A 121,896-nucleotide genomic window follows, 5' to 3' on the forward strand; every position below is an offset into this window, starting at 1 on the left:
CCAGATGTCCTATTGATTCTTGGGCATGGCTTGAACCTCAGCATCTTCATGAAGTGGGGGGGGGGGGCAGCCCAGGCACCATGGATCCCACAGGTCCTCCAGGGGACAGCCCAGCAGCCATGGGTCCCACAGGTCCTCCTGGGACAACCCCTCATGAGTCCCGGATGCCCTGGTGATTCTTGGGCATGGCCCAAATCTCAGCTTCTTCATGAAGGATGGGAAGGGCAGCCCAGTCGCCACAGGTCCCACAGGTCCTCTGGGGATAGCACCTTAGTGGGCTTGTGGTCCAGGAGGTACCTTTTCAAGTGGCTCTCATCTCACCACACAAACTTGATCCTATTGGCCAGCTTGACCCCCATCACCTGGTGACAGGCCAACGTCAGTCAGTGAACTTCCACTACCAACCCTCCAAAAAGGCCCCCATGTAGTAAATATTGCCCTGGTCCTTGGGGATGTGGACCTGGGACTGTAGCCGGCACTGATAGCTGAAATCTTCATGGGACACCTGGTAGGAACTGGGGTGCAGGGTGCCAAAGAAGGGGGGCAGGATCTCCATGCTCACATGGTTGCAGAACTTCATGTCCACATCTGCACACACCAGGACATCCACCTCACAGAGGAAGCACTGCTCACAGAAGCGGCTGACCATCACCATGTGCTGCATGGACACATCCTGCCAGTGTGAGGGCACCAGGGACCTCAAGGTCCCAGAGGACCTCCAGCTCTCCCAGGGGGGCACACGGGCCTGGAAGCTGGTTGGTGATGACCTAGTAGGTGACACTGTGTCCCACCATGATGAGCTTCTTTGCCCTCTGCAGGAACAGTTCCAGGAAGACCACCTATCTATAGGGATGAGGAACAAGGTGGGAGGAGGTCACTGTCAGAGACTGGCGGGAGTACGCCAGAGCTGGGGGCTATGGACATGTACACTTTCTTCAAGGGGGCAGGACACGGGCTGTTAAAGCATTAAGCAACAGCCACTCTCTCAGCCTGTCCTGAGCAAGTCTGCTCATGGGGCCTCCCTACCGTCTGCTCCCAGAGATGGAGGCCATCAGGACCCCGTCATACAAAGGGGAACCTGAGGATTCAGAGTCAGGAAATCAACCCCACAGTCAGTATTCTGGAGCCAAAAACATTCCCCCTGTGCCAAGCTCCTAGGCAAATCCTGCAGGTGCCCTCCCCGGCCAAACTCCTGCGGGTCCTGTCCCCACCTGCCAGGAGTATAGCACCTTTGGGCAAAGCCCTCTTTTCTATGGCATACAGACTGGCTAGAATCAGCAAGGTTGGCCTCCTACTCCCACTTTGCTTTGAGTGGGCTGTCTTGCTGACAAAGTCCATCAGTCAACCACTTCTATTCCTAGAAGCAGTCACGCTCAAACTCCCCCAGGTCAGGAATCAGGTCCAGCCCATGGCCAGGGAAGGGGAAAGAGAACTGCTGGAAGAAGAGGGGACTTGCTTAGGCCCCAGCCATGAATCCAAGAGTGTAAGCTTCCAGGTCCAGGTCTACATCTCCCAGGGTCTGAGAAGTTGGAAGTCTTGTCTCTCTGAGGGGACTACCTGAGGGGACAGCAGCTCCCCCATTGTCAGCAAGGGCAGTGAGCCCCTCTGAGACTGATTTTTTTTAAGGTTTTATTTATTTATTTATTTATCTATATGACAGAGAAAGAGAGACAGCTAGGGAGGGAACACAAGCAGGGGGAGTGGGAAGGAAGAAGCATGCTCCCGCTGAGCAGGGAACCCATCATGGTGGGGTTCAATCCCAGGACCCCAGGATCACGACCTGAGCCAAAGCAGATGCTTAGCGACTAAGCAACCCAGGTGTCCTGAGACTGGTTTTTTTCAAAAAGACACTTAGGCTACTTGCTTGTGCCTGTCCCATACCTGCCAGCTTAGTAAATCGCTCACACAGGGAAAGTGGGCATTACATTTAAATAGGGGACAAGACCACACACAGCTGGCAGCCATGAGTAAGGTCACCAGGGGAGAAGTCCAGGTCTAGCCAACAGGGAAACAAGACAAACATGAAGCAGGGGGAGAGAAGAGTGCTCCTGGCAGAGGGCAGAGAGGATGTAAAGGTCTGGAGTCAAACCCAAGGCACATGTGGGATGACCACACACACCTGGGAGGCCCACAAGGGTGGGGGGGATAGGGTGGAGAGGAAAGGCTGGAGAGGACAGGCAGCTGGGGAACAGATTACAGAGAGTCTCAAAGGTTATGTTCTAAAAAGATCACTTTGCTGGTTACCAGAGAAGAATGGGCTCTGTACAGCAGAGTACAGGGAGACCCTAACCCTAAGCCCTAACTGTAGTCAAACATGCTCAGTTTTGAGGACTGAGAGATGTACTCTGAAATCACAAACAAGTCCATCATGCTGGCTTTCACTTCTTGCCCAGTATTGTACTGAAAGTTCTATCCAGAACAATAAGGCAAGAAATAAGGAATCCTAATGTGAAAGGAAACAGTAGAACTAAGTCTATTCAGAAACCAGAGATGGCATCATCTTATATAGAGATCTTCCTAAAGAATAATTTTTTAAAATTGATTACAGCTAGTTCCCTAACTTCTCAAAGTTACAAGACAAAATATCAATATACAAAAATCTCTCTTATTTGTATATACTAGCAATGAATCATCCAAAAATGAATTTAAGAAAACAAGTCCATTTTAGGGAACATCAACATTGAGAAATACTTAGGAATAGATGTAATCAAGGTGTACATCTTGTACACAAAAGATTATAAAACACTGTTGAAAGAAAGTAAGGGAAACCTAAATAAATCTGAGGACACCCCATAGTGATGAAAAGACATACTATTGATAAGATGACAATAGTACACAAAGCAATGTGGAAATTCAATGTGTTCCCAACAAATTTCACAAATGCCTTTGGGAAGAAGTGCACAAGCTAATCATAACAGTCATATGGAATTTTAAGGGATCACAAAATAGCCAAAACATTTTGAAAAAGAAAATCAAAGGTGAGAGGTCACACTTCCAAAGTTCAAATCTTATACAAAGCAAAGTAAATAAAACATTGTGATACTGTCATAAAGGCATGCATGCATATACCCTGAAAAAAATAATACATTATATGTTAATTAATTGCATTTACATTTACAAAAAGAATTTTTAAATAAATAAAAGAAAAAATTTTTAGAAGTATGTAACTTTATGGTCAACAAATCTTCAACAAAGCAGGAAAAAATATACAGTGGAAAAAAAGACAGTCTCTTCAATAAATGGTGCTGGGGAAATTGGACATCTATGCATAGAAGAATGAAACTCAACCATTCTCTTACATCATACACAAAGATAAGATTGAAATGGATAAAAGATCTCAACGTGAGGCAGGAATCCATCAGAATCCTAGAGGAGAACATAGGCAGTAACCTCCTCGACATTGGCCACAGCAACTTCTTTCAAAATATGTCTCCAAAGGCAAAGGAAACAAAAGTGAAAATGAACTTTTGGGACTTCATCAAGATCAAAAGCTTCTGCACAGCAAAGGCAATAGTCAACAAAACAAAGAGGCATCACACGGAATGGGAGAAGATATTCACAAATGACAATACAGGCAAAGGGCAGATATCCAATATCTATAAAGAACTCCTCAAACTCAACACACACAAAGCAGATAATCATGTCAAAAAATGGGTGGAAGACATGAACAGACACTTCTTCAAAGAAGACATACAAATGGCTAACAGACACATGAAAAATATTCATCATCATTAGCCATCAGGGAGATTCAAATCAAAATCACATTGAGATACCACCTTACACCAGTTAGAATGGCCAAAATTAACAAGACAGTAAACAACAAGTGTTGGAGAGGATGTGGAGAAAGGGGAACCCTGTTACACTGTTGGTGAGAATGTGAGTTGTTGCAGCCACTTTGGAAAACAGTGTGGAGATTCCTTAAGAAATTAAAAATAGGGGGAAAAAAAGAAAGAAATTAAAAATAGAGCTTCCCTATGACCCTGCAATTGCACTACTGGGTATTAACCCCAAAGATACAGATGTAGTGAAAAGAAGGGCCATCTGTACCCCCAATGTTCATAGCAGCAATAGCCACAGTCACCAAACTGGAAAGAACCGAGATGCCCTTCAGTGGATGAATGGATAAAGAAGATATGGTCCACATATACAATGGGATATTATGCCCCCATCAGAAAGGATGAATACCCAACTTTTGTATAAACATGGACGGGCGTGGAGGAGATTATGCTAAGTGAAATAAGTCAAGCACGAGAGTCATTTATCATATGGTTTCGCTTATTTGTAGAGCATAAGGAGTAACACGGAGGACATGGGGAGATGGACAGGAGAAGGGAGTTGGGAGAAATCGGTGGGGGAGACAAACCATGAGAGACTGGATTCTGAGGAAATAACAGAGGGGTTTGGAGGGGAGAGGGGTGGGAGGTTGGGTGAGCCTGGTGGTGGGTATTGTGGAGGGCACATATTGCATGGAGCACTGGGTGTGGTGCATAAACAATGAATTCTGGAACACCAAAAAGAAACTTAAAATAAATAAATAAAAATTTAAAAAGTAAAGAATGCATACAGATCAGTGGAATTTAACTGAGAGCTCACAAATAAACCCCTTCATCTATGGTCCACTGAATTTTGACAAGGGTGGACAACATTACACTGGGGGGACAGAATGGTCTTTTCAACAAAGGGTGCTAGACAGTCAGCTATCCATGTACAGAGGAATGGAACTGGACCCTTACCTTACACCACATATAAACCTTAACTCAAAATAAGCTAAAGACTTAAATGTAAGAGGTAAAATTATAAACTCTAGAAGAAACAAATGGAGATAAATCTTCATAACCTTGGATTTAGCAATGCTTTTAGATCTGACACCAAAGCATAAGAAGAGAAAGAAAAAAATGATAAAAATAATATCCTCAAAATTAAAAATCTGTCCTGGGTGCCTGGGTGGCTCAGTTGGTTTACCATTTGACTCTTAATCTTGGTTCAGATCATGATCTCAGGGTCATGAGATTGAGCCCCATGCCAGGCTCCACACTGAGTATGGGGCTTGCTTAAGATTCTCTTTCCTCCTCCTTCTGCCCTTGTCCACTTGCACACTCTCTCAGTCTTAAAAAAGAAACGTAAAAAAAAAAAAAAGTAAAAATATGTGTACACCGGAAGATACTATCCAGAAAGTAAAAAGACAGCTCCTAGAATGGAAGGAAATATTTGTACATTATTTATCTAATAAGAGTCTGTTGCTCAGAATATGTAAAGAGCTTCTACAAATCATCAAAAAGACAACCCCATTTTTTAAATGGATGAAGGACTTGGATAGACCCTTCTCCAGAGAAATCATACAAATGGTGAATAGCACATGAATAGATGTTAAACATCATTAGTCTTTATGTAAATGAAGATTTAAACCAATTACATGTCCTTTTACACAAGTAGAATCACTGATCAAGAAAACTAAAAATAACAAAAGGATGTTGAGAAACTGAAACCTTTAAACCTTCCTTATGAAAAATGGTGCAGTCTACATAAAAAATAATTCGGCATTTACTCAAATAGATCAGAGCAGAATTACCATATGGTTCAACAATTGTAGTCCTAGGTATATACCCCCAAAATTAAAAACAATGGTTCAAACAAACAAACAAATAAAGATGTAGAGGAATATTCATAGCAGTAGTGTTCATAATAGGCAAAAACCAGAAACTATGCAAATGTCCATCCATGGGGAAAAGATAAACAAAATGAGGTAGATCCATAAATGGCTATCTTGTTCTGCCCTATGAAGGAATGAAGTAAAATGGTTCACTTGTGTGGAAAAAATATGGTGGTTCCTTAAAATATTAAACACAGAATTCCACTGCAGCCTATATGCCCCCAAAAACTGAGAGTAGAACTACCCATATTCAGAGCAGCATTTCTCACAACAGCCAAAAGGTGGAAGCTACAAGTGTAGCTGATGAATGAATAAACAAAATGTGGTTTATACACTATGGAACATGATTCAGCCTTAAAAATGAAGGGAGTTCTATAACATGGGTTGAACCTGGAAGTCATCATGCTGAGTGAAATCAGCCAGTCACAGAAGGACAGATACTGTATGATTCCACTTGGATGGGGTGTCTGGGACACAAAGCTGGATGTGGCTGCAGGAGGCTGAGGGGAAAAGACAATGGGGAGTTGGGATTTCATGAATACAGTCTTCCTCAGGGAGAATGAGAAAATTCTGGAGAATGATGTACAACCATGGGAACTCAGCTAAGGCCAGAGAATTGTCCACCTGAAGTGACTTAAAGGGTCAATGTTCTTATGTTTAGTCACTGTGAAAAAGTGAATGAAGGACTGATGCATGTCACAACATGGAGGGACACTGAAAACAGCCCCAGTGACATAAGCCATAATAGAAATACCACTCATATTGGAGCCACCTGTGCTCCTTAAGTCCATCAAGTTTACCTAAATAAGAGAAAGTCCTGGAAGAAGTTCCAGAAGAAAAAAACTGGATCCTGATGGAGAAGACATTTCAGACCATTGGGCAGGTGGTGACAGCTGAAGTGGGCCTGTGATCTGGGTTCAATTGTGGAAATGATCATGATTTCCTCACTTGAGGTTATGTGGTGGTTCCACAGGACAGTGTCCCTGTTTGGAACAAAATGCACCAAAGTAGCCCTCGTGAAGTGGCAAATGTGGTAAAGAAATGACACCTGGGGAGTCTAAGTGTGGAGATAAAGTGTATTTGTGCTCCTGTGACAAGTTACTGCAGTTTTGAAATCACTGCAGAGGAAATGACTCTTCCAAACGTCCATGTTAGCACCACATCACAGAAACAGAGAGGACAGCAGACTTCAGGATGGAGGCCAAGCCCTCCCAGATCCAGTTCACCCACCATGGAGAGGCCACTTGCCCTTGGAAGAAGCCATATGTTAGCAAGAGACTCATGGGAGGATTAAATCGGGCACCCCTGTGTCTTGGGTACAGTAGAGGAAGTGGGATTTGGAATTCCAATTCTCCACAACGCTCCACCACAACCTGGTTAGAACTGTGAAAAAGCATGAAGGGAAGCCTCAGTAAAGTGCACTGGGGATGCCAGAAGGGGAGGCTTGAAGGAGTGCCTGGCTCTCAGTGCCCATTACAGACCCCACATTACAATCCCCCACAGGAGAGACTCATCCATTCCAGGCCCCCCAAGGGATGCTGGAGGGTTCATATATAAGAAATCCACCATCCCCACAGCTCAGCCAGTGAGAAGCCTCCATCACCCTGAACCCCTGCCTTTCTCCAGTGGACTTTCCCTCTAAGCAACCCTCTCAACTTCTTCCTCCTTCTCCATGAAATAATGTTCCTCTCCTTTGTTTCTTACACTTGCCTGTGATTTGACCATAGCTTGCTCATCCCAGATTGCCATTCTCTGCTATGCCCAAATAAACCATTTTACTAGCCAAATACCTGGGAGCTTGAGTTCAAGGTGAACAGAACTAATAAATTCAAGAAACTTGCAAGGAAAAAAATCAATGTACACAAATTAATTGCATTTCTACATGCTCTGAAGGAAGAATCAGAAAAAGACTATGGAGAATAATCTCATTTACTATTGCATCCAAAAGAACAAGATACCTAAGAGTCCCCTGAATGAAGGAGGTGACAGACCTGTCCTCTGACAGCTGTGAGACACTGGTGACAGACATGGAGGGAGACACACGTGATGTCTGGGAAGACACTGTGCTCAGGGAAGAACAGACACTGGGAAAATACTTACTGTCCCCAAAGCTCGCTGTCGCTCCCAAACTTCCAGACTTCGGACCAACCCTAAAGTGTGTGTGGACACAGGAAGGACCCTGCAGGGCTGGGGGGCGGGGAGCACAAGAACCTAGGTGGGTGGTAGCTCCCTGACTGCAGACTGTCTGAGGAGCCCCAGGAACCAAATCCGTGTGCTCACAAACACAGCCATGGGACCTGGGGCACACATCCAACCCCGGAAAGGGGAGACCCCACAGCCCCACGCACAACACCATGGGAGGCCACGTCACCACAGACAAAACCACTGAAGTCCCAGTGTCTACACAGCACGCCCTTCCTCCATCGGGTGCTGAGACCACACACCCCCTCGCTAGTCTCTGCTCAGGTGGCTTCTCCAGCAGCTTATCCTGAGGAGGCTGGACTGCTGTCAGTGTGGACACAGCCCCACGTCCTCCACAGTCAGTCTTATCAATGCGGATGTGGACCCACATCCTCCCCAGCTTGTCCTATCAGCGTGGGAGTGGTCCCACATCCTCCAGAAGTCTCCACAGTGGATCCTGAGGAGGCCAGGCTCCTGTCCCAGCTGCAGCTGCACAGGCCAGGCTCATGTCAGGAGCTGGGGTCCTGCACCCTCTGCAGACGGTGGAGGCAGTGCAGGACTAGGGGAGCTTACCCTTCAGTGGAAGCACCTGCTCCCTCCAGGGGTCCAGCTGAAGCCATTTCAATCTGGAAATTCAAGCTGAATGGAGCCCAATATCCCCCAACTTCTCCAAAAATAGCTAAGGAACAATGAATTGGAAACAGTATGGAATGACAACAGCCCCTGATCCAAGCAGTGTCACCAAACATGACCATGGCTCTGACGCAGACCTATACTCTGACCTCAACTTGGCCTCAAGCCTGGCCCTGGCCCCATTCCAAGAATCTAACCCTAGTCCCCAACCCAAACAATACTCATAAGGATCAAAAGGTAGAAACTGCAAATATCCATCAGTGGTGAATGCATAAACAAAGTGTGGTGAAGGGTTTGAATTTGGGTTCAGGTTCAGGTTTCAGTCAGAGTTCTAGATCAGGTTTTGGGTTTAGGGTCAGGGTGAGGATTTAGAGTGAGGGGCAAGCGAATAATTAGAGTTCAGGGCTTTAGGTTTATGATTTAGGATTTAAGATTTGGGATTTGGGCTTTGAGATTAAAGTTCAAGGTCAAATTTGGGATTTGGGTTCATGCTGGGATTTGGGTTCAGGCTTCATGGCTCAGAGTTCTGGTTTAGGGTTTGGGTTCATGGTGCAGAGCTTGGATCCAGGGCTCAGGTTCAGAGTCTAGGCTTCAGGTTCAATTTCAGGGCTTTGGGATTAAAGTTCAAGGTCAAATTTGGGATTTGGGTTCATGCTGGGATTTGGATTCAGGCTTCATGGCTCAGAGTTCTGGTTTAGGGTTTGGGTTCATGGTGCAGAGCTTGGATCCAGGGCTCAGGTTCAGAGTCTAGGCTTCAGGTTCAATTTCAGGTTTGGGATTCAGGGTTCCAGTTTGGGCCTTAAGGTCAGGTTAGGGGCGCCTGGGTGGCTCAGTGGGTTAAGCTGCTGCCTTTGGCTCAGGTCATGATCTCAGGGTCCTGGGATCGAGTCCCGCATTGGGTTCTCTGCTCAGCGGGGAGCCTGCTTCCCTCTCTCTCAATGCCTGCCTCTCTGCCTACTTGTGATCTCTGCCTGTCAAATAAATAAATAAAATCTTTTAAAAAAAGAAAAAGGTCAGGTTAGGTTTTCAGTGTTAAAGTTAGGGTTTAAGGTTAGGTTTAGGGATGACACATATTCTTCAGTTATCATTATGGACACAAAATTTTTATCTGAACTTTCTAAATCTGAAATGTATTTCATTTGGGTGTCAGGAGCTGGTTTAGAATTTAAGATCTCGGTAACTCCCTACTGACAGCATTCTGATCCTAGGGTCTCCCAGTCACCCAGAATTCATTTTTGTCTTGGCTTAAACATACCCTTGGCAGAGAAGGGCAAGCTGCTGCCAAAGTTGGGATGACTTCACAATGGTAGAGGTGTGAATCCAAATATTGTGGAACTGTTTGTGGAAAATGAAACAGGAGACAAATATTTGGTCAAATCCTGATTCTTCCACAATAACAAAGACCAAGTTCCAATAGAATCTGATAATGTTCTCTAGGAATGTCTATGGCACTCATTACCAGTACTGAAAGAGGGCCCCTCCCCTGCTTTAAGCTGAAAATCATAGCAGGATACTTCTTACTTTGTGTCAAAAATAAAATTTTATTTTTTGGCTGTTCCAGTGGATAATTTGTAGAATCACTGACAACATTTTCTTTTCTCAAATCCTCATCAACACGCTGATAAAATGGAGGCAATGTTGTAATGCACTGCTCATTGGAATACAAGTACTCATTGGAGTACAAGGGGGGCTATTAGAAGCAATAAAAAAGATATCAAATATGAAACTCAGAAAAAGCATGCTTGATGGGCACTTAATGAGGATCCCTAACCATAAGATCTAACATCTCATCCTATGGAATTCACCCATAAAAATCATCAATAACAATATCCTGCTGACCACTGTAACCACCTTACCATTAACCTCTAGGTTTATAATACACCCTCCAACCATTAGAGACACACTTCTCAGCAGCAGAACAGGACTTGCCCACTCCCGGCGGACCAGCTCTTACAGTGGAGCCAAAAAATCCCACTCCTTGGAAATCCCCCCCATTAGGACAAAGTCACAGAAACCACACCCAGAACTCAATAAAGGACAGACATCTCATGAAGCGGATGCTGCAGATCACCACCACTCCCACGAAGTAACTCTACAGTGGACTCCAGATCTGTCCCCTTCCCAGGATTACACGGGGCACTGCATTCTTCCAATACTCCATCCTCAGAACAAAACTGTGAATTGTCCTCATCAGTTCTGTGTGCAAGCTCACAGTGAGCCTTATGAAAGCCAGACACCTTCTTGAGAGCACCCAGCCTCTCACGCCTATCCTAGCAGGTGGAAGGTGCTGCTCTTCCTGACTTCTATACCAACTAGAGAATGCTTGGAAAAAGTCTTGCCATACTCCATGAAAAAGGCATATTTCATCTGCAAAATGATGGATGGTAAAATGCCACGGATTCCCTGCACCTTCTTGAACCTAGATAAGTTGGAGATTCACCTTGGCCAGAGCTATTTTCCCCAAGCCCCTATACACGCACACACACCCTTCCCTTGTGCACTCCAGACAAGTTTCCATCCACTTTGCTCATTCTCAGCCATTGTCTCTTCAGAGTAGTACAGTAGTACTGAGGTGCTAGGTGCTAAGCCCGCACCTTGGACCCACTTACAACAGAAATTAATATTTGTTTAATTAATAGATGCATCCCAGAAGATCTTGCCACCACAACCATGAGAAAAGTCATTACAACAGAGGTCCTAAAAACCTGTGCCAAACCCCACAGTGCCACTCCCTGGCTCCAGGGATTGGTTCATCCTTGGCCATGTGACCTGGTTCTAGCCAATGAGGTGGGAGGAACCTAGGGTCTCAGCCTGCAGAGCCAAGCATGGGGTGGACCTCCCAGGCCAGGGGTTTTTCCATAACAACTGCTGAAGTGGCCTAAGCCAGGCCCATGCCAGTGCCACAGAGGGCCCAGGAAGCCAGGTTCTCTATAACATTGCTGAAGGCTGTCAGACTCATCCTGAAGGCCATGCTAGATGAAGCCCATGAAGCATATGCTAGATCCTCCACTAACTCAGGAGAACCCTAAATGTGCTCATGGTCTTGGCCTGAACAATAGGACCATCTGTGTGATATATGACCCGCAAGATATACCCACCAGGCAATGAGGACATACTCAGCCAAACAATACTTACATGGAATTCAACCACAGAAAAACATTCTGTGGGAAACTCGAGGCCTTCAGAGAAAGGTGGGAGAATTCCTGAGGCCTTAATTATTGGCCAATCTCACCATCATCTTTTTTTCCTTTCAAGTGGTGGGGCTGGGGCCAGGCAAGATAGATCCCAGTGTACTCCCAATCTGCCACAGGAAAAGTGTACTCCCACTCTACCTTGGGAAAAGAAGAGCCCTCTCCCCCATCATCCATCATGCTGCAGATCTGGGGTGTAGGAAACTACCACCCATGGGCCAAATGGAACCTCCCCCAGTGTTCTGTCAATCAAGTGTGGCTAGAACTTTAGTTATGGATGGTCTGTAGCTACTTTCAAGCCACAATGGAAGAGTGGAGTCATTGTCAGAGACACCACATGGACTGCAACACCTAACAGAAAATCTTTACAGAAGACTTTACAGAAAAGTTTGTGCCGATCCATGGTCTCCAAGATCCTAGATCATGTCACTTCTTTGAGTAGAATGTAGCACCTTCTGGGTAAAATCTGATTTCATCCCCAGAGGTGAGGACTTTCATCCTTTTAGCCTGAACTCCATATCCATCCTCCTCTATTTATGCCTTGAATGGCACGTCTACATGCCTGTGGCCCAATGGGAATTCAGTTTAGTTTACATGGTAGTGATGCTCAGAAACGGAGGTGTGTGAACTTGTGGGTGTGAGCGTGTGTTTTCTCTGTGTTAGCCACAGTGTGCAAGTAGAACACAACACAGAAGTATGCTTTCTGTCCCACAGAAGCAGCCATGCAATATGTTTCCATAATGATCTCAGAAGGAATCCACCTTCATAGAATAAACTTCATCTGGGAGGACTCCCAACCCTTGTCCTGGACACTATGTTCCACCAATGCTGGGAGCACACAGAGGAACAGAGACTCCCCCTGCCCATCGGGATTTTGAAGGACACCTGCTGTTCCAGAACATAAGATCCCATAACTATTCATTCACCTGTCATCCAGCCAGGCATCTGTGAAAGAGATCTACTCCAAGCAGAAAAGACAGACCGAGAGACAACAAATGATAGCCTTGTGTGACAAGTGCCACTTGTTACAGGAGGACAGGGGGTGTGCAGGTTTGGCCAGACCTGGGGGTAGGGAGACCGGGAATGTTCCAGGAGGGTGATCATAGTTATGTCACTAGAAGGGATGCTCAGAAAGACGGGGTATGCAGGATTGGCCAGACAAGGGAGCAGGGGGACAAGAAGTGCTCCAGGAGGATGTTACAGTTGTACCCTTGTGTGGCTACACGTGTCAGTGTGACTGGGCATTGGCCAGACTGGTGAGGGACGGTGTCCCTAAACTGTCTTCTGCAAAGCAAAAGTTCAGTAATGAAATTTCTTCCGGTACAATTTCACTTCACATGCATTTGTGAGTCCCTAAAGCTGATTGTGTAGAACACGAAGTACATAGTTCGCCATGTCTTTCAAGCCTGAGGTGCTGGGGGCAGAGCACACTTGATATTTCTTTTTGCTGCTTTCAGAGTATGATGACTTTTCCCACCTTCATCTCTGACCCAAGGACAGGGAACAAAGGCAACACAGATCTACACCTCAAAATGTCAACAGAAATCTACAAACCCAAGTTCTCACAGGAGCTAAAGGTTCAGGACCACAGTGACAGAAAGTGGAGGCAGATAGCAAGGAGCCAAAAGAATACATCATACGCATGTGAGCAGGCCCACTTCTCTACCTGCTGGAAGTAAGTCATGCCTGACAGGATGGAGTCATACCTACACCTGGTCTGTCCATTTGCTGCCCTTGAGCAGAGCAAAGGACGTGCTGAGATGGGTGTGGGTGTCAGGAGGAGATAGCCAGCTGGTCATAAATGCTACCTGCCAAGTACTTGTAGGACCAGCTCCTGGTCCTCAGCTAAGATGAAACAATAATTATGTTTAGTTACCTATTTCCTGGTACAAATAATGTCCTCAGTGCCTTGGTGACTATGTCCTCTCCCATTTTATTTTTTAAAAAAACCTTAAGCAGGTAAGATTGACGTACATAATCTGTCCATAGTTAATGTATGTAACTTGACCCTGACCCTAACCCTAATCTCTAGTTAAGATATGCTTGATTTAGAATATTGCTCATAAATTAGAGGATGGTTTTTAGGAGCTAAGGAATTCAGGGACCAACCTTTTTCTGTCTTATTCTCCCTTGAATCTGGTAAATCAGAACACATTCAGCAACGTGCTATCTGAACAGTGGCCACACGGGGGCAACAGTGAGTAAACAGTGCTCCAAACACCACTGTAAAGCCAATTCCTCCTTCATCCTGTCAAATCTTGTTCATTCAATGTTTACAGATTATTGTATAGATTATGAAAAGTGTGACTTTGATGAATTTTTTAAAAACCAAACTACTTATTTCAGCCTGTTAAGAATAAAAGATGTTTTCTAAAATCTTGGAGTTGGCTAGCAGATGAAGGCCAAAAGGCTATTACTATCGAATCTATTCAAGTCTATGTAGGAACAAGGATGAATTCTATTCCACGTCTTTTCAGGAAGAATTTATGTCAACTAGCAGCACTGAATCCACACAAAGTAGTGCAGCTCAGAGGAGAACAAAGGAGAATCAATAGCCTGCAGAAACAGAGAAAGAGCCACACCCAGGAACAAAGACATACCATGAACACTTGGCTCGGGCCAATTTTCAGTCTGGAGCTAGAATGTCCCCAATGCCCCTGGGGGCCATGGGTCAGGCAGAGTGCACGCCTTGATGCTGCACTGTTGTAACCTGTGACAAGCCTCCTGGTCCCTTCCCCCATGAAACACACCCTACCCCCTGACAATTCCAGCCTGCTTCTTGGAACTCCCATTCCCCTTTCTGACCCCATTATTCACCTTTCTCATCATTGCCATAGTACAGAGTACGTTTAACTACTAACTATTCTGTCATTTAAATGATTTTTTTTTTTTTTTTTGGTCATGTATGCTGTGAAACTATACCTTGCAACATCTACCCTGATGTAGAATCTCACCTGTTGCATTGCATGACTTAACTGTGGACTCTCAGCGCCCTCACAGTGTCGTCATGGAGCTAGTGTCCTGGCAAGGTCCTCACTAAGCCAGCTAAGCTGTTGCAGTGAAGGCCTGATCCAGGCATGGCTATTTTTGTGCAAGTAAGGCAGCACAGCCAAAACCTTGGTTTGGGTTCAAAATTGTTCATGGTCCCTCAACCATATCAGATGGCATGAGTGCACATCCTGAAGACACTTGCTACTCCAGTGTTGCCTTGGGGATCTTCCATGGAACAGCTATTGTGTCCAGTGGGGGAACTCAATAGGAGTGGGGACAATGGGAGTCAGAACTCCTGAGATAGAATCCATCTTGGAGACTGCCCAGAACTTCCTAGTTCATTCCATAGTATTGAATGAATCAATTAATCTAAAAATATTTCCTCATTTTAGAAATGATGAACTTCAAGCTCTGAGGAAGTGACTCTCTTAGGTCATATTGGAAATCAGCAAAAGAGCCAGACTGAGATGTGTGATGGTCTACAGCATGATCCCCCAGAGTGGCTTTAGCTAGAGCCGCAATCACCCATTTATCTTTCCTGGACTCCCAGACACTCATGGGATTCTTCATGGGGCATATTCTGGGAACAAAGGTCATGTCAGAGTCATAGAAAGCTCTGACATTGGTTATAATGAGACTCCATGTTGTCAATGGAGTCCCAAGACATAGGCCATCTCAGAGTTTGTCTGCAAACATATGGCTGGTGGGAAACCCACATGCTGACAGAGGGTAGAGGAAGATGGAAAAAGCTAGGGAAAGAGGAGGTGCTCATGTCACGTCTGGCCCCAGATAACATGGTGGTGTCCAGCAGGGCAAACCCCCAAATATCCCCAGCAGCTTCACAGAACTAACCCCTAAACTTTGAAGCTGAGGTTCATACATGGGTCATGAGCACTCCAGCTAGCTCAGGGAAACATGACACAGGACATAATAAAGCCACAGCCTTGAGAGAGATATATTTATGGAGCAATAGCTTTCTCCAAATATATTCTGATATGGAAAAAATTCACTGATAAAACATGGATATTTTTGATTAAAAAGAAAACCATACTTTTTGAATTAATAAATATTTATGGATTATCTACTTCATGCAAATGTACAGCTCTAGTCCCACCTAGGAGCTTGCAAAGAGCGTGGGTTATAATCAATGGATCAGTGATAGGAAGGAATGTAGGCTAAGGGCTAAGAGAGTCATTCTATTCAGAGAGGCCGATTAAGGAAGTCCACTGAGAAGATGCTATTAACCAACACCAGAAAGACAGACCCAGTGAATTCATCTGGGAGAAGAGTCACAGAGCAATTTGATTTTTCTTTTTTTTTTCATTTTTTCCATTTTTATTACCTCTCATTTCTTTTTTTTAAATTTTTATTAACATATAATGTATTATTAGCCCCAGAGGTACAAGTCTTTGAATTGTCAGGCTTACACACTTCACAGCACTCAATATAGCACACACCCTCCCCAATGTAAATAACCCTGCCACCCTCTCCCTTCCCCTCTCACCCCAGCAACCCTTGGTTTCTTTTGTGAGATTAGGAGTCTCTTATGGTTTGTCCCCCTCCCAATCCCATCTTGTTTCATTTTTTCCTTTCTTACCCCCCAAACCCCTCACTTTGCCTCTCAAATTCCTCATATCAGGAAGATTATATGATAATTGTCTTTCTCTGATTGACTTATTTCGCTTAGCATAATACCCTCGAATTCCATCCACATCATTGTAAATGGCAAGATTTCATTTCTTTTGACAGCTGCATAGTATTCCATTGTGTGTGTGTGTGTGTGTGTGTGTGTGTGTGTGTGTATTCTTTCCATGGTTTGGCTATTGTGGACTTGCTGCTATAAACATTCAGGTGCATGTGCCCCTTCAGATCACTACATTTGTATCTTTGGGGTTAATACCCAGTAGTGCAATTCCTGGGTCATAGGGTAGCTCTATGTTCAACTTTTTGAGGAACCTCCATGCTGTTTTCTAGTGGCTGCACCAGCTTGCATTCCCACCAACAATGTAGGAGGGTTCCCCTTTCTCTGCATCCTCGCCAGCATCCATCATTTTCTGACTTGTTAATTTTAGTCATTCTGACTGGTGTGAGGTGGTATCTCACTGTGATTTTGATTTGTATTTTCCTCATGCTGAGTGATGTGGAGCACTTTTTCATGTGTCTGTTGGCCATCTGGAGGTCTTCTTTGCAGAAACATCTGTTCATGTCCTCTGCCCATTTCTTTATTGGATTATTTGTTCTTTGGGTGTTGAGTTTAATAAGTCCTTTATAGATGTTGGATACTAACCCTCTATCTGACATGTCATTTGCGAATATCTCCTCCCATTCTGTCAGTTGTCTTTTGGTTTTGTTGATTGTTTCCTTTGCTGTGCAAAAGCTTTTGATCTTGATGAAGTCCCAATAGTTCACTTTTGCCCTTGCTTCCCTTGCCTTTGGCGATGTTCCTAGGAAGAAGTTGCTGTGGCTGAGGTCAAAGAGGTTGCTGCCTGTGTTCTCCTCAAGGATTTTGATATATTCCTTTCTCACAATAAGGTATTTCATCCATTCTGAGTCTATTTTCATGTGTAGTGTAAGGAAATAGTACAGTTTCATTTCATTCTTCTGCATGTGGCTGTCCAATTTTCCCAAAACTGTTTTTTGGAAAGACTGTCTTTTTTCCACTGGACATTCTTTCCTGCTTTGTCAAAAGTTAGTTGACCGTAGAATTGAGAGTCTATTTCTGGGCTCTCTATTCTGTTCCATTGACCTATGTTTCTGTTTTTCTGCCAGTACCATATTGTCTTGATGATGACAGCTTCGTAAGAGAGCTTGAAGTCTGGAATTGTGATGCCACCAACTTTGGCTTTCTTTTTCAACAGTCCTCTGGCTATTCGAGATCTTTTCTGGCTCCATATAAATTTTAGGATTGTTTATTCCATTTCTTTGAAAAAATTGATGGTATTTTAATAGGGATTGCATTAAACGTGTAGATTGCTTTAGGTAGCATAGACATTTTCACAATATTTGTTCTCCTAATCCATGAGCATGGAACATTTTTCCATTTTTTGTGTCCTCCTCAATTTCTTTCATGAGTACATTATAGTTTTCTGAGTCAGATTCTTTGCCTCTTTGGTTAGGTTGATTCCTAGGTGTCTTATCATTTTGGGAGCAATTATAAATGGGATTGACTCCTTAATTTTTCTTTCTTCTGTCTTGTTGTTGGTGTAAAGGAATGCAACTGATTTCTGGGCATTGATTTTATATCCTGACACTTTACTTAATTCCTGTGCAAGTTCTACAGATTTGGAGTGGAGTCTTTTGGGTTTTCCACATAAATTATTATCATCTGAAAAGAGTGATAGTTTGACTTCTTCTTTGACAATTTGGATGCCTTTCATTTCTTTTTGTTGTCTGATTGCTGAGACTAGGACTTCTAGCACTATGTCGAATAGCAATGGTGATAATGGACATCCCTGCCACGTTCCTGACCTTAGCGGAAAAGCTCTCAGTTTTTCTCTATTGAGAGTGATATTCACTGTGGGTTTTTCATAGATGGCTTTGATGATATTGAGATATGTACCCTCTATCCCTACACCTTGAAGAGTTTTGATCAGGAAAGGATGCTGTACTTTGTCAAAGAAGAGAGGTAGGTTAGGGGCAGAGTAGTTGGGTGATGGGTATTAAGGAGGGGAAATGTGATGAACCCTGGGTGTTACAAGCCACTAATGAATCATTGACAATTACCTCAAAAACTATACCTTGTCTAACTGAATTTAAATTATAAATGTGAAAAACTTAAAAAAAATATAGAGAGAGAGGGGGGCACCTGGGTGGCTCAGTGGGTTAAAGCCTCTGCCTTCAGCTCAGGTCATGATACCAGGGTCCTGGGATCGAGCCCCGCATCGGGCTCTCTGCTCAGCAGGGAGCTTCCTCCTCTCTCTCTGCCTGCCTCTCTGCCTACTCTGTCAAATAAATAAATAAAATCTTTTAAAAAGAGAGAGAGAGAGAGAGAAAGGTGAGCTATTACAATAAATATCACAAAAATACAAAAGATTGTTAAAGAGTACTATGAGCGAGTAGAGACCAACACCTTGGACAACCTAGAAGAAATGGATAAGCTCCTAAAAACAATCTAGAATGAACTGTGAAGGGGAAAAAAATCTGAACAGACTGATTACTAGGAAAAAGATTGATTCGATAGTCAAATCCTCCCAAGAAACAAATGCCCAAGCCCAGACAGTTTCACTGAGGAGTTCAACCAGACAGTAGAAGAATTAATACCAACCCTTCCCAAACTGATTTTTAAAAAGGAAAGAAGGGCATACATCCAAACTTATTTTATGAAGGCAGCATTACCCTGCTACCAAAACAAGACAATGATGCTACAAGAAAAGGAAAGGCCAATATTCTTCATGAGCAGAGATGCAAAGATCCTCAACAAATTATTGGCAACATTAATTCAACAATACATCTGGAGAATCACACAACATGATCCAGTGGTATTTATTCCAGGAATGCAAGGATGATTCTGCATCTGCACATCCAACAATAGCAAACACCACCTTAACAAAATAAAAGATAAAAATCCTAGGATTCTTACAATAGATGCAGAAAGAACACTTGACAAGATTAAATATGCATTTATGGTAAAGACTCTAAACCATCTGAGTATTGAGGGAACCTACCTCAACGAAAAAAGACCCTGGATGAAAAACCCACAACTGACATTATACTTGAGGGTGAAATGCTGAAAACTTTCCCACTACCAGCAAGAACAAGATAAAGATGCCCACTCTTTCCACTTTCATTGATCATCATATTGAAAGCCCTAGCTGAACCATTTAAACAAACAAACAAACAAACAAAAGAGATATAAAATCTAAATAGGAAAAGAAAATGGTCACTACTTGCAGATGACATGATGCTATATGTAGAAATTCCTAAAGAGTCCACAAAAATATAAATTTTCTTATTAAGAAATAAATTTGAATACATCAGGATAAACAAATTCAGTAAAGCTGCAGGATACAAAGCCAATATATGGAGACATGTCACATTTCTTTTTTTTTTTTTTAAGAATGTATTTATTTCACACCAAGAGAGACAGAGAGAGAGAGAGAGAGAGAGTACAAGCAGAGGAAGCAGCAGAGAGTCAGAGAAAATCAGACTCTCTGCTGGGCAGAGAGCCCAATGTTGGACTCATTCCCAGAACCCCAGTTATCAAGACCTGACCAGAAGGCAGACACTTAACCGACAGAACCACCCAAGTGTCCCAGCTTGTATTTCTATATTTCTATATGCTGATGACAAACTTTCACAAAGAGAAAAGAAAGAAATTCCACTGACAATTGCATCAAGCAAGAAAAAAAAATCTAGGAATAAAAGTATCCAAGAATGAGAAAGACCTGCTATACTAAGCACATGGTGGAAAAGGAAGGAAAAATATGTGCATGTTGGTGGGTGAATGTATGGGCCAAAGGTTTGGAAGATGACTCAAATAATGTCATTCTCATTAACTGGAAGAGTTAATAATGTTAACATATCCACCATACCCAAGGCAATCTGGAGAAAGAAGGAGAGAGAGAGAGTCCAAGATGGCAGAGGAGTATGACACCTTCATTTCATCCGGCACAAAGAATTTAGCTAAAGAGCTATCAAACCATTCTGAACACCTGCAAACTCAAGCAGAGATCCAAGAAAAGAGTAGCTGCAACTTTAGAAACAGAAAAGTAACCACTTTCCACAAGGTAGGAGGTATAAAAAAGTGAGTCTAAGCTGATAGGTGGGAAGATAAACCCTGGGGGGAGGGAGCCTCTGTCAGCCAGCTACTGCTAAATGCTAGGGGCTGCAGAGCACAAAAGTGGAATTTTAGAAGTCTGCTCTGGTGAGGGATGTCACTCTGGCCACTGGGTAGGGGGTGGAACACTTGATGGGACAATGTGGTCTCAGGATCCTTGGGGTCCCAGGAAGACCAAGGGCACTTGAGGGCAGCAGAGCTCCCAGGTATTGGAGCAGGGAAGCCGGATGCAAAGAGTAAACCCAGGAGTGGACTCTAAGCTGGAGGTTGCCATAAACTGTGATCCACAGCACAGTCTGGCCACTGCTCTTTGAGAAGGGGCCCAAAAAACAGAACAACTGGGGAGAGCCCCCTTCCTCCCCCAGGAGGAGTAGTGCCTGAGCATGCTGCAGGGGTCTGATGTGTTTGGAGATTCCAAACTGAATTGTGTGTCAGAGACAGAAATGCGTGGTCACAGGTCTGGTGAGCATGGAGTGTGGACAGAGACCAGGGAGACATGAAGGACTGATCACTTTTCTGTCAGAGAACACTGAGGAATGGGGCCCTGAGCTCTCATCTCCAGGCCAGAGATCAGGAGACCACCATGTTCATTCTCATCCCCCAAAATTGGGATCATTCCCTGCATATTTTCAGACCAAAATGCTTTGAAAATGAAACTCAATAACAACAGGAAAGGTGGAAAGAAACGCAAATACATGGAAGCTAGAGAGCATCCTACTAAAGAATGTATGGTCAACCAGTCAATTCAAAATGAATTTTAAAAATTCATGGAAACATAGGAGAATGAAAACACAATCATTTAATGTCTTTGGGATGCAGCAAAGGCATTCCTAAGAGGGAAGTATACAACACTACAAGCCTTTCTCCAGAACCAAGAAAGGTCTCAAATGCACAACCTAACCCTACACCTAAAGGAGCTGGAGAAAGTGTAGAATAGAAAGCCCAAACCCAGAAAAAGAAGAGAAATAATAAAGATTAGAGAAGAAATCAATGAAGTAGAAACCAAAAGAATAGTAGAACAAATCAACGAAACTAGAAGATGCTTCTTTGAAAGAATTAATAAGATTGATACACCCCTGGCCAGACTTCTCAAAAAGGAAACATAAAGAACCCAAATCAATAAAATCATGAATCAAGAAGGAGAGATCGCAGCCAACACCAAAGAAATACAAACAATTATAAGAACATAGGATGGCAACTCTATGTCAACAAATCAGACAGTCTTGAAAAAATGGATGCATTCCCAGAAATATAGAAATGACCAAAACTGAACCGGGAAGAAAAGGAAACCTGAAGAGACTCATAATCAGCAATGAAATTGAACCAGTCATCAAAAATCCCAGAGGAAACAAGAGACCAGGGCCAGATGGCTTCCCAGGGGAATCCCACCAAACATTTAAAGGAGCTTTAATACCTCTTGTTCTGAAACTTTTCCAAAAAATAGAACTAGAAGGAAAACTTCCAAACCCTTTTGAAAAAGCCAGCATTACCTTGACCCCAAACCCAAAGACCCCACCCAAAAGGAGAATTACAGACCATTATCCCTGATGAATATGGATGCAAAAATTCTCACCAACATACTAGCCAATAGGATCCAACAGCCCATTAAAAGGATGATTTACCACAACCAAATCAAATTTATTCCTGTGCTGCAAGGATGGTTTGACAACCTCAAATCAATCAATGGAATCCACTATATTAATGGAAGAAAGAACAAGAACCATATGATCCTCTCAATAGATGCAGAAAAAGCATTTTGCAAATAAATGCATCCCTTCTTGATCAAAACTTTTCACCATGGAGGGATAGAGGGTACCTACCTCCACATCATGAAGTCAATTTATGGGAAACCCACAGAGAATATAATTCCCAATGGGGAAAAATTGAGAGCTTTTCCCTTCAGGTCAGGAACATGACAGGGATGCCCATTCTCATCACTATTGTTTGACAAAATACAGAATTCCTAGCCTCAGCCATCAGACAACAAAAAGAAATAAAAGGCTTCTGAATCAGCAAAGAAGTCAAACTCTCAACCTTTGCATGCAATAGGATACTTTCTGTGGAAAACCCAAAGCCTCCACCTCAAAATTGCTAGAACTTAAAGAGAGACTAAGTATCTCTTAATGTATAATTGTATAATTGTACCCAAAACCATAAGATACTTAGGAATCCATCTAACCATAGAGGCAAAGGATCTGTACTCAGAAACCCATACCATAGTCATGAAAGAAAAGGAGGAAGACAAAAAGAAATAGAAAAACATTCCACGTTCATGGATTGGAAGAACAAATATTGTGAAAATGTCTATGCTGCCCAGAAAAATCCACATATTCAATGCATACATATCAAAATACCATCCACATTTTTCACAGAACTGGAATAAATAATCCCCAAATTTGTATGCAAGTAGAAAAGACACCGAATAGCCAAAGGGATGCTGAAAAAGAAAACCAAAGCTGGTGTAATGCAATTGCAGACTTCAAGCTCTATTTCAAAGCTGTGATCATCAAGACAGTAGAGCACTGGAAGGGCACCTGGGTGGTTCAGTGGGTTAAGCCTCTGTCTTCAGCTCAGGTCATGATCACAGGGTCCTGGGATAGAGCCCTGTATCAGGCTCTCTGCTCAGTGGGGAGTCTGCTTCCCTCTCTCTCTTTCTGCCTCTCTGCCTACTTGTGATCTCTGTCAAATAAATAAATAATTACAAAAAAAAAAAAAAAAAGACAGTACAGCACTGGCACAAAAGCAGACCCATAAATCAATGGAACAGAAATGGACACTCAGCTCTAGGGTCAATTAATCTTCCTCAAGACAGGAAAGAATATCCAATGGCAGGTGGGGGGGGACTCTCTTCAACAAATGGTGATGAGAACATGGGGCAACCATATGCAGAATAACGAAACTGGACCATTGCCTTATACCATATACAAAAAAATAGACTCCAAATGGATGAAAAACCTCAATGTGAGACAGGAATTCATCCAAATCCTTGAGGAGAACAGAGGCAGCAACCTCTTTGACATCAGCCACAACAACTTCTTGCTAAATACGTCCCCAAAGGTGAGGAAAACAAAAGCAAAAATGAACTGTCAAGATTTCATCAAGATAGCAAACTTTTACACAGCAAAGGAAACAGCCAGCAAAATCAAAAGACAACAAACAGAACGAGAGAAGATAGTCTCAAATGACATATCAGATAAAGGCTAGTATCCAAAATCTAGAAAGAACTTACCAAACTCAACACCTGCAGGAAAAAATAATCCAATCAAGAAATAGGCCAAAGACATGAACAGACATTTCTCCAATAAGGCATCCAAATGGACAACAGACACATAAAAAACTGCTCAACATCCCTCATCATTAGGAAAATACAAATCAAATCCATAATGAGATACCACTTTACACCAGTCAAAATGGCTAAAATGAATGTCGTCAGGAAATGACAGTTGTTTGTGAGGATGTAGAGAAAGGGAAACCCTTTTATACTGTTGGTGGGAATGCAAGCTGGTGAAGCCACCCTGGAAAACAGTGTGAAGTTTGCTCAAGAAGTTGAAAATAGAGCTATCCTACAACCCTACAACTGCACTACTGGGTATTTACCCCAAAGATACAAATGTAGTGATCTGAAAGGGCACCTGTACCCCAATGTCTATAGCAATGATGCCCACAAGAGCCAAAGTATTCAAAGAACCCAGACATCCATCGACAGATGAAAGGATATATATGGATATATATGCCATTGAATATTACACAACCAGCAAAAAATGAAATCTTGCCATTTGCAATGACATGGGATGGAACTAGAGGGTATTACGCTAAGTGAAATAAGTCAATCAGAGAAGGACAATTATCAGATGATCTCACTGGTATGTGGAATTTAAGAAACAAGACAGAGGATCATAGGAGAAGAGGAAAAAAAAAAAAAAGAGGAAGGGGGATGAAACCAGAGAGGGAGTCAAAGTAAAAGATACAATCTCAGGAAATACACTGAGGGTTTCAAAGATTTTATTTATTTGACAGAGAGATCATAAGTAGGCAGAGAGGCAGGTGGGGGGGGGGGAACAGTCCCCCTGCTGAGCAGAGAGCCTGATGTGGGTCTCCATCCCAGGAACCTGAGATCATGACCTGAGCTGAAAGCAGATGCCCAACCCACTGAGCCACCCAGGCACCCCACAAACTGAGAGTTTCTAAAGGAGAGGAAGGTGAGGGAATGGGGTGGCTGGGTGATAGTCATGGGGAGGGTAGGTGCTGTTGTGATCACTGTGTGCCATGTAAAACAGAAGGATCTCAAACCTGTACCTCTGAAACAAATAACACATTATATGATCATAATAAAAAAGAAGTGAAAGAAAAACATTTAGAATACAAATGTAAACTACGTAAAAATTAATAATCTCATTGATAAGAAAGAAGAAAGAAGGAAAGAAAGAAAGAGCAAGCAAGCAAACAAGCAACTAAGGGACCTGGAGTAACCACACTTCAATTTCAAGCTAGATGACAAAGCTGTTGTCATCAAAACAGTATGGTACTGGCAAAAAAACAGACGCTCAGGTAAATGGAACACAATAGAAAGCTTGAAAACTGATAATCATACTACTTTTGGCAAAGATTATTCATTCTTATATTAAAGGTATTTTTAAACTTAGCTCTGATAGGATTATTAACTCTGAATGGGAATTACTAATATTTTTGTCCTGTTCCAAAGTTTGCTTCCAATACATGCATTTTTAAAACCTGCTGTTTTATACACATATATATTATAAAATAAGGATGATTTAGAATCCACACTTTTAGGAAAAATTAAATGGACTTTAATAAACTTACCACAGAAAAGGAATATAGATATCCATCATCACAATTGAGAACATCACAAAAGAAGTCAATCAGACACAATCTTGTATCTGATGGAAGAATATAATACTACTTAAGTAGTTCTGCCCAAATATCCAACATGTTGAAACCTATAGATCCTGCTACTCATTTACAACAACACAGTTTTCAGACTTAAGTCCTAACAAAAAGTATGAAGATGTTGCCAATGAAGTCCACAATGCATATGATTGACAGGAAAAATATTTTCCCAGCAAATAAATGGTAAGACCAGAAGGATGGAAGGAAGGAAGGAGAGAAAGAAGAGAAAGAAGAAAAAAGAGAATGAAAGAAAGAGAGAGAGAGAGAGAGAAAGAGAAAGGGAGGGAAGGAAGGAGAGAGGGAGGAAGGAAGAACAAAAGGAAGGGAGAAAGAAAGAAACCTCAGAAGCTAACCCACACATGTATGGTCTTAATTTATGACAGAGCAACAGAAAATATACAATGGGGAAAGGACTGTCTCTTCTCTGAATGGTACTGGAAAAACTGGACACTAAATGCAGAAGGATGTGACTTTCTTACACCATACATACAAATTATGAATGGATGAATGACTTGAACATAAGAACTGAATCTATAAACCTCCACGAAGAAAACACAGGTAGTAAGTTTCTCAATATTGGTTTTGGGGAAGCGTCTTTTACATCATACACAAAAAGCAAAGGCAACAAAAACAAAAATAAACAAGTGGAAGGACATCAAACTGAAATTTCTCCATGACAAAGAAACCATCAAACCCTAAAAGGCAACCTCCCCAATGAGAAAAAATATCTGCACATCCCATGTGTGATAAGAGGCTAATATCCAAAATACACAAAACACTCCTTCAAATCCAAACAAAAACTGAATAAAAACTGGGGAGAATATGTGATTAGATACTTTCCAAAGATGGCGTACAGACAAAGAAAAAGTTGTTCAAATCATTAATTGTCATCAGGAAAACGTAAGTCAGAAGCACAATCAGCTATCACCTCACAACTGAGCTAATAACAATCACACCAGAGACAGATACCAGGTGTGGTCAAGGATGTGTACACAAAGGGACCCTGTGCACTGTTGGTGGGAATGGAAATTGGTGTGGCCACTGTGACAGATGCTGCAGAGGTTCTGGGGAAAAAACAAACACAACTACCACATGACCCAGTAATTGCTCTATTGAGTATTTCTTTGGAGAACACTAAAACACTCCCTCCAAAAGAGAGATGCATTCCCATGTTCACTGCAGCATTATTCACAATAACCAGACATGGAAACATTGACCTTGAGAGCATTATGTTAAGTCATTCAGACACAGAAAGACAAACACCAGAGGCTCTCATGGACATTCCACATGGAATCCAAAAAGTACTGAATGCACACATAATGACAACAGATTGGTGGTTGCCAGATTCAGGGAAGAAGGGAAAGGTGTGAAGGTGGAAGGTGCCATGTTTGAGTAATAAAATCTGCAAGTCATGGAATGTTCTGTGCAGCACAGAGATAAAAGCTAACCCTGCTGGATGGGGTACAGTCTTCCTTGCTACTTGAATGTACAGTGTTCCTAGGAAACCTTGCACAGCAGAAATGGTCTACACTGAAAAGGGAATGACCATTCATTTCTACAGAAAAATGAGTGAACATGCTCATACATGAAAAGTTCCTTCTCTTTGGCCCTTCATAGGCCTCAGGACACAATATCCTAACGGATATCCAAAATAAATGGAGATAAAGCACAGCAGATACTCACAGACACAATTCAAAGTGCTGGTGACTGGATGAGAAGATCAATGACCAGGAAGGAGGTGTTTGGGTACACACCACCTCTGTAGTGGTTCCCCACAAAACAGATGCTGAATGCAATGCCCACTTTTTTACTTTTTTCATAAGAGGGAAATCCTCTTCAGGCTTCTTCCTGCTACTAGAGCTGGGTAATAACATACATCTTTTCAAAAAGCCTAGTGTCTTACCATGAACTTTGAGAAAAGTGTGAAGACTTGTACTTGAAAGTTGCTGAGGGGGTAGAAGTTCAAAGTTCTCCCAGACACAAGCATCAGTATGTCCACTGTGAAAGGCAACTTCCTCAGCAGGTGGAACATGGAACAACTTCTACCCCCAGAAACCTCCTCCTTCACCTCGCTGGGGACACCCACAGGAGCTGGGAGTTACCTCAATCCCTCCTTTCTCCCATTCCCAATATCGAACCCAGTGGCAAATCCTGTGAGTTCCATCTTTGACAGGTACCCAGAATAGGACTCACCCCTCCTTCCAAGGCCACCTGTCTGGTCCACACTGGAGCCCATCTCTTGCCTGAGATCCTGGAAAAGCTTCATCATTGACCTCTCTTGGCCATGTTCAACCCTTTGCCATCCGTTCTCAACACTGTAGCCAGGATAGTCCAGTGAAACAGGGTCCTATGGGGTCACAGCCCTGCAATGGCTCTCTGTCACCCTACTGTCACCTCTCTGAGGTCAAGTCCTAAGCTGTTTACTGTGGCCAGAAGGCCTTCCTCCTGCTCCTGGGTATACCTGGTATGCTCCTGCCCCAGGACCTTTGCATATGATTTCCCTTCCATTTAGAAGGCTCTTGATGTGACATCACTCACCTTCTTTCGAACTTGACTTAAGTTTCACCTTCCTAGTGAAGTCCCACCTGGACCCTTCATGAATAACAAGTACCACCGCCACTTCCCCATCAGCACCACAGCCCTATCTCTTGCTTTCTATTTCCAGAGCAATTATCACAGTCACCAATCTATCTTGGCAAGGGAGAAATGGAAGCTTACTTGGGTGATTTAACCACGAACTCCCTCCAATTTCCCTGACCAGAGCCCTGAGGGAAAATATAAGCAGAGCTCTTCCACAGCTAGGATGCCCAGGACAATGGGTCCACCCACAGAACCCTGAAGAGCATCAGGGAAATGAGCCATAAGAGGAAACCACTTGCACATGAAACCTGAAAATACCTTCCTCAATTTCAGGTGAGCACACACAATTCCTACCTTTGCCTGATGTGCTCATCTGAGAAAGCTGAGCAGAGAATCACCCCAGGGTCTAAATCTCCTTCTGGCCAAGGAAGGGATGCCTGGGAAACAGACATGTCTCCTCCCTGCACCAGCCACCTGGGATAGGCATCTGGCATCCTCCTGGGGTGGGCCAGAATGGTGCACCTGTCCCTCTTACCTGGGATGTCATTACAAACCAGGCTTTGCTGCACATATTTCAGGAAGGAACCTGCAGCAGCAGCAGCAGCGGGACTCCCAGGTTCAGTCTCAGTCTCACATGGCAGGCCCCATGTGGAACTAGAGCTTCAAGGAGACTGGTGTGCCATGTGGTCTTGGAACCTAATGGCAGGAGCTGAGATTTCAATTCCAAATGAAAACTGTTCTCTTCCACACAGCGCAAGAAAGTGGAGGATTTCTCAGGGGTGTGGCTCTGGAAGAATTGCTTCTGCTGGCTGAATTCAAAAATACCAGGCAGAGGATGCCTGTGGTGCCTCATCTGAGGAAGCAAGGGGCACACTAGACAAGAATCCATAATGCTGCCTGTGGGCTGCTTCCCACCAAGCCCTCTGCTGAGAGAAGGGTATGGGAATCCAACAGGAAGCAAGTTTTGTATCACAGGGGCAGCAGAAGAGTTGGCCAGGGAGCAGAGCCCTGTCCCTGGAGCAAGCTGACCTCTGCGTCAAGAGTGATGGCCCACTGCCATGGCCTCACAGTCTCCCAGCTATCTGATCTGACTACCCTGCCAGGCTCACACCTGATGACACAGTGACTCCTAAGATCCAGAGACTGCTTTCCACCCCAGCTCAATGCTACTCACAGAGAAGCAAACTCCAGTCTCAGAAACATGTTCATCATTAGCTCTGGAATTCTCTGGGTTTGTCTACACTGGTCCACCCATGTGTCCCTTCCAAATCATTCCTCCAGTGTCCTAAGGTTTCAAGCCACCTTGGAGCTGCCCTTCAAAAGTCAGGAACGGGTCTATTTAGGCAGAGTAGCCAAGTGACTCTGTGTGCTGGAAACTCAGACAACTACCTACCTGAACACCAACGCTCCCAAGTCCAAGCTTCAAACCCTCACTCCCTGGGCATGGAGCACCACATCAGCATGAACACTGCTCTTTTAACCTTCTTGTTTCCCATTCTTTAAAATCAGAAACCAAGTTCCAGTCACCACTCATTTTTCCTTCAGAAAAGTAAGGAAAAAGACAGAATAAAACACGACATGTGCACAGCACACTTCTATTCAGATAGCATTCCTTGTTCTTTCTCATATGGGCAGCCTGACATTACCCATACTAATGAGAGATACCACAAGTTCAGTCCTCATATATATATTGGACCTTATATTTTTCCTTTTGATATTAGTATCCCAAAGTCAATGTCTACATTGCTTTCTTAAAATAACAAGAATAATAATGGCATGGTCACGTAAAGGTCTGGATTTCCATAACCAGATGACATGGCTCTGGTTCGGATAAGGATGAAGACAAAACCTCTTCCCATGAAGGAAAGCCCACAGCTTTCAGGACCCTGACACACCTCATGGGTAAAGAGCTCCTGTGCTCCATGGAGTTTTCTGAGTGCAAAGAATACAAGCACCCTCCAGGGTTCATTCTGTTTTCTTCATAAATTTCCCAGTTCAAGTTGTAAGTGTTTTACCAGGTCAGGTTTCAGAGCCCAGGATGGGCCATCAGGTGAGCAGCAACCACTCCTCACCCCACTGCCAAGGAAGGCTAACAGGGGTTTGTGTTCCATTGGGAACAAAATGAGCCACTCCCCAGGCTCCTAAACAATGTACACTCCTCCTTCATTTCTCCCCCTCACAAAGGGCATTGTACCCTGTTACATCTCTTAGGCTGTGCTTTAAAAAAAAAATTCCTTTTTAAAAAAGATTTTATTTATTTATTTGACAGAGAGAGACACAGCAAGAGAGGGAACACAAGCAGGGGGAGTGGGAGTAGGAGAGGGAAAACCTGGCTTCCCACCAAGCAGGGAGCCCAATGCGTGGCTCAATCCCAGACCCTGGGATCATGACCTGAGCCAAAGGCAGATGCTGAAAACACAGTCACCCAGGTTCCCCTTAAAAATAATTTTGAATATCAGAAAAGGGTTCACGGAAGAGAAAAATATGAAATCCCACAAAGGATTCTTCAGCTATTTCAGAAGGCTATTTTCCCATTGTTTAATTAAAACAGGAAAAAGAAACACACAGATGCCCCTTCCACTAGCAGGACTGATCCACTTCAGTGACTGGAAGAAGAGCAGGAAGTAAAAGAGGAACAGACGTTCTGATGACCTGTCATTTCCACCATCTAACTTTTGAAACTTCACCCACACACGAAGAATGAAGCCCAAACCAACATCTCAGACTGGTAACATGGACAAGTCTGAATTGGAGTGACAGGGAGAGACAATGAGGTCATGTGTGTTGGCTGAGGCTGGTGGCACAGAAGAAGGTGCTCTGCCAACTCCCCACCTGTGCTTTACCTGTCCTCAGCCAGGAACATGCTTGCAGTCCTGACCTGTCACAACTGTCACACAGAGGACACACAGCCACCCCCAAAGCCAGCCCTGCTCACACATTCCTGCAGAATGCATTCCACTCTCCTCCAGAACCCATCAGCTCTAACCAGACTTGGAACTCCCCTATCTGCTGCAAATCTCCAAGATCCTCCCCCACTTCTTCAAATTACCCTGGCCCAAGTCTTTCATGAGAAAGGGAGAAGGCTACCTCCTAAATGGTTAACACCTCTATTCCTCTTCTGTCATCTTTCGCTCCATTTAACTTTCTGCCTGGGCAAACTGCAAGTAACATATGAATGGACATGAACATGCTCTGAGAGCTGAATCTTTCATTGCAGCTTTCTGAGGACTCCTTATACAATAAGAAACTAGTGTATCCTTCATCACTGTGTTTGAAGACTATCATCTACATAATAAGAGAGTGAAAAATCACTCTATTTTTGCCTCACTCTTCATGAAGCGAAACATCTTTTTCCTTTCTTCATTGACATAAATTCCAGTTAGTTTCCATGCAGTGTTAATTCCTTTGCTTCAGGGGTAGGATTTCATGATTCCTCACCTGCATAGAACAGCCAGAGCTCAACACAACAAGTGCCCTCCCTAATAGCCAGCACCCCTTCAACACTTCCCCCGACACACCTGCCTGCTAGCAACCCTCGGTTTGTGCTCTGAGGTTGTGTCTGTTTTCTCATTTGCCTATCTTCCTCCCCCCGCCACTATATTTATCCATGTTCTTTCTGAAATGCCAGAGTAGCAAAGTCAGTGGGTATTTGTCTTTCCTTACAGAATTTGTTTAACTTAATCCACTCTGGATGCATCCTCATCCTTGCAGATGGTAAGAATTCATTCTTTGTGAAGCTGGGTCCTACTCCATTGTATGTCTATCTCCCACATCTTCTTCCTCCATGCATCAGTGAACAGACGCTAGGGCTTCCTTCCTAGTTTTGCTATGGTTGATAATGCTGCTATAAACATCATGGTGCTTGGACCCCGCTGAATGTGCATTTTTATTCCTTTGGGTAAATACCTAAGAGTGCAATTGCTGGATCCTAGGGTTGTTCAATTCTTAGCTTTTGGAGGAACCACCATACTCTGTTCCAGAGTGGTTGTAGCAGCCTGCATGCACCAACAGGGAGGGTTCTGCTTTAAGCAGCACATTACCTGCCAGCAATTTCCTAAGGAGGAAATGGAAAACCTGAGGGATAACCTGATTCACAAGCATCAGGCAAGTAGTTCCAGAAATTCACCCAGGGTTCCTGACGCCAAGCACCTTGAAGCCACCAGCATGCCTCTAGTGAGGAGAATTCTCAAAGATCTCCTTCTGACTTCACCACCAATGAAACTACAGAGAAAATATGGCATATCCAACTATCTAGATGATCCATTTAGTGAAACTAGAAAGTCAAGCTTCACTTTTAAATCATCAAAGGCTCCTTGGAATCATTTTGACTTTTGTCTCTGGCATCATTGTAACTCTTTGGATGAAAAGACTAATCAGGTAGGAAACATCATCTTTGACAAATGACAAGACATCATCCAAGTCTCTATCTGACCTCAAAAAGCCACCTAACTCTAGATGCTGGCCATTCCATCACAAACTAGGCCCAATGGAATAAACACTGTTAATGAAGGAACACATTCTATCTTAAAAATACACATGAGTCAATCTCATCTTCCCTTTCCAATCAAAGTGATTTCCTAGGAAAGAGATGTTCCACACACCTTCATAAACCAGAAATGAGGAGAGAAAATGGGATCCCCTGTAATATTCTCTCTGCAGGGAAAATCAAGAACTCTTTCACCCACTCTAGATTGCTGACAGCTACTTCAGTTTGACGTTGTGGCTCCACTAGAGACAAGAGAAACGCCCAGGAGGTTTGGGGTGAAAGAGAAGTTTTACCTCCCATCTTGACATGGATGTGACATTGCGTCCAATGTACCTGCTGATTTCTCTGAATGTTGACGTCCTGTGACAAACTGCATGACTGACTCAGACGCTGATGTTTAAAACTTTGGGTCTCATGGAGCCAGAGTGGAGAAGTGTTGTCAGGTGGGGATAAGAAGGCACCTTCGACCTAAGGTCTGCACACCTGCTCCAGTTCCTGGAGAAGGGGTGACACATGCTTGTTTCTTAAGTAGTAATTAGCTTCATTCTAAAGTCGAACAATGCCATTGTCCTTTTTTGGAGTAGTGAAGTCATTCTTCCAAAAAAAACACTCAACTCATCTGTTCCAAATGCAACATGAGTCAGGACTGGTTTCCTCCAGGCTCCAGACCCTCATCTGGAGGCCCCTCCTACCCCATCCTGACAACTCATTACCACCAAACTTAGGGACACGGGGCATAATGCTGAGTTGGTGGGTGGCTCTAGCTCACTCCTGAACTTGGGGAAACAGGATATAAACCTCACAACTGCCTCCTGGAGAAACAAGCTCCAGCGCATTGCCTCTCAGGGTCTCTCACCCAGCACCTCACCACTGCCCTCAGTGTGAACAGGCTGTACGGAATCATCTTCAAACATCTTTTGCACTGCAGTTTGCCACTGCCTCCAGTGGTGGCAAGCAGCATTGCCATGCCTTCCAGTGACTTATCTGTAGCTCACCACTCCCTCCAGTAACACGAACCTGCACTGTCAGACCTTCCAGCTTCCTGCTTCCAGCTTGCAACATCCTCCACTGGTCTCAAGCTACACTGGCATGTCTTCCACCATCACTCAGACTGCAACTCAGCACTGCCGCCAGTGGCGTAAATCCACACTGCCTCTCCTTCCCACGTCTTACACTGTATCTCTGCACTGCACCCATTGTTTAGAAGTGCCAGTGGTACATATTCCAGTGTCTCATCCACTGCAGCTCAGCACTGCCTCCCTTGGTGGCAAGCTGAACTGCTCCATCTTTCAGCACTGGAGCTCATCACTGCCTCCAGTGGTGGAAAGGTGAATTATTAGAGCTGCTTGATGGCATGGCAGTGCAGAATTATGTCACTGGAGGCAGTGTTGAGCTGCATTGGGAGAGCGGCTGAGAGACCTGCCAGTGCAGCTTGCAGGCACTGGAAGCAGTGGTGAGCCACACTGTGAGACCCTGGAAGAAATGGAAATGTCGGTTCCCGCCCCTGGAGGCAGTGGTCAGCTGCAGTGTGAGGGATGCCAGAAGGATTTGTAGCACTTCTGACAGCCAGGAGAGGAAGTGTTGAGATGCAGTGCGAGAACATGGATGGTGTGCCTGTATAGCTTGTGGCCATCGGAAGCAGCTTTGAGTAACCACTGGAAGGACTGACAGTGAAGTACCTCGCCACTGGAGCCTCTGGTGAGCTGCAAGGAGTGGCAGTGCAGTTTTCTACCACTGGAGGCAGTGGTCAGCTGTAATGCAAGACATGGCAGAAGGTTTTGCAGTGCTCATTAACTCCACTAGAGGCAGTGATGATCTGTAGTGCGAGACAATGAATGGCATGCCTGTGCAGAGTATGGCCACTGGAGGCAGTGAGAGGAATCCCACCTTGGGAAGAGTTCACAGGAATTTCTGGCCAATTCTCACAAGCTTTCTAACCAAACTGATACTGATTTGGGTAGAAAGCCCCTAAGAATTGGCCCGCATTGTCCAGTGATTTGGGTGGCCCACTCGGTGTTTGGAATGAGTTCTTGAGAATTGCCTGAGACCTCGCAGGATTATGGGCCAAGTTTGCCCATTCCCCTAAGGGCCCCCACTTTCCAAAGAGAGTTCGCCTGAGGCTTCCGGTCAATTCTCACGAGCTTTCCACCTAAATCGATACCAATTTGGGTAGAAAGCTCGTGAGAAATGGCCCGCATTGTCCGATTTGAACTGCGTGCTTGCTTAGTGCTGGGAATGAGTGCTCACGAGGTTCTGGTCGAGACCTCTCGGGCGGAGCCTGCGTGATAGCTCTGAGGACACCCGCCATTGGAAGCGAGTTTGCCAGAGGTTTCTGGCCAATTCTCACGACCTTTCTACCCAAAATCAATACCGACCCATGTTATCTGGGGATTTGGGTCAGGAGCCTTAGGTGTTTGCAACGACTTCTCTCAAGGGTGCATCCGAGACCTCGCGGGATTAGGTGCCTAGCTGTGCGATTCCCTTGAGGCCTTGCGCCATCAGACGAGAGTTCACCAGAGGTTTCCAGGAATTTCTCACGAGTTTTCTACCCAAATTGATAGCAATTTGGATAAAAGATTCATGAAATTTGGCCTGCATTGTCCCGCCATTCCGCCTGTGCACATTCGACGTCGGGAATGAGTTCTCTCGAGGTTCCAGAGGAGACTTGGGGGGATTACCGGTGAACCCGCGTGATTGCCCTGAAGTCACCTGCTGTTTGAAGCGAGTTTGTGGGAGGTTTCCCACCAATTCTCCCAAACAATCTGCCCAAATCGAAATCGATATCAAGTTGGGCAGAACGCTGGGGAGAATTGGCGGGAAGCCAACGGCAAACTTGCGTCCCATGGTGGGGGCCCTCAGGGGAGCTGCCTGGGGCTAGCCCGTGATCCAAGGCATTGCAACAGGAACCTCAGGACAAAGTGCTCCATACGCCCCACACCGCCTGCCGGGCCCAAATCGCCACAGAATGCCAGCCAATTCTGACGAGCTTTCTGGCCATATCAATTTGGGCAGAAATCTCCTGAGAATTGGCTAGAAACACCCAGCGAACTCGCTTCCGGCAGCGAGAGCCCTCATGGGCGCCCCCTTCCCCCGCCGGTGGTCCAGTCCAGTCACACCGGAACCTCGTGAGAATACGCTCCAAACGCTGGGCACACGCTTGCACGGCCAGAATTGCTGCAGAATGCCGGCCAATTCTCACAAGGTTTCCGCTGATATCGAATTTCCTATATAGATATTCCAAATCGATATCGATTTGGGCGGAAAGCTCGAGAGAATTGGCTGGAAACCCCTAGTGAACTCACTTCCATAGGCTTGGGCCTTCAGGGGAACCGCCTGGGCCCAGCCGTGGTCGTCCAGCGCAATTGAGGCAGGAACCTCTTGAGAGCACGCTGTAAATGCCACATGGTTCGAATTTCTGCAGAATGCAGGCAAATTCTTATGACCTTTCTGCCCAAATCGATATGGATTTGGGCAGAAAGCATGCGTGCGCAGCGCACTTTTCTTCTTCTAATAATTTTTAATGAAACGTTGGCCCCTAGAGACAGTAGTTACATGTGTGGCCTCTGCCGCAGGAAGCGAGTTCGCCAGGGTTTTCAGCCAGTTCTCGTTAGCTTTCTGCCCAAATCGATAGGCAAAAAGCTCCTGGGAATAAGTGCACGTGAGAACTAGAAAGGGACTGCACTGTAACTGCAATCTTTTGGGTCCAGAGTTTAATTAAAATTCATTATAATAAACATCAAGCTGACGGCAAAGCATTTCCAGCAGTATTCACAGCATCTAAAGAATATGTTGGACAGTCCTCTGGAAGTTCTGTTGTAAAATAACCTGATGCTGGCTGTACAAATCATGGGTTATCACTATGTCCTAGCTTTTCAAAGTGGTTAATTTCTGTCTTTCTTAAGTAGAATAAAATTTAAATTGGTCTCCATTTATAATGTCAAAGTTGTCATTTTAATGCCCCTTTGGTGCATGCCAGTAAGTTCCCTATGAGACTTGAGGATAGATAAGCTCTCAATCTTGAATGGTGTATGGATTTGATATTTGGTCTTTTGTTCTATAAAGGACCTTTGTCCTTCTTCATTGTGTAAACAAATCATAGCCTTGCATTTATGTATACAACTTTTTTTTCCTGATGTACTTATAGGTTTTTGATTTTTCATTGTCTGTGATTTATATTTTGCTGTGATGGAATGAATACTAAAATTTATCTTTTGAGTGTCCTTTCTGAACAATGGAGGGACACTAAAATTTCTTGGGGTTTTTGTCTTTTTTTTTTTTTTTTTTTGAGGATAAAAAAAAATCTGGGGGCGTCTGGGTGGCTCAGTGGGTTAAAGCCTCTGCCTTTGGCTCAGGTCATGATCCCAGGGTCCTGGGATCCAGCCCCGCATTGGGCTCTCTGCTCAGCAGGGAGCCTGCTTCCTCCTCTCTCTCTGCCTGCCTCTCTGCCTACTTGTGATCTCTGTCTGTCAAATAAGTAAATAAAATCTTTTAAAAAAAATCTGTAATAGGTTAAAGTCTAGAAGAGAACCCTCAATCAGTCTTGGAAGGAGAGCTGAAACAGAAATGAGAAATAAGCCAAATGGGACGCTACCAACTGGTAACTGTGAATATTAGTATTTTTTTAATCCTGCTTCTATTCTTCTATTTATTTTTTTTTTCATTTAATCAAGCAGACACCATTGCCACCATGGGCTCTTTGGAAGTTTCCAGAAGCAGAGATATGGCATTCTTGATATAGGCCAGTTGCCCCACATATAAGCATATTTCAAATTGTCCTTTGAGGACTCACTTCACATAAAGCCAGATGCATCCTTTTCCAGAGCAGACAAGTTCAATTAAAGTTGTGTTTTATTATTGCCTAAGTGAAGAGGCAGGAAGGGCAGATGACATTCTATCCTCTACCCAGCCCTAATGTCTTTTGTTATCATTGCTTTTGTCACTGAGCAAAGGTCTGAGCATTTGCTATACACCAGATTTTAGGGTAGGTATAAGGGATATAAGGATGAACCAAATCCTATAACCTCTAAGAGCTTACAGTTTGGTTAGTGAACCAGGCCAGGCAATTATAATACCAGGAGCTGCTTTTATATGTATTCACTGGCAAATATTTACAGAGTCTAGTTAGCCTCTGGGGAATAGTAGCAAACTAAAAACTCCCTGTTCTTATGGAGCTTTATTCTACTGGGGTGAGACTTAAATGAATATATATTGTCACGGCCAGCATGGCAAATCGACCAGGAATGTGAGGGTAAGAGGGTGGTGAAAGAAAAAGACTTGAGAGACAAAGAGATGGAGGCAGGAGGAGCACTGAGGAGGATGTCCAACAGAGCCAACTTTATTCAGGGTAGTGAGGCATTATATAGCCAAAGTAACTATTTTCAACTGGTTACAAAAGAATTTGCTACATGCACAAAAAACCTCTGGACTTCCCCATTACCTACTTCTCAAGGTCTAATTGCAGACCCTCTGGTTTCTTGTGAGAACTAGTGAGAAACTAAGAAGGTGCACCTGCAGGCAATGGCTGTTGTTAGTACAATTGTCCCGTATTGATACAAAAAGTAACAACAAACCTGAGAGTGATCTATGAGCTGTGCTGGAACAAGGACCAGTTAAGTGTTTATGACCCCAACCAAATTGCTCTCATCTAACTAGTAAACATGTGGGAAGTCACATTGGCGAGCGCACAACACATAGCACAGACCCTTTCTCAGTACTACTCAACTTTTCCGTCCTAAGCCTTTTGTTAGTCTATTCGGACTTTAAAGGAGACACAAGTCAGGGCCTGGTTTGGTCCTCGTCGCAAGCCTTATAGCGGCTTCCCACAATATATATGGTTTACGTAACAATTTGTGGGGACTGGTGCAAAGTGGAAACAAAGAAGCCCTTCTTCAAAAATGTTAAAAGACTTTTCTCTTTTTCCTGTGGCCTCTTGACCTATGGTGATGGTTTTCATTTGCTATCTAATGTCACACACTCTTGGACATAGGGATAGTTGCAAGGTAAGTAGAGACCCTCATGGGCACCTAGGGCCCCACTCAGACTCAACTCAGACTCTTCTGGGCTTGCACCCAGGTACCCTGCCAAGAGTAGAAAGTGGCAGGAGTCGCTGGGTGGAGCTGAGGAAGTGGGTAGCTAATAACTCACCCCAAAGGAACACAGAGGAGGGGTGTTGGAGCCAGACCACTGATGAACCAAGGCTTGCTTAAAGAGGGCAAGAGAGCATGAGTTGTCTAGGGAAGAACAGATAGTTGAATGCTGTGAAACCAGAGCTTGCTCAAGAAGAAATGAGAGATGAGACAGGATTACAAAGAAAAGGAAGTTTCCTACTCTGCCTGTTCTCCCAGATGGAAAGATTAAAAGAGCATCAGTAACTCTGATACAGAACAAATTAAGGTAAGAACCATTAAGTGTTAATATAGCACTATGGAAGTTCCAAGTTATCACATGATTGATGGGGACAATACTGATTTATGTTTGTTGTCCCCACATAATGATAAATACAGTCCCTTTCATCCAGTTTGGATGATAAATTATGTACTTATTCTACACCAATGTTTCTCAACACTTTTTCCATTGTCATCCCTCTCAGGAGCTCTTGTAGACATTTTTTTCTAACCCCTCCCACCCCTACTCCATAAAATTTGAATATCAGGACTATTTCTTGTGGGAAAGTTTCTCCTCTCTTGGTTTTTTCATTTTCCTACTGGTTTCCCTACCTTACAGATTTTCCTGTCTCTTTTTAAATGGCTTTACCTTCTTTTCCTGCTTCCTAACAAGTTTCTTCTCGAGGACGCACTTTCCAGAATTTCAAGGAAGAACTAAGAGAAGGTTCTTTAGTTCAGGGTGCATTTCCTTGATGGAGTAATTTGAGGTTTGGTACTCCAAAAACAGTTCTAAAATGAACGTGGTGAGCTATGATAAAACTGTAGAGTGCTGTAGCGAGCGTACCACAGAAGGGACCCTATCTGTTGTGCGGTGGAAGTGGGGAAACACAGAAAGATTCCTGAAGGTTATGTCTGAAGGGGGGTAAGAGTAAGCCAAGTGAAGAAGGACCACGTCTGATGGAGGAACAGGTATGGCAGTCTCAGAACCAAGACAAGCCTTCCCACAAACGTCACCTTTATGATTTTTGTCAAATCTAGATACCACTAGGGCAGTTAATATTTTTCTTAAATATCACTTTCATTTTTTCGGACAGGCGTGTTTCATCCATATCTGGAGGAATGTGTGAGAAATCTAGAGTATAATGTGTTGCTTATGTTTTTTCTAGTACATAGTAAAATATGCATTAAATGGCTACCCATTTACTATTTAAAATCACCTGATGTACCATCGGTCATATAGTACTGTAATGCAATCTCTAACAAACTAAATAATGGAACGCTATGCAATCAATACATCCCTTCTCCGCTTCCTTTTCTTAAAGAAGCAATAGGGAGATACAAATTCCCACTTTAGATGCCACTCTTTATGCTTTCAGTAAAATTAGAATATTTTTTAATGGTCCCCAATAAATAAAATAATTTTCAAAACAATTGACAAGTCTGAGTTAATTTTGTAGGGGCTTTAGGCGAAGGGGCCCAAGCTTTAGACCTGATCCCCATCCATTGTCAAGTCATGAAGGAGCGAGTTTCCCACAGCTTTCATTTGAAATTCATTCTCTTGGTTATTTAAAAAACAACAGACTCTATATAAACAAGCCTAAGAGAAAACCAAATATACAAAGGGGTTTTCTTTCTTTCTTTTTTAAGATTTTATTTATTTATTTGACAGAGAAAGAAGTAGGCAGAGCAGCAGGCAGAGGGAGAGGGAGAAACAGGCTTTCCGCTGAGCAGGAAGCCCCGTGCGGGGCTCGGGGCTCGGGGCTTGGGGCTCCGGGCTCGATTCCAGGACCCTGGGATCATGACCTGAGCTGAAGGCAGCCGCTTCACCGACTGAGCCGCCCAGGAGCCCCAAACCGCCTCTCTCTCTCTCTTTTTTCCTTTTTTAAAGCAAACTTAGGCCGGCTTCTGCAGCGCGAAGAAAACACGCACTTAAGTGACGACTCAAGAATTTCTGAGAGAGAGAAAAGGAGTCACGCACGTTCTACACAGGGAGAAAAGGTGGGAACAGCGCGGGGACCAGTCGCGCTGAACGCCCAGTCTGCCGGGCTCCCCACGCAGGGTCCGCTCCTCTCGGGCCGGCCTCTCGGAACCGCCACCAGGGGTGCCCGGGGCCGCGGGTCGGAGGTCAGCTTCCCTCCCACTTCCCTCCCACCTTGTCCTTATCGCGGCTCCGCCCCGCGGCGCTTTCGGCGCCAAAATCAAACCCGCCTGGGCCCGCCCCGCCCCTCGCCTCGCGCGCAGGCCCGGCTACCGGAAGACCCGCCGCCCGCGCCATGGTAAGAGCTGAGGCCGCGCTCCCGGGTGCCGCGCCTCCCCAGTCTCCGGGCCGCAGGGCCTCTATGCAGCTTGGGGCCTCGGCGGCCTTGGGGTGCTTGGCTCCTCTGTTGGGGCCGCCGGGTCGACATAGCTGGGGCCCGGGACCCGCGCCCCCCGCGCCCCTGGGCCTCTCCGCCCCCCTATCCCCGGTGCTGCCTTCGGAGCACACCCGAAAAGCGTTCGCGAACGTGGCCCGGTGTGTCTCACAAACTTGGCGACCAGTCAGAGCACGAGTCGCTTCAGAACCTGAGCCTCGGGCTCCCGGGGTTTGGCCGCCCAAGCTGCAGCCTCTTAGAAAGAACCGGGAAGGGTGTGAGCGGGACTGACCGAAGCCTCGTATCATGATGGCTCTTGTGTTTTGACAATTGAGGGGTCCCATGTATTGTAGTTCTTAGAGCACGTTTCTGGATGGGTCGCGATTTCAGCAGTAACCTAGCGAGTCTTTTATGCCAGTAAGATTTCTTTGAAGATCGCTGTGTTCTCCCTAAAGTTTAGGGGTCGATGCCCTTTTGTGCTTCGGACTGCTAGTTGTTTGGTCCCTTTATTGGAGAAGCACTGAGTTCGCCTTCCTTGCATACCATGATAGGTTAAGTCCTGGTAAGATTCCAGATCGACCTTTTATCTTGGTGAATTTAATGCCTTACACCTCATCAAATCATTTTCATAAACCTTCAGTTCGGTGTCACTTTTTTTCTGCTTCTGTTGGCAGAGAATCAACATCTAATTAAATGGACCTAAGATTTTAATATCTTAATTTAGTTAAGTGGCCGTTATTTTGCTGGGCACGGATCTAGGTTGTACGGTATTTATTTGAAGATACTTGCCCAGATGCAATTACAACTGATAACGGCTTCTTTGTGGTTAAACTAACAACGCAGCCACCTGGGCATAAAATGGTCTCAGAAACAACAGGACCACAGTTAAATCTGTTGCCAGTGCTGCGTGATTGCACGTTTCTCATAGTTACTGGTCTAATACAAGTGACAGAACTATGCAGCACAAATGCATTAACTTTATCCTTTTACCTAATCTACCTTTACATTTGAATCACCTTCTAATACTAAACGGTAATATGCTGTTAACTATTTTCAGATGATTACCTCTGATAATGAAGAAACATGAAATAAATTAGAATAAAATTTTGAGATACATCCTATTTTTTATGTATGCTGAAGAAGTAAGTTTAGTGTTACCTTGATCAGAGACAAGACAAACCTTTGTTCTCTTTCCTGATTGTGAGTTAATAGCTGTTTGTTTTGATTTGGTTAGGCTTCGTGAATAAACAATTATTATAAATCCAGGCATAATTTTTGGAATCGGAGAAATGCAATGTACTCTCCCAGTTTTGAGGGCAACAGATATCCTCTATTTTAATTTTTCAAAATTTTATTGTAATTGGGAAACGGGGCTGATTTGAGGAATTCTGTAACTCCTAATTGGAGGTTTCTTAAATGTATGGTTTTTTTAAGTGGTTTAAAATACAGGTTTCCCCCACTCTTTGAAACTAGCATTCCTCTGAAGCCTTTCGTAATCTGAAATGGCATAAGGTGAGGAAGTAATTATTAATTTAGATGGAAAAAATTTTTGAGCATTCCTAGACCCCAAAGAATAACTTCTTAGGCTTAAAAAAATTAATTTTTTTTTGCTCTCAGGCTTTTGGGATACCTTAAGACAGAACTTGCTAAGAGGGGCACAAAATAAGTTGAGATACAGCCCAGATTCTCACTGACACAGTTCAAAGCTGTGGTGGTTTATGCTTGAGGTGCTGAAAGTAGTTCCCAGGGAAGGAACATGGTGGGCCCTTCGCAAAACAAACGTTCAACACTATTTTCCTATTTTTGCTTTTTGCCTTTTTTCATACCAGTGAAAATACTCTTACGATTTCTTTTGATTAATGAAAACAGGTACTAAAGTAGGTCTTCTGAAAAGTGGGGATAGCTGTATGTTGGTCAGCCCAAAGCTTTGTTGTCCTCAGGTCAGTTCTTGAGTCTCCTGACTTATTAATTTGAACGCATCTCTAACTTACGTTGTCAGCATATTTTCTTTAATATTAAGTATTAAATGAGCCCCTCTTGATTTTTTGGAGAAATTTCTAAATATGAATTAGCACGGCATCCTTTTTACATTAGTTATTTTAGTTCTGGCCATGATACTGTCCTATTGTGGTTAATTATAAAAACTATTTCCAGTCATGAAATAGGCTAACAAATTAGCCTGAAAACAATGTAAATGGATGTTACAGCTCATCCATATTTCTTGAGTAACTTTTGTAGCTACTGAACTGAGTGATAAGAGCTTTCGCAAAACTGTGTGCTTCCAGGACTCTACACTGTCTCATTGTCTATGTCTTGGTGGCAGATTCTTATGGAGTCTGTGAGTCTCTCCAGGGAGCAGTTTAACAATACCAAAATATCTGGAGCTTTTCCTAAAGCTTTGGATCTGTCTTCCACTGATGCAGCCGCAGACTAAAGCCCTAATGGGATCCTCACTGCCCCACAATGACCCTGACTCATCTCTAGATTCTGGGGTGAGAACAGCAGTATTCTCAATCCCAGCGCCAGGTAAAGCACCTGGAGAGGCTCTTAAAAACTTGTAGGCCCAGGCCTGGTCTCAGAGATTCTCTTTCAACTCATATATCATGTGTCTTGGCATTCAGTACTTTTTAAAAGCTCCTGAGATGATTCTAATGGCAGTTTGAAACCCACTAGACTAGAGAAATGAGCCAAAAGAGCCTTCTTAACTGAGTGTGAATTTCATGCTTGGTTATTCTGATGCTGCTGAGGCCAGTGCAAAGGGGTACTAATTAAAGAAGGATTGAATGCTGGCTCTTGACTCTTGATTTAGTGAATAGGTCTATATGATTTCTTAGAGATTGCTTACCTGAGATTTCTGTGATTTATGTCTCCAAGAAAGGCACCAAGTGGTTATCACAGAATTTTTTGTTATTAATTTACCTTGTATTGTATTTTTGTGAGTGCAATGGGTGTTAACGGGATTTGGGAGATTGAACAGTCTCAAATTTTATGGTTAGGGCTTTAGATACATGGCCTTGAAGTCAAGGGCTGGCCTTTGTGTCTGCTCTAATCTAGCACTAAGCTCTAGGAAGGCATGGGTAGTGTGTGTTCTGAAGAAGTTTACAGTCGGCTAAGTCGGTTGAGAAAGACAAGTATACCAATTGATTTGATGAAGGTGTGTTCTGGGAACACATGGAATGAAACTCAGACTGTCCTGTGAGCTCACGGAAGCTCTTTTACAGAATTGTTGAACTAAGCCTTGGGAGACTTTTTGGAATTTTAAATAGGCAAGAGGAGCAGGTATTTTAGAACAGTTTTTTCTTTTTTTTAAAAGATTTTATTTATTTATTTGACAGATAGAGATCACAAGTAGACAGAGAGGCAGGCAAAGAGAGAGAAAGGAGGAAGCAGGCTCTATGCTGAGCAGAGAATCCGATGGCGGGGCTCGATCCCAGGACCCTGGAATCATGACCCGAGCCGAAGGCAGAGCCTTTAACCCACTGAGCCACCCAGGTGCCCGAGAACAGTTTTTTTAAAACACAGAGATGGGAAATAGCATGCTGGGAGTAGAGAATTACAAGTACAGATCTTCCTCAGGATGCCTGGGTGGCTCATCAGTTAAGCTTCTGCCTTTGGCTCAGCTCATGATCCTAGGGTCCTGGGATTGAGCCCCACATTGGTCTCCTTGCTCAGTGAGGACCCTGCTTCTTCCTCTGCCTGCCACTCCCCCTGCTTGTGCTCTCTCTCTGGCAAATAAATACATAGAATCTTAAAAAAAAAAAAAAAAATACAGATCTTCCTCAGCCTACAGTGGAGTTATACAGTGATAAACCCATTGTAAGTCAAAAATATCATTAAATCAAAAATGCATTTAATACACCTAATGTATGGGACATCATAGCCTGCCTTAACCATGCTCAGAACACTTAGACATTAACCTATAGCTGGGCAAAAACATCTAAGACAAAGCCTGTTTTATAATAAAGTATTGAATATCTCATGTAACTTGTTGAAAACTGTACTGAAAAGCAGAATGGTTGTGTGGGTACGGAATGGCTGTAAGTGTATGGGTTGTTTACATTATGGTCCCGTGGCTGCCCAGCATCATGATGGTACTGTACCACCTATTGCTAGCCGGGAAAAAGGTTCAAATTCAAAATTCGAAGTATGGTTTCTACTGAATGTGTGTCGCTTTCACACCATCACAAAGTTGAAAAAGTCAGATGATGGCAAGTCAGGGACTGTCTAGTTTTTTTATTTTTATTTTATTTTATTTTTTAAGATTTTATTTATTTATTTGACAGAGAGAGAGAGATCACAAGTAGGCGGAGAGGCAGGCCGAGAGAGAGGGGAGAAGCAGGCTCCCTGCTGAGCAGAGAGCCCGATGCGGGGCTTGATCCCAGGACCCTGAGATGATGACCTAAGCCGAAGGCAGAGGCTTAACCCACTGAGCCACCCAGGCGCCCAGGGACTGTCTAGTTTTTATATTACAGCTCAAGTTGCTTAACTCTCCATGTTATGGTAAAATTTGAGGTGGAGAGTGGTATCGGGTAGATTGGGGTCAGGTGGGAAAGGGCCTTGTGTATCACTGTAGAGTGACTGGATACTTCTGGATGGTTCAGAGCCATTGAAGGCTTTTAAGCAAGGGAGAGGCTTGGTTAGATTTGGTTCTTGGCAGGGTGGAATTTGAACTTAGAGGGTGAGACAAAGTGTGGCCAGAGGGCTTGCCTACCAGTATGTTGCTGGAGGCAGAACCCGTAATAAAGTACTGAACTGAGGTCATAGTTGTAGGGATGGAGAAGACAGGGTGGATTTGAGAAATAGTTCAGCACCAACATTGGTAGAACTTGGTGACTGCTCCAATATGGAGTAAGAGGGGTGAAGGAACCTGAGATGAGCGCCAGGCCTCTTGCTTGGCTAACAAGGTGGTATCTAACTGAGTTCAGGATCTAGAACAGCAGGTTTGGGGAGTAGATGTAGGAGAAGAAGAGTTCAGTTTAAACCCTCATAGTTTGAAGTCTGTCCAGCAGGCAGGTAGACACTTGAGACTAAAGCTCAGGAGCATACTTCAGAGGCTGATGTAAAGATTTGAGGATTCAGCCTAAGTGTTAGTTGAAACTGTAAAGGCAGAAGAGATTAAAGAAAAGGTGTGAGAAGATGAGGCGGATCAATAGAGAACCCTGGGGGAACTGCAGTGTTTGAGAGTGAACAGACAAAAAAGAGAAATGCCACTTTATGCCTCCTTTTTTTTTTACCCATACAACTTATCAAGGAATGCCAGATAATTTTATTGCCATGAAAATGAATTAGTGGGGGTACCTGGGTGGCTCAGTGGGTTAGGGCCTCTGCCTTTGGCTCAGATCATGATCCCAGGGTCCTGGGATCGAGCCCCGAATCGGGATCTCTGCTCCGCAGGGAGCCTGCTTCCCTTCCTCTCTCTCTCTGCCTACTTGTGATCTCTGTCTGTAAAGTAAATAAAATCTTAAAAAAAAAAAATGAGTTAGTGGGTTTGTAGGTTGTATAAGTAGAATAAAGACTCGTGTACCCTGGTATGTATTCAGAATGGCAACTTCAAATCCCTTTCCCCGTCTATTTTAGGCTTTTCATTTTCTGATGGAGTATTTGGTTGGACAGGCTCAGTCTTTGTTTTTTATGTCTGCTTTTTTAGGTGGTGTAAAGTGTTTCAAAGTTCTTACTAAACAGTTTATGTTGCCTCTTAATCTTCTGTAATTTTTGAGAAAGATGCAGGTCACTTAAACATTAGTGTGGAATTCTCTATTAGAGACGAGATTTCTCTCTTTTGTTATTTTCTGTGAATCTTCACCTTGAGAGAATTTGCCTTTTTTTTTTTTTTAAGACTTTATTTATTTACTTGACAGACAGAGATTACAAGTAGGCAGAGAGGCAGGCAGAGATATAGAGGGGGAAGCAGGCTCCCTACTGAGCAGAGAGCCTGATGTGGGGCTCCATCCCAGAACCCCGGGATCATGACCTGAGCCGAAGGCAGAGGCTTTAACCCACTGAGCCACCCGGGCGCCCCAGAATTTGGCTTTTTAAAAAAAATTTTGTATTTCGCCTTTGTGTATATATCCTGAATACAACATATAGTAAGATTCACTATCGATGGATTTTAGTTATGTGTTAACTATCTTAATTTTTAACTTGGCTAAACTGTAGTTATAGAATAATAATAAACTGCAGTAGGCTTCCATTTTCTACTTGGATGGGTTTTCCATTCTCCATCCTACCCTCCACAATGCTACTAAAATGTCATCTTACTAAAATGTAGCTGTAATCTTGTCACTCTTCTACTTTTGAGGTTGCTCAATAGCTTCTCACCATCTAGAATAACATACATTCCCTTGGGCTGGACTGTCAGCATCCCATGATCTGGCCCCAGACAACCTTTCTCCCTTTACCTACCATTCCTTCTCTACGCACCACACGGCAGTCATCCCTGAGTTCTTGTCTTTCTGGAACATTCTATGTACTTCCATAACATCGTGCCTATGTATGGTCTGCCCTGGACACCTTCTAACCATTTCGCAACTTGCCAAAATCCTTTTCATCTCCAGCCTTTCTAGAGAGCCCTCAACCTTCCCCAGGGTAGAATTCGTTCTGTCCTTGTAGCAATTTGTGCAATGATCTTTTCATCATTTATTAGTTATGTCTATTTTCTCCGTGAGGTTGTCTTTTGAAGGTAAATACAGTGACATATCATTGGATCATTTGATAAATATTGAGTTTCTGTAAACTGCCAGGCTCTACCTTAACCACAGTTCTTTTTGTTTGTTTGTGTGTTTAAAGATTTTATTTATTTACTTGACAGAGAGAGACACAGTGAGAGAGGGAGAAGCAGGCTCCCCGCCAAGCAGGAAGCCCGATGCAGGGCTTGATCCTAGGACCCTAGGATCACAACCCAAACCAAAGGCAGATGCTTAATAACTAAGCCACTGACATTCTATTTCTTTTTTTTTTTTAAGATTTTATTTATTTATTTGACAGATAACAAATAGGCAGAGAAGCAGGCAGAGAGAGAGGAGGAAGCAGGCTCCCTGCTGGGCAGAGAACCTGATGTGGGGCTCCATCCCAGGACCCTGGGATCATGTCCTGAGCCGAAGGAAGAGGCTTTAACCCACTGAGCCACCCAGGCACCCTCCAGGCTCTATTTCAACTACAGTTCTTCTTACTACACAGGGAGCACTGATCACAAGTCTTGGCAGGTAGTAGTTATAATGAGTCTTTAGAGTTATCAAACCCATTGGCAGAAAAGACCATAACATTTCAGATAATGTTTCAGACCAAGTTGTTTTAAAATGCAGTCTTTTTTTTTTTTTTAATACAGTGTTTACTTTTTTACTTTTGTGCTTTAGTCAAAGAAAAAAGGACTAAGTGCTGAGGAGAAGAGAACCCGCATGATGGAAATATTTTTTGAGACGGTGAGTTGTTTTCTATAAGATTTTTAGTATTTTACATAATTTTCTCCTTAAGTGTATGTCAGTGTTAAACTATACCTTTTTCATTAGATATTAATGCTGATCAGTTTCCTGAGGAATGGATAAAATTCTGCAAACATTTTTTGTTTCTGTAAAGGAAGGAAGAACCCTACCCCAATGTTCACTTCTGTCCAGAATGATCTTTCTGAAGTGTATATTTGATTGTGTCCCCTTTCTGCCTGGAAATGATAATAGTTGACATCTACTGATTGCTTCCTAGGTGCCAGTCATTGTTCTGACCACTTGGTGTATGTTATCTGATTCCTTCTTTCTTAACTCTGTGATCCTCACTCTACAGACGAGGACCTCTGAGACACATCCAAGTGCATGGGATCTCAAAAATTCAAAGCGGTAGTACTAGGATTCAAATCCCGGGAGGACCATCTGATTTTTAGAGGCAGTGCTAAATGCTGCCTCTTTACATTGATAAATCTGTCTGTAGTGTAATATATATATATATATATATATATATATATATATATATATATATATATATATATATATCATGGTACATAGGCTCCCTTAATTTATTCCAGATATTTGTGCCTGCCACTAACAGGAAATAGGTTTGAAGTTTTAGGTCCTAAATGGCAAAGCCAGGATTCAAACCCAGGCACCTGGCTCTAGAGGCTGTTTTCTTTACCATGTTGCTTTATGTTGCCTTTTTTTTTTCTTTCTTCCAGGTTCAAGTCTAAATCTTTGGCTTACAAAAAACACTTACTTCAACTTCCTGTGTCTTAGCGTAATACTTGACTGTAACTTCAAAGTCTAGTCTGGCCCCAATCTATGGCTGCTTTCATTATATACAGGTGTAAAGAAGTTGGGAGAAAATGGCAAAGTAGAATATGAAATTAATAAGATAATTAGTGATAATACTTGACATTTTCATTTTGATAATGCAGATTATCAGTAGAACAAGCAAAACATTATGGGGAGCTTTGTTTTAAAAATCACCCTCTAAGTGTAATCTTAACTAATGTTAACCGCCTGGAATGACTTACCAAAAGTCATTGGCAATTCAGAACAGAGTATCATATTAATAATGATGATTAGAAATAGGTGCCTGGTGGCTCAATCAGTTATATGTTTCTGACTCTTGATTTCGGCCCAGATCGTGATCTCAGGGTTGTGAGATCAAGCCCAACATTGCTCTGCACTCAGCTCCAAGTCTGCTTTAGATCCTCTCCCTTTGCCCCTCCCCCTGCTCACACACATTCTCTCTCTAAAATAAATAAATGGAATCTTTAAAAAAAGAATAATGATTAGGAAGATAAATTGATGAAGTTTACATCCGAAGATGATGACTATTCTACTGAGTCTGAATATTTTTCCTATGACCTCAGCAAGAAAAGTAGACTTAATTCTTGCTAGGCAGTGGAAAGCTGGGAAGAGTGGTGGGGGGAATGATTTTGTCCTTTATGATGTTGTTAATTTTCTCAAGTATCAAAATTGGCTGTTTCAGATTGAAAATTTTCAACCCTGCTATCAATTAATAACATGATACTGATGAGTATTTACAGCTTCCAGAAGTTCAGTAGTCACTGAGTTTTTATGTAAAGCTAAAAATTGATACTGGTTTCAGTTCATTTATTCTTATATATTCATTCGTGTGTGTGTGTGTGTGTGTGTGTGTGTGTGTGTGTTTGAAGTGCTAATGTAATAGAAAAACTGAAGAATGGCATGAGAACAATATAACTAAATGAGAAAGCACTTGCACCTGAAATCTATTTTACTGAATAGCTTTGTGACCTTAACCAAGAACTTGACCTATGTCTCATCTTCCTTGTTTATTAAAGAGGATGGTAATAATTGTACCCAGCTCTCAGTGTTGGTGTGAGGGTTAAATAAGATAATCCAGGTAAATCATCACAATGTCCAGGTCTTAAGTACTTAATTAAACATTTTCTAGCTTTAAAACTATGTGCCTTCCATGGTATTGTACACATGCTTTTATTTATTTACATATATAAGTTTTATAAATTATAAAAATGTGTATGTATGTATGTATGTGTGAATACACACACACACACACACACACATATATATATAAAGAGCCCTTTCTGTTCATCTCTCCTTTATTACCTCTGTTTAATACTGTGGAGAACTAATATTTCCTTAAGACCATTTTCTCTGTTCACTTAAGGGACCACATTTTAGTTCTGAGGCTAGTACTCTGCAAGCCCACTTATTTACATGGCAACCCCACAGGGGCAGCCAGTATGTTCAGAGCTCTTCCTTGAGGACCACATATAGGCAGATGTCTCAGTGAGTTCATGTTTTTTTTTTCAAGAAATCTAAACGTTTGTAAATATATTTGATTGATTTTTAAAAATGCATTAGAGGCCTGAAGGCAGTAATTTATTGCATGTTTTTTAAGACCCTGAAGTATTTTCTTTAAATGGTTTATTTATAGACGTAAAAATTGTTGTCACACTGTAAGAGCAATGACAATGTTTTTCTTAGTTTACTAAATCTTAAGTGCAGTGAGATGAAGTTACTTCTTCCCATATTTTATTATGAAAGATGAAAGAATTTTACAGTTAATTCCTGCATGCCCAACACCTAGATTCCACCATTAACATTTTACTGTACTTACTTTACCACATATATATTCATCTGTCCTCTCCTTTATTCATTGGTATGTTCATTTTTGAGGAGGAGGAGAGGGAATACACTTTAAAGGAGTTCCTTATACATGCTGGGTACCTGTCTTTTGTCAGGTATGTTTCATGAGTATTGCCTTCTGGTCAGTATTTGTGTTCAGTTTCCTAACACACCCTTGCATGAGTAGAACTTTGAATTTTTATGAAGTCTATTTTCTATCCTACTGAAGTTACCTTTTCAAGTTCATTTTAGAAGAAATAGATCCTATATTTCCATTTAAAGCAATCACAATAATTCTGTTATAATTACTGAATACTTGAGTCTTTTCAAATATTTCACTTTTGTTATCTAAGCTCTTTTCACCACTTCAATCAAGGCTTAGTACAAGAATAAAAGAGTGTTCCGGGATGCCTGAATGGTTCGTTCACTTAAGCATCAGCCTTCAGCTCAGGTCATGATCCTGGAGTCCTGGGCTCCAGCCCTGTATTGGGCTCCCTGTTCAGCGGGGAGTCTACTTTTCCCTACAGGAAGAGTGCTGCTCTGCCTGTTTGTGGGTACTCTCTCTCTCTCTCTCTGACAAATAAATAAAATCTTTTAAAAAAAGAATAAAGGAGTGTTCTACATAGATTTTTTCCAACTACAAGCAAGATTAAATAGTCTACATGTTTATCTTTCCATAATTTTTTTTTAAGATTTGTTTATTTATTTGACAGAGATAGCGCATAAAAGCAGGGAGAGCAGCAGGCAGAGAGAGAGAGATGCATGCGTCCCGCTGAGCAAACAGCCTGATGTGGGGGCTCCATCCCAAGACCCTGGGATCATGACCTGAGCCCACTGAGCCACCCAGATGCCTCTCTTCCCATAATGTTTTGCTTTGCATGTGGTGCACGTGCCACCTGTATAGGTGAATCATTGATAGGCACCCATGAATTGTGTAATTTTCCTATTGTTTAGGTTTAGCTCTTCCATGAAACCTTAAATGGAAACAAATCTTGACAGTTGTCTGTTTTGTTTTTATTTAGAACTGCTAAGTCTGTGGCATATGATATATGCTAAGCAAATCACTGTGTCTTAAAGTGTGAGAGAAGATGATTATCTCATGTTAAAGAATTCATTATAAGTAATTTTTGTATTTCATTAGGAAGATGTTCTTAACATTCTGCTCTCCAGTGACTTTAAAGAATTGTATGTTCATGCAAAATCTGTCCCTTTTAAGTTCTGTTGAAGCTATCAAACAGGATAAATGCAGTTTCTTCTAAACCTTAAATGCTTGATTTCTGTTGCATTGTTCATTACCAGACATAGCTTTTATAGTACAGTGTTTTATTAATATATGATGGTAAATATAAATATATGGTAGAAGATAAATACATGTTTTTCATCTCTTTTTAAACTTTTTTAAACAGAAAGATGTATTTCAATTAAAAGACATGGAGAAGATTGCTCCCAAAGAGAAAGGCATTAGTGAGTATCAAAGACATACTGAGACATTTTGGGAAATATTGGTCATCTCTTCTGCAATGGTCTTTCCTTTATGAAAACATAAATTTGTAGGGATGAAGACTCTAAAAACACTTCCATGATGTCCTTGGGCCATGGCCATGATTCTCATGTATGAAGTGTCTGCTTTAGAAAAATTTAAATGGAGGGTCACCTGTGTGGCTCAGTGGTTTAAAGCCTCTGCCTTCGGCTCAGGTCATGATCTCAGGGTCTTGGGATCGAGCCCCGCATCGGGCTCTCTGCTCTGCAGGGAGCCTGCTTCCTCCTCTCTCTCTGCCTGCCTCTCTGCCTGCTTGTGATTTCTCTCTGTCAAATAAATAAAATATTAAAAAAAAAAGAAAAATTTAAATGGAGTATGCATGATACTTATACCTACACACATGTACACACACATCCATGCACAAATACACACATTTATTTATAGGCACAATTTACTTCAAAAGAAGTAAAAACTGTTCATGTATGTTTTGGTATTTCTTAAATGTGACTTCATATTTTTACATGGTGTATTAGTTTTCTATTGGTGTTTAACAAATTACCCCAACTTGGTGGCTTAACACAATAGAATGTATTCTCTCGTAATTTTGGGGGCCAGAAGTCTAAAATCAAGGTGTTGGTAGAGTTGGTTCCTTCTGGAGATTCTGAAGGAAAATCTATTTCATGCTTTTCTCCTAGCTTCTGGAGGCTATCAGCAGTGCTTGGCATAATAGACACATCATTCTAATCTCTGCCTCTGTTTTCACATAAACTTCCCCTTTGTTTTCTCCCTTTCTGTCTCTTATAAGGACATATGTCATTGGATTTGGGACCCACCCTAAATCTAGGATGATTTCATCCTTAATTGTACCTTTCTCCAAGTAAAGTCACATTCACAGGTTTTGGGAGTTATCTTTTGAAGTGTCACTATTAATCCCACTATGTATGATATATTTATTTTTTAAACCTTATTTTCCTTGTATAAACGATACATGTTTATTTTAACAAATTTGAAAATTATAAAGTATATAATCAAAGTAAAATTTGTTCATAAGCCCTCTTAGAGATCACCTCTATGAACATTTTGGTGTATTTTCATTTCTTATTCTTAGGTTCTCTCTGTCTGTGTATGCATTTATCTGTCCTTTATTTTCCCAGAGGGAATCATGCTGCAAATACAGTTTTGTGTTCATGTATTTTTTTCATGTAACATTATATCATCTACATTTCCCTATGTCATTTGCTTTTTTAAAAAAGATTTACATCATCTGCATCTCTAATGTTTCATTCTGTGATCACCTACTGTACCATAATTTGTCTAGCCTGTTACTATTATTGAACATCTAGATGGTTCCCAAATTTTGCTGCTAAAATTAATGTGTAACATGCTATCTATAATTTTTTTTCTTAAAAAACAGTTTTAAGTTTTAGGTTCACAGCAAAATTGAGAAGAAGGTACAGAGAGGTCCCATATGCTTCCTGCTCCCCCTCCTCACATGCATGGCTTCTCCTATTGTCAGCATCACTCAGGAGTGGTACACTGCAGTTGACACATTGTAATCACCCAAAGTCTATGGTTTACATTGGGATTCACTTTTGCTGTCATACATTCTGTGGGTCTGGATGAGTGTTTAATGACACAGATTCATCATCATGGTATCATGCGGAGTATTTTTACTGCCCTAAAAGCCCTCTGTGCTCCATCTATCTATCCCTTTCCCTCCTCACCCCTAAATTTTTTTCCACATCTCCTATTACTTCATTAGGAATGTTCCTAGAAATAGAATAGAAAATAGAGACTTGGGGCGCCTGGGTGGCTCAGTCATTAAGCATCTGACTCTGGATCTCAGCTCAGGTCTTGATCTCAGGGTCATGAGTTCAAGTCTCATACTTGGAAAAAAAAAAAAAAAGAAAGAAAGTAGGGCCTTGTGTAGTTTTAGGCATTTAATATATACTCTCAAAGTGCTTTTAGGGAAGGTTATACCAAATTATATTAACATTCATTTCCCAGAACTGTGTTTTCATTTTTAGAATCCTTGATATTTCATTTCACTTTGTACTTCTTTACAAGTGAGGTTGGTTGGTTTGCACATTTGGTATCGATTTTTTTTTTAATTTATTAGATCTTTAGTTTTCTAATAGATTTTGTTATATTTGGGGATTTGCTATAGGAAAAATTGAAGCGGACATTAAAAATATGGATAATTTTGGGACGCCTGGGTGGCTCAGTTAGTTAAGCGTCTGCCTTCGGCTCAGGTCATGATCCTGGGGTCCTGGGATCGAGTCCCACATCAGACTCCTTGCTCAGTGGGGAGCCTGCTTTCCTTCTGCCCGCTGCTCCCTCTGCCTGCTGCTCCCTACTTGTGCTCTCTCTCTTCTCAAAATAATAAAATATGAATTATTTCTAGGCATAGAAAGTAAGAATAGTTTGTGAATTTCAAACATTTATGAAATGACTTCACATTTTTATATGTTATTTTTAAAGGCTTTCTAATTTTTTAAAGGATTTTATTTATTTATTTGGCAGAGAGAGAGACAGACAGTGAGAGAAGGAACACAAGCAGGAGGAGTGGGAGAGGAAGAAGCAGGTTTCCCACTGAGCAGGGAGCCTGATGTAGGGATCGATCCCAGGACCCTGGGATCATGACCTGAGCTGAAGACAGACGCTTAACAACTGAGCCACCCAGGTGCCCCTCTTTCTGATTTTTTTATCTTACTCCTACCCATAACATTCAGTTCACAAGGGTTTTTTTCTTTTTTAGTCTTTTTTTTAGCAAAAAAATGTAATACATGTTCATTTTTGGAAAAAATTAAGAAAAATGAACAAAAAAGAAGGAAGTAAAAACTGTCTCTTACCCACAGTTTAAAGATAACCACTGTCTAATTAGAGCCTGTTGTCTTTTAACTTTATATTTTTTTGTAATTCTGCAAAGTACATTTTTAATGCATATATATATCCATGCCATTAAATACTTTAAAACATAAATTTAATGATTACATAGTATCCTGTCACAGTAAAATACTTTGAAAAGTCCAGTTATTGGACTGGTTTCTGGATTTTTTTCTGTGGAAAACAGTGCTTTGTCAAGCATCTCTGTGCATGTCCATCATTATTTTCTTTGGCTGAATTTTTAACAGTGGAACTTCTAAATAAAAGTTATACATAAATCTAAGGTTTTAGATACATATTGCCAGATTTTCTTCCCATAGTGAGAGTACCCATTACCCTGAATGTTTTACTATATATTTTTTTTAAAGATTTTATTTATTTATTTGATAGAGAGAGATCACAAGTAGATAGAGAGGCAGGCAGAGAGAGAGAGAGAGGGAAGCAGGCTCCCCGCCGAGCAGAGAGCCCGACGCGGGACTCAATCCCAGGATCCCGAGATCATGACCCGAGCCGAAGGCAGCGGCCCAACCCACTGAGATATATTTAATTTAGTAATCAAGAAATCATATCTCACTGCTTTACTTTGCATTTGTTCAATTATTAATGGAGTTGAACATTTTTGTTTATTGACTATGTATTTTGTGGATGTCCATTGATATACTTTTGTTTTCTGTTGATGTGTTTTGCCTTTTTTGTTGTTATTTTTTAAAGTTCCTTATTTGTTAATTTATTAACGCTTGATCTGTAATATTTGTTGCAAGTGTTATCTTCAGTTTTTAGCCTTTTAATTATATTTATGATGTGTCAATATAGCATCTTTAAAAATGATCTCTTTTAGCTGCTATGTCAGTGAAAGAAGTCCTTCAAAGCTTGGTTGATGATGGTATGGTTGACTGTGAGAGGATTGGAACGTCTAATTATTACTGGGCTTTTCCAAGTAAAGCTCTTCATGTGAGGAAACGCAAGTTGGAGATTCTGGAATCTCAGGTAGGCCACCACAATTAAAAATTACAGATCTACTTTTTAGAAAAAGATTTTGTTTCATTCAATCTTCTTTTCATTTAGTGGTTTCCATTAAATTTTTTTTTTTTTTTTTTTTACAATTTTTTTTTTTAAGATTTATTTATTTGACAGAGATTACAAGTAGGCAGAGCGGCAGGCAGAGAGAGAGAGAGAGGGGAGGAAGCAGGCTCCCAGCTAAGCAGAGAGCCCGATGCGGGGCTCGATCCCAGGACCCCGGGATCATGACCTGAGCCGAAGGCAGAGGCTTTAACCCGCTGAGCCACCCAGGTGCCCCTCCATTAAATTTTTAACATGCATTATTTGAGTCAAAATCTAAGGATAATCAAGATCTCTTTCTCTTAAACAGTACAAGCTGCTTAGAATGTTTTAACTTTCATCCTTCCATATGCCATGATATTATTTTATACTATTTTAGTTTCTTTTAGGGTTACAGATTGGATGGGAAGCTACAGAGAGTTCCCAAATACAGTTGATTCTTTACATGGGTTTGAACTGTATGAGTCCACTTCCACATGGATTTTTTTTCGATACATGTAATATTGTAAATCTGTCTTCTTTCTTATGATTGTCTTAACATTTTCTTTTTCCTAGCTTCCTTTATTGTAAGAATACAGTACATAATACACATAGCATACAAAATATGTGTTAAACAACTGTTTATGTTATTGGTAGGACTTCTGGCCTAGAGTGGGCTATTAGGAGGTAAGTTTGGGGGGAGTCAAAAGTTATATGTGGATTTTTGACTTCATGAGGGTCACTCCTCACCTCTGCATTGTTCCGTGGTCAACTGCTTAGTTCTCCACTAACCAAAAGTGGAGCATTCCTATAAACCTTTTGTAAGCTAAAATGGAATAGAGAGAAAAAGCAATTACCATTAATCTATATGGAAAAAATTTGAGTGTCCATGACCCCAAAAGTAGCCTCTCTTAGGTTTTTGTGATACCTGTAAGACTCCATCTGGCTAACAGATGCACAAAATAAATCAAGATAAAGCGCAGATGCTCATAGATACCAGCTCAAAGCTGTGGAGGTTGACACTGAAATGCTGAGTATCATTCCCAGGAAAGGAGCTTGGTGGGGCTGCACTCAGTGATTTGAGTACGTGCTACCTCTATACCGGTTTGCTACAAAATGAACACTGAGACATTATTTTTGCTTTTATCTTCTTTTTGTAAAAGCAAAAATACTCTTCAGATTTCTCTGAATTAGCAAAATAGGTACAAATATAGGTCTTTCATAAAAGTAAAATGGCATAACATGAACTTTTGAAAAGTGATTTACATTTTGTATTTAGTGTGGTACATTTGTTACAGTTGATGAACCAACACTGATACCTTGTCATTAAATAAAGCCCATAGTTTACATTAGGATTCACATTCTGTATGTTATATGAATTTTGACAAATGCATAAATGTCATGTATCCACACTTACAGAATCATACAGAGTAGTTTCACTGCCCTAAAAATCTCCTGTGCTCCAGTATTCATCCATCCTTCCCTCTCCCCTAATCTTTAGCAACCACTGGCATTTTTTACTATTCTATAGTTTTGCCTTTTCTGGAATGTTCTATTGTTGGAATCATGCAGTCTGTAGCCTTTTCAGATTGGCTTCTTTCACTTAGTAATATACATTTAAGTTTCCTCCATGTCTTTTAGTGGCTTGGTAGCTCATTTCCTTTTGTTGCTGAACAATATTCCGTTGCATAGATATGCTGCAGTTTGTTTATGAATAAACAAAACTTGTTTTGTTGTTTCTAAGCAACATGTATTTTGTATTCTTGGTTGCTTCCAAGAACATGTATTCTGTCTGCATTACAAGATTCCTCTGCATTTGAATTTTATTTTTTTATTCTTTTATGCAACTGAAGGGGTGGATTATCATGTGGCATTTACAGTGTATGCAATAACTGGAACTTTAGGGAAATGGGCTATGGACTTGTTTGGGGATGAGATAGGAAGAATTCTGATTTTCTAGAAGATAACAGGAATAGGAAAAGTTAATCAAGAATAGTAAAGGAGATCGGGGCACCTGGGTGGCTCAGTGGGTTGAGCCTCTGCCTTCAGCTTAGGTCATGATCTTGGGGTCCTGGGATCGAGCCTTGCATGGGGCTCTCTGCTCGGCAGGGAGCCTGCTTCCTCCTGTCTCTCTACCTGCCTCTCTGCCTACTTGTGATCTCTCTCTCTCTGTCAAATAAAATAAAATCTTTAAAAAAAAAAAAAAAGAATAGTAAAGGAGATGAATTTTTTTCTGTCGGGAAAGAATATGGGATTACATTTCTTCACAGGAAAATTCTGAAACACCACTTTTTTACAGTGTTGCTCCTGGGTTTAAGGTCAAAGTTTGTAGGCAGCCCTCGGTCAGTCTGTGTTTTTAATCATAAGCAACACAAACCGAGTCTGGCTGTGTTTAGCGTTAAAGGAATTTATTGGAAGATACAAGAAGGACTTACAGAATCACTGGGAAGGCTAGAAACCCAGTTCTAGAAGTAGGCAAGAACTGAGGGAAGATGCACAGCCAGGCCACAGCCAGAGTTACACCATGAATCCTGTGTGGTGAGGATTCTGCTGCCCCAGAACCATGCCATGACCCCTGCACCTAGCAATTGACATTGCTGCCCTCAGATGATTCCACTGGTGCTCCTGACCCTGGCTAAAGAAGCAGATGTTGCTGCTGCCCCTCCCCACCCTCAGAAAAGCTCAAAAAATTAAATAAAAATAAAAAAAAAAACTTCTGGCCTAGCTACCAGTCACAGTTTTGGGAAGTATGAGTGATTGGCCAACTGGGTTACAGGCCCACACTCTAGTTGTCAGGGAAGCTGGGGAAATAAATAATTGGGGTTTCTAGTTTCTGTGATGGGCACTAGCTCCCTTTTGTTGGCTCCAGCAATTCCTGGAAATAGGAAGAGGTTTTGAATGCTGAGTAGCACTCTTTCTTCTTCCAGGATAGATAATTTGAAAATAAATCAAGGGAAAACACTGGAAAAGAGCACAGGACTTGGAGTCAGAATAACAACAACAAAATTACTGAATACCTCCTGTCTTCTGTGTACCAGATACTATTCTAGGCACTTGGAATCCATTAGTGGACAAAGAATGGAAGCAGGGAAACAGGTTAAGTTATTGGAATAAACCAGCTGTGAAGTAATGGTAGTTTGGGGCAAGGTGGTAACAGCCCACCTACCCCTCCTTAGCTATAGGCAACTAGTAAGCTACTTCTTTCTTTCCTTTTTCTTTTTTTTTTAAGATTTTATTTATTTTAGAGCACATGTAAACAGGGGAAGGGGCAGAGGAGGAGGGAGAGAATATCAAGCAGCCTCGATGCTGAGTGAGGAGCCTGACTTGAGGCTCAGTCTCAGGGCCCTGAGATCATGACCTGAGTGAAAATCAAGAGCCAGACACTCAACTGACTGAGCCATCCAGGTGCCCCCCAGTAAGCTACTTTCTGTGTCTTGTAAGTTTTGCTTGTTCTGGACATTGCAAATGAATGGAATCACATAATGTGTATCTTTCATGACTGGCTTATTTCATTTAGTGTAATGTGCTCAAGGTTTGTCCATGTTGTAGTATATATCAGTACGTCATTCCTTTTTATGGCCAAATAGTATTCCATTGTATGAAATACCACATTTTATTTATCACTTCATGGCCACTTGTGTTGTTTCTACCTTTTGACTCTTATATGCAATGCTGCTGCAAACCTCACGCACAAGTTTTTGTGTGGACATATGTTTTCATTTCTATTGGGAATTGCTGGGTCATATGATAACATGATTAATTGTTTAAAGAACTTCCAGACTTCTTTCTAATTTGGCTGTACCATTTTACATTCTTACCAGCAGTGTGTAAAGCTTCCAGTTTCACCACAACCTCACTGAAACTTATCATTACCTGACTTTTTTTGACTCGAGCCATCCTAGTGGTTGTGAAGTAGCATCTCGTTATGGTTTTGCTTTTCATTTCCCTGATGACTAATGATGTTGTGCATATTTTCATGTGTTTACTGGCCATTTGCGATCTTCCTTGGAGAAGTGTCTATTCAGATCCTTTTGCCCTTTTTTTAAATCTTTCAAACATGATGCTGCATTTGTTTTCTCTGCTAGGAAACAACATGCATATTCATCACTCAGCAGCTTTTTTTTCTTTAAGTTAGTCATAAAATCAGAGGCTTTATACAGGGTAATTTACTTTTAGGCCTTATTGCATTTTCCTGCCTTCATGGTTTTTGTTCTTTTATCCTCTTAAAGAATTCCTTTGCCTTTCTTTTCTACCTAACCAATTTCTAACCATCTTTCTTCTCAGAAACCATCTCAAGCTCCATAGCTTACAGTGTTTTGGGCCTTCTTTAAATCTATAATATTTTTGGTTTTACCATAATATAATGTATTGCTTTAGCACACACTGCTGGTTTTCTATGTAATGAACATTGCCCCTTTCTTCTTTGCTAACAAAACACTTTGTTGAGGCAGCAGTATGTCTTGTGGAAAAAATGCTCATTTCCCACACTCCCTTTCAACTAAGAGTGGCAATGGAAAACAGTTCTCATGAGTGAGATGTAAGTGGAAGACTAGCTTTGAGGTTTGTAGGAAAGTGATTACTTTCTTCATAAAGGTAAAATCTTTTCCCCTTCTTTTCATGATGTGGACATGAGATTATATTGTAACCCTACAATAAAAAACATTAGGAGGAAGACCTGTTCCTTAAGAATGTTAGAGTCTGAATAAAAAGGGCTTGGGTTTCTGGTGGCATTTTGAGATACGCACTGGCCTTGGACTGATTAACCTTTGCTTAATCCAGTTTTAGTCAAATATTCTGTTATTCTAAATGGATACAATTGCTTTGAAGACTTCTTTTCCATAAAGGTAACTTAGATTTTTTATTAGTTGTTTATCACTTTGTAACAAACTGTGTACTCTAAAACTTTGGGGCTTAAAGAAACAAATATTGATATTTCACAGTTTCTGAGGATCCAGACGTGACTTGGTTAGGTATGTCTGGCTCAGAGTCTCACATCAGGTTGTAGTCAAACAGTTGGGCAGGCTGCATTCTCATCAGAAGGCTCATCTGGGAAAGGATTTGCTTCCAAAGTCAATCAGATGGTTATTGGATTTAGTCCCCTGAATGCTGTTGGACTGAGTTTAGACAGAGACCTCCCTCATTCCTTATATGAAGGGCTTCTTCATAGGGCAGCTCACGGTATGGCAGCTGCCTTCCCACAGAGCAAACAGGGGAGTCCAAGACAAAAGATACTGGATTTGTTGACAACTTAATCTTGGAAATGACATCTCTTTACATCTGCTACATTCTATTTTAATGAAACAGTCATTAAACACAGCCCACACATAAGCAGAGATTGCAGATGGGCATAAATACCAAGGAGCAGGAAACATTGGGGCCATTTAGAGGATACAGACCACAGATTTTAAATTTTGTTTAACCTTTCACATGTATAAGTCTTACCTTCTTGATTAGTTTTAACAGCTTTATTAAGGAATAATTGACATACAAAAACTGCTCACATTTAAACATTATAAATTGGTAGGTTTGGGCATATGTATACATCCATGAAACCATTACCACAGTCAAGATAATGAGCATTTCCTTCATCCCTAAAAATTTCTTCATTCCCTTTTTTAATCTTTCTCTCTTACCGTCCCTGCTTTCTCTTCCCCTATCCCCAAGCCAGCACTGATTTGCTTTCTGTCACTATACATTGATTTATATATCTTAGAATTTTATATAAATAGAATTATACAGTATATACTCTTTTTTCCTGGCTTCTTTTACTCAGCATAATTATCTTGATGTATCCATGTTGCTGTATTATTCATTCATTTTTATTGCTTATTGATATGCCATTGTATGGAGATATGACAGTCTGTTTACCTTTTGATAGATGTTTGGGTTTTTTGTTTTAGTTTTGAGCTATTAGAAGTAATGCTGCTATAAATATTTGTGTATAAGTCTTTGTAGGGACATATATTTTTATTTATGTTGGACTAATACCTGGGAGTGGAATGGCTGGATCATATGGTAGGTGTATATTTAACTGTTTTCTAAAATTCTATGCCACTTTACATTCCCACCAGTAATGTATGAGACTTCCAGTCCTTCCACATCCTTGTCAATACTTGGTATGAAACCCATTCTAATAAGTATGTAGTGATATCTCATTATGTCTTTTTTTCATTTCCCCAAAAACTAATAATGTTGAGCATCTTTGCATGTCTTTATTTGTCATCCATATGTCTTCTTTTGATAAAGTGTTGATACAGATCTCTTACTGTTAAATTTTTTTTCTTTTTTCTTTTTTTTTTTTTAGATAGAGCACATGTGTGAGTTGGGGGTGTGGGGTTGAGGAAGAGGGAGAATCTTAAGCAGGCTCCACACTGAGCATGGAGCCCAATGCAGGGCTTAGTCTCACAACCTTGAGATCGTGACCTGAGCCAAAACCAAGAGTCGAATGATTACCCAACTGAGCCGCCCAGGTGCCCCTTTTTTTGGTCTTTTTTAAAACTTGGTTTGTTTTTATTTTTGAGTTTAGACAATTCTTTATATATTCCAGATGCAAATCCTTTATTAGATAATTGTTCTGAACTTTTTTCTACTAGTCTTTTATTCTTTTCATTCTTCTTCCAGGTAATTATTTCTTTATTAGTAGGTAATTAATTCATTACCTTCTTCCAGGTAATTATTTGTGCCTTAAATTGGGCATAACAGGTGCTGATTAAGTATTTCTTGGTTGATTTCTTGAACCAGAGAAACCCTTTTATCTTTCAGGGGAAAAAAGGCTTAATGTACATTTTTTATTTCTTTGCCTCTGGATTTTGCATGATATCTACTTAAAAAGGGAGGAGCTTGGCAAACGTTAGTAGAAGTAAGGCCTAGTTAGAATCTCTAGTTCACTGAATCTGTTTTTAAAAAGTGAACTTTTTATCACTGTTTTCTCTGAATGTTTGAGGAATAAGATGTTCTAATTAGTTACTATAAGATACTTCTCTCCCTACGGGTCTGAGAGTTGGCATCAGATGTATTTGTGATACACCTCTTTCTCCACTCTCCCATTTACAAGCTGGAGGTCAAAGATTAATCTCACACACATGCTCAGAAATCAGGTCAAATCAGAAGAGAACATCTAGGCAGTAGTCCTATACCTTCTGTTCTAAGCACTCCAGAAGTAAATGAAAAACATGATTTTGATAAATCATTTGTAAAAGATTGATAACCCTTGACATTTGCTATAAATAGTTATTTAAAAAACAAACAAAACTCAGTGCCTTTTCACTGACCTAAACCCGCTTTATTCTTTCACTAAAATTTGAGATGGCATGTCAGTATCAGACGGTGCTCCTCAACCATGGTTCTGAAGATCCCTTATTTTAAAGAAGCAATGTGGCTTAATGGAAAGAGAAATAGTTCAAAGTGAGACATTGAAATCACAACCTCACTTCTTACTAGTTGAAGGATCTTCCAGAAAATTTCTTAGACTCTTTAAAGCCTCAGATTCCCAGTTTGTAAAGTAGAGATTATATTTGAAAGGGTTGTGACATAGATTAAGTGGTGCTCAATATGTAGTAGCCAAAGATTGAGCTATATTTTATATTCTCCTATACCTAGGAGTATACACTGTAAGTTTATTCAGTCAGAACAAATATCTGAGGATCTACCACATGCAAAACATTTTACCAAATACTGGAGGTAGCTTGTAGAAGTAGAAGTTAACATTCATGCTTTATAAGAACTTGTAACCTGTGCTAAAGATAAGATATATGCCCATGAAAGAGTGAAATTAAGAGTGAAAAGTATAATAGAGTTGTGATTAAAAGTGCTGCAAGAGATGTTGGGATTTAGATAGGATAAAAAGTACTCACTTAGTGTTGCAGTGAATCAGATTCCAAATTCAAGGTTGTGCTTTAAGGATTAGTTTATTCAGCATATTGCCAAAGTGAAAGTTTGAGTTTCTTGTTAATTACTTCCAGATTAGAGAGAGAGTAGAGGAACTCTAAATTGCCTTCTTTCATTTCTTTCTTTCTTGCTTGTTTTCTTGCTTTCTTTTTCATCATTCTGTTCTGCTTTGTTTCTGCCAGTGATTGTGTATAGGAATGTATTCATCTGTTGAGAATGGACATTCTTGTAGTAGATCGGAAAATTAAATCAAGAAACACATTTTTTTTTCTTCCTTGCCTTTAGGTTGTATGCATTGATCATTATTAAAGACAGTCTAAAAGCCTCATGGTTATAATTTATGTTTCTCTTTAACATTTTTTAAGGTGCCAAATAAGCCATCAATTATGCAGTGCAGTGTGCTAAGTTCTTTGGGCAATATAAAAATACTCAAATTTGTGTCTCACGTTCTGTACTTGGTAAGGCAAGTAATAAACTTTTTATGAAAGTTAAGCATTACATTTTGAAATCCACGCTAAGCTGGATTTCAGACACAGTGTGTTGATTTGGAAGACCCTAATAGATTATCTTACAGTAACTTAAAGATTTATTTTTTAAACTAGTTTTTAGAAATGAGTATATAGAATTATTTATTGACAAAATTGAGTGAATAATAGAATAAGTGCACTAATGGGCCATGTGGACAACCTTGAAATGTTACTAAATAAAAATAGGCATTATTTCTATTGAAATTCATTCAGTTCAGTAAATGATTAATGAGTGCTTGCTGTGGCAGGCATTGGAACTGATGAGAAGGACATAATGATAAGTTGGCTGGTTCCTGCCCCCAGAACCTCACAGTCTAGTGAGGAGACATACATGTCCACAGATCATTGCAGGGTGGTGTGATATGTGTTATACTGAAGAAGATGTAGTACATAAGGAAGGTTAATTCTGCTGAGGATAGCCTTTGCAGTTAAAGAAGGAGACATTTAAGTTGGTTCTGAAAAGAATTACAGGAGCTCATAAGGGTCTTGAGGGTGAAGGGCATAGTGGGTAACAGAGACCAGTATGTTAGGGCAGTGGCCTAAGAGAGTAGACTCCAGACCAAGATTCTTTAGATTCCAAACCAACTTCTTCCATTTACTAGGGATCTCTTTTGCCTCCTTTTTCTCATATGTAAAATGTTCCTAATGTTTCCTACTTCACAGGGTAGCTGTGACAATCAAATGTGTTATATATAGCTGCTTACAGCAATGACCACTACATAGAAATGTGTTTTGTTTTGTTTTTAATGTAAAACTCTATGCCCAATGTCAGGCTTGAACTCACCACCTGAGATCAAGAGTCACGTGCTCTACAGACTCAGATAGCCAGGTGCCCCAATACATAGTGATGCTTTAGCTTTTATTATTTTATGCAAAGACCCAGTGTGTATAGAACTAGATAATATGTGATAGAATCTTTTTTTTTTTTAAGATTTTTTTTTTAAGTCATCTCTACATCCAACATGGGCTTGAACTTATAACCCTCAAGTTAAAATTCACATGCTCTAGTGACTGAGGCACCTCATGTATGAGGTGTTGTTCTGTACTGCTCCATTTTGTGTAAGGGATGAATGAACTATATAGCTGGTAGGCAGATAATAAAGGACTCTTTCTCAGTTGAAGGATTTTGAATAGAGACATGAGGTAATCAGAGCCTTATTTTATTTTAAATGTTTTATTTATTTATTAGAGCATGAGCTGAGGGGAGGGGTCAAGGGAGAGGGACAAACACAACCCTGCTGAGTGGGGAGCCCTGACTCCAACTCCGACTCCAACTCTGGGCAGGACCCTGAGATCATGACCTGCGCCGAAGGCAGTCACTTAACCCAGCTGAGCCACCCAGGTGCCCCTCAGAGCCTTATTTTAGAAAGATGCTTCTGTTGGCAGAAGAGAGGGTAAGATGGAACGTCCACTGTAAAATTGTTCAGCTAAGAGTTGATGAAGTCCTGAAATAAGACACTGGCTCTAGGGTAGAGGAAAATAGGCTGAGGAGAAGTTTAGGAGTAGAATCCGTAGTCATGAGCAGTGTACACTTTGAGTCTACAAAGCTCAGATTTTTAAAAAACAACATTTTTAACCTAAAAGTAGATTTCCCTTTTGCTGCTTGTCTCTGTGTGTGGATGGAGAACACATGCTGTCTCTCTATATTCTCTGAAAGGTTCAGGTAGCATAAATGACAATGATAACGTTTTTGGGTAAAAATATATACAGGATCCTTACATAGCCAATATAAATGCTCAACTTACAAACTCACATGGGCAAGAATTAAACCTAAGTTCAAATTTGTGCCCATTCTACCTGGTAGTAAAAAACGAAGTCACCTGAAGGATTTCTCAATAAACCGAGGTAAATTCAGCCAGTTTGGATTCTTCCCTCCCCAGCAGCCCACTTTCTCTTTGGGGTGAACATCTGTATTCTGGCTTACATAGGAATGTTTTGGAAGAAGTGTCTGGTCCTTAGCATTTACCCAGGCTGGCATCACCTGAAATACCAGTGTTCCTTCTTCGTTCTCTGCCTTGCAGCTGCGTCTCCTACTTGAGTTTGGGCATGGGCACCCTCACTCCTAGCGAGGTCTCCCAGACCACTCTTGATCTCTAAAAATAAGATGGAGCAGTTTGAGGCCCACTGTACTCCTAAAGACACAGGCCAGAGTGCTGCTTTGCACCTCCTATGCCCTAATAGTGTGGACAACAGCTGTAGGTAGGTCAGCGTTATCAGAAATCCTCACCAGTGTCTAACTTTCACTTGCTTCCCAGATTTTCTTCTTTCCTACTTTTCGTTGATCATTTGGGATGAAAGAGCAGGACTGGTCCTGGTTGGTCTTAGAGTTTTCTGATTTACATCTAGACTTTGAATTCTGCAAAAACAAAAAGAAAAAAAAATCTCATGGTTCCCCTTTGCTATTATTGAAGTCTATTCATGCTCTATTAGAGCATTTATCACACTTGTCATATTTACACCTCTCTCTCTCTCATATTAAGGTTGTGGCTCAAACTAAGAGACTTTTTTATCTTCAACTTCTCTCCCCCAAACCTAACATGAAGCCTGATAGAAAGTAGGCATTTAATGATTTGAACAAATAAAGGAACACATCATATAACTGATCAGCTTCTAAACTCCATTCTTATTAACTTTAAAGTTTTCTAGGAGGTTTGATAAAGATTACTTTTGTCTGAAAGTAATAGTATCTGACTAATGGTGGCTGAAATGGAAGTTTATTTTTCTCACATACAGTCCAGAGGTAGGTGTGTCTTAGTCTTGATCAGTGACGCAGTGGTATCAGAGTCGACATCTTTGTGATCCCCTTGGCCTTTCCATCATGATCATGACATGGCTGCCACAGTTCCTCTTGTCATATCTGAAGAATGGTATGGAAGAGGGGAAAAGGAAGTTGCTGGAATGGCTGTCTCTCTTAGCAGGAAAACAAAACTTTTCCAAAAGCTCTCAAAATCTTTTACTTAATTTTTATAGGTCGAAGTATTGTCACACTGCCACTTCTAGCTCTGGAGGAAACTGGGAATGGAACTGGGTATGGGAGGAATGAGGTTGGAGGTAGATTAGATGAGTCAGTGAGCCAAAAGGGTTGACCTCAGGCATAGTAACATAAACAGGACATTATTTTATGGGAGTATAAAGTTCTATAACTGTAGCAAAATTGATCAGATAATAAAGTTTTTACTGATAATGTAGTCCATTCTCTATGAATACCTGAGTTACACAGAAAACACTCTGCTTTATCTTTGATTTTTCCCCCCTTGGGATGCACCAGTGATGCTGGGCTAAATTGTTATAATCAACAAATAATATTTGTGTTTTTGTTCTTCCTTGAAATGTGGTAATACTTGATCATTTTCTTGTATAATCTTTTTTTTTTTGCTAGTTTTGCTGTACAAATACATTTTCATTGGTGTGTGTTTATACTTCTACAAATATTGTCTGCCCAAGGTTTTTCTACTTTTTTAAATGCCAGAGGGTCTTACTTATTGAATAATTGTGATATCCGCTGCATTGAAAAGTGGTTCTTTTTTTTTTTTTTTTAAAGTTTTATTTACTTATTTGAGAGAGTGAGAGAGAGAAAGCCACAAGCAAGGGAGGGGCAGAGGCAGAGGGAGAAGGAGAAGCAGTCTCCTAGCAGTCCCCTGGCTGAGCAGGCAGCCCGATGTGGGACTGGATCCCAGGGCCCTGGGATCAGGACCTGAGCCAAAGACAGACACTTAACCAGCTGAGCCACCCAGGTGCCTCTGAAAGGTTCTTCTTGACCAAAGATACCATTTTATTTTAATATGTTATTTTAAAAAATTAATCTTAGCTAAGTATATGCTATATAGCTCAAAATATAGTTTGTTTTTGAAGATACCTCATTTGAAATTATTCTGGACATTGTTTTGTTTTTTGTTTGTTTTTTTAAGATTTTTTTTTTATTTCACTGAGAGAGAAAGAGAGCACAAGCAGGGAGAACAGCAGAGGAGAGGGAGAAGTGATCTCCCTGCAGAGCAGGGAGCCAGATGCGGGGCTCGATCCCAGGACCGTGGGATGACCCAAGCCAAAGGCAGATGCTCAACCAAGACACCCAGGCACCCCTGTTCTGGACATTGTTTATTAGTATTTAAAATGTTGACAGATTTAACATATGATACCCAGAGGGACAGGATTCTCTTTGGAAAGCATAGATTTTGATATCTAGGTGACCTCAGTTCAGCTAGCAATGTTGCCATTTATTACCTAGCCAAAATTACCTACTCTCTCTGGATTTCCATTTCTTAATCCATAAAATGGCAATATTAAAATCTCCAGTGAAATCATGTGTATACTATGTCCCCTACAGGACCTGGCTTGCTGGAGGCCCTCGTTGATACCTAGTGTAACAGTTTAGTGACTCTTCTGATAGCAGAAAGCACAGGGAGACTGTATGGCTTATTGTATTTGTAATTTGTTGCTCTTGTCATTATTTTTACAACATGAAGGAAGAAAAAGGAAAATGACAAAAGAAAGTAATAAATAAAAATTGCTTGGAATGACATTACTTGCTGCATTAGTATTATCAACTTATGTTCAGTGTGTTAAAATGTTAGTTTTGTAGAATTCAGGTCAGCCTTCTATCAGTAAAATTTATATTTATCTCTCTCTTGTAAAGTCTTCTACTCCTTTGTTAATGAGGAAAGAAGAGTAATGCCATTGTTTTTCCTGTAGTAAGCCAGAAGATCATCACCTAATGGCATCAATAATTATGCCTAACTAATGTTCCAAAATGGACTTCTTTTAGGAAGTAAAATCCTGAGAAGTAATATATCAAAGCAAGCTGGTTTTTCTCAGTGGAAGTTCTGTCTTTATTGTATTAATCATTTTCTGTTCATAAGATGTTCAATAAGGAATAAAGTCCAGCTGGAGAAATTGTAATAATTCCATTCTTTTTTTTTTAAAGATTTTATTTATTTATTTGACAGAAATCACAAGTAGGCAAGAGAGGCAGGCAGAGAGAGACAGAGAAGCAGGCTCCCTGCTGAGCAGAGAGCCTGATTCGGGACTCGATCCCAGGACCCTGGGATCATGACCTGAGCCGAAGGCAGAGGCTTTAACCCACTGAGTCACCCAGGCGCCCGTAATAATTCCATTCTTGATTTATCATTTTTAGTATCTCTCTCAGGTAAGAAGGGACTTTGATTTTTGTGGAATTTGGTTTCTTTAAGGTCACATTATATCAACAAGGTAAATAGTTGGCAAATATTTCTCCTCTTTAGTAAGCTAAATTACAAAGCTACTTAACATTTGTAGTTCTTAAGTAAAATTCAGTCTTTCAGGAGTTTGTTTTGTTTTAAGATTGTATTTATTTATTTGAAAGAGAGGGAATGAGAGCGCATGAGATGGGGGAGGATTAGAGGGAGAAGCAGATTCCCCACCTAGCTGGGGACCTGATGTGGGACTCAGTCCTGGGACTCCAGGATCATGACCTGAGCTGAAAGCAGTTGCTTAACTAACAGTCACCCAGGCACCCCTTTCAGGAGCTTTGATAATTGCATTCTACTTGATGGAAAGGATTGAGAGCATCAGGTCTTACTTCCCCAACTTTCACACGTGGAGATGTTCATTTATTGTTCATGTATCACATCCCTTCTTTCTTCACCAAGGCCATCTGTGCTCGAGCATAGCTATGGTGAGTCTGTATGCTCTCTGTTGGCTTCCTCCTTACCAGCTTTCTCTTCCTGGGCTGAAATTTTTCAATATCTGGATATGATATATCCTCAAAGACAGTGCTGAAAAAGCTTCACCACACCTTCCAGAAGACTCACTTTCTGTCTCTCCCCATGATTCATCTGTTCATTCATCCAAGAAGTATTTATTGAGCTTCAGCTCTGGGCCAGGCACTATTTTGGGTGCTTGGGACATGTGTCGGTGAGTAAAATAGATAAAGATTCTGCCTTCGTGGAGCTCATTTTCTAGTAGAGGGAGACAGATATCAAACAATAAACATAGCTACCATAATTATGTGCAGACTGTGTATTATATGAATAGGTGATGGGTATATGAAAAATAAAAGAGTAGTGCTGGAGTTGGGGGGCAGGGTGCAGATTTAAAAATCAAGTGGTCAGAGTAGACCTTACTGAGAAAGCAAAATTGGAAGGAGAGGGAGTTAACCTGTGGTATCGTGGGGAGGAACATCCAGAGAGAGAGAGACCTATCTAGACAATGAAAACAGTGGGTGCAAAGGCCTTATGAACACATTAAATTGACAAAACATGAAAGAGGCCAGTGTGACTAGAGTAGAATGACTGAAATGGACTGATAGGACCTTAGGGAGTTAAAGGGGGACGATGGCCAGACAGTGGAAAGCCATCCACCCTGTTGGAAAGCCTTTACCATAAGAAGTGGGGAGCCATTCAGTCCTTCAAAAAGTGTTGGTGCTCTTGCTCAGTCCTGTAACACCATGCTAACCATGTCCTTGCAAATTCATATTTTGGTTCAGAAGGAAACTAGACCATAAATGAATTGCATGTTAACATGTTCAGCAAAAGAGAAATGATCAGGTACTATTCCATAGTAGCGGAGAGGGAGCAAACTCTTAATTCATTATGCTGCTGCCTCAGTTTTTTCTCCTGGATTTCACTGCTTCTGGTGCCAGTACTTGATGCTTTCAGTGCCTTTCTTCTGGTTTGTTCTCTCTTCATAACTTCTTCCTTCTACCAGTTCTGACAAGGTTGACTGCCTTGTAGGGCTCCTTACTCCTGATAATTAAAAGTTCTCTGGCCATTCCATGGTGGTCCCCCCCTTGTCAGCAGTTTTGCTCTCCATGGTGTCCGGAAGCTGAGGAATCTCCTTCTGATGTGTGGTCACAGGGCCCACTGCAGCCTAACGCCATGTCACCGTGTCTGTGTCCTTCACCTCACTTTATCTCATCACTCAGATGTTTTCTCATCTCACGTCATCACAAAAAGAAAAGTGCGTATTGGTGCCATAAGACATTTTGAGAGGGGTAGCAATCACATTCACATAACTTTTATTATAACATATTATAATTGTTTTATTATTGCTGTTGTTAATCTCTTCTTGTGCCTAATGTATTATTTAAGCTTTATCACAGGTATCTATGTATAGGGAAAAACAGTATATGTAGGGTTCAGTACCACCTGAAGTTTCAGGCATCCACTAGGGGTCTAGGACCGGATCCCCTGCAGATAAGCAGGGGGTACTATTCTATTATCATTTATTGCTGTTTTCTTCTCTTCGCTCTCAGAAGTGTAACCATATCTGTAAAATCTATAGCTCTAAAAGAAACTTAATATTCTTTCCAGACTTCAATTTTTAACTGATCATGTCTAAGAATATAGAAAATGGAGATCATCCTGGCGTCTGTCACTTCCATAATTCTGGTGCCTTCACATTGGAAGATTAATTTTGGTTCTATTTACCTTTTATGTAATCCATTACCAAGTATCATCAGTTACCTGTTAGTTTAGTGTTTTTTGTACTTGCCCTATTTTCATTCCTGTAATAATCTTAGTCTGGTGTTTTCCAAATTATTATCAAGGCCCTGTTTTAGATTCATGACTATTATTTCATTCCTATTCTGTTTTGTTTTTTTTTTTTTTCATTTTTTCAACCAGAGATCTAAGTGACACCAGTAAGAGCTCTACAAAATTGATGTGAAATAACTAGTGCTAACATATTTAGCTGATAGAAATCTAAGCTTTAAAATAGTACTTCAGGGACACCTGGGTGGCTCAGTGGGTTAAAGCCTCTGCGTTCGGCTCAGGTCATGGTCTCAGGGTCCTGGGATTAAGCCCCACATCCGGCTCTCTGCTCAGCCAGGAGCCTGCTTCCTCCTCTCTCCCTGCCTGCCTCTCTGACTACTTGTGATCTCTGTCTATCAAATAAATAAATAAAATCTTTTAAAAAAATGAAATAAAATAAAATAGTACTTCAGTCTCCCTAATTGTAAGGAAGAGTTTGCATATTCTTTTTATCCGAGTCTCATTTTTGAAGAACTGTCATTTAAGACTACCTTTCATGGGAGTTTAGCCTAGGTGGCTTCTGTCTTAGGATACAGCTTTTCTGTGAAGATTTTTGAAATAGGGAAAAATAACTCAAATTCAAGCAACTTCCTTGACAAACTAGGGATCCCTAAGCTGGCCCACAGCATTCTCTCCTCAGTCTCTCTCCCTTTTTGCTCTGAGCATTCTTGGGAAATCTTATCTACTCCTGTGACTTCCATTGCCACCCGCATACCTCTTAATTCCCAGTTTTTATCTCCTGCCTGTACCTCTGCGCTGAGCTCCATACTTGTGTGTTCAGCTACCGACTAGACCTCTCTCCTTGAATGGCTGACAGGCAAATCGCAGTCATACGTTCACAGCTCAGTTCATTACCCAAACCTGCTTCTGTATCTCCTCGACCCTGTAACTACTGTCCACTTAGTTTCCCAGTAGTTATCCAGCTCATGCTAAAACCTCAGTTGATTCTACACAGTGATATCTCTCAAATGTCTCTCTTTGTCTCCAGCCCCATTGCCACTGTTTGGGCTTAGATTCTCATTATCTCTGGCCCAGAATTTTGAATTATTTTCTTCACTGGAGACTCCCTGTCTCCAGTCTTCACTTTCTCCTATCTGCTATACTTGTTACCTTTAACATCCTTTAGATATTTTCTCACTCTTGAATAATAAAGTCCAGATTCCTCAGACTGGCTTAAGGCTCTCTGTAATCTAATTCCCGCCACTAGCCAGCCTAATAGCCTGCTGTTATCCCTTTGCTAGCCCTATAGACCAGTTATACTGAATTGTTTATAGCTTCCTAAGTGCTACTCATTTTATATCTTTGTGTTTTTACATGCTGTGCCAGGCTGGCTTTTTTTACTAGTGCAACTAACAGACTCTGACCTGCGCAGTAACCAGAGACATATATCCATTAGGACCCACCTTAAGAATCTTTTCTGAGTTTTATCCCCTCCTCCTCAATAGTTTAGAACTTCTTTGTGCTTTGACCATCTTATATATATTCCTTTTATAGAGTAAAGTCTTTATGTGCCTTATTTCCACAGCAGATGTTCTTTGATGGCAGAGATATCTTAATCATGCTTTCTCCCCAGCATGGAATGCAATTTTTGAGACAGGAAGAGACATAATAAATGTTGAGTGAAAGCGTAAATCAATACAGTTCTGTTTAGTTTCAGTCCCTACTACTGTGTTCTTGGTCTAGGAGTCTTCCTTCTTGGTCTATGGGTTTTCTTTGTCTTTCAGTCTACAACATATAGCAGTAAAGGTGATTTCCACTACATAGTCATGATTATAGTAATCTCATCATGGGAAAGATTTAGCCTCAGAAATATCATGTATATGAATGATTAAGCATGAATTTTAAACTCCACACTCTTTTTACCACTTTTTACCATACTTTCTTTTACCACTTTACCTGAGTTATGATTTGCGGGACACTAGCTCATCATTACCCAAAGTAATTCTGTGGAAAGCATATATAATAGGTGTTAGTTAAAAGGAAAGTTCTATAATGAGAAGTATTGGGGGATCCTGGATTAATAAAGATAAACTAGTTTACTTGAGTTCTCAGATCTCATAATATGCTGGCATATGCATTGTGAATCTTACTTGACCCATTTTTTTTTTAAGATTATTTAGTTATTTGAGAGAGAGAGCACAAGCAGGGGAGAGGCCGAGGAAGAGGGACAAGTCGACTCCCACAAAGCAGGGAGCCTGACATGGGGCTCAGTTCCAGGACCCTCAGATCATGATCTGAGCCAAAGTCATGCTTAACTGACTGAGCCATCCAGGTGCCCCTTAATTGACCCATTGTCATGAGGGATTAATGTTCCATTAGGAAATGCTGCCCAATATCATGGGTTTTTTTTTATAAACATGAATCAGATTATTTTTAGCCACAAATAACAGAAAAGTAGATCCAAATTGGGTTAAATAGTAGGGGTTCTTATATAAGAAGTTTGGAGGTGGGTTGTCAGGATTGGTTAATCTAACTGTGGATTGATGACTAGCTTCTCTGCCCTTTTTTGGCTTTCCCTTTTTGGATCCAGGTAGCTACTACAGCTACTGTGTCTTCTGTGACAGGTTCAAAGCTGGAAGAAAGAAAGATGGATTTGCTTTTTGTACATCTTTTTTTTTTTTTTCCAGGAAAAAAATCCCAGAATGCCCCGTTTCCCAACTAGGCTTTTCTTTATGTTCCTCTGTCAGCTTTGAGTCACATGCTCACTCTGGAAGGGTAAGCCATCATAATTCATCTTCTGGGACTGGGAGGGGACGCATTTCTCTCTGAGCATGCTAGTACCCCAATCTGAACAAAGCTGGAGTTCTGTTTACAGAGAAAGGCTATAGAGAAGCAACTAACAGGGGCACCTGGGCGGCTCAGTTAGTTAAGCATCTGCCTTTGGCTCAGGTCATGATCCCAGGGTCCTGGGATCCAGTCCCACATTGGGCTCCCTGCTCAGCGGGAAGCCTGCTTGTCCCTCTCACACTCCCCCAGCTTGTGTTTCCTCTCTCACTGTCTCTCTGTATCAAATAAATAAATAAAATCTTTAAAAAAAAAATAGAGGCAACGAACAGGGTCTGCAAAATTATATCTATATGCACTTAGAAGTCATGTCTTTTACATTGAATGTTCTTATTCTCCTCGTCTCAGATAATCAAGAATAAATATATGTTTGATGAGATTGAGTGACTAAAAAATTCGGAGTGGATGGAGTATATAAACTAAGTACTTTTGTTGGTAAAGAATTTAAACTAATAATTACAATGGGTAATATTACAGCTGTGAAACTTGCATGACTTTTTCCGCAGAATTCAGAGATTTTTGATAAGACTCATGATTTCTCTTTTATATTTATTTATATTTTCTTTTGTAGTAGGTAGCTTTGGACTAGGCTTTTTAAACTTTTCTTTAGGAATTATTTTCCTTTGTTATTGGAGCTAGTTGCTGGATGTTTGAAAAGCCTGACTCTAGAGCTATGGAATTCTCTGGAGTTACATTATGGAATTATTCCATAATTCCACATTATGGAATTCATGTGAGTTACAGGTTTGTGACCTCCATTCTTCATTCATAACTATCTTCTCCCTAAATCAGCCAACCTGGAAGAGATTGACTCCACAAAAAAAACTGAGCCTACAATTTTGATATCATGCCACCAGGTGGTGGCAGTGTCAAGCTAGAAGAATATATATGTATTAATTTCTTGGAATAGCCCTAAAATTTCAATTAGTTTGGCTTGCTTTACCCACAAAAACATCAATATTTTATACATTTTAATGTTTCAATATTTATGATGTCTGTGGCTGCTTTATCTATTTAGAAGTTTCACCAGAATGGCCCTGTTAGTTGGGTGTTTTTTGTTTAAGTATGTTTCTTATTTGACCAAAGGGTGTGGTTCAAACTTCCAGGCCTATATTTCATCAGATTCAAATATAGGGCTTTGTTCACGCTCCCTAGTATTTGTATTTATTGTAAGTGTTGGTTTAGATTAGATGCAAAACAACCTCAATTTTAAATTTTACTACTACCTTTTTTTAAAAAGCCTTTTTTAAAAAAGATTTTATTTATTAGAAAGAGAGTGAGTGAGTGAAAAAGCAGGGGATGGAGGTGGTCAGTGGGAGAGAATCTCAAGTAGACTCCACACTGAGCACAGAACCTGACATGGGGCTCGATCCAAGGACCCTGAGATCATGATCTCAGCTGAAACCAAGAACTCAACACTCAACCAACTGAGCTACCAAGGCACCCCTAATTATTTTATTTTTAAAACTTATATCTATCTCACCTTTCAGTAATTTCTAACACTTCAACTTGCTGTAAATCTTAGTTTGGTTGACTGTTCTTGACTCTTTAGTTTACCATCCAAATGTGTTGGGTTGCTCCCTTTACTCTGCTAAAGCTATTTTGGCTATGGAAGAGAAAGTTTTAGGTTACCTTTTTAATCCCTTGAAATCCAAGTTCTTGTGAATCTTTCTACCATAAGAGGCAGAAGTAGAAAAAGAAGAATGGACTTTATTTTCTTAAAAAGATGAAAGTCTTTTATGAGCAGGTCCTCTAATCACTTTCTCAACACTGTTGTCTTTTTATGACTTGTTCTTTGGCTTTATAAATTTAATGTGGAGTTTATTATAACATGACTGTGCACCTGGGTGGCTCAGTCTGTTAAGCATCTGCCTTCAGCTCAGGTCATGATCCTGGGGTCCTGGGATAGAGCCCCACATCAGGCTCTCTGCTTGGTAGGAATCCTGCTTCTCCCTCTCCCACTCCTCCTGCTTGTGTTCCCTCTCTCACTGTCTCTCTCTCTGTCAAATAAATAAAATCTTTAAAAAAAAAAAAGTAAATTTTTAACATGACCTTAATAGAAATTTGAAGTTTTAAATTTAAAGTCTGTATTTAAATTAAATAGTACTTTGAGCTTAAACTCTTTAACTGATGCTTTTTAGCAAGTAATTTGTTGTATTTTAGATTGGTAGCTTCTCATGAAACTAAATTACTTAAAGAAACTGAGTAGGTTATTGGATCAAAAACATTTTAAATAACATTTCAGCAATATTTTTATTAACAATTTTAATAGTGGACAATCTTAATTCTTGTAAGTATTCAGAAATGGTGAGAATAAAATTTGGGCATATTATTTCCCAGTGCTCTTGAAAGACTACAAAAATAGCCAATTCCTTATGTAAAAATAATTTTGCTGATGTTACCATCCATGTATTGTTTGATTCTGTCAATTATTACATGAAAGTATGGAATTGGCCAGCAATCCTGGAGTGTGTTGGGTGTAAGTGTCTCCATGGGCAACATGTGAGCCATAGTCAAAAGTGAGAGAGCAAGAGGCACTGGAGCTACGTTCAATTCCACCAGAGAGCACTAGAACCTAGCATAAAGTCTGGTGGAACGAACTTCTGAAAAATCATACTGGAAGGGAATGAGGGGCAAGCTGGAGAAGGGAGACGGTGAGCCAGTGCACTGTTGTGTAGCCCTCAGAGAAATGTACCTTCTGCATTGTGGGGATTATGATTAGGAGGACGCAAAAGGGAAGCCTACAAAGAACCCAGGAGTGTAGCTTTGCAAGAGTTTAGCTTAAACATCTGTCAAGCCCAGAGAGCACTGAGACATCTTGGCAACAGTACCTAGTCTATGCTCTTTTCTATCCTTTTACCTATTTTCTTTCCCCTTCTCCAGGCAGTGGACTAGAAGGAGAACAGAAACTCTACTCCAGGAAAGAGAGAAGGACATTGTCCTTCTTCTAGCAAAAGACCCACTGGCAGCCAGCTGTGGCTGAAAAGGGAAATCTTACCTTTAAATCAAGACTGAAAGCATTATTTTGTTAGTGTAATTTCTGATTCAAGGCTTTGCTTCACAACTTAAAATCATTGTAGATAGTAAGAGTCATCAGGGAAGTCATGGACTCCTACCTCCTCATCCAGTGGCAGAGAAGTACTTCCCACATTGAGCTGTTTTTAAAATGGCATTTGGGGGCAGAATTAAGTTGCTTTTATGACTTTACCCTATGAGTACAGTGCAAAATATGCATTGAGGTTTTTTTAATACAAAAATATTAATACAAATCTCATTTATTATTTTTTTAAAGATTTATTCATTTGACAGAGAGAGAGAGAGACAGTGAGAAAGGGAACACAAGAAGGGGGAGTGGGAGAGGGAGAAGCAGGATTCCCACCAAGCAGAGAGCCTGATGTGGGGCTCGAACACAGGACCCTGGGATCATGACCCAAGCCGAAGGTGGACACTTAACGACTGAGCCACCCAGGAACCCCCAAATCTCTATACCTAATTCTAAGTCTCTCCTTGATCAAAAAAAAAGAAAGAAAGAAAGAAAGAAACTCATCTATTGAAGAAACAAGTATGTCATTCCAAATAATTTTAGGCTTGCCCTTCCAAGTGAATTTTGGGTTTCCTTCTCAAGCAGATGAGTTTCTTAATAGAGGTTTCCTATCTAGGAGATATTCTTGCTCACCCCACTGACAGACGTACTAATTTGCATTTATTTTTCACTATTCACTGGGGTCCTCTTAAAAAGAAGAGAGGATGTTGATAGACAGTAACCTCTGCTGCATACCGCTTATCTCTGAGTTTATCATATTAGAACCCAGTTCTCATGTCTGAAGAGTCTAATCCTCTGTAATTTTGTATCTAACTTGCTTCACTTCGTCAGTTGGATTTTTCATGTTTTTGGCTTTCAAAATATCTGAGGGACTTTTAATTGGATTCTGACTATAGTTACAACTTCAAGTCTGTTTTCACTACACTATATAAGGCTTCTGTTGGACTTGTTTTTATCTTCCACGTCTTTTAACTACTTTTTAATTTTTTATCACTTCCTAGAAATCAAAAATAGTTCATTTTCAGATAGTTCAGCTTCAAGTAGTTCATTTCCAAATCTTGCTTTTTCCTTCTTATAATTTCTTTAGTTTTCCATTTTTCCTCTTAGTACTTAGTCTTATTGAACATACATACTCCTAATACTCCTAATTGAAAGAATGCTTATTTCCTGTTTGTTGTGCACTGCTCTTACGCATAGTTTATTTCTTCACATTGTAATTTTGATTATCGTGATCTCATCTTCAGCAGGTATATCATGTGTGAGAGTTTGAGTTCTTTGGGTTCTCAAGTATGCGCTTACCAAGTGGCTTCATTTTCCCTTTGTGTTGCTTTCTTTTTTTTTTTTTATTAAGATTTTATTTATTTATTTGACAGACAGAGATCACAAGTAAGCAGAGAGACAGGCAGAGAGAGAGGAGGAAGCAGGCTCCCTGCTGAGCAGAGAGCCCGATGTGGAGCTGGATCCCAGAACCCTGGGATCATGACCTGAGCTGAAGGCAGAGGCTTTAACCCACTGAACCACCCAGGCATGCCTGTGTTGCTTTCTTTTTTTTTTTTTTTTTTTTTAAGATTTTATTTATTTATTTGACAGACAGAGATCACAGTAGGCAGAGGCAGGCAGAGAGAGAGAGGAAGGGAAGCAGGCTCCCCACTAAGCAGAGAGCCTGATGCGGAGCTCCATCCCAGGAACCTGGGATCATGACCTGAGCCGAAGGCAGCGGCCCCAACCCACTGAGCCACCCAGGCACCCCCCTGTGTTGCTTTCTTAATGGGATCCTCACTGTTAGTTCCTAAGTCCGTTATTTAAGATTTCTGGTATACTTTCCTCATTTCCAGGTTCTTTAGTGTGCTGCACAGGTTGGATGGCTGGAAATGTGATCTCCCTGTTAAATGGAGTACTAATTTGCTAGCTTCACAGAGTGTTGTTGTTTTTTTGGTTTTTTTGTTTTTGTTTTTGTTTTTTTAAAGATTTTATTTATTTATTTGACAGACAGAGATTACAAGTAGGCAGAGAGGCAGGCAGAGAGAGAGGAGGAAGCAGGCTCTCCATGGAGCAGAGAGCCCGATGTGGGGCTTGATCCCATGACCCTGGGATCATGACCTGAGCTGAAGGCAGAGGCTCTAACCCACTGAGCCACCCAGGCGCCCCGAGTGTTGTTTTTTTTTTTAATGAGCAACTATCTTGTTGCATAAGGAAAAACAATTCAAAAATACTCAACAGTCAGTGCTCACTAAATGCCTTGAGTTATTCATTACTATATTAATTTAGTGAAAAGATTCAAGCTAATATTATTATAACTGTATGTAGTGGGCACTTTATAAAAGCTTATTGAATGAAGAACCTTCCTGGCATATGTTACTTCATTCCACCCCCACTCCTATTTTTTGAGACTTAGTTCTATAACCCAGTATAGAAGAATAAGAATGTTTTAAATCTGATATCTTCCAAAATAATTCACAGCATTCATTGCTAGCCAGCAGTAAATGAAATAGACTATTATTAAACCTTTATCTGTTGTAATAGTTAAGATGTTTACCGTGGTAATAGCAGAACAGTTAAATTTACTTGGCATAAATGATAAAGGTGGAATTGACTTAATGACTCATTTAAATTAAATTTTTCAAAAGTAGAACATACTTTAGGCATCATTTAATCAAGATTGTGACTCTGTTTCTCTGCATTTATATTAGCTTTGCCTTTTGTGTGATGCGTCCTAAAGTTGGCTTTCTAGACTGCTCTGAAATGGCTGCCAATAGTGATCTGTGCTGTTTGCTTCCTTGTAGACTTGGAGTTTACAATCCAGACAGCAGGAGAGAGTTTTTTCCCCATAACCATTAAAAAAAGACTGACTTTATTCAGATTCAGTAACACTTGAGATCAACTACTGTGACAAAGAACATTCCATACAGTGATAGACTTAGGCAAGGGATCATTGGCTTCCCTCAGTAGCACCCAAAACAATATTAAAATCTAAAAAAGAATGGTCAAGACATACATGAAGAAAACTACAAAAGGACATGAAAGAGCTCTTTAAAAAATGGAGCAATAAATTCACAAATGAAAGGACATGAAAGAGCTCTTTAAAAAATGGAGCAATAAATTCACAAATGAGAAAACTATAAAAATGTCAATTTATGTCTATATAGCTAATGTGGTAATCAAAATCCTATTGGATTATTATGGATGATACTCAAGTTCATGTAGTAGAGAAATTGTTGGAAGGAACAAGAAAGTATTAAAGAACAGTGAGGTGAAGGATGCCTGGGTTGCCCAGTCAGTTAAGTGTCTGCCTTCGGCTCAGGTCATGATCCTACGGTCCTGGGATAGAGCCCATCGGGCTCCTGGCTTAGCAGGAAGTCTGCTTCTCCCTCTGCTTCTGCCCTTCCCTCTGCTTGGGCTCTCTCTCTTTCTCTGACAAGTAAATAAATAAATAATCCTTGGAGCCTGCTTCCTCCTCTATCTCTGCCTGCCTCTCTGCCTACTTGTGATCTCTCTCTCTGTCAAATAAATAAATAAAAATCTTTAAAAAAAATTAAAAAAATAAAAAAAATTAAAAAATAAAAATAAAAACAATGAGGTGGGATTCTCCCTACTAGATCAAAACAAATATATTGCCATAGTAATTAAAACTTGCTACTTGCCATAGTAATTAAAACTTGCTACTTATAGACAAACATAAGTAGAGCAGTAAAGAGAAACCATAAATAAGCTTATGCATGCTTGTTTACCTTATGACAAAGATTCTATACATCTTTATCAATTCAGTAGAGAAAGGACAGACTAGTAAATGAGTTATAGAGATAATTGGATATCCATCGAAATGAATTGAATTTAGAGCCCTGACTCACATCATTTCCAAAATAAACCAGAGGCCTTTTACAAAGTGAAAGATTAAAAGAATACAAATAATAGAAGGAAACTATTTGTACAGTATTAGATTGAGAGGCTTTTCTGTGCAAGACAGTATCTGGACACCAAGAGATAGGTGATTTGCCAAAAGAAATTAAAACTTGTACATTGAAAGACATTAAAAGTCAAACATATATAACCAAGTGATTACCATGAGTGATTACCATCTATCACACAGTTTCTAAAAATATTTAAGCAAAAGATAAAGTGGGGTGCCTGGGTGGCTCAATCAGTTAAGCATCTGCCTTTGGCTCAGGTCATGATCCCAGGGTCCTGGGTTTGAGCCCTATATCTGTCTCCCTGCCCAGCAGGGAGCCTGCTTCTCCCTCTCCCACTCCCCTTGCTTATGCTCTCTCTCTCACCCTCTATCAAATAAATAAATAAAATCTTTCCCCCAAAAAGGGGTAAACAATGCAATAAAATAATGGTCAAAGGGTATTAAGTCATTGAAAAAATACATATGATCAGTAGATAGATGAAAAGATGCTAAATCTTGGTAATCAAAGACATGCAATTAAAACAATAATGGAATGTCATTTTCAGGCATCAGATTATCAATCTTTTAAACTACCAGTAACCACTTTGGGGAAAACTGCAGGGAATAAGCTTGTTAAATACTACCAGTGAAGGGCAAAATGACTAAATTCAAAGTTAAACACTTACTTCACATATGTTATGTTAGAAAAAATTATAGATAACAAATGTTGAAGAAATAAAGCCTTGTGCACTGCTGGTGGGAATGTAAAATGGTGAAGCTATTGTGGAAAACAGTCTAATATTTTCTCAAAAATTAAAGCTTGGAGTTACCATATAATCCAGCAATACCACTCTGAAGCATATGCCCCAAAGAACTGAAAGCAAGGAAGGGACTCAGATACTTGTATGCCAGTGTCCATAGCAGCATTATTCTCAATAGCTAAAAGGTGGAAATAATCCAAATGTCCATCAACAGATGAATGGATAAACAAAATGTGATATAGACATAAAATGAAATATTATTCAGCCTTAAAAAGGAATGGAATTCTGACATGTGTTACAGCATGGATAAAACTTGAATACATTTCACTAAGTGAAATAAGTCAGACACAAAAGGACAAAAATTATGTGATCCACTTAAATGATGTACTTAGAATGGGCAAATTCACAGAGACAGAAGGTGAAGTGAGGTTACAAACGGCTGCATGGAAAAGAGAATGGAGAGTTATTCTTTAATGGGTATAAAGTTTCTGTTTGGGGTGATGAAAAATTCTGAACATAGGTAACGGTGATGATTGCTCAACATTGTGAATGTACTTCTACTGCTGAATTATACACTTAAAATGGTTAAGATGTTTAAGTTTAATGTGAATTTTCCACAATAAAAAGTGCTAACAGAAAGTTACATGTTTGTGTCTTGAGCCAGCAATTTTGCTTATACTATACTTCACAGAAAGACTTGCATGTGTGCACAGAGGTCTATGTCAAATGGTGGGAGTGCCATATTGCCATAATGAAAAATGAGACATTAATAAAATAGATATTGACAAGAGAATAATAAAGTAATAGTATGTAGACACTAGAAAAAGAAAGAACCTACGACCAACTACTAGTGAAGATGTGGAGCAATAGGAATTCTCATTCACGGCTGTTGGGAATGCAAAGTGGCACAGTCACTTTGGAGGAGAATTTGGCAGCTGCTTATAAAACTGAACAGACTCTTATGATCCAACAGTTGCACTCTTTGAGATTAACCCAAATGAGTGATGTACATGTCAATGTTTATAGTAGCTTTATTCATAATTGCATAAATTCAAAAGTGACCACAGTGTCATTCAGTAGGTAAATGCATAAATAAGCTATGATACATTCAGACAATGGACTATTATTCAGTGATTTAAAGAAATGAGGTATCAAGACATGAAAAAACATGGAGGAGCATAAGTGCATATTTATGCACTCATACTAAATTAAATTCATACTGAATGAAAGAAGCCTGTCTAAAAAGATTACATAATGTGTGAATCCAACTATATGGCATTCTGGAAAGACAAAACTATATAGACGTGAAAAGGATCATTGGTTGCCAGAAGCTGGCAGGAGTCAGGGATAAATAGGCAGAGCACAGAAGATGTTAAGGGCAGTGAAAATACTCTGTATGTACCATACTGATGAATACATATCATTATGCATCTGTCACAACCATAAAATGTACAACACAAAAAGTGAACCTTAATGTACATGGACTTTGGGTGATAATGATGTGTCAGTGTAGGTTCAGTGGATCACTCTGGGGGAGGGGTTTGAAAATGGGGGGTTTCATTTGAAAATGAAAATGAATCTGGTACTTGTGTCTTGGGGGGCAGGGGTTACTTGGAAATCTCTCTGTGCCTTCCATCCAGCACCTAGAAGTACCCTGATAAAATCTATTAAAAAAAAAAAATTAGGGGCACCAGGGTGGCTCAGTCAGTTAAGCATTTGACTCTGGATTTTAGTTCAGGTCATGATCTTAGGGTGGAAGGATTGGGCCCTGAGTCAGGATCTGCACTCAGTGGGTACTTGGTTTGAGAGTCTCTCTTTCTCCCTCTGCCGCCCCCCACCCCCGCCACTTGTGTGCACATGCTGTCTCTAAAATAAATCTTAAAAAAAAAAAAAAAACAAAACTAGGGGTGCCTGGGCAGCTCAGTTGGTTAAGTGTCTGACTTTGGAAGGGGTCATGATCTTGGGGTCCTGGGATGGAGCCCCTCATTGGGCTCTGTGCTCAGCGGGGGTTCTGCTTGTCCCTCTGTCCCACCCACCCTCCACACCCTGCTTGTGCATGCTCTCACTCTCTCTCTCAAATAAATAAATAAAATTTTTTACAAATTAAGTAGACCTATGTATGTATGTTGACATGGAAGTTTCGATAAAAATAGCAAATTACAGAACATAATGAAAGAGACACCTGTATGTGTTTGAGATATTCTTTATATTGACCTATATCTGAAAATAAAGCAAAGGAATGGGAAAAGAAGGATGCCCTCTAGACTTTACAGGAGTCACCTGTAGAGAGGGGATTCTGGGGATGGTGCAGAAGTGGGAGTAAAAAGACACTTTGTTTAAATTCTTCTGCACTGTTTGAGTCTTTTAAAATAAAAATTACTCATTTCTTGAGAATATTCAAATATTGCTTATAATGGGAAAATTTTTTAAATAATAATGATGTTTGCTTATTATATAGAAAGTTTGAAAGTATGTTTCACAATACAGAGGTAATCATTTTTAAAATTTTGTGCATTTTATTGCAGTTTTTTTGGTCATAGACTCTGGAATGTATTGATGGTTTTGTTTCCACCTTTTTAAAAACTCTATATTTCACAGTGTTATTAAAAATTCTTCCAAAACATTTCCTTTAGCTACATAATCATGACACATTCGTACCATGAAATATTAAGATTTCTCTATTGTGGCAATTGCATCTTTATATATATAAAGACAATTTACATATATAGAGAGGCAATTTTATATATATAAAGGCTATATATTTATTTATATATATAAAGGCAATTTATAAGGCAATTTCCGTTATATATAAATGTCTTTACTGTTCATAGTTTCCTTATGACTGATGCCTAAATGAAATATCACCTTAAAAAGTGAATTTTAAGGTTGTAGATACTCTAACAAGATTTTTTAAATATATAAAATACCAAAATAAATGATACTGCTTTTTTTTTTTAAGGAGGAACAAGACATAGAACTTATTTTTCCCTACGTACTGTATGTGAATTTTGATAAAGCAGTAGACTCATCTGGTTTCTCTTGCTGTTACCTCTTTTCCACATTCCCTGTTGCCTGACATTCTTTCCCACCTATGAGAACTTCTATATTCCTCTGCAATGCTTTGAAATTTTTTTATTTCTTAAAAGGAGCAAATGAGAATTCCAGTGCAGACAGCTTGAATCAGTCTTTCTGTTGTTATGAACAGGCAGTTCCTCCGGGCAGTGAATTAGCCCTTTAGAAAACATTGGCATTATGTTTCTTAACCCTGAGTGTCTGTATAGGTGGTCTGGAATGCATTAAAGAGAGGCATTGTATCAGATCCTCAAATCTAAAGATGAAATCCTCTTCTTACTAATTATAAGTCATTTTTGTTGTTGCTGTTTTTGTTTGTTCTGAATCACTGGGTTTTACCAAATTATTTAGTGAAGGTTGGAAATGGGTTAGGTATAGTATAGAGTTGGCTCTTGTTTTATTCATGAAAATGTATATAGAGAGTTCTTCAAAGGAATTTTATGGTGAATACCTTTCTGGACAAAACAAGTATCACTTGTTTTTCTCTATTTGTAAATGCAGACTTTTGTATTTCTTTTAGTGGGAGAATTACTAAGATATTTTGTTTGTTTCTAGTTCAGGCTACAGTACTTAGCAGTAATTCATTTTTGCTGAACTAGAAAATATTCTCCCATACATTATTATCTTGTGTATTTGTAGTTGGGTTCGTTATTGTAACAAAACAGGTTTTTGTTAAGGTCAGTAGTTCTCAAAATCGTGGTGCCCACGAATGCGAAGCATCAGCATCACCCATCACCTGTGAGCACGTTAGATGTGGATTACTAGGTTCTACTCCAGAATACTGTTCAGAAACTGGGAGGTGTAGCCCAGGAACCTGTGTTTTAACAAGCCCTTCAGGTGATTCTGTTATGTGATAAAGTTTGAGGACTGGTTTAGAGAATATCTGCACAGTGGCTACAAATCTCAGTGCTTATCCCTTGAAAACCTGGGTTTGGTTGAATTCCAGGTACCTGTTAAGAACTCTAGTGGTGGGGCGCCTGAGTGGCTCAGTTGGTTAAGCGACTGCCTTTGACTCAGGTCATGATCCTGGAGTCCTGGATTCGAGTCCCACACCGGGCTCCCTGCTCAGCAGGAAGTCTGCTTCTCCCGCTGACCTCTCTCCTCTCATGCTCTCTCTCTTTCACTGTCGCTCTCTACCTCTCAAATAAATAAATAAAATATTTTTAAAAAAAAAGAACTCTAGCGGTATTGCTTCTAAGAGATGTGTAGATGAAAAGCTGTTAGCCAGGGCTACCTTGCAAGAGTTGGTTTTACTGTTTCTGGTAGCTGAGATTTTAAGAACAGCACCAAGAATCCTTCACTATGCAGCTGAACCGAGTTGCTTCAGTACTTAGGAGGGTTAGCAGAAGCTTCTCATTTGATCACATCATTTAAGTTGGTCTTTCCTCCATTACTGACATACTTGAAATGACAAACCGTGAGATCACATTTAAAGCAGATAATATTTTCAGAGTTAAGGAATTACTGAATTAGCTCTCTTTCAAATGTTTTTGAGTTATAAATAATTATAAGCAGACATACAGTACCTGGAAGACACTTCATTAGTATAACTAAGATATATAGCCATTAACTATTAGCTTATTTTTGTAATTATTAACTACTTGGATAACATCTACCTATCAGGATATTTTAAGAACACTTTTAATGGAAATATGTTATGCTAATAGGTTAATGTATTTTTTTCACTGGATGATTCTCTATTCCTGAATTTAAATGTCACATGAAGGGGTGCCTGGGTGGCTCAGTGGGTTAAGCCTTTGCTTTTGGCTCAGGTCATGATCTCAGGGTCCTGGAATAGAGCCCCCCATGGGGCTCTCTGCTCAGCAGGGAGCCTGCTTGCCCCCCTCTCTCTCTGCCTGCCTCTCTCTGCCTATTTGTGATCTCTGTCAAATAAACAAAATCTTAAAAAAATTCTTCCATCTCTTAAAAAAAAGTCACATGAGTTTATTAATTATTTCAGGTGAATCCTGCAGGACGGAATATTAACTTTTTAAACATGGTGTTATTTTATAAATGAGAACTGTTGTTTTAAAGAACCAGATCTCCTTGTTAAATTTAGGACTCTAAACCTTTATTTTGACTCCTAAATGTATAGCAGATTTTTTTTTTTAATTATTAGGAAGATAGTTACCCTCAGAAGAGGTATAACTGGTTTTGTGGTGGTGTCTTCTTGGCATCACAGATGGATCTTGTTCGTGGTATGGATTAGAATTAGTGACTAGAGAACAATTAAAGGAAAGCTGACAGCGTTTCTTTTATGCATATTGAGTAATGGAAGATTTCCTAAAGCCAGGGTAAAGCTAACTTTTTGAAGATACTGTTTGTGATTTTCTAATCTATGACACAAAGTATTATTTACCCTATACATATAACTAGGTCATACTGTTAAAGGTCAGCTTCTTATAATCAACTTAGAGAAATCATTCATCCAATTATTATTTTCCAAATGTTTGTAACTCAAGAGTGAGGAAGGAGTAAAATATATTTTAAGGAGGCTCTTACCCAATCATATGAGTCTGAAATTTCCAACTAGCAAAAGATGTGGTGGAGAATTTAATACTGGGGAAATCCTGTAGTTATTTATCTAGTCATGGGCCCAGGTGAGATTAATAAAATTGAGAAGCAGGGGGAGTGATGTTCTGAAATTAACCAGTCCTATTTGGTGTGGGCTCAGCCACATGCTAATGAATATCTTACATTTATGGTCTCTTTATGCTGGTTTTATTTGATCCATTTCTACATATAATTTACTACTTTCTAGGCTTAGTACAGTACTTGAACTGATCACTTTTAAAGTTTGTAAAACATGCCTAAAATCAGCAACAGGCTCATAGATTTTTTTCTTCTTTAAGAATTTAGTATATCGGGGCGCCTGGGTGGCTCAGTGGGTTAAAGCCTCTGCCTTTGGCTCAGGTCATGATCCCAGGGTCCTGGGATCGAGCCCCGCATCGGGCTCTCTGCTTGGCTGGGAGCCTGCTTCCTCCTCTCTCTCTCTCTGCCTGACTCTCTGCCTACTTGTGATCTCTATCTGTCAAATAAATAAATCTTTAAAAAAAAAAAAAAAGAATTTAGTATATCAAGTATGTAATTCCTCATAATGTACCTGATTTAAGAATAATAAGTGATGCATTATTTTTAACTCTATGTTAGTGAAACAGGCCATAATACTACAAGCCTATAAGAAACAGTGTAAGATGTTTTCAAAAGACTTAGGCAGAAGTGAAATGAAATTTGAAGAAAGAATTCATATAAAACATTTTTTTTTGAGTTTTCAAATTCAGTTTCTAACTAATATACCTCAAGTTACTTGGCATGGAATTAGGAGACTTGATAAGTAAAGATTGCAGATAAATCTGATGGGATGAGAGGAAATGTTTTTGAACTTTTTTTTTTTCCATTCTGCCCTAATGATTCATGGTACTTGGTTTTCTTCAAACTAGAGAAGTTAGTTCCCCTTGTGATCTTGACTTGTTTGTTACAATCAAGTTAGTTCCCATTGTAGTCTTGACTTGTTTGTTACACTTGGGGTTAAAATCAAAATCTCATTTTGACTTCTTGACTCATAAACTTCATGTTAAGCAAGTTTATCTTAAAAAGCCATTTTATTTTAATTTTCCAGGTATCTGAGGGAAACCAGAAGCACACAAATCTACAGAAAAGCATTGAGAAAGCTAAAATTGGCCGACATGAAACAGTAAGTTTGTCTTTAGAGTCTTTAATGGTGTCAATTCTAAATAGGAGAGTAAGAATTTAGAGCTTCCTGTGAGGAGTGTACCATGCCTACCAGAAGAGAGATGAGTATAGCAAAGGACATGAACATTGAACCTGGTAGGATTCACTAATTGTAATTTAGGTTTATTTTTTATTATTGTACTATATTGTGTATGGCAGCATAGCATAGAAGCATAAACCCTGGAGCTAGACAGCCCAGGTTTGAAAGTCTCCTAAATTCCCTGTTCTTAATTATCCCAGCTGTAAAATAGGGGATAAAATCTACCTCATTAGGTTATTGTGTGGATTAAACTAGCAAATATTTGCAAAGCACTCAGAAGAGTACTTGGCACAAGGTAAGCCCTTTATAAATGTTTATGTAAAATTTTAAGAGTCATGCTTTTTAAGTCTTTGGCATAGAACAAATTGAAAACTATCAATATATTATCTTTGGGGCTTTATAACATATCTAAATTATTTAAGTGAATATTGACATTATTTTATTTCAAAAAGTATAATGTTCTCTGAAGTATTATGTTAGGGGTTTTTAAAAATCACTTTACATTCTAATTTCCTCATTAATCTCCAGTATGGATTTATGACCTGAAAAAATGTTAAAGATCTAAATGCACCACTAAGCATTCCATCTAGGCCTCTATTTGTACCACTTAATTGTGAAAGACTCAAAAACAGTCACAATGTAGAAAAGAATACACCACAGACTTATTGCGGCTTTTCAAAATAATTTCACATACCTTCTTTTATGTGAATAATTAGCAGTCACAGGTAGGAATTGGAGAATGGTAATTTTTGAAGAATTTTTAAGGAAAGTTAAGTTCTGGGCATAACCTGAAGTTGTTATCTTTCTTCAATGGACCGTAGCAATTACCCTTTCTTTATTTGATCCTTTTTTTCTTCCTTAACGTTGGCAATAAATTATAGATGCACCTTCAACTAATATCCATGCCCAAAAGTTGTCTGTTGAGTGTTACCCAGTCCCCTGGCTCCATTGCACCTGGGAAAAATCCTTGCGGATGCTGCAGCGCTTGGAGGAGTACAACAGTTTAGAAAGGCTCCTGAGAAAGATGAATTTCGTGTTCATCCTGAGCACACCAATCAGGATCTTTCAGAAACACCTAGCCCCCATTTACTAGGTATTATTCATGGTCACGATGATGCTGCTGACAATGAAGGGGAAATAGCTAACATACATAATCTGCTTACTGTGAGCCAGGCAAGTATATCCCAAGTGTGTTTTATCTTCATTGAATCCTGCCAACAGTGCAAGGAGGTATCCACTATTACTATTTCCATTTTTAATTCAAGTAACTAAAGGCACAAAGAATTAAAGTAATGTGGCACAGATCTCAGTGCTAGTAACAGTCTGAGGTGTCTCCCAGTTCAGGGTGTCTGGAGAGTTGCTGCCTTCACACAGATTCTTCACCATTTTGCTACTTTTCTCATTTTTCATAGTGGAGCATGTATAATTTTCGGTGTGGATGGCAAATAGCCATCTTATATTGTAATTATTTTTAAATCTCTTCTGAGTTGTGTTAATACAATATACACTGTAATCATATGTGGCTATTTACATTAGAATTAGAAATAAATGCAATTAAATTCAGCTTTTCAGTTACAATAGCCATATATCATATACTCAGGAGGTCCATGTGGCTAATGTTTCCTGCATTGGAGAACACAGATCTAGAACATTTCTATCATTGTAGAGTTCTATTGGACTCTGCTGCTTCAGCCCATGCTGCTCTGTACAGTGCTCTGCATTCCCTTGTACAAACGCGAGCAAAGGAGCCTTTCTTCACTTTGGAACAAAAGAGAACAGTTAAAGGCAAAAGGCAAAAAATACCAGTACCAAAATATAAGCTAGCAAGGAACCTTAAATGAGTCCCATCAAGGCAGCTTGAACTCTACTTGGCTTTGCTTCAGGCTTATCCTATAAGTTTGTGTCATAACCGTTCACACATATGAATTGAAAACTGTGGCACAGTGACTTCCACCTGTTAGTGAGAACTATGGCTAGAAATTTCAAATGTGTTTATTGGATCCTGTTGTTTTAAAAGCTTTATTGTGGTTTACCTTTAAAGGAAAGTGGTAGGAGGCCACAGTAATAATTTCCTATTTCTGATATCTTTAAATATTTTTAAAGGCTAATCATCCTTAAAGGTTGAAAAATTGTCACACTTTTAAGGAAAATTGCATAATGATGATGTTGCCATAAAATATTACTTATATTGTCACAATTTTATGAAACTACCCAAGAGACAGTATCTTTTCCAAACATTTGGTAATCAGTGATATGATAATCGTCTATTTATGACTGGTTGATTCTACATATTAATTCCCATTCAACCAGTCAAAATATATGAAAGATGCTTGAGATATCAGAGAAAAATGTGAGTTGAGTTTGTTCTTATACTGTGAATATACGTATGTGTCTGTATAATACTGTCCAAAAGCCTAGTGCACATTAGTTATGAGAAATGAAATGTTTATAAAATGTATAACCTTACAACATATGGTATTTTGCTTGTCTTAATTTACATAAAACTGTGTTGAATGCAGGAAGAGCGAACCATGCTAGCAAAAGAGCTTTCTTCACTTCGAGACCAAAGGGAACAGCTAAAGGCAGAAGTAGAAAAATACAAGGAATGTGACCCGCAAGTTGTGGAAGAAATACGTAAGTTTATATCACACCTAGAAGGTTTTTTTAAATTTTTTTTTAAGTTTTAGAGTGAGGGGAGGAGCAGAGGGAGAATCCCAAGCAGGCTCCATGCCCAGTGTGGAGCCAATCAGGGGGCTTGATCTCACAACCCTGAGATCACTACCCAAGCCAAAACCAAGAGCCGAATGCCAAACTGACTGAGCTACCCAGGCACTCCCTTTTTTTTTTAATTTAATTTAATTTAATATTATTCATTTATTTTTTTTTTGATAGCACACACCTGAGGGGAGAAGCAAAGAGAATCTCAAGCAGACTCACACCTTTAAAGTTTTTTACTTTGTCAATGAGACTTCGTACTTCTAGTTACCTGGTAACCATTCTCCATGTATATGAGAAAATCAAGCCATGAACAGTTTTAATATTGCATTAGTGTTTCCATTAAAGAGTCTTAAGGCATTGGATAGTGATAACTCTGAAATTATAAGCATTTTAAGAAGAAGAACGGTAGATAGGGTAGGAGGATAAAGACAAAAACTAAGTTTAGGAAACTGAGAAGTCAGAAGAATTAAGTTGCCCCCAAGTATATTGACTCGAGAACAAAACCCACCATTATCTTCTAGGTGAGATAATACCAAAAATATGATGTTGCAAGTTACAGAAAATCAGTCTGTGCATTGACTTGTCTTTTGAACATACCAGTGATGTTTTCCTCTACTTTAAACCAATCTCCAAAGCTTTATTTTGAATGATTTTAATATATTTATATAAAGATATAAATTTGAACATTTAAGAAAGTAAAAGAGTACGTTATAAGGATACTTCATCTAATTGCTTAGGAAAATATGTGTAACTTTCATCACATTTTTCTGTCTTTTTTTTTTTTTTTTTTTAAGATTTTATTTATTTACTTGACAGAGAGAGATCACAAGCAGACAGAGAGGCAGGCAGAGAGAGAGAGAGGGAAGCAGGCTCGCCGCTGATCAGAGAGCCCGATGCGGGACTCAATCCCAGGACCCTGAGATCATGACCTGAGCTGAAGGCAGCGGCTTAACCCACTGAGCCACCCAGGCGCCCCCACATTTTTCTGTCTTAACCTGTCTTTTCATTTAGGGAACTTTCCCTAGTGAAATGTTTATAAAAGAAAAACTAATAGTATGTGATTGAAGGCTTTGAGAGAAATCAAAAATATTTGGTACTTTAAAATTAGCTTGAGAATAATTTGATTATAATTAAGTTGTTCCTGATGTTCATCTTTGCAATTAAAAAATATTTAAGCAGTTTAGTTCGTGTAATCTGAAATTAAACTCAGAGACAGGTCACTGGTTTGCACATCTCCATGAGGCATTAATCCCATACATGTAGTCCCCAGTCTAGATGTGGTATGTATTGGTCCTGGTTCAGCCAGAGTGACTGAGAGGTGGAGTCAGAAGAACCTCTCCACCCCTGAACTAATCATTTTCTGTAAATCAAGTATTTAGTATTTAGAGAGACATGTTAGCTCTTTCATGTTGCCTATAGATTAATTCATTTATCATTTATCAGCATCCTTCAGAAAAAGGTGCTAACCAAATCTGCTACAAAATTAACCAGTTTAATCAGTCTTGAGGTTTTAATTAATATTAAATGACCTTCTGTGAACACAAGTACTTCAAAGCAGCAAGAGGCAATTAGGAGTTTACTATGAGAAAGCTAGGCCTGCTCATGAATCATCTTTAAAAGGAAGTGCATACTGCTTGTTAAAAAGGACATCAACTGTGTCATGAAAGAAAACTTTGAGAACAGTTTTCTTTCCCAGATTGAATGCCTTCAGGTAATTTAGTTTTAGGATCAGCGTGTCTGTGCCCTCTAACAGTTCATCATGAAAATTCTGTTTTCACAGTTATCAAATCTGATCCTTTGTATATATTACTCTAACTTGGTTCTGCCTTCCTTTGTGATTTCAGTGTTGTGTAGTTAGGGGACTTTTTCCTTGATGATTCCAATTCTTTGCTTACCCAGTTTCATTATCTTTTCTTTCAAGAACTTAAAACTCACAGCCATACCCAGTCAAGGCTCTGCTTTTCTACTTTGTGGCCCCCATTATATTGCCATTGCTCTTTCCCTGGGCACATGACCATGGCTGACATCACCTCTCCTTATGACCTCCTATTTTCACAGTCCTTTTCATAACTTTGATTACTTCTGATCCCTGAGGAATCGCTAAAACTTACTTAGTCTTACAGAACTCCTCTGACCTGCCCCGATGGTGATCGTCTTGAGGTGCAGGAAATCCACAAGGGCAGAGAACTGTGCCAGACTGATTCACTGAGAGGGAAGATATTTATTTCAGGCATGTGATTTCAGATGTTGCCATCCCTTGTATCTCTGAACCAAGCGGCAATTTTGGCATTTGCCTCACCTCTTAGAGAGCTGATGAAATTTGATGGAAGAAGTTTCAGGTTATATAAAGGATGATGAATTTTGTGAAGAGTAGCATAGCGTAGTTGAGGAGGAAGTTCCAGCTGTATTGTATACTGGTTGCTTGACTCTCTTCTCCATATTAACCCTTGTGGTTGGTAATTTATTTCTGTCAACCTAAGGAAAACATGTCAGTGTGTATGAGTATTAAGCAGGCTATGAGGTCTAAGTCAGTGAGAAGAAAATGTTTTCTGGATAACAGTGAGTTAAGAAACTTTATCAGGGGGCGCCTGGGTGGCTCAGTGGGTTAAAGCCTCTGCCTTCGGCTCAGGTCATGATCCCAGGGTCCTGGGAATCAGGCTCTCTGCTCCGCAGAGAGCCTGCTTCCTCCTCTTTCTCTGCCTGCCTCTCTGCCTAGTTGTGATTTCTCTCTGTCAAATTAATAAAATATTAAAAAAAAAAAGTTTATCAGTTTTCATCAACATAAGACCTAGGTTATCTTTTTCTATTTGATTATGTAGTCGCATAAGATGGGTCTGTATTTGGAGCCCGTAGAATTTTGTAATGATGAATTCATGTGTATTAATTTTTGACATTTTTACCTTGTGCATGTCTGATCTTTATAGGGGAGTGAGAGAATAAGGGTCCTTCCTGGCTTTGTATTATTTTTATTTCACTCCATTAAAAATTTATCTATTTTAATAAAATACATTAATTATAGAGAATTTCAACTTATTTAGTAGATAGAAGTTATGTAAGATAATTTTCTTATTCCCTAAGTATATTTTAGATGTGAAGGTAGGATATTTTTTCCTGTGGAAAGCTACCAAACTATAATCAGAAGGAAAAAAATCTTATCAAAACCTGTACACCTAACTTTAGACTAACTTCAGTTCATACTTTTAGAGAGAAATGTCCATTTCTTCTGTTTTAAAATTCAGAACAGCTAACAAATAAAATTTTATTCAAATGTGACACTTTTACTTCCAGACAAAATAGAGTAGTAATCAATGAGATTTATCTGCCCACCTGAAAAACAACATTTCATAAAATATATGAAAAGGGTTTTTAAGATACATGATATCAGACAATAAAGGACAATGATTCTTAGAGAAAGGGAAGCAGACAAAGTAAGTCTTAAAATTGTGTCAGCTTGTTTCATTGCATTTCTAGGCTGTGGCACAAGAAAGGAGAACCTAGGCAGAACCCTGCAAAGGGTACTGAGAATCAGAGAGACCAGTGTTCCTAGAGTTCACAGGACAGCATACTAGAGAGAAGTTTCAAAGAAAGAGATCCCTGAGTATCCACAGAGGGTTCCGCTCAAGTATGCGGTGAATGCAAGTGAAATAACTACCCAAAGCTGGGGAAAGAACAATTTCAGAGAATTAGAGGGAACAAGTGCCTGACACTCACATGGGACCAAGAATAATGCCTATTCTCACCAGGTAAATTGGAAAAATTTATAGTTCACAAGGCATTAGGTGGAGCACTCCAGAACATCTTGCATCCATTAGCAAGCATTAATTACCCCTAGACTGCTTTGTTCTCCATTCAGCTCATAGACCATAACAGCCAAGTCTTGAAAACATCCAACTATTTCAAAGTAACTTAAATGCACCCCAGAATAAAACTAAGGAATATTTATAGGAATACAAACATACCCAGCACCCAACAAAATAAAATTCATAATGTCTAGCATATAATGAAAGATTACCAGGCATGCAAAAGGTAGGAAAATATGTTCCTTAATGAAAAGAATAATTCTTCAATCAAAACTGACCCAGAACTGACACAGATAGTAGAATTAGAAGATAACAACATTAAGAACTATTATAAATGTATCATATAGGGGCACCTGGGTCACCCAGTCAGTTGGCGCCTGATTCTTGGTTTTGGCTCAGATTGTGCTCTCATGGGTTATAAGATGGAGCCCTTCATCAGGGCTCTGTGCTCAGTGGATATTCTACTTGGGGAGTCTCTCCCTCTGCCTTTTCCCCTTCTCCCTGCTTGCGTTCTTCCCCTATCTCTAAAATAGATGTAAGTCTTTAAAAAAAAAATGTATATGTTCAAAAAGTTAAGTAGAAACATGGAAGATCTAAAAAAAGACCCATGTTAAACTTCTGGAGTTGAACACTACAATGTCTGAAATGAAAAATACACTGGATTGGGTTTAATAGATTAAACTTTGCAGGAGAAAGGATTCGAGTATTTGAAGACACAGCAGTAGAAACTATCCAAAATGAAACCAGAGAGGAAAAATAAAATTTTTAAACGAAAGTAGCATCCATGACACGTAGGACAACAATTAGTGACCTAATATATTTGTAATCAAAGTCCCAAAAGGAGTGTATGCTGGGGGGGGAAGGTGTATTTGTGTGTCTGTATCTTGGGAGTGTGTATGTATGTGTGTGCGTGCATCCAGGCCTGAAAAATATCTGAAGAAATAACTATCAGAAGAAATAAAGACTATTATTTTTCAAATTTGATATAAACTATAAACCCACAGATTCAAGAAATTTAAACATTTAAGTTGTAAATGGCACCGATTTCCTTATTACTAAAGCTAGAGAACTTTTTTAGATTTTAACCCCTATTCCCCCAAATGAGATTATTTCCTTTTCCCAAAGAGATTATTGTTTGTTTGTTTGTTTTAAAGATTTTATTTATTTATTTGACAGACAGAAATCACAAGCAGGCAGAGAGGCAGACAGAGAGGGAGAGGGAGGAGGAAGCAGGCTCAGAGAGCCTGATGTGGGGCTCGATCCCAGGACCCTGGGATCATGACCTGAGCTGAAGGCAGAGGCTTTAACCCACTGAGCCACCCAGGAGCCCCGAGATTATTGTTTATAAAACATGCTTCTTTTTTTTTTTAAAGATTTATTTATGTATTTATTTGACAGAGAGATCACGAGTAAGCAGAGAGGCAGGCAGAGAGAGAGGAAGAAGCAGGCTCTCCGCTGAGCAGAGAGCCTGATGTGGGGCTCGATCCCAGGACCCTGAGATCATACCTGAGCTGAAGGCAGAGGCTTAACCCACTGAGCCACCCAGGTGCCCCAAAACATGCTTTTTGATAATGAAGGGTTTCATAGGATTTTGGTTGTCATGTTCTTGCAGAACAGATTACAGTGGATTAAAGGATTATGAGTTTCACAAATTGATCTTAATAAGATTTGTTTCTTAATAGTGTGGTTATAGCACCCATGTTACAATAATCAGGCTAATCTCTAAATTTATCATGATTTATTTTGAAACAGTTTTTCTGCAGATAAGAGCTATAACATTTATATTCATGTAGACATAGCTATGTATAATCTTTTACTTATTTCTCACTAATTCTTGCAGGAAATATTTATATTTCATCAGACAAGTTGACTTATTGATATCTACATTAAATAAGTTTTAGCAAGACTGGTTGCAAATATCTAAGAAATGAGAAGTCAAGCAATAATATATAAAAAATGAAATTTAATTTTAACTACTTTGACCATTATTTAAGGTCAAAATAAGTTGCGGTAAAAATTGAATCCTACAAAAATACTTGAAAGTAAATCTTAGAAGTACTTAAGAAATTTTCTTAGAAATGCCAGGATGACAGTGAAAATGATGTAAGGACCTCTAAAAATTTTCCTTCCATGAAAGCTGGCAAAAAATGTCACAACTTTTCCAGACTTCTAGAAATTCACCAATGATTTGCCTATTCAAGAAAAAATGGCTGTATCTCAGCAAGAATAATAAGCTTTATGGTGTTTTAAGTTGTCCTATTGCCATCCCTTACTCTCTAGCTCCGCACTAACCTTAAAAAATAACAGCGATGCATTCCTGGTATCAGAGGGAGTAAAATGGAACTGGAGCTCTTTACGACCCTCATTTACCCCAAATTGTTACTATTTGACATCTTCGGTGGTTTTCTGAAAGCCACCAATAGGAAGGATTGTCCTTATTTGATCTGGCTTGTAGTATGACCAGTGCTAACAGCCTCTTTTGGGGGAGCATTAGTCTAAAACAATTACAGGCAAGAGTTTTAACTTCACAGCTATTTTAGTTGGCTTAACAGTTAAGCCAAACAGTAGACTAATCAAAGAGCTTAAAAGGAGAGGCTGGAAGAGATGGTTCATATGTGCCTTGAAAAGCAACATGTTTTTGGAAATATAGAAGGCCATATGCATCCATAGGACTGTGCACCTTCTCAGGAAAGTCCTCAGAAGTCCCTAAACTCCCACCTCTAGCAGACTGTAGCACTCTGCATACAAGAAGTAAAGGCCAAGGCAGAGTTGTAAATTGCCTAGCTGAGTGTTGAATCCTGCCCCAACACACATACGAAGCCTCTCAGCAAACACTTCGAGTTTTAGTTCAGGTGTTTAAGGAAACCTCTATTCAATTATTAGCTGCCTGGTAAGCAAATTAGAGACTTTAGTGGCCATACATAACAAAGAATACAGACTTTACAGAATTAATTCAGAGAAATCACTGAACAAACAAGCCAAAAACAACAGCCCTGGGAAGGGGGGAGGGAAGTATCTGATTTCCAGAGTTGCCACATTATATTATTTAAAATGTCCAACTTCCAACAAAAATTTGCGAGATGTACAAAGGAAGCATGGTTCATGCACAATGCATGATGTTGGACTTGCTAGACTGAGAATTTCAGTCAGCTATTTTAAATATGTTACAAGAGCTAAAGAAAAACATGTCTGAAGAACTGAAGGAAAGTCTGAGAATGAAAACTCACCAAGTATAAAATAGCAGCAAATATACAGAAATTAAAAAGAAATGAGATGAAATGCTAGAGTTGAAAACCATAATAACTAAAATGAAAATTTCACTCAGGTTTAACAGCCAATTTAAGCAGACAAAGGAAAGAATTAGTAACTTGGAGATAGTTCAATAGAGGTAATTCAATCTGAGGAACAGAAAGAAAAAAGAATGAAGTATTGATGGAGTCTCAAGAGACCTGTGGCACACCATCAAGAGTACCAACATATACATAAAGGAAGTCCCAGAAGGAGAGGGGAGAGAATGGGACAAAAAATAGTTTTTAAAAGATAAATAAATAAGAGCTGAACCTTTCTCAAATTTGATGAAAAACAATCTATACATCAAAAAAACTTAACAAACTCTAATTTAGGACAATTCTAAAAAGATCCACAGATAGGCTCATCATAATCAACTTGTCAAAAGGTAAACAGAGACTCTAGAAAGCAGCAAGGAGGTGACTCATCATACAGAAGGAATTTTCAATCATATTAACAAGTTGTTTCTTATTTGAAGCCATAGAGGCCAAAGGCATTGAGATGACATATTCAAAGTGAGGGGGGGTAGAATAACTGTCTACCAAGATTTCTATATCCAGAAATATTTTCCTTCAAAAGAGAAGGACAAAGTAAGATAGTCCCAGGTAAACAACAACTGGAAGAGTTTGTCACGAGCAGACCTGCCCTAAAAAAATATGGGAGTCTTTTTCATTGAAGTAAAAGGACACTAGATAGTGACACAAAAAAATAAAGCATACTGGTAAAGTCTACTTCATAGGTAAATATAAAAGACAATATATATGTATTTTTGTTTTTATCTCTTTAGGGTTCTCCTATTTGATTTAAAATACAGCTGCATAAAACAATAATAAGCTATTTTTGTTGGACACACAATATATAAAAAATAATTTGTGACACTAACAATGTGATTGTCTCATTAGACAAAGGAAAAATATTTGACAAAATCCAACACCCTTTCATGATACAAACACTCAACAAACTAGGAAAAGAAGTGAATTTCCTCAATTTTTTTTTCAAAGTGAGTTTTCTTTTTTTTTTTTTAATTTTTTTAAGATTTATTTATTTATTTGACAGAGAGAGAGATCACAAGTAGGCAGAGAGACAGGCGGGGTGGGGGGGGGAAGCAGGCTCCCCGCTGAGCAGAAAGCATGATGCAGGGCTCGATCCCAAGACCCTGAGATCATGATCTGAGCCCAAGACAGAGGCCTAACCCACTGAGCCACCCAGATGCCCCAAATTTCTTCAATTTTTAAAAGGGCATCTATAATAAATCTAAAGCTGATATCATATTGAATGCTTTCCTCAAGTCTGGCCTCCCTAACACTTCTATTCAACATTGTACTAGAAGTTGAAGCCAGGGCAATTAGGCAAAAAAGAGAACTAAAAGTCATCCATGTTGAATAGTAAGTGAGGTCAGCAGGTTGTAGGGTACAAAAATCAATATACAAATATCACATGTATCTTACATATTAACAATGACCAATCTGAAAATAAAATTAAGAAAAAGTGTATTTACAGATGAACAAAAAATTAGTCAAGGAAGTTCAAAACTTACATGGAAAACTACAAAACACTGAATGAAACTAAAGACATATAAACAGAAAGACCTTCTGTGGGGTGCCTCCATGGCTCAGTTCGTTAAGCAACTGCCTTTGGCTCAGGTCGTGATCCTGGAGTCCCTGGATCGAGTCCCACATCGGGCTCCCTGCTCCACAGGGGCCTGCTTCTCGCTCTGATCTCTCCCTTTTCATGTGCTCGCTCTCTCTCACTCTCTCTCTCTCAAAAAAATGAACTAATTAATTAAAAAGACATTCTGTGTTTATAGAAAAACTAAAATAATTGTTAAAAGACTTAATATTGGGGGCGCCTGGGTGGCTCAGTGGGTTAAGCCTCTGCCTTTGGCTCGGGTCATGATCTCAGCGTCCTGGGATCAAGCCCCACATCGGGCTCTCTGCTCAGGGGGAACCCTGCTTCCTCCTCTCTCTCTCTGCCTGCCTCTCTACCTGCTTGTGATCTGTCTGTCAAATAAATTAAAAAAAAAAAAAAAAGACTTAATATTGTTAAGATGAATTTCTGTATCCTTGGATGAGGCAGCAGTTTCTTGGTTAGGACACCAAAAGCGCAAACAACCGAAGGAAAAAACAGATCAATTTGACTTCATCAATATTAACAACTTTTGTGTATCAAGTTACCTTACCAAGAAAGTAAAAAGAAAACCCACAGAATAGGAGAAAATATGTACAAATCCTGTACCTGACAAATGTCCAATATCCAAAATGTGTATATTTTTAAAAATTACAGCTGAGCAATATTTAAAAACCCAATTTAAACATTGGCAAATTATTAATTTTTCCAAAGAAAATATACAAATGGTCAATAAGTATAGGAAAAGATGCTCAGCATCATTAGTTATTAGGGAAATGCAAATCAAAACCAAAATGAGAAACTATTTCACAATGCATAGGATGGCTATAATAAAAATAATGGAAAATAATTGTTGGTGAGGATGTGGTGAAATCGGAACTCTTAGTTTGCTGGTGGTATTGTTAAAATGATATAGCCACTTTGGAAGACAATTTATCTGTTCCCCAAAATGTTATAGTAGAGTTACAATTTGAGCCAGCAATTCCACTCCTAGATATATATATCCAATTCAAGAGAATTGAAAACATGTTCACATAAAAATTATTAAATTATTCATATTAGCAATAAACAACCCAAAGGTCCATCACCTGATGAATGACTAAACAAAATGTGGTATATCCATGCAATGGAATATTATTTGACAATAAAAAGGATTGAAGTATTGATACATGCTACAACATGATGCTAAGTAAAAGAGGCTAGTCACATATTGTATTGTTTCATTTATATGAAATGTCAAGAATAGGGAAATGTGTTGAGATGCGACGTAGATTAATGGTCTCCAGAGGCTATGGGGAAAGAGAATGTGGAATAACTACTCATGGGTATGGGATTTTCTTTTGGGTGATGAGAATGTTTTGGAATTAGGTAGTGGTGATGGTTTTACAACCCTGTTCTAAAACCCACCAAATTATGCACTTTAACATGGTGAATTATGTAGTATATAAATTATCTTTCAATAAATAAATACCATCATAATAAGTAGTATTTGTGCTCAGTTGATCATGGCACTGTTATATGCTATGTAGATTAACTTGAGAGACATAGACATAGATAATTTAATAGCAAGACATATAATATAAATTTTTTAAAGTCAGATTCATTATAATCTAATATATATACTCTAAAATTCTTATCATTAAATTTAAATTATTTTATCCTCTCGATGTTCTAATTACTTGAGAAACACATCTCACACTTACCTTTAAAGGAACAAGTACAATAATAATGGATATTTAAGGGAAATTCTTTACATTGACTATTCATGACTAATACAATTGAAACTAAAATTTGAGAAGTTAAGCGGGATTGTTGGATACAATATGTCACTATTTGAACTTTTTATATAAACTCTTATTTGTATAACATTTTGTTCATGTTTTTAAAAATCTATAAATAGATGAATATGACTATTTATGAAATTATTTTTTCAGGTCAAGCAAATAAGATAGCCAAAGAAGCTGCTAACAGATGGACTGGTGTGTATTATAATGGTACTGATAAGCTATAGTTAAGCTTTTCCCACACTTACTGTGATATGAAATGCAGAAGCTATTGTGCCTAGTTTTGTTCAAGAAAAGACCTTTCCAGAAGTGTATGTATTAAGTTTTATTTTTTGTTTTTTGTTTTTTTAAGATTTTGTTTGGTGGGGCTCCTAGGTGGCTCAGTCAGTTCAACATCTGTATTAGGCTCAGGTCATGATCCCAGGGTCCTGCTCAGCAGCAAACCTGCTTCTCCCTCTCCCACTCCCTCTGCTTGTATTCCTTCTCTTGTTGTCTCTCTCTCTCTCTCTGTCAAATAAATAAATAAAATCTTTAGAAAAATTAAAAAATAAAGATTTTGTTTGTTTATTTTTAGAGAAAGAGTGCACACAAGTGTGAGCAGGGGGAGGGACTAAGGGAGAGAGAGAGAATCTCAAGCAGACTCTGCACTGAGCCTGATGTAGGGTTCAATCCCATGATACTCATGACCTTAGCCAATACTGAGTTATACATTTAATTGAGTGAGTCGTTCAGGCATCCCTGTATTGAGTTTTTATTAAATTATTACATTAAATCATTTTAGTTACTTAAGTTTATTTTTTTTAAGATTTTATTTATTTATTTGACAGATCACAAGTAGGCAGAGAGGCAGACACAGAGAGAGAAGGGAGGAAGCAGGCTCCCCGGTGAGCAGAGAGCCAGATGTGGGGCTGGATCCCAGGACCCTGAGATCATGACCTGAGCCTAAAGCAGAGGCTTTAACCCACTGAGCCACCCAGGCACCCCTACTTAAGTTTATTTTTTAAAAAATCGTACTGTGAGTCATTTTGTATATAAAATACAATGTATTTTTGTAAAACCAACGACTGTTTACAGTTTAACTTTTGTGTAATATTTCCTAGATAAGTCACTTGGGCTAATTACTTAAGATTTATGATTTTAGTACAAGATAAAACTTCAGGAATTTCATGAATCCTAAAGATTTGTCTTCTTTTTCATAATAATAATAGCTAACATTTGTTGAGGGCGGGACTATAAGTCGGGCATCACAAAGAGTACCTGTGATGCATTCTCATTTTATTTCTGCAACAATCTTGTGAGTTAAATAGGATTATCATCCCTAATTTTAGCAATGGAACTGAGGCCACTGGAAGCCCATGGTGACACATGGGCTAGGCAATGAACAGGAATTAGAATCCAGCTTTTCTGATCCCAGAGTCCAAGCTCTTACTACTACATGATATTGTCTTCTCTGTATACCTGCTTTCATATAAATACTTCATTAATCCATTTGCCAATGGATATACACTCTGGTCTGCACCAGAGATGTTCTAAGAAATGAGAATTAATAAGGTATCTTCCCCTGTGTCTTAAAGTGTAGAAGACAATTAATAAGGATTGTTATCAAATATATACAGGTATGATCAGTATTGTTAAAACAGGTCTAAAAATTACACTGACATTTTTCTAGTGTTCTAAAGTAATGGTAATTGAACTTTTACCATCCTGGTAAGAGTCTGTAACACCTTCACATGTACCACTCATCATCGTTCTGTTTCTCTGGGAGAGTATGGGTAAAATTGTATTGACACAGAGATGCTGAAAATTTAAAGTGATGCCTTGAGTAAAGGTGATTAGTCACTGGATGTACAAAGGTTTGAGCCAGGTTTCCTGACTCTGTGTCGAGGCTTCTGTATGTCACACAACGTTCACGAATCACGTGTCCTTGTCTATTTTAGAATTAAGTAGGTTGATAAAATAATTGTAATTGTCCTTTCATTCCGATAAATTTGCAATCTTATTTATTACAAAGTAATACATTTCATAAATATTGTAATGTTTTAGTGATGAGAACAGATGAGGTAAAAACAGCAAACTAACATTGACTAAAAGAGAAAACTGAGATGTATGTCCAATAACTATAATTAAATAATAAATACAGTGATATCAATAGAAAATTTGAGAAATACAAAACTTTGAGCAAGGAAGACAAGTGGACTCATAGGTTAAAAATAAGACAGTGATTTCCCCCAAAAGCTCTCAGCAAAGCAGCTCAGTAAGCAATAGGAACAAGCAGCCTTTGTATATGGTGAGAAGAACTTCACTTTGAAAGGAATGCGGATTGTGTGCTTTAGCTGCTGTATCACTTACTGAACTTCTCTGAACCTGCTTCCTCTGTGTAGATTATATCTACCTTACGTTTTGGGAGAATTAAATAAAACAGTTTGTAAGCCCTTTCACACAATGTTAGATACATAGATAAACAAATACTCCCCCTTCCTGTTCTTGTCCTAATAAATCCTTTCATGGGGGTGCCTGGGTGGCTCAGTGGGTTAAAGCCTCTGCCTTCAGCTCGGGTCATGATCCCAGGGTCCTGGGATCGAGCCCCGCATGGGGCTCTCTGCTCAGCAGGGAGCTTGCTTCCTCCCTTCTCTCTCTCTGCCTGCCTCTCTGCCTACTTGTGATCTGTCTGTCAAATAAATAAATAAAATCTTTAAAAAATCCTTTCATGTTTTCCACTTGATCATAAATGTCCAGTTATGAAAAAAAGGAATAATTTGAACTTTTTCCCCTTATGTTATTAGTTGAGAAAGAACCTGAAACTGTTAAAATCATGTAGGAAGAAGGGATATTTTTAGCATGGCAGAAACAGCTGTTGGAAGCCTTATTTCCATTTGAAGTTACAACTTGATCCTTCCAATTTAAAAGTGTTATGAAAAGCATGGAGTTTAAAACAAATTATACCTCAGAAAACCAACCTGTCTTCAAAACAAAAAGAAAACATCAGTAATACTTGTAACCAGAGATTGTTACCTACTTATTAGTTAAGGTTTTGCTTTCTTTTTATCTAAAAAGTTTCTTAAAATGTGTTTAGAATGGAAGATAGTTACTGTTAAGTAATTCATTATTTCAGTTTTATAAAATGAGAGATGACCTTAAGGTATAAATATAACTGGAAATATCACGTCTAAATGATTTGTGGCATTAAATACACCTTAAATGTGATTTAACAACTTATATAAAATCTTGCATAATAATTAAGATAGTGGAGTTTTTATGACTTTGTGTGAGAGGCATCTCTGAGTGAGGAGGGGGATAGATGTTGTAAGGTCCTAAACACAGATTCATGTTTATGATTTTGCCCATCTTTATTTCTGCATATATCCTGGGGATGCCACCATGGAAATAAACAGAAATCCTACTATTCTTAAGGCTGTTTCTTTAAAGGAAAAAAAAATACAAACTATTTTTTATCCATTTATAAAAATTTCCACATAATAGGAAAATTTTATTTGACAGGGAATAAATTATCAAGATCGCAGGTAACATTGTCTTGAAGGCAGACATCCAGCAGGCCAAGACAGGTTTAGTCAGTCTTTTTGAGTTGGTCCATGAAGCATTGTTGTGGATAGGCCTGCGTTTGTTCTTCTGTTTGTTTTACTCTTTGGAGATTTAATTGCTTCTCGGCCTTTTTGCAGAGATCAAGTGTAATCTTTGGATGTTTATAATAAAATGGTTCCTTGCATTCATGTGAAGCAGCAACTCCTTCCTGCTAAGCCTGTAACCCTACTGTGCTGCCTTAGTTTTTTCTCTCCTGATCCAGGCTTGAAGTCTGTTCCTTCATGCTTCCTACAGTGTTGCATCTGTTCTCTCATTTGCTGGCAGTCTTTCTATGCTCTTGGAGCCTGTTCTGGAAGCTATACGCATAATATTTTCTCTTTATACGTAACCCTTTGGAATTATCTAGTAGTAAGTTAATGTTTCTCTCTCAACTCTTGTGTCAGCTTGAAGATGTAGGCTGTCTACCTTATAGGTACCTGTAATAACTTCATACCTGTCTCACGCAGCAGTGGGCCCCATGTAAGTATTTAACTGTGACTGACAAGAATGTATGGTTACGTAGACTCTAGGAAAATGAAACAAATCATTCTGGAGTGCCTCTTAGTGGTCTCTCATAGGTCCCCAGGAAAACTAAAGATTTGCTTTAAATTGTTACATAAAGATTCATTTTTTAACATCTGCTGATATTCCATTACAGTTTAATTTAAAAAACTGGGGATGTTTTGTTAACATTATCCTATTTGATGGAATAGTAGTCACTTGAGAAACAAACTTCATCCCAAACATGTAATTATTATTTGATACTTGGAATTAAATTTCCTAAAATGATATATTTAAAGGTGATCAAACTTTAATCTGTTAAAGGTAACAAATTACCCTTAATTTGTTAAGGGTAACATAACAAAATATAGACATAGCTCAGAGATATTACAGGTTTGTTTCCAGACCACTGCAGTAAAGTGAATATTGCAATAAAGTGAGTCAAATCAATTTTTTGCTTCCCAGTACAGATAAAAGTTATGTTTTTACTATACTGTAGTCTATTAAGTATACAATAGCATTATGTCTAAATAAGTAAGGCACATACCTTAATTTGAAAATAATTTATTGCCAGAAAGCGTTAACTATCTGAGCTTTCAGTGAGTTGTAATCTTTTTGCTGGTGGAGGGTCTTGTTTCCAGGCTGATGGCTGCTGACTGACCAGGGTGGTGGCTGCTGAAGGTCACAATGGCTGTAGCGATTTCTTAAAATAAGACAACAAAAAAGTTTGCCACATTGATTGACTCTTCCATTCACAAACAATTTCTCTGTAGTGTATGATGCTGTTTGTTAGCATTTTATCCACAGAACTTTCAAAATTGGAGTCCGTTCTCTCAAACCCTGCCCCTGCTTTAACAACTAAGTTTATGTAACACTGTAAATTCTTTGTTGGTCATTTCAACAATCTTCACAGCATCTTCACCAGGAGATTTCATCTCAAGAAATCACTTTCTTTGCTCATCCATGAGAAGCACCTCCTCATACCTTCAAATTTTAACATGAGATTGCAGCATTTCAGTCCCATTTAGGTTCCACCTCGAATTTTAGTTCTCTTGTTGTTCCCACCACATCTGCAGTTACTTCCTCCGCTGAAGTCTTGAACTTCTCAAAGTCATCCTTGAGAGTTGGAACCCACTTCCACCACACTTGTTAATGTTGATATTCAGACCTCATATATCATGAATGTTCCTAATAGCATCTAGAATGGTGAATGCTTTCCAGAAAGTTTTTAATTTACTTTGCTCACATTCATCAGAGGAATCACTCACTATCTATGGCAACTATAGCTCTATGCAGTGTATTTCTTAAGAAGATTTGAAAGTCAAAAATACTCTTTGATCCATGGGCCACAGAATGGATGTTGTCTGAGTGCACAGGCAGAGTGGATCCTTCAGGGCTTAATTTGAACAGAGTCCTTCAGGGCTCTAGGATTTTCAGAATGGTAAACGAGCACTGGTTTCAAGTACAAGTCACCAGCTGTGTTTGGCCCTAACAAGAGAGTCAGCCTGTCCTTTGAAGCTTTGAAGCCCAGCACTGACTTCTCCTCTTTAGCTATGAAAGTCCTAGATGGTGTCATCTTTCAGTAGAAAGCTGTTTCATCTATATTGAAAATCTGTTGTTCAGTGTATGATCTTAGCTAGATCTTCTGGAGAACTTGCTGCAGCTTCTCCATCAGCACATGCTGCTTCTTCCTGCACTTTGATGTTATGAAGATGGCTTCTTTCCTTAAGCCTCATGACCCAGCCTCTGCAGGCTTCCAACTCTTCTTTCTGCAACTTCTCCAACTCTCACTTCCCAGCCTTCAGAGTACTGAGGAGACTTAGGGCCTTCCTCTGGATTAGGCTTTGGTTTAAGGGAATGTTGTGGCTGGTTTGATCTTCTATCCAGACTACTCCAATTTCTCCGTATCAGCAATGAGGCTGTTTCACTTTCTTATCATTTGTGTGTTCACTGGAGTAGCACTTGTCATTTCTGTCATGAACTCTTTCTTTGCATGTACAACTTGACTGCCTGGCACTAGGGGCCTAGTTTTCAGCCTATTTGGCTTTTGACATCCTTCCTCACCAAGCTTAATCATTTTTAGCTATTGCTTTAAAGTGAGGGATATGCAATGTTTCCTATCCCTTGAACACTTAGAGGCCGATGTAGGGTTTATTCATTGGCCTAATCTTAATATTGTTGTGTCTCAGGAAATAGGGAGGCACAGAGAAATAGGAGAGGTACAGAGATGGGAGAACAGCCAGTTGGTGGGACAGACACACAAAACATTTATTGATTAATTATGCTATCTTATATCTTATATAAGTGCAGTTTGTGGTGCCCCAAAACAATTAAAATAGTAACATCAAAGATCAATGCTTATAGATCACCAGAACAAACATAATAATATTAATGGAAGAGTTTCAAGTATGTGAAAATTACCAAAATATGACATAAATATATGAAGTGAGCAAATGCTATTAGAAAAATGGTGCTAATAGATTTCCTCTATACATGGTTGCCACAAACCTTCAATATGTAAAAACTGCACTATCTTTGAAGTACAATAAAGTGAAGTATAATAGATGAGATTAGATACTTAGATTCTTTTTACTTTTTCTTTTATTACATTGGAATAAAGATTTAACCATAAATCTTTGTACATAATTTATTTTGTTTCCTTGGGATAAATCCTTGTAGGTAGATACAACACCTCTTCTGTGGTAAAATGCATTTTAAATTCCCCCAGAGGACACGGAAGTCTTAGTCTTAAGATAGGAGAACTATCTTCTATTCTCCTCTCCCCTTCTCCTCACACTGACCTGATTATCTGGGAACCATCATTATCTGTGGGATAAGGAAAAAGGTCTAGAGAGAATGTGTACCCTTTGGGAACAAGAGCAATTTAATTCCTGAGCCTCTGCTGTGGAAATGTTGGAAGAAACACCATTGTTATCCTTTCCCATTTTTGGATTATTCCTAAATTGAGTATTCTTTAATGGCAGCTAATCTGCTACATTTTTAAATATGCAATCTCATTGCTCAAAATACTAATTAAAGAATATTCTTTCTTCGGAAATGAATTGCTATTACTTTTGAAAATAAAGCACACTTCCTATGTTGACACTTCTGAAGGTAATAGAAGTAACAAAAAAGAATATTATATTTAACATGTTTTATGATTGTGTTTTTAATTCTTAAAAATATTTCTCAATTTTCTTTATAGATAATATATTTGCAATAAAATCTTGGGCCAAAAGAAAATTTGGTTTCGAAGAAAATAAAATTGATAAAAACTTTGGAATTCCAGAAGATTTTGACTACATAGACTAAAATATTCGACGTTGGTAAAGGATCTGTGTACTTGTGAATATGTAATTTTTAAAATGTTATTCAAATGTACCGAGTTGCCATTTACCTATAATTGTGTTTATCATTTAATTAATTTTAAATAAAGTACAAAGTGGACATGGTTTTCACTTTTTTTGATCTATCAAAAGCAGGATTATGACCATATTCCCAGGTGGTCATCCAAGTAGGATAATGCAAATAAAACCATCTACAAATAATTTTTTAGGGATCACAGACATCATGACATAATAACATTTTTTTAGTTTCACTCAAATATTAAACATTGAGAACTAAGGGTAACTTTGAAGGTCCTATTACAGACATATACCCACACATAAATACTTGGAAAAAAACCTTTAAAACTTTAATGGATACTCTACTATTTTTCATTATTTAGTGGAAAATGTATGTCGTTGATTTTCACTATACTGCATCATGTTTGTGAATTTCCTATAGAAAAAAATACAAAATGTTGGTGTACTCAAGTTTAGAGTTAGGTAGTAATTTCTCAGTCATGAAAACTTCTTTTGACTTTTTGATGCCTTTTACTGTAAAGAACAAGCATGTGACCCTTTGTCCCGGCTTATGCACTTTTTATAAGATACAGTGGCATTAGCCTGCCACACATCACCAACTGGAGTTTAGGGATTTTCTTTTTTTCAACTACATTTTTAAAAACTAATTAAAAATAATTTGTTTTGTGTGTATAACTTTTTTTCCAAGTCAGCTTGGGTATTTAGAGTATGGGCAGGCACTCTAAGAAAAACTTAAAAAAAACAAAACTTATGTATGTAATGCTCTTTACTCACATGCCTTAATTTTTTCTCATACTAATTTTGATGTTCTTTTAAGTAACTTGAATAAGATACCCCATATGTCTGAAATGACTAAACACCATCCAAACCATTTGTTGGTGAATCTGGCCTTTGTATTGCATGGAGTCGCTCTGGGCCTTCTTAATTACTTCCTGGAGGTTGGGGGAAGCAAATTGGTCCATCTTTGTTCTTTGTTCTCAAGGCTACGTTATGTTGCCTTAGGGCAACAGCTCTTTTCACAGGAAAAAGTATTTGAAGTGAGAGACAAAAGGACAAAAAATAAAAATAACCAGTCATAAGCCTTTCCCAAAAACACCAATTGTGGAAATTCCAAAATTTCTCAGACACAGTTCGCTATTTACTAGAAAATATACTTCTTTGTTTAAAGAGAGTGTATGTATGTTCCAAAAGGAAGCCATTTCTAATGATCCCTTCTAAGATTTTAGGTACCTTTGTAAAACATGAAGTATAATTAGCATATAGTATTATATTAATTTCAGGTGTACAGGGTAACAATTGGACATTTGTATAATTTGCAAAATGATCACCACAGTAAGTCTAGTTACCATATAAAGTTATAAAAAAAATTTTCTTATGATCAAAACTTTTAAAATTTACTCTTGGCAACTTCTAAATTTGCAATGATATTATTGGCTATAGTCACCATGCTGTGCATTACATACATTACATCTCCATGACTTATAATTTATATAACTGGAAGTTTGTACCCCTTGATCCGCATCGCACATTTCGCCTACTCCCCACAGCCTCCCCTCTGGTAACTACCAGTGTAGTCTCTGTATCTATGAGTTTAGTTTGGTTTTGTTCTGTTTGCTATTTTTTTTTAGACTCCACATACAAGATTCCATGTATTTGTCTTTCTATCGGACTTATTTCACTTAACATAATACCATCTAGGTCCATCTATATTGTTGCAAATGGCAAGATTTCATTTGTTTTTATGGCTGAGTAGTAGTATTTTGTACTACATCTTTATCCGTTCATCCGTTGATGGATACTTAGGTTGTTTCCATATCTTCACTATTATAAATAATGCTACATTGACCATAGGGCTGCACATATCTTTTCAAATTAGTGTTTTCATTTTCTTTGGATAAATATCCAGAAGTGGGTTGAGACGCCTGGGTGGCTCAGGGGGTTAAGCCGCTGCCTTCAGCTCAGGTCATGATCCCAGCATCCTGGGATCGAGTCCCACATTGGGCTCCTTGTCCAGCAGGGAGCCTGCTTCTCTCTCTGCCTCTGCCTGCCACTCTGCCTGCTTGTGCTCTCTCTCTCTCTGACAAGCAAATAAATAAAATCTTTAAAAAAAAAAAAAAAAAAACTTAAATACCCAGAAGTGGATTTTGGTTCATTTTTACCTTTTTTAGAGAACCCCATACTGTTTTCCATGGCGGCTGCAGAAATTTACATTTCTATTAACAGTACATGAGGATTCATTTTTCTCCACATTTTCACCAACACTTACTATTTTTTGTTTTTGATAATAGCCAATCTGACAGGTATGAGGTGATATCTCATTATGGGTAGTGATGTTGAGCATCTGTTCATGTGTCTGTTGGCCATCTGTATGTCTTCTTCAGAAAAATGTATATTCAGATCCTCTATTTTCTAATTGGATTATTTTTATATTGTTATTGAGCCATATGAGTTCTTTATATTTTGGATACTAACCTCTATTAAATATGTGATTTGCAAATATCTTCTCCCATTCAGTAGATTGTCTTTTAATTTTGTTAACTTTTTTTTTTCTGTATAGAAGTTTGTAGTTTGATATAGTTCTATTTGTTTATTTTTGGTTTTGTTACCATTGTCTTTGGAGTCCAATCCAAAAAAAATATCACCAAGAGTAATGTCACAGGGCTTATTGCCTGTATTTTTTTGTAGGATTTTTATGGTTTCTGATCTTACATTCAAGTCTTTAGTCCATTTTGAGTTAATTTTTGTATATGGTATTATTGTGGTCCAGTTTCATTCTTTTGCATGTGGTTGTCCAGTTTTCCCATCACCATTTATTAAAGAGCCTCCCTTACCCCCATTGTATATTCTTGTCATAAACTGATTGACCATATATACTTGGGTTTATTTCTGAGCTCTCTGTATCTGTTCCATTGATTTATGTGTCTGTTTTTATGCCATTTACCATTCTGTGTTGATTAATATAATGAAATTAGGAAATGTAATATCTTTAATTTTGTTCTTTCTCAGGATTGCTTTGCCTATTTGGGATTTTTCTGTTAGTTTATAAAGATGTAAAAGATTTTTGTCTATTAGTTTTGTACCCTCCAGCTTCACTGATTTTGTTTATTATAATGTTTTTTTGTGGAGTGTTTAGAACTTTCTATATAAAAAATCATGTCCACAAATAGTGATAGTTTTACCTCTTCCTTTCTAAATTCAAGTGCTTTTATTTATTGTCCCTGCTTAATTGGTCTTGTTAGGACTCCAGTACTGTGTTGAATAAAAGTGGTGAGATTGGGCATCTTTGTCTTTCTCTTGATTTTAAAGGAAAACCTTTTAGCTTTTTTGCTGTTGAGTGTGATGTTAGCTATGGGCTTGTCACATATGGGCTTTATTATGATACGTTATGTTCTGTTTATATCCACTTTGTCAAGAGTTCGTATCCTAAATTGATGTTGAATTTTGTCAAATGCCTTTTTTACATCTGTTGAAATGATCATATGATTTTTATCCTTCATTTTGTTAATGTAGTGTATCACACTGATTTGGTCTGTAATGTGTGTGCATGTGTGATGTCCATCTCTGGATTTGCTAGCAGGGTAATGCTGGCTTCATAAAATGAATTTAGGAGCATTTCCTTCTCTTCAGTTTTTTTGGAAGAGTTTGAAAAGGGTAAGTATCAAATCTTCTTTGAATGTTTGGTAGAATTCACTGGTGAAGATGTCTAGTCCTGGGCTTTTGTTCACTGGTAGTGTTTTACTACTGATTCTCTGTTCTTACTAGTAATCAGTCTATTCAGATTTTTTATTTCTTCCTGATTCCATCTTTGAAGATTGTATATTTCTAGGAATTTTTCCAGGTCTTCAAACTTGTCCAGTTTGTTGGTATATAATTATTCATAATAGTCTTTTATGATCCTTTGTATTTTGGTGGCATACAAATATAATTCTCCTCTTTAATTTCTCCTCTTTCATTTCTGATTTTTGAGCACTCTCTTTTTTTTAAAGATTTTATTTTTAAGTAATCTCTACATTCATTCACTCTGAGGCTCAAACTTACAACCTCAATATCAAGAGTCACAGGCTCTATCAAATGAGCCAGCCAGATGCCCCAGCCCTCTCTCTTTTTTTTTTTTTAATATTTTATTTATTTGACAGAAATCACAACTAGGCAGAGAGGCAGGCAGAGAGAGAGGAGGAAGCAGGCTCCCTGCGGAGCAGAGAGCTGGATGTGGAGCTCAATTCCAGGACCCTGGGACATGACCTTAGCCGAAGGCAGAGGCTTTAACCCACTGAGCCACCCAGGCGCCCCGCCCCAGCCCTCTCTTAAGGGTTTATCAACTTCATCTTTTCAAAGAACCAGCTCTTAGTTTCACTGATCTTTTCTATTGTATTTTCTAGTCTCTATTTCATTTATTTTTGCTGTGATCTATATTATTTCCTTCTGCTAACTTTGGCGTGCATTTATTTACTTACTTATTTATTTGTTTGTTTATTTACAGAGATCACAAGTAGGCAGAGAGGCAGGCAGAGAGAGGGGGAAACCAGGCTTCCCACTGAGCAAGGAGCCCGATGTGAGGCTTGATCTCAGGACCCTGAGATCATGACCTGAGCCAAAGGCAGACGCTTAGCCATCAGAGCCACCCAGGTGCCCCTTTGGCCTTTATTCTTTTTCTAGTTCCTTCAGGTAAAGTTAGATATTTATTTGCGATTTTTCTTGTTTCTGGAGGTAGACCTGTATGGTTATAAACTTCCCTGTTAGAGCTGCTTTTGCTGCATCCCATAGATTTTAGTATGTTGGTTTCCATTTTCATTTGTTTCCATGTGTTTTTTTATTTCTTGATTTCTTTGTTGTCCTTTGGTTGTTAAATAGCATGTTTAATCTCCATATATTTGTGGGTTTTCCAGTTTTCTTCTTATAATTGATTTCTAGATTTAAACCATTATGGTCCAAATTAATGCAATTTCTGGGGCACCTGGATCGCTTAGTCAGTTAAGCATCTGCCTTTGGTTCAGGTCATGATCCCAGATTCCTGGGATCGAGCCCTACATTGGGCTCCCTGCTCAGTGCGGGAAGCCTGCTTCTCTCTCTCCCTCTGCTGCTCCCCATGCTTATGCTTTCTCTCTGGCTTTCTCCCTCCAATAAATAAATCTTCCAAAAAAAAAAAAAAAAAGGAATTGATGAGATTTCAAGCTTTTTAAACTTACTGAGACTTGTTTTATGGCCAGCATATCTATTCTGGAGAATGCTCTATGACATTTGAGAAAAATGTGTGTTTTGCTGCTTGGCACCTTTTTTTTCTTTTAAGTCCAGGTTATGGGGCTAACAAGAATGATTGAGATGGGGTCTGTATATGAGCCAACCAGAGACTAGGCTACCCCCCCCCAAGCCAGTAATGTGCTTTTTTTTCTTAAGATTTCATTTATTTTTTGAAAGAGACAGCACTAGTGGGGGTGGGAAGGGCACAGCAGGGTAGAGGGAGAGAGTCTCAAGCGTATCATGCTGAGTGTAAAGCCGGATGCAGGGATGCTTAACGAATTGCGCCACCTAGGGACCCCGGAGGAATATGGTTATTTCTTTCTTTCTGGGTTATTTATTTATTTATTATGGTCAGTTAGCCAACATACAGTAATTTGGTTTTAAATGTTTAAACTAACTCTTTAGGAGGTAAGATGGGGCCTGATTTATATTATTATCCATCTGCATGGTATAAATATTTCTACCATATAAATATAATAGATGCAAATAATGTCAAGAATACAAAGAAGGATAAAATGTAAAATAATTAGGGAGCGATGAGTTATTACCTTCAATATTATTGTTTTTAATATATAAGGGTTCATTATAGTTCATGTAATTTAATCTTTAGTGATGGCTGTGTTTAACAGGTGGTTCACTGCTACTTAACACTTGGCTTGCCTACCCTAGCACATCATCATTCTTCATCTTTCAGAGCTGCTTTTAAGGGGTGCCTGGGTGACTCAGTGGGTTAAAGCCTCTGCCTTGACTCAGGTCATGATTCCAGAGTCCTGGGATCGAGCCCCGCATCGGGCTTTCTGCATAGCAGGGAGCCTGCTTCCTCCTCTCTCTCTCTCTGCCTGCCTCTCTCCCTACTTGTGATCTCTGTCTGTCAAATAAATAAAATCTTAAAAAAAAAAAAAAGCTGCTTTTAAGCTTGCTCTTCCCAGGAAATAGATACTGATAAAGAAGCACAGGGTGTTGGTCCAGCCAATCTCTAGGAAATCCTTCGTCCCAGGCTGGTTTTTTTAATTGATGTGAAGACTGAGTACAACTGGGGTAGAACAAGAGTCAGATTACTAGTGATCCATGATCAAATTTGGTTTGGTAAATAATACTATAACTGATACTCCCAGTATCTTTCCAAACAAATTGTGAAGTTTAAAAGGTATTTGAGAGCTGATATCTGTCTCTAGTCTTCTTCACATGTAGTTTTTTTTTTTTTCTTAAAGATTTTATTTATTTATTTGACAGACAGAGACCACAAGCAGGCAGAGAGAGAGGAAGGGAAGCAGGCTCCCCGCTGAGCAGAAAGCCCGATGCGGGGCTCAATCCCAGGACCCTGGGATCATGACCTGAGCCAAAGGCAGAGGCTTTAACCCACTGAGCCACTCAGGCGCCCCAACACATGTAGTTATTTTTAAATCTCACTGTCCTGTTTTTAAAGAATGCTAGGAGAAAGATTTTATAATCTCCTAATAAGTTTCACAGTTGTTCAGGGCCAGATTGTATCACTGATGTCCATTCTGAGGTTGGTCCAGGACCAAAACGATCTGTAAGGATGAATTGGATATGACTTTTCCTCTGATGTTTGCCATATCATTAGTGTAATGGGATTATAAATTTCTTGGCCTGTCTCAGAAATAGATGCTATTATCCAACCTTATCAAACATGCTTCTTTTTAAGAGATTAAAAAAGGAAATGAATACAGCTGGCCAGCCAAGAAACAACAAACCACCCTTATAATTCTTGAACACAAAAGTCTAAATTGTAAACCTGATAAAACTGGTTTTTGGTGGTTTTTTTTTTTTTTTTTTTTTTGAGAACATGATCGGAATAAAATAGGAAACATTTTCAGCCAATATGGCATCATTTGTAAGAGCAGTTAAAATGTGACAGATGGTAGGACTGTATCTTAAAATCACACATAAACTCATTTTCAGGATATGCTTTCTGAATATTTTCCATATACCAAAAGAAAAATGTATTGCATTATGAAATGTCCCACAGCATTGAATTTAAATATACTTATCTCAGCTTAATTAAAAATATATATATTTGTGAGAGATGGAAGTCAGATAACATGGCTGCCTTTAGAAGTATTTGTTGAATCTCAAAGGCAATGATTTCTATTAACCAAGATAGGCAACTTACAACCCCTAGAGCCAAATTCAAGGCCTGATTTTTACAGCCCTTGAGCTAAGGATGTCCTTTTACATTTTTTAATGATGTAAAAATGGACAGGAATATGCAACAGAGGGTGTTTATGGCCTGCAAAGCCTAAAATTATTAACTCTCTGGCCCTTTACAGAAAAATTTGATCCAAAAGGTCAAAAACTGACAGCCTGTGGGCTGCATGTGACCTGCAAGGTATGTTTTATTTTGCCTAAACTGTATTTTATTTTTTAACTTAAATTATTTGCCAGCATATTCCCATGGAAAATGTCACATGCAAATTGAGATTTTTGAGCTTCTTTTGGAAACTGGGTGGTTTAGTAATCTTAAATCCTCGTTACACATGGCAGCAAATCAACTAGAGGTAGTAAGACTAACTCGATGGTAATGAGTTCTTTTCTTGGAGGAATGCCAGCATATAGCTTGCTTGCTTGCTTTTTTTTTTTTAATTAAGACTTATTTATTAGAGAAAGAGAAAGCACATGCATGTGCACACACGAGCAGGGGGAGCAGCAGAGGCCGAGGGAGAGAATCTTAAGCACACTCCCCACTGAGTAAGGAACCTGAGGCAGGGCTGGATCCAGAATCCTAAGATCATGACCTGAGTGAGCTGAAATCAAGAATCAGATGCTTAACTAACTGAGCCATCCAGGCTCCCCACAGCTTTCTTCTTTAAGTCACAGTTTTATATCAGTTTGACAAACTGACCTGAGATCAAACTTTAGTTTCAACTTTTCAAACTGCAGAACAAAAATCCTGGTGCTATTTTTTAAAATTGTATTGTATTAGTTTATAAATTAACATAGAGAGATTTGATATCTTCATGATGATGAAGCATCCTATTCAAGAACCAAGAGCAAGTGATACCTTTCCACTTGCTCAAGCATATCTTTGTGTTTTTCTAAAGAGTGCATAATTTTCTTCACATGGATTTTTCACATTTCTTTTTTTTTTTAAGATTTTATGTATTTATTTGACAGAGATCACAAGGAGGCAGAGAGGCAGGCAGAGAGAGAGAGAGAGGAGGAAGCAGGCTCCCTGCTGAGCAGAGAGCCCGATGTGGGACTCCATCCCAGGACCCTGGGATCATGACCCGAGCTGAAGGCAGAGGCTTTAACCCACTGAGCCACCCAGGCGCCCCGGATTTTTCACATTTCTTAAGTGTATTCTTTTTTCCCCCAGTTTCAGTTTTCCAGTTTTTTTTTCTTTATTTCTTCTTCTTCTTCTTCTTTTTTTTTTTTTTAGAAAAAGAAAGAACATGAGTGGGAGGAGGGGCAGAGGGAGTGGTAGAAGCAGACTCCCCACTGAGCAGGGAGCCCGATGTGGGACTTGATCCTAGCACCTTGGATTCACAACCCGAGCTCAAGTCAGACACCCAACCAACTGAGCCACCCAGGCACCCCTATTTTTTTTTAATTGAAATAGAGTTGACATACAATATTATATTAGTTTCAGGTATACAACATAGTGATTCAACAATTTTATACATTAGTGATCAGTGCCAACACTTTTTAATTTTTTGCCTTTTTGATACTATCCCTTTTGATTGGTATGAGGATATTTAATTGTGGTTTTGGTTTGCATTTCCCCTGCTGATTAGTGATGTTGAGCATAAGCAAAGTCATCATCTGTCACCATGTAACATTACAATATTATTGACTATATTCCTTATGCTGTATTTTTCATCTCAATGACTTGTATATTTTATAACTGGAAGTTTGTACCTCTTAATCCCTTTCACTGACTTTGTCCACCACCCCCGCCACCATTGTTCTGGCAATCACTAGTTTACTGTCTGTATTTAGGAGCCTGGTTTTTTTTGTTTGTTTGTTCATTTGTTTTGTTTTTGAAAGTCTACTATAAGTGAAATCATACGGTTTCTGCCTTTTTCTATCTAACTTACTTCCCTTAGAATAATGCCCTCTAGGTCTATCCATGTTATAGGAAATGGCAAGATTTCGTTCTTTTTTGTGGCTGGGTAATATTTCATGGTGTGTTTATATACATCTTTATCCATTCATCAGTGGACATTGGGTTGCTTCCATATTTTGGCTATTGTAAATAATGCTGCAGTAAAACAGGACAGCATATAACTTTTCAAATTAGTGTTTCATTCTTTTTGGGTAAATACCCAGTAATGGAATTCCTGGATCGTATGCTATTTCTTTTTTTTTTTTAGAGTTTTATTTATTTAAGTAATCTCTATACCCAACGTGGAGCTTGAACTCACAACCCTGAGATCAAGAGTTGCATGCTCTCTCTCTCTCTTTTTTTTTTTTTAATTTTATTTATTTATTTGACAGAGAGGCAGGGAGAGAGGGACACAAGCAAGGGGAAGTGGGAGAGGGAGAAGCAGGCTTCCCGCCAAGCAGGGAGCCCAACACAGGTCTTGATCCCAAGATCCTGGGATCATGACCTGAGCCAAAGGCAGACGCTTAACAACTGAGCCACCCAGGTGCCCTTAGAGTTGAATGCTCTTAAAAAAATATGGAAGAAGAGGAGTTTCATGTTCTTCTGACTGAGGAACCTCCACACTGTTTTCTTTTCTTTCTTTTTTTCTTTTTAAGATTCTATTTATTTATTTGACAGAGAGAGAGAGATCACAAGTAGGCAAAAAGAGAGGGGGAAGCAGGCTCCCCGCTGAGCAGAGAGCCCGATGCGGGCCTCAATCCCAGGACCCTGAAATCATGACCTGAGCCAAAGGCAGAGGCTTAACACACTGAGTCACCCAGGTGCCCCTCCACACTGTTTTCTACAGTAGCTGTGCCAATCTACATTCCCAACAACAGTGCACAAGTGGTCTCTATTCTTCACATTCTTGCCAATATTTTTTATTTCTTATCTTTTTGATACTAGCTCTTTTGATTGGTGTGAGATGATATTTAATTGTGGTTTTGGTTTGCATTTCTCCTGATGATTAGTGATGTTAAGCATCTTTTCATGTGTCTGCTAGCCATCTGTATATCCTTTTTAGAAAATTGTTCAGGTCGTCTGCCCATCTTTTAAATTGGAGTGTTTGGCTTTTTGGTGTTGAATCATAGAGTTCAGATATGGATATGAATCCTTTTTGGGTTTATTTTTTAATATTAACCCTTTATAAGATATATCTTTTGCAAATATCTTCTCCCATTCAGTGGCTTGCTTTTCTGTTTTGTTGATGGTTTCTTTTACTATGCTAAAGCTTTGTATTTTGATGTATTCCCAGTAGTTTATTTTTGCTTTTATTTCTCTTGCTTGAGGATAGGTATACATAAATATGCTGCTAAAGTTAATGTTCAAGAGATTACTGCCTATGTTTTCTTTTAGGAGTCTTATGATTTTAGGTCTCACATTTAGGCCTTTAATCCATTTTGGTTTATTTTTGTATATGCTGTAAGAAAGTGGTCAGTTTCGCTCCTTTGCTTGTAGCTGTCCATTTTTCTCTATACCACTTACTAAAGAGACTGTCTTTTCCCTGTTGTATAGTCTTGCCTCCTTTGTCATAGATTAATAGACTATACAACACAAGGTTTATTTCTGAGTTCCCCGTCTTGTTCCATTTAACTATGTGTTTATATTTTTGTGCCAGTACCTTACTGTTTTGATTACCATAGCTTTGTGGTATGTCTTGAAATCTGAGATTAAGATACCTCCCCCTTTGTTCTTTCTCAAGATTGCTTTGGCCAGTTAAGGCCTCTTGTGGTTCCATACAAATTTTAAGATTATTTGTTCTTGTTCTGTGAAAAATGTATCAGCATTTTGATAGGGATTACATTACATCTGTACATTGCTTTGGATATTATGGATGTTTTAACAATGTGTGGTTCTCCCAGTCTATGAACATGGTGTATTTTTCCATTTGTTTGTATCACCTTCAGTTTCTTTTATCAGTGTTTTATAGTTTTCAGGGTATAAGCCTTTCACCTCCTTGGTTAAATTTATTCCTAAATATTCTATTATTTTTGGTACAATTGTAAATAGGATTGTTTTCTTAATTTCTTTTTCTGCTATTCATTATTTATAGAAATGCAACAGATTTCTGTGTATTAATTTTGTATTTTGCAGTTTTACTGAATTCATTTATTCTTATAGTTTCTGTGTGTGTGTGTTTTCTATGTGTAGCATCATGTCATCTGCAAATAGTAAATGTTGTACTTCATCTTTGGATGACTTTTATTTCTTTCTCTTGTCTTATTGCTGCAGCTAGGACTTCCAAAACTGTGTTGAATAAAATTGGTGACAGTGGATGTGTTCATCTTATTCTTGATTTTAGAGGAAAAGATTTTCTCTTT

General features: G+C 39.5%; 1 protein-coding gene across 4 annotated transcripts; it reads left to right on the plus strand.

Moving 5' to 3' along the window:
- Positions 1-40,749: 40,749 nt before the first annotated feature.
- MND1 (meiotic nuclear divisions 1) lies at positions 40,750-111,849 on the plus strand. Of its 4 annotated transcripts, none has more exons than XM_045997679.1 (8): positions 40,750-40,776; positions 48,204-48,269; positions 52,337-52,394; positions 56,135-56,283; positions 89,419-89,493; positions 92,091-92,205; positions 102,938-102,997; positions 110,073-111,849. In XM_045997679.1, exons 1-8 carry the CDS (start codon positions 40,774-40,776, stop codon positions 110,177-110,179), a joined length of 633 nt encoding a protein of 210 aa, XP_045853635.1. In that variant the 5' UTR covers positions 40,750-40,773; the 3' UTR covers positions 110,180-111,849. The 4 variants fall into 4 exon arrangements, with proteins under 4 accessions (XP_045853635.1, XP_045853636.1, XP_045853638.1 ...); XM_045997680.1 differs by having other exon boundaries at positions 102,938-102,982; XM_045997682.1 differs by lacking the exon at positions 102,938-102,997.
- The last annotated feature ends 10,047 nt before the right edge of the window (positions 111,850-121,896 follow it).

Source organism: Meles meles, chromosome 2 (genome assembly GCF_922984935.1).
Source record: "Meles meles chromosome 2, mMelMel3.1 paternal haplotype, whole genome shotgun sequence".
NCBI classification, from domain to species: domain Eukaryota; kingdom Metazoa; phylum Chordata; class Mammalia; order Carnivora; family Mustelidae; genus Meles; species Meles meles.

What these genes read in the sequence shown, in the direction of transcription:
- MND1 (XM_045997679.1), top strand. An exon ending in TGGAAATATTTTTTGAGACG is followed by an intron (nt 48,270 to 52,336) that starts GTGAGTTGTTTT and finishes TTTTTTAAACAG; the next exon opens with AAAGATGTATTTCAATTAAA. An exon ending in GCAAGTTGTGGAAGAAATAC is followed by an intron (nt 92,206 to 102,937) that starts GTAAGTTTATAT and finishes TTATTTTTTCAG; the next exon opens with GTCAAGCAAATAAGATAGCC.